General features: G+C 39.9%; 7 protein-coding genes and 1 pseudogene across 9 annotated transcripts; 5 read left to right on the top strand and 3 right to left on the bottom strand.

Annotated features, from left to right (window-relative positions):
• The first annotated feature begins 1,180 nt into the window (after nt 1-1,180).
• Nucleotides 1,181-5,996, top strand: LOC146639949 (transmembrane 6 superfamily member 1-like). 2 transcript variants are annotated; one of them, XM_085356736.1, is made up of 10 exons: nt 1,181-1,272; nt 1,383-1,486; nt 1,704-1,801; nt 1,884-1,987; nt 2,170-2,252; nt 2,478-2,596; nt 3,249-3,353; nt 3,451-3,543; nt 3,640-3,759; nt 5,805-5,996. In XM_085356736.1, exons 1-10 carry the CDS (start codon nt 1,181-1,183, stop codon nt 5,994-5,996), a joined length of 1,110 nt encoding a protein of 369 aa, XP_085212862.1. The 2 variants fall into 2 exon arrangements, with proteins under 2 accessions (XP_085212862.1, XP_085212854.1); XM_085356728.1 differs by having other exon boundaries at nt 1,704-1,805; nt 1,888-1,987.
• A 1,909-nt stretch (nt 5,997-7,905) lies between these two features.
• Nucleotides 7,906-14,429, top strand: zrsr2 (zinc finger (CCCH type), RNA-binding motif and serine/arginine rich 2). The gene is made up of 11 exons (XM_085356717.1): nt 7,906-8,175; nt 8,649-8,728; nt 8,823-8,910; nt 9,019-9,127; nt 9,995-10,081; nt 10,475-10,513; nt 11,982-12,112; nt 12,864-13,077; nt 13,191-13,246; nt 13,335-13,444; nt 13,529-14,429. The coding sequence occupies exons 1-11, from the start codon at nt 8,132-8,134 to the stop codon at nt 14,305-14,307; spliced, it is 1,737 nt and encodes a 578-aa protein (XP_085212843.1). The 5' UTR covers nt 7,906-8,131; the 3' UTR covers nt 14,308-14,429.
• Nucleotides 14,430-15,782: 1,353 nt separating this feature from the next.
• LOC146639947 (AP-1 complex subunit sigma-2) lies at nt 15,783-20,425 on the bottom strand. Its single transcript, XM_085356707.1, has 5 exons — nt 20,280-20,425; nt 19,648-19,826; nt 17,678-17,786; nt 17,397-17,534; nt 15,783-16,689 (listed from the first exon to the last, which is right to left on the bottom strand). The coding sequence occupies exons 2-5, from the start codon at nt 19,824-19,826 to the stop codon at nt 16,642-16,644; spliced, it is 474 nt and encodes a 157-aa protein (XP_085212833.1). The 5' UTR covers nt 20,280-20,425; the 3' UTR covers nt 15,783-16,641.
• Nucleotides 20,426-22,852: 2,427 nt separating this feature from the next.
• On the top strand, nt 22,853-38,480 carry phka2 (phosphorylase kinase, alpha 2 (liver)). Of its 2 annotated transcripts, XM_085348461.1 has the most exons (33): nt 22,853-23,121; nt 23,242-23,331; nt 24,986-25,144; nt 25,962-26,009; nt 26,188-26,356; nt 26,503-26,585; nt 26,965-27,045; nt 27,145-27,243; nt 27,329-27,475; nt 27,580-27,633; nt 27,783-27,905; nt 28,019-28,114; nt 31,043-31,150; nt 31,360-31,438; nt 31,846-31,980; nt 32,073-32,182; nt 32,292-32,436; nt 32,634-32,712; nt 32,786-32,937; nt 33,030-33,200; nt 33,843-33,952; nt 34,053-34,189; nt 34,282-34,444; nt 34,921-35,000; nt 35,083-35,161; nt 35,246-35,375; nt 35,494-35,595; nt 35,825-35,943; nt 36,119-36,142; nt 36,599-36,652; nt 37,476-37,709; nt 37,786-37,986; nt 38,067-38,480. In XM_085348461.1, exons 2-33 carry the CDS (start codon nt 23,254-23,256, stop codon nt 38,238-38,240), a joined length of 3,723 nt encoding a protein of 1,240 aa, XP_085204587.1. In that variant the 5' UTR covers nt 22,853-23,121; nt 23,242-23,253; the 3' UTR covers nt 38,241-38,480. The 2 variants fall into 2 exon arrangements, with proteins under 2 accessions (XP_085204587.1, XP_085204666.1); XM_085348540.1 differs by lacking the exon at nt 36,119-36,142.
• Nucleotides 38,481-45,293: 6,813 nt separating this feature from the next.
• On the bottom strand, nt 45,294-59,812 carry ppef1 (protein phosphatase, EF-hand calcium binding domain 1). The gene is made up of 18 exons (XM_085356695.1): nt 59,758-59,812; nt 58,269-58,451; nt 53,861-53,988; nt 53,718-53,778; nt 52,160-52,323; nt 51,955-52,069; nt 51,468-51,514; nt 50,978-51,144; nt 50,832-50,868; nt 50,562-50,711; nt 48,459-48,610; nt 48,101-48,341; nt 47,811-47,996; nt 46,645-46,787; nt 46,379-46,485; nt 46,108-46,271; nt 45,615-45,699; nt 45,294-45,523 (listed from the first exon to the last, which is right to left on the bottom strand). Exons 1-18 carry the CDS (start codon nt 59,810-59,812, stop codon nt 45,294-45,296), a joined length of 2,415 nt encoding a protein of 804 aa, XP_085212821.1.
• Nucleotides 59,813-62,814: 3,002 nt separating this feature from the next.
• On the top strand, nt 62,815-68,192 carry rs1a (retinoschisin 1a). Its single transcript, XM_085356683.1, has 6 exons — nt 62,815-62,905; nt 63,125-63,150; nt 63,375-63,495; nt 66,516-66,657; nt 67,137-67,332; nt 68,040-68,192. The coding sequence occupies exons 1-6, from the start codon at nt 62,815-62,817 to the stop codon at nt 68,190-68,192; spliced, it is 729 nt and encodes a 242-aa protein (XP_085212809.1).
• A 703-nt stretch (nt 68,193-68,895) lies between these two features.
• On the top strand, nt 68,896-70,376 carry LOC146639943 (uncharacterized; annotated as a pseudogene).
• Nucleotides 70,377-74,385: 4,009 nt separating this feature from the next.
• Nucleotides 74,386-97,246, bottom strand: cdkl5 (cyclin dependent kinase like 5). The gene is made up of 20 exons (XM_085377546.1): nt 97,214-97,246; nt 95,838-95,933; nt 93,946-93,991; nt 93,731-93,867; nt 93,224-93,344; nt 92,886-92,945; nt 91,894-91,984; nt 89,395-89,497; nt 87,014-87,100; nt 86,469-86,549; nt 86,156-86,331; nt 82,933-83,780; nt 82,370-82,710; nt 80,975-81,076; nt 80,543-80,648; nt 80,261-80,393; nt 78,483-78,588; nt 77,970-78,092; nt 76,241-76,498; nt 74,386-74,796 (listed from the first exon to the last, which is right to left on the bottom strand). The coding sequence occupies exons 1-20, from the start codon at nt 97,244-97,246 to the stop codon at nt 74,386-74,388; spliced, it is 3,459 nt and encodes a 1,152-aa protein (XP_085233672.1).
• Nucleotides 97,247-111,212: the final 13,966 nt, after the last annotated feature.

Below are 111,212 nucleotides of genomic sequence, written 5' to 3'. Positions count from 1 at the left end.
TCTGAAACAAATAAAGATACAATACAATACAATACAATGGTCTCACTGCTTGTCTATTCTTTTGTCAGGTCGAATAGGTTTCAGTAACAGGACTGTTAGATTCTTCTTTAAAATATGTCAATGTTTAATAAATTGGTTTAAAAATCACAAGAGACGCTACAAAACAAAATGATGGATTTATAACTTATTTTAAATCGTATATTTGACATGTATTTGGTTTTCAAGAAACTAGCCAAAGTGAAAAATGCAATTTAGGTTTTCTCAAGAATAATATCTTTGGATACTTGTTTTCAACAACTGGGTTTAAATTTAGTCTCAGAACAAAAGTAATTTACACACCAAATGTATGTTTTAGTATGTTGTGCTTTTTTTTTTTGTTTTATCCACTTTTCTTTATTTTCCTATTATAAACCTCCTCATCCTTGCTTGACGTTTTCCAGTTGACCGCGGGGTGTCAGTGTCTCTTCGTTAAAAACAAACACACAAACAAACAAAACCGGTTTTTTCACAGATGGTATAATATATATTTTTGTTAAGCACAGTGAAGCTGCCCGAGAAAAAACATCTTAATTTTTCATTTAGGACGAATATAAAGTTGTGGCGTCCCTGTCCTATTTTGTTATTTTGTAATTTTTTGTATTTTTCATGGACTATCATATAAATTCATTTGCACAGCCTCTATATGTATTATTTTACTATTCCCTCCAGCTTAGTATTTGGATGTATAGAATAATATGAATGAATGAAAAAAATCGCCACTTCCATCAAATCAGAGATTAAAAAAAAAGCAAAAAAAAGTTTCAAAAAGAAGAAGAAGAAGAGAAAGGCACGAGAATTGTTAATTTACTACATTAAGTTCTGCAGAAAGTCGGGTTTTTTTTTACGTTTCTTTCCAGGTGAGGGCCCGCCCCCACCATCTGAAAGCTGAAGCTCGTTTGAGTGTAGTGCATGTGTAGGTAAACAGAGAAAGAGAGAGAGGAGAGCAGGCAGACAGACCAGACAAGATTGAGCATGCATGCGGGAGCCGAGCTCAAAGTTTCTTTTCTTTTTTCCGGCAACACTCTGACTTTCCTCCCATCCTGTGAAATGTGACTCGCAAGCTAAGCATGAACATTTTCTGGGGCTGATTTGTTTAATTTAAGATTTTAAGTTCTCGCTCAGACAAATCGCTCGGTGCGCAATGAGCGCGTCTGCGGGAACGGGAGTGTTCCTGCTCTCCCTGATGTCTATCCCCATCTGCTATTTATTCAATTCTCTCATTTACAGCAACAGGTACGTGGAAACTGGTTCACATATTAACTGTTGGAATTCCGACTTCCACCATCAGCAGCGAGGAGTAGCTACTCTGAGAATCATTTATCTGCTTTTTTTCCCCCATGCAGTGCTGAAGCTTTCTTCTTCGCTTGGTGCACAACAGTTCTTATTCTGGCCATTTCAGCTCGTTTTATGCTTAAAAAGAAGGCTCCAGTAGATCCACTTTTTTATGGTAGGATTTCTCAAATGCACGTTTCTTGCTTTGACCAACAGCGACCGAGGGAAGTGTTCATTACAGATCAAAGCTCGAGTTAGGACTTTCTGCATATTGTACCTATAAAAACCTGTTGCAGTATTTAGAAAGCAGTGATTTTTAAAGCAGCACGTAATGTTTGCAAGTTGTCCTGTCTTTAATTAGAAATTAATATATCAAATATACATCTGTGAAGTGTATGCAGTGCATGCATTCCTCAGTGTGGTGAATCTGATCATTGGACTGGAGCAAGACAACATCATTGATGGATTTGTGACATTTTACCTCAAAGAGGCAAGTGTTGCTCTATTGTGTCCAGATTATGAATGCCCCCACTTCCTCACAGTTTTACTGATAAATCTACATCGTGTTTCAGGCAGATCCACATGTCAACACAGCACATGGGCACATGATATCGTACTGGGATGGCTGCGTGCACTATCTCATGTATCTGCTTATGATTGCTGCAATAACTTGGGGGTAAGAGCTGTCTTGTTTCCAAGGTTATTCACCACAGCTGCATCACTAAGTAAGGAAAATATTTGCCACTTAATCCCATCCATATTATACTGTTTGATAAGATAAGCTTGATAATGTATCTATATACCTAATTCTTTGAAACTACAATATGATCATCTGGCTTTGTTACATGGTTTGGGCAGGGACAATTACAGAGCTATTGGACTCTACTGGGTGGGATCTTTTCTCATGCGTGCAATGGTCTACATTCTTGGGAATGCTGTCGGTAAGTACACTAAAAATAATGGGATGCTTTTAGATAGCCTGTGTAGGGTAACCCACATTCCCCCCCCCCCCCCCCCCCCCCCCCCCCAACAACAACACACACACACACACACACACACACACACACACACACACACACACACAGAGAGACTTTTATATCCCGTTTGCTTACAGGGATTTAAACTAGATCATTTCTGATCTAGTTTTTCCCCTCATTTTTCCCCAGGAAAGTATGGGACTCACGTTGGCCCTCTCTTCATCCTCCATTTGTTGTACATCTCAGTGTCAGTGTGGGCTTGCTTCCGCATCTTTTGTCAGCCTTCTGCACGAGACGTTGAGCTATCAGTAAGAACCTGACCGCCGCCGCTCTCACAGAGAAAACACCTACTTTTATTGCCCTTAGTCCAATCCATCAGTGAGTCCGTCTCAGGTGTCTGTGAGATTATTCTGACGAGTAATTACCACCACAGAAACAGTGCAAAAAAAATGTATGGGCACATTTCTCAGAGTCATTATAAGTTAGGCAAATATGTCTTTGATAGTAGATATATTTAAACATAACTGAAGTTTAAACAGATGCCCATTTATTGGTGACATTTCTTTCTGAAGGGCAGCACAGTGGCAAGGTGGTTAGCACTGCTGCCGCACAGCATCAGCATCAGGCTGGGGTCTTTCTGTGTGGAGTTTGCATGTTCTCCCTCCGGGTACTCCGGCTTCCTCCCACAGTCCAAAGGCATGCAGTTTGTGGGGATAGGTTAATTTGTTAATCCAAATTGCCCATAGGTGTGACTGTGGGAGTGAATGTGAGCGCGAATGGTGTCTGTCTCTGTGTGTTAGCCCTGCGACAGACTGGCGACCTGTCCAGGGTGTACCCCGCCTCTGTGAAATAACTGCGATCTACCTTATATCCACAAGGTAAGGGTTAAAGTGTCTTATCTGCTGGAAACACATCCATACTTTGCATCTGCAAATGTTAGTGTTGCTGTTGTGTTCTCAGGACATCGAGGAGGCTCACAGGGCAGGCTTGCTCCGCAGACCTGTGGACTTGGTATTCATCATCTACCTCATTCCAGCGCTGGCTTTCTGTGTGTTCAGAGGCCTGGTAAGAAACCTCATGGTGATCGGCTTGCCCAGCTCTAGATTACTTTCTTAGCGTTGGGTGTCTCTCACATATCAAACTGTTATGTTATGTGTTCGAGGTTGTTCTTGACTGTTCCAGCAAATGGTGCCAAGACTACACACAACAGTATGAACCATACCTCAAAGACCCTTCAGCCTACCCTAAAGTACAGGTAACACGGTGACAGTAAACACTCCAAAAACGTCACTCTAATGCTGTAATGTTAAGCCACATATCTAAAAAAGTAAACTGTGTCTCTGTTTGACAGATGCTGGTGAGCATGCTGTATTCTGGGCCCTACTACATCATTACTCTGTATGGGCTGTTGGTCCCAGGATGTGACTGGATGCCAGACCTGACTCTTGTACACTCAGGAGCATTGGCACAGGTACTGTTGATCTCCGTATACAATGAGGGGCCCCTCACAAGTTAGAAACACCTAACGTCTCTAACTTGTTCCGAATATCTGGAAACCAAATGTGTAAGTGATGAAAGGGTTGCCAGGTTTTAAAAATGAAAGTCATGTGAAAGAGTCGTTTACAGTCTTTTGTTTTCCCACATGACATCATAGATCCAGGTAGATTATGTAATGTTACACAGAGACTGAGAGCCGGCTTCTGGCCAGTTCGGTAAACTTTCTCCTCTGTAGTGATTGCAAGTTGGTCTTTGTTTAGTGTACTCTTCAGAGCTGACAGACTCCAGTGGCTCTATTTACATCTAAAGATGGAAAGGGAAGAGTTGTGGGAGCGGCTATCGCGCTGATCACATCTCCACTGCACAATGCAGCCAATGTGTTTGAGCTGCAGGCTGGCGCGTCACTCATCGGCAGGATAAGGGCAGAAGCTGACTTCAGACCAAGAGGAATGGTGGTATTGGTGGTATTCACTTAAATGTCAGGATATAAATAGGAAGGTTGATCCTTTGGCAGCCTTGGTTGCTATGAAACATGTCATGTGTCAGCAGCTTTCTACGAAAAGGTAAATGACAGAAGTGTATTAGATTGAAAATCATATGAGGATCAGTGGTGGTGCCAGAATGCAGGCATCGTCAGTCCAGTAAAGGAATAATTCACTCCAAAACAGCTGTTACTTTGTTTTTGTATGCTTCAAATGGGTTTCCTGTGTAAGCCCTTCTTGCTCTGTTATTGTAGATAGATCATTGCTTCCAGCAAGAAAATGTGGGCTTTAGCATCACAAGATTTCCTATAAGATTTATGACTTTGAACTGATGTTTAATTTACTAATACATGATAATAAGACAATAATGTGCCCAAATGTCTCACTATCCCAGACCACTGAGATTCTGTGGGACAAAACAACAACTAAAAATCTTAGTTATTATAGTTTTTTATTTTCTATTATTTTCTGTTTTGATTTTTTTTAAAAATTCAGTTTAGTTTCAGTTAGGATATTTCTGCTATATTCTTATTTTATTTTTGTTAGTTTTCCAACTTCACAAAACAATTGCAGTTATTTTAATATTTGGTTTTTATTTCTGTTAACTAACATTTTTCTACTTTTGGTTTTTAGTTTGGTTTTAGTTAACTATATTAACCCTGGTGCTGACATCTAATTCTATCTTGTTTTCTAAAATTCATAATTCTTTTTGAATTCTTTTGAATATTCATTTTTTTTACATCATGAGCTCAAAATATTGTTAAAAATGTAAGAGATATTTAAGACCAAGATACACGGTATGGACAAACGTATTGGGCAGCACCTTTTAGTGACTGAATTCAGGTGTTTCGTTCAGTATTGAGCTGTGCAGCCACCCTTTATAAACATTTGTGTAAGAATGGGTCCTTCTAAACAGCTCACTGAATTTGAGTGCAGCAAGTCAGTGTCTGAAATTTCTTCCCTTCTAGATAGATATTGCTTTGGGGCTTGTGTTTCTGGCCTGTACACTTTAGTTCCAGTGGAGGGGACTCTTAAAGTTTCAGGTTACAAAGACATTTTTGACTATTAACAGTTTAGGGAAGGGCCTTTTTCTTTCCCAGCATCTCTGTGCACCATGCCATAAAGCAAGGCCCATGAAGGTTTGGTCAAATAAGTAGAGTGGAAGAACTTGACTTGACACAGCCCTGACCTTAACCCCATTTACCACCTTTGGGATCAACCAGAATGGAGGTTGTGAGCCGACCCCTCTTGTCCAACATCAGTGTCAGGCCTTGCAAATGCCCTTCTGGGTGAAAGGGCAAATATTTCTACAGGCACCGTTCAAAATCTTGTAGAAAGCCAGAAGAGTGGAAGCTATAGCTGTAAACAGGGACCAACTCCATAGTAATGCCTATGAATTCACAGTGGGATGTCAAACAAGCTCCTGCAGATGTAATATGTAGGTGATCTTTGTCCATATAGTGGTTATATAAGAATCTTGGTGAACATACCAGCTGTGAAGCACATGCTTATTATCCCTCTCTGCTGCGTTTCACAGGCCCAGTTCTCCCACATCGGTGCATCTCTTCACACACGGACACCGTTTTCATACAGAGTACCTGTGGACAGCCAGCCTGTCTTCTTGCTGGTCAATGTGCTGTACATGCTGGTGCCTCAGGCTCTGTGCTACCGCTGCTGCACACAGCCCGCCTTCTTCCTCAGGACAGCGCCAGAGAAGAAAAATGAATGACAGACTGTCGGGGGGACAGAGAGAGTGCCACAGATGCCAAAGATGCCTAAAATAAAGGCCCGAAGAACTCGCAAATTCCTGCTGTGTTTGCAGTTATTAGCGGTTGCTATTTTAGAGAGGAAACTGCCACCTGTAAACTTCATGGGGTTATGTGGAGGTGCTAGAAATGGACAAAAATGGAAATTGTGCCATCTACTGTTTTTGATCTGCCGCTTTTTATTGAAAATCTCTGTGTGTAAAGCAGCAGCATCCACATAAGGCACACACAATGTTACACTGCAGGCAATGGTGCGTTAGAGTTGTGTAACAGATTGATATGACTCACAATAGTCATTGTTTGGTATAAAAACAAAACTGTCGTTTGTCGCTGAGATTTCTGCACAGTGCCTACTTGGCAAATAAATTAATGTGACTGTGCCTTTCACAGTATTTATTAGCTAATAGCAATTTTTTAAAATTTCTTTTAACTTTTTGTTTTTTTATTCAGTGTGGTTTCAGTCAGTTTGCAGAGTGGGTTCCCTTGATTCAGTTTAGTTTTAATTGTCTGAAAATGATTAGTTTAAGTTTGGTTTTTAGTAGTTTCCTTGTTAGTCTGAGTTTCCTCAATTACATTTTAATTATTATTGTATGCCAGGGGCAAAATTTAGGAAAATCCTTACAGCTAATGCAATGAAATCTGTAACAAACTAACAAATACTAAACTTAAGGATATTTTCTATTAATTTTTTTCTTTTCCAAGTTCACAAAATCATTTAATTTCATTTTTTTGGTCTAGTTTTTATTTTTATTTTGTTAACTAAAATGGGGTTTGTTTGTTGTTGTTGTTTTTAACATCTAGTTCTAATTCACAAGCACTGTCTCCCTGCATTAAACAGTTACATCCGTTATATCTGACACCACCACCATCCCACTTTTAGGCGCTCTCTAGCCCTCATACAATCCTGCTTTCATCTTAATGGGATTAATTGTGATGAAGAAAAGCATAGCACTGAAATGAAATAATAGTTATGGAAAAAATAATAGAAATCTAAACCTGCCCTTGTACTGCCATTGCACCGCCTCTTTATTTCATCCTTTGCGTCTTTTATAATCCTCTTGTGTGCTACATGCTGTGTTATTATATTTGGCCTGTATTTTGTTATTTGTTAATCAAGATGCTCTATAAAATGATCTCTGATGATAGTTAATAAAGTTGTAGACAGACTTTTTTTGTACACAGACTTAAAAAAATAGATTATACTGAATAGAGAGCAGACCTTTTATTCCCTTTTAAAAATCAAAGTATTTAGTTTAAACCAGAGGGGAGTTTTGTTTTCAGTATTAAGTAAGAAGGTGGAGAAGTTGTGAGTGGAGAAAGTGGGGTTAGCCCCCAGTTCCACAGGATAGCCATAGCACCATGGTTTAGTCTTAGACCAAAACCTCATTTAAGGATTTAGGAAAACAAAAGAGCAAAAGCTAATTTAGCTTTTTCTAAGGTGGTAGAGGAGAGATGAAGACTCAGTTGGTAATAGATGTGTAGCACAGTTAAGCTTAGATAACTGACCGAGGGGTTTTCTGTGCACAAGGCAGAATTTATAGCTATGGTATGGGTGCTGCAGTGGGTGGAGGAGGTCAGATTGTGGAAATTGCACATGTGAAGAAATGGAAACTGTTAAGCATGTTTTGATGGACTGCTCCAGCTATTTTATTGAGACAAATATTATAAACATTAAGACTTTTCTCCTAAAACCAGTAATCGACTTGTATCATTAGGAAGTTTTAAAGGTTTTTTTTAATCTAAAGTTCTGCACCCAAATGGACTACTCGTAAGGATTTAATCCTTGATGTACATTTAGGAAGTACCTGAGGAGGGCAGCAATACGCCTGTGTTCCGTCCTGCCTGCCGGAATTCCACAAAGAAGAAGATAAAGAAGGCAAAACAACTCCGCATGTAGCTAACATTTACAATAAACATTTTTTTAGTTGTGCCTCTAGCTTGACAAATTATTCCACCTGGGAAATATTTCGTATAAGCAGAGAAGATTTTCTCTAATGTTTCTAATTACATGCTGGCGAGAACAAACAACGCGGGCAGAATTACACTGGGCAGCTAGGGTTAGCCAAAGAAGCTAACCAGCTAGCTCCCATTAGCTGCAATGGCAGCGTCCACTCCTCCAGTGATTTCAGCTCCTGTATTAAGGTCTGTGTTTCTTTGTAGGTCTTTTGAACGTATTTATGTAATGATTTTGAGACACGTAGACAACAGTGGCTTCTGCATGCATTTAAAGTGTTGTTAAATAAACGCCGTAATCGTACAAATTTAGCCTTAGGTTAGATACATTTTTATGAGTCTGGTGGTACTAAAGAAACCGATTTGAATGCCTGAGCCTTTTCTTTGCAGATAGTGAGATTTTTTTTAGTATTGGGAAAGGCAGAAGGTGGTGTAATATGGCTAACTGAAGCAAATGGCACATGAAGTCTGTCTTCTTCAGAAGCACCAGTGATGGGAAGAGTTCAGTGATCATTATGTGTGACAGGGCACAGGGTCTGCTGTGAACACTGGCTTTTATTGTTTAAGGTGCACTCTCTTGTAAGAGCTGTGCAAGCCCCGGCTTAGTCTCCCATCATCTGCTCCTCTGTTGTGATTATTGTTTTCAATCTCTTTCACTTCAGTCAGAAGCAACGCAGGGCTGCTCTGAGGAAAGAGAGGAGGAAACGGAAACGCCAGGCTCTCGCCCATGCTAGAGAACGAGGTATGTGATAGATGTATGAGTCCAGGTTGTGTTGTTCTCATTTGTCTAGTTGCGGTTGTTAAGCAAATTCTTCACCACCATTTCTCTGTTACAGATTTAAAAAATGGAGCAAGCCCTACTCCTGGAGAAGAAGACGAAGTAAATGAAGACGGTGAGGATGACGATGTTGCAGAGGAAGAAAGGTAGGGCCATACTGACGCTGCTCTGAAGCTGCTCATTCATTGATAGCAGCATAGACCATTTTGCTGCACATGCTGGATGTGTTTGATTTTGTATTTATTTACCTTTAGACAGCATCTTCATGAAGAGTGGCTGGAAAGAGAGCGGATTGCCCAAGAGGAGTTCAGACTGCGTTTGGAGAAGGAGGAAACAGCAAGGAAAAGAAAAGAGGAGGAGGAGGTATAGGGATGGGAATTGACAGGAATTTAGCGTTACTTATTCCGTTATCAATATCAATTATGGATTTAATTCCTTATCGATTCTCTAATCAATTCTCATTGAGTTAGAGAATAAAATGTAGTACAGATGTAGCTAAAGGTATATGAGAGAGCCTCTGAGTCAGTCTCACTCTGGCAGACCTCGTCAACTAAATGTTAATACGAGATGGAGATTATTCATACAGTATGGCGCTAACATATTACAATCAACATGATCTGGAGAAGTTTTATGTTGCTTGTGCCGTAAGTTTCCCCTCGAGAGTCGCCACCGTCGCTAAGCAGCGTACCAAAGACATTACAGTAGTGCAAATTAACTGTGTGGTCAAATGTTTGAGCATGTTGGAGGCACTTCTCCCCTTTGTTATGATCAAAGCTCTGCACGTGTGCCTGATCTTGCTTGTTTCATTCAGTCATTATTCTGGTGAACATGACCAGTTTAGTCTAGCTCAGTCCAGCGCACAGCATCCTGCTGCTGTAAATATTGACTGGAGATCCCAGCAAATCCATTGTTCTGTTTGAGTAATGGCTTTTACAAACTGCAGTTCAGATCAGAATTTTACTGAGCATTTTTAATTATTTACATTTAAAAACACATTATATTTCATTTCGCTTTTGTATGGGATAAATGCCCAGTACAGCTGACTGGATAAAGACAGTCCAGGCATGATGGCCATACCAGCTTGATTTAAAAGAGCTGCATTTGTGGTGAAATGGAAAAAAGCAATTCATGGCACCAAAATAAATGGAAATGACAGCACAGTGGAATCAGTGGAAATGATTTGCAATAAGAATTCCAAATAACTGTCTTTATGTCTTTTTGTGTCTGTAGCGGATGATAAAGGAGGAATGGGAAGCGCAACAGAGGCGAGAACAAGAAGAAAAAGAGCAGAAGCAGCAGGAGAAGCGAGACAGAGAGGTGATATGGGCTCCAGGAGGATAGAAACAAAAAAGACATATATATCCTCTTCTCCATAATCTTGAGAGCTAATGAACCGGCTTAATGTCTCACCCACTGATTGTTTCTTTTGTAACGTGTTTGTGCAACTTTTCCTTGACTGAACCATTTTACTCCTTAACTGAGATACACTCAAAGAGAAAACCCTCAGCTCTCACAACAAGGATGTATCTTTTATATTGTGTGAAAGCTGTGAAATCGCTCCACTAGTGTTGAAAGGATACCTCCCATTAACAACTTTTTTTGTGCCTCTCAGTCTCTGTGAACGTGGTCTTAACCCACAGAAAACAGATATGCTGCAGTTATATTGACTTCTACACATTTTCACCAGCCGTGTCTTTACACCATTTGTAGGAGGCTGTTCAGAAAATGTTGGATGAAGCTGAAAATCAGGTATTCACACACACAAACACGAGTAAAAACTGTCTGTCTTAGCCACAAACCCCCCAAAGTATCATATAGTACATATATACTACTGGTATTTGTCTTTTAATGGGACTTAACTTGAATCAGTTAAATAAAGTTCAGTTAAATGCCACTAACAGTGGAAATTCTCCCAAGCCATCATGACTTCAGAAATAAACTTTGAAAATAAATGAGACGCAGAATGATAGTAACTCATTTCCAGTATATTGTATTTTGTATATGTGCAGATTAGCAGGAAGTAGGGCTGTTCGATATAACGATACATATCGGATGACGATATAAAAACGTCTATCGTTTCATTTTACGCTGTCGTTTGTTTCGTGGTGTCGCAAAATAAACTGTTTACGGCAATATCTTTTCATCGTTTTGATGGTCACTGTAGTGGCTATAACTTCTTAAAGTTCTCTCTTTCTCTTATATTTAATATAACCACACCACAGACGGACAAGCGACCTGTCTGCTTGTTTATTTTCCACATAAACCTTTCACAATAAAGCTCAAGATCCTGTTGAGACTTTTCAAAATAAACAGAATCACGTGAAAGAGTATGCAGAGTATTTGCAGATGAGAAGCAAAAAAGAGCCGTCAGGTGCTAAAAAATAAACCTTAGACTCAAACGTTAGAACAGGCTTTTCCCCGCAGCACACTGTGTAATAAATATTTACAAAGAAAACGGCGGCTGTTACAACTTATGTCTAAAAATGTATAGTTTCATTACTAAACTAACTAAACAGCACTAAAACACTCGACTCCAGGTACACAACGCCCAGCTGGAAACACTTCACGCAAGTCGAGCTGCCCGAGATTCACAGAATTTACAGAAAATGTAAAATTTTTGTGATTTATATCGTTATCGGACGATAGATGTCTTATATGGGGATATGACATTTTGGTCATATCGCACAGCCCTAGCAGTAAGACTTGTAGTTACTTCTCAGGAAATGGAAAATATATTTCTTTATTTTAAAAAAAATTGCTTTTCTATCAAATCATCAGGGAGTGTGATAATTTTTTCTTTTTCTGTTTAACCAAATATAGAGATTTGGAACAGACCTGGTTTAATGACAAAATATTATTTTAATATTGTTAAATGTTAGTGTTTGTATTGGCTGTGTACAAATAAAAGCTTTAGGCCTTGTTGTCCAATGTTTTTAAACTCAGCCAGATACTTTCATTTGAGCCTACTGTTCATTTTGATGACTTTTCATGGGCTTTTCTGTCACAAGGTTGGCCTTAAATTTTACTCAAAGTGGTATTTAGAAGCTCTGAAGTTTTTTATTTCACTTGTTTATACCTAGAGACGCATTTAAATTCTTTCAATTCAGTTTACTCTAACTAGTGTGACGGCACTTTGGTGTCATTGCAAACATCTCTAAATCTAATAAAAGACTGAAAACTAAGACAGTTTAAATATTGCTCATGGCCTGTCTTACAGCTGGATAATGGTGGCCCGTGGATGAACCCTGAGGCTCCTGTGACAGTGAACTCTGAGAACTTTGGAACGGAGCGTGACGTAGCCAACTGTCCATTCTTCCTCAAGACTGGAGCGTGTCGATTTGGAGACAGGTACTGATGGGTTTTGGTTTCTTCTGAGTTGTTGATAATAATAATTATAACCATAATAATAATAATAATACATTTCTTTTTAGGTGTCTTTCAAAACACTCAAGGTTACCTCACCCAGAAGAGTTAAGAACAATAGGAATAGACAAAAAATCCTATAAAATTAAGAGCAAAGTTGCAATCAGAGTGAATAAACTAGTTTAAAGAGGTGCGTTTTGACATGCCACTGATATGCCCTTGAAAAGAAAGCGTCCTGGCATGGATGACCCCCAGACTCTTAATCTGAGGCAAGGGAGAAACTAAGGAGTTGTCAACAGGGAATGAATAGCTGTTACGCTTGGACAGTGAGAAGAACCTCTGTTTTATCACTGTAGTTTGAGAAGGTTGCAGTAGAACCAGGATTTAATTTCCTGGAGGCAAACACAGAGGGCAGTGAGTGGGAGGTGCTGGTAGTTTGGCATGTGGGTAGAGCTGGGTGTCATTGGGATAACAATGGAAACCGATTTATGGAAGATTTGACCAAGAGGAAGGAGATGAGAAAAAAAAAAGGCGGCTCAGGACAGATACCTGGGAGACTCCAGTAATAACTGGAAATTGATGGAATTTGAATTTTTCAGTTGAATGAACGGAGTGCGTCCAGTGATTTCAATAGGAGCTAGTCTGTCAAGAAGAATGTTATGTTAGGTTAAATTACACGATGACACTAAAGTGGCCTTTCCCCACGTATTTGAATGTCTTCTCTCTATGAATCCAGATGTTCTCGAAAACATACGTATCCTGAAACCAGTCCAACGCTGATGATCCGCGGAATGTTTAGAACGTTCGGTATGGAAGAGTCGCGCCGTGATGACTATGACATCGATGCTTGTTTGGAGCACAGCGAGGAGGAGATGCAGGAGTCCTTCCTCGAGTTCTACCACGATGTTCTGCCAGAGTTCAAGAGCGTCGGCAAAGTGTTGCAGTTTAAGGTGAGATGACATCAAGAAGCTTTCCTCCCGTCATCCTGTCTGTGTTGTAAAACAGACTCACTTATTCCCCTTAAAAACATTTATAGATTTCACCTATTCCTCTCCTCTAATAGGTCAGCTGTAACTATGAACCACACCTGAGAGGAAACGTTTATGTTCAGTTTGACACGTAAGAAGTCACTCAGCCACTTCCCGTCTCTTTGCAATTGAAGTAACACTTCAGAGAAAACACATCATTCTTTGACTTGTCTCTCCAGAGAGGAGCAATGCAAAGATGCCTTCATCAAATTCAATGGGAGGTGGTATGCAGGCCGGCAGCTTCACTGTGAGATATCACCTGTTACACGGTGGAAGAATGCCATATGTGGTGAGCTACTTTTTAATGCTGACGGCATGCAGTTTCACTTGAAGACATTCCCACAGTGTTTAGCTTGTTTGTTTATCTTCTTAGGATTGTTTGACAGACACAAGTGCCCTAAAGGGAAGCACTGCAACTTTCTGCATGTATTTCGAAACCCTGGGAATGAATTCTGGGAGGCTGACAGGGACCTGCACATGTCCCCTGACCGCAGTGTAAGGGGCAGTCACAGAGACGGGTGGCATTCGAGCCGATCATGGAGGCAGCGTCATTACAGCAGGAGCCCGGTGAGATCGGAGAGATCTGAAAGGAGACGAGACGAAGACAGGCGAAGGAGCAGGAGCAGAGAGAGGAGGCCGTCATACCACAACAGAGAGGACACACGGTCGTCCAGATCCAGACACAGTGACTGGTGGAAAGACAGGCGAAGGAGCAGGAGTAGAGGCAGGTCAAGGAGCAGAAGTAGAGACGACGAGCAAGACAGGCGGAGAAACAGAAGTAGGGACAGAGAGAAGGAGCATAGGGGTAGAGATCAAGAGAGAAACGGTAGAGGCACGAATGACGTCGCTCACATGGGAACGAGAGAAAAGTCGAGAAGTAAAGAAAGAAGCCCCAAGTCACCTGATAAAAGTAAGAAAAAGTCTAATGATGACAGCAGCACACATCGTCGCCACAAACACTCCAAAAAGAGCAAGAAGAAGAGCAAGAAGAAGAGCAAGAAGAAAAGCCATTTGCCTGAAGAGACAGCTTCATCTGGAGAGTCAGAAAAAGAGGAGTCAGGGGAGGAGACGGTGGAAAACCTTTCAACATCAAGTCCCGGTGGAGAGAGAAATGAGATGGAGCGAACGCAGAAAAACAGTGAAAGTGAATAGTCCGAGGAAATGTGAGGTGACCTCACTGAAAATATGCTCTTTTTGTAGCGCACATTTTAAAATCTACAAATCAGATTTTCCTAAAAATAACTTCTAGAAATTTGTGCACACTGAGATACATCTCCGCCTTACCGATCTGGATTTTAAATGAATAAAAAGGGATGCATTGCAGTTTGTGAGTCCTGAGATCACTGTATTCTGATGCGTTAATCCAGTTTAAAATGCAATGATTTTAATGTAGTCAACATTGGCACTTGTCAACACCTTTTGTGTACATATGTGAATATTTTCAAGATGCTCATTGTGGCACTACATGTTACGTAAAAATATAAAAACAAAAAAACCCTTGCTTTTTGAATACATTTATTTTTAATATCTTTCAAATATAAGAAAAATGTGTTGTCAGTGTTTAATACAAAAACTGATTTCTTTTGCACAAATCAAAGTTTGATAATACGAGTGTTCAACGACAACAGTTTTGATCTTGATAAGAAAAAAAGACTTCCATACAGTTTGAGATGAGTAACTATTTAGAAGTTGTTTCCTTGCACATTACAATGATATACCTGATATCTGCAGTTCATGTTTTTATGTTCCCACTCCATGAAGAAAGTCATGATCAACATGTCTGGGTAGACTGGAGTAATTCCATAATACTGGTTTATTGTAGCCAAATAATTCCCACATCCAGTGACATCAACCTGCAGTTATAAATCCCTTTTTTCTGCTGTTTTAGCCTCCTATAGACACCACTGAGAAGGTAAAACACAGTGTTCTTTGGTCATATGTTAGTCGTTAAGAGTAAGCCAGAGCTATATAATACACAAAATAGTGGTTTTATTTGGGTCACTATCCTAACCTAATTCAGCACTAAGGGAGGAACTGGACCTAAGATATACTTTCAGAGGCTTTTACAAACCTCAGTGTTTTTTTTTGTTTGTTTTTTTTGTAAGGACAATAAGTCGATGGTCAAAAACACTACAGAAATACAGTATAGCAAACGTGACACTAGTTACACAGAAACCACCCACATATAGCAAACAATTAGTCTGGAAATGTGAATATGAAATGATTCATTTGAAGAGAAGAATCACAGAAAATAAACCTGTATTAAGTGTTAACACAGACACAATGATTATTAAATGTGTAATTTTAGTTACTGGGTTCAGTTTAGCCATGAATAAGTGATTGTAACAGTGTCTGTGTTTCCCTTAACAGCACTGGCCCCAGCTGGTGGCTTTGATGCATTACCATTACATATGAGCATGCAACATAGGAACTGGTTATTTGTTCACTCATTCAGTCCAACCCTTGTACCTGAACATTTTCAGATGAATATGTTTTGTTTTTTTTAACTTGTTATGCCACTTAACACTGGCTGTGAGACAATGAGGCATAAAAAGGTATCATGGGATGAACCAGCATCATCTCTACACGTGTAAAAAAAAAAAAAAAAAAAAAAAACTATGCAAAGGACCAATTTCAAATTTTATCTTTAAGCACTAGGAGCCTGTAACCCCGTAAAAAAACCCAAACACCATTTTTCGCCATTTCTTCAGTTGAATCTCAAAAATAACAGTCTGAAGTACAGAAAACTGCACTTTTGCAGCAACAAGTCAATTCCCAAAGAGCTGTTATCTTGGCGTAGTGTGCAGTGGAGCCTTAAAACTGAGGAAACTGGACAAAACGATCTACAGCACCATCTGAAGAAGAGCTTTAAATGTCCTTTCAGAACTATTCCTGAACACTAGTTTCTTGCACAGCTGATTTAAGAGAGTTCAGGCTGCAGACTCAAGATGATTAGACCAAACAGAATTTTTCAGGCTGTATTTCCACATATGTTTTTACATGTTTCAATAAACCACTGCACCCATATTCAATTTTCCTAGCAAAGCATAAAGAATCGAGGGGTAGTTCAAGATTTTTTGCAGTGCTGTATTTTCATGATTCTTTGCTATGTGATGGTAAAACATGAGAAGCACCAGCTGCAGCCACAACACCTTAACAAGCACTTGAGGCCAAACATGTACAGCTCTGCAGTGGGTGATGATGGATTATCTAATGGTGCTGGAGTTCATGTCAGTGCTACATTGTTCTCTGTGGAGTTTTAAGTTAAGGGAGTGAAGTACGCCAAGTGCTGCTGAATACAGTGAGGGAGCTTGCACATAGGGAACACATCAGAACCACAGTTGGCACTACACTGAAAGGACAATACAGGATAGTACAGTACATAGATGGTGACCACACTCACACACACAACACTGACACGGTAAACAGGAGAGGACTTAGTCGACACACGGAGGTGAGAATCAAACAAGGCAGAAACACGTTGATCTATGTCAGCCCAATCTCTTCTAAAACGCTCCGTGGTGCCTCAGCCTCCTGCAGAAGAAGACAGACAAGTGCTCTTTAAAGCTGTTATGTCAGGTTCTTTAAGTACCTCTTACAAAACATAATTAATAGTGCATGAGTCATAATTACTAGCTGCTGAATCTAAGATGGGAACAGAGGGGCTTTACAGTGAGTTACAGGCATGCACAGCCAGTCCTGTTATAACAATAGTGCTGCATGCTTTGCTTTAAATAAATCAAAGAGCACTGAATCTGTCCACTGGAAACAGCCACCTAGGCAGAACGTTCTTTAGTGCACTGGCACAAGAGATAGAAAGAGGTATTAATCAAGTCCTGCAGCCTAAGAATAAACATGATAGCAGGTGCAGGTGAGTGTAAGGTGGAGAAAGCCAGCCTTCTGTTTGGATCAACACTTGAATTGTTGAGTAAAATTAATTCTATTTTCACAAAGTCAGTGCTCCAGCAACCAACAGAAAGTTACTGAATTTTGGCAATGTTTCATTTTGAAAGGATTTATGTCTGTTTTTGTTTCAGCTTATCAAATGTGAAGAACTGCTAGCTTTCCTTGTCTTACTTGGCAGTAAAGATAACACCTTTAGATTTTTGAAGAAAACAAAAAATCCCCCACAAAAACCAAACAAACATGATAGGTTTATCAACACTTCGTCATTGCAACCCCCTGTTCATAGTTACAGGTCAAATGGATTTATTTATCTGCTGAAGAAGAACTGAGCGTACCTCCTGCAACAGGTCAGCCTGCTCGATGGCCTTCAGCACATTCTTCTTGGATGTTTCCTGGGCCTCTCCGCCCAGCAGGAACTCATCCAGGATGAAGTAAGCCTTCTCAAAGTTGAAGATGATATCCAGCTCGCACACCTGAGAGTCCACAAAACAACAAATAGCAGCAGATCAGAGGAGACACTGTCCCTACTAAAAATCCTTGCAGTAACATTTTAACAGATTTCCCCTTCTGATACCATCGATCAGCATGTTATGTGCGTGATGTTGACACGACTTACGCTGCCAAAATATTTGTCCAGCAGCTCCACGTATCTGTGGATGATCTCGAGTGTGATCAGCTCATTATCCTGATCCTCGACGGCACAGCAGAAATACAGGCTTGCGTATCTAGTACACGAAGAAAGAAGATATGCAAAGCATCAATATTTGTGACATCAGCAGTATTAAGGAATGCATTAAGACTGTTAAGTGTATATTTGGTAATAAAAGTCAGTCACAAAAAAAAGAAAGAAGCATAGACACCAAGTTAAAATGTCTAATGTCTGGTCCAGAATGTGATAGAAAGAGCATGCAGCGATATCACAACCCAGCAAGTGTCTGCAGGGCATTTAAAAATGGGCAGGAAGTTAATGCTGAGATAATACACTCACAATCTTTTCTTTTGATACACCTGTTCAAATGCTCCGTCATGCAAATATTTGATCAGACAATCACATGTTATGAATACAACACATTTAGGCCTGTGTATTGAACTGCATGTGTGTGTATAATACTGCACTATCATGTGGCTGAACTGTTTGTTTGTTTTGCCTTGATAAAGTGGACATTTACATTACTTATGAGTCATATGTTCATGACAAATCAGGCAATCTCCCCATCTACTCTGATTTTTGGCAGTTATTATTTGAAAAGAAGGTGTTTTTGGCTTCCACGACACACCAGAAGGTGAGCTCTAGATGCCAGAAATCTCAGTGCCTGACAAAATAATCACTGAATCACCAGCTCCCATTAACCACCCCAACAAACCACCACAGATTTACCAGTGATGCAACGAACCAAACGTTAACACATCCTACTGATAAGATCATACCCTGACCTAAAGAAATTACACAACAGTCGGAGTGAAGCTTATCTGGGCCATTTACAAGTTAAACATAAATGCCTGAAGTCAACGATCCTCTTCCTAATGGCTTTTGAAGGTTTCAACCACACCACAGTCATCATGAATTCGGGAACTGAAACTACGCAGTTCTCTTCCTTATAAACGTCTGTTGTCATGTGAACAGTGTTTTATACAAGTTAAAACACCTTTCCACGAGCCAACTCCATCTGCTGCTGAGACGCAAACTGAAACAATGAAAAAAACTAGTATGTGCACCTGGAAACTGGCACTTCACAAGTACCAGCCCTTATTATATTGCTAACAAGGAGGGACAACCATTCAGGAGCCGTCAGACGAGAGCCATTTTGGCCTGACATGAACAGTACACTTGATCAGCTATGATACAGCGAGCAGGAACGCACTGAGTCCACATATCAGGCACCACTGTTTCACCCTGGAAGAACTGTCCCCATCCCACATGTGCCAATATGGACATCTCTTGGCAAAGCACTCAATCCTGACTTCCCTAATGAATTTCTACTTCAGTTTATTTAAGTCACAAATATTCACACCGAATTTACTTTTTTCCCCCTGTTTATTTAAGTCACAACTTGTAGTGCACGGATTACTGCTTCAAAATATGGCAACAGGTAGTCTGGTGCTGCTTGAGGCAGCAGGGGAGAAGCGAGAGGGAGTCTAATTAACACAGGTAATTAATGTTGGGAATTACTCTCTCTCCTTTAGGTGTAGTGTGTTGGAATCCACAACCTAAGGGAAGAAGCACTGGAAGGGAGTGGGAGTTTGCTCCCACCAGTTGGGATTTAGAGGAGCACGCATCTTGCTTTAATTCCTCTCACTACTCTCCTCCCTCCTGAGGAGAACCGACGACTGGCACACTAAAAAACAAAATCCCAATAAATAATTTTTTTGACCATTTCTCAACTCAAGTGAACCAATACAAGTTACTTTGTAGAAAACAAATGTTGGTGCTAATAAGCATTACTTAATCTTTAAGGGCAATATTGTGCTGTTGCATTTGAGGATCTGATCTACTCTTACCTACTGCACCAAAAGCTGAGTGCAAATGCCACTTGTGATAGAAAGGGAGAGTGTGCAGCTGTATCACAACTTGCATTATACACCTACCTTTTGTACACAATCTTCAGGTCTCGCCACTCCAAGAAGCTGCACATTTTGGGCTTCCTGGCCAGTATAGTCTGGACCAGATCCCTGGAGATCTTCTTTCTCTCCTTGTCTGACAGAGGAACATACCACTTCTGCAGCCGCAGCTTTCCCTGCCGGCTGAACAGCAGCATGAACTGCATCTGCGGGAGGAAGTCCAGTTATACAAGAGTGAGATAAACACCGACTGAAGGAGTTATTTGACGATGAGAGAGAAAGATGAGGAGAAATTAAAATAGCTAGAGGGGGTGCAATCAGCAAGCCTGTGGCAACTACTGAATAACACGTTGGCATGGTATGAAACTTTGAATAACCCAGTTGACTTAGTCACAACAATAAGGAGAGACGTCCAAACAGGAAATACACACATTCTTGACAATGATAACACGACCGCCTAGCCGCCCGTTAAGAATGTGTCCAACTTGAAATATTTTACGTTGAAGAGGTTTTAATACAAAGTTGCATTAGCTAATATCAGCTAATCTTAATTGACGGCCACATAATAACCTCAACAACGCGTCTCGTGTCATTTGCGCCCCATCCTGCGAAGGGTTATCTAGCTAAAGCATGCACAAGAAGTAAACACCAGTCTTTACCTTCGACCAAAACGTGAAGATAATCACTCGGATGACTGCTAACTTCACTATGTCCCAGCGAAATACACAAAAAAAAAAACGAGTGAAGAAGCTGCTTCTGTGTATCTGCGGTTTAGCCCCTCACCCAGCTTGTTGCTAAACTAGCTAGTAGGTAGTGGTCGATGGTAAGCAGCGATTGAGACGGCTGCGCTGTGATTGGTTTAAAAAGCCACAGCTCTGAAATTTGATTGGATTAAAGATTCCGTTATTCGTTACGTTATTACAAGGAAACAGCAATGGCTGCCTGTGTGTGTAAAGTTACCACTCAGTCAAATTTACTTCTTGTTCAGTAAAGAGCGTATATTAATCCAAGTAACTGTTTTCACGATATATATGACCCAACTCTAAACATAGTTGCGATTCGGTGTAATTTTTACATTTTTGATGATTTCTTTGAAATTTTCTTTTTCCAGGGTTTAATGATTGTACGGCGTGCATCTTTTATTACTTTAAAAAACTAGAACTGGTGCACAAGTTTTAATTTATTTTGAATTTCTCAATTCCACACAAGGTGGAAAGTATACATACATGTTCACATACATACTTACACCCCCACTAATATCTGGTTATCCATTTGCCAGTTGCAGCTTGACCAGATGCGTTTGGTTGCCATTAACAAGCTTCAACAATGCGGCATTATTTTGGCTCGATATTTGAACACTCTTCAAATATATGAAGATATATATATATATATATATATATATATATATATATATATATATATATATATATATATATATATATATATATATATATATATATATGAAATAGTGGAGTTAATTTAAATTGGTTGGTTTCCTGTCACGGATCCAGCTTTTAAGCATAGTCCACAAATTTTCAAAAGGGTTGAAGTCACAGCTTTGGGAAGACCGCTCTAAAAGGATAATGTTAGCTTGCATTATTAATTTCAAAACCAGTTTTTATGTGTGTTTGGGTAATTGTCCTGTTGGAATACCCAGTTGTGTCTAGCTGTTGATTTCATTATCTGTGACTACGTCCTCATTTTAGTTTTGACAGCATTTCTAATAGATAATGGCAGATGGCTTGAGCATGAATTGAGGCTGCAGTTTGGGGAACTGTTTTGCCTCAGAGGGAACTGGTGGTGGCTCCTGAGCCACGCAGATGTCCATGTACTAATGACAAGTATATAAATTGAAAATGGAAGGGAGGGTCAGGCACACAAAATGCAGCTTGTAGTGTCTGGGGGTCATATTTAGACAGAGATCCAGAAGGGAGGTGTATGGAGATGTGGTCCCAGTCCTGAAATTCAGATAAATTTATCTCCAATTGAGGTGAAGTTGACAAAGTTGGAAGTAGTCCTTCTTCATTATTCCAAAATAGCTTTAGAGTATGATGCTACCACCACCATGCTTGACAGTTGGAGCAGTTTTCTGTAAAACATGTTCGAAAGGGGTTCAAATCCATCATCTGTCTCGGTCTTTCTATGTGGAGTTTGCATGTTATCCTGGTGTTTGCGTGATATGCTGGTTTGCAAATTAGTGGCTTAAGTTGATAAGTTATTCTAAATTGCCTACAGGTGTTATATGTGTGTGAATGGTTTTCTGTCTCTGTGTATCAGATGGGTGAGCTGTCCAGGGTGTACTCCACCTTGCCTTGTGGCAGATGGGATAGACTCCAGTCCCCCCAGAAAATCCAAAATCATTATGAACTTGTACACCCAATTCTTGTTTTTTCTTTTTCTTTTTCTTTTTTAACAGCCATTAGAGACATACGCTATGCAATCATTCCTGGAAAAACAACTTTTTATGATTTGAAGAAATCATAAAAAGCCTCAAATTACCATGACATCTTTTGACCACATATTTTTATGCATTTAACTATGTATATTTCAATTAAATGGTACTTTTAACTGTTCTTTACTTTCCCTGATTTTGAAATCAAGATATACTGGAGATACATTTACTTGAGTACTGGACTAAAATACTGAATCTGCACTACAGCACAGTAATATAGTCCTGGTATACATAAATAATAAACAACAAGGGAAGTTTATGTCTGTTTGTGTTTTTTTCTGCTGGTATATCTTTCTCAGATTATACGTAAAAAGTCGTCTATACTGTCAACATTTACAAAATACACCAACTGTATATTCTTTACAGTGATGATGACTTTAAGGACAAAGAACAATGCATGAATTACATTTAAGCAATGTGCAAAAGTACAGTTCTGTGGTACTCAACGAGTGTTTTCATTTAATGCTGCTTTAAAATCGAGGGAAATAAAGGGAAACTCTAGCTGAATGCATTTTAATAGCTAGATACTTAAACTATTTACATTTTGTATATAAAATATAAACCCCCCAAAACCCAACAGTACATGTAATAAATCTATTGTTTGTGATACGAGCCATATAAACTAGCAGGATACTCGGTCAGTTTTCCCCATTTCTAAATAAAGTGAATACGCGGCTTAAAGCCTTGGAGTGGAAGGAACGAAAGTGATCTGGCGCCCCCTGTCGTCGAGCAGGGAAACAACAAGAACATAATGTATTTTTCTTTTACAGATTGGATGTACAGCCGCTCACAGACGTTTCTGCCCTCCAGCCTCTCTGTGTTTGTGAGACCTCACGTCCTGTCTTCTGCGAGCCCTGACTCGTCTTATCAGGCGCTTTGACCGGGCCGTGTGGTCCTGTGTGCCTGAAAATTCATGCTGCAAGCTTAATGTTACGTGTTGATATCGTCAAAAAAACAGCTGGATGCTACCCGGCTAGCGAGCGCTAGCAGAGCAGCCTCTGCGGGGATCGAGTCGGCGAAACAGGAGTGGGAGGATGGGTCGCTGCCTGGTAAGACAGCCTACCTAATTTATTAAGCGAGAGCCGGTGGTGTTCGAAGCTTCGTTTACAAAGAAGTAAATGCCGAGCTTTAAGCGGTCGCTGAGACTTAAACTGTCGTTTTGTGTGCAGTGATCAGAGAGGATGAGGAGTCGCAGTAACTCAGGAGTGCGGCTGGACGGCTATGCCCGGCTGGTCCAGGAGACTATCCTGTGCCATCAGGTGAGTTCAGACATGCACCAGAGACGAGGCAGCGCAGTAAAGCTGGAGCACTTCCGCAAAGGTGGAGTGGAGTAAGGGCCCCTTTTTGCGCAATGCTACTGAGAAACGTTTGAATGAAGCAATAATTCAAGATCTAAATGTGGAAGCACTTATTTCAAAATGAAGTATGTTGCATACTGTGATTACAGTTACTGATGCGTTACTACCCGTGTACTAGTTTAGATGTTGCAGAATGTACGTGGTTGTATATGAAATACTTTCATACATTATTTCAGACACTATAGTCCATTTGAACGTTTAAGTCATGTAAACTTTAAACGAGACAACACCAGGACCCAGTGTTATGGATTTCAGTTATGCACATATCCTTGATTTCTCCTTCAGAAGCATTCTAGGTATGGACATGTTTTGCAGCCCATATAGGTTAGAGTTCAGCCAAAAGTGAGCTGCACAGAAATAAACAAAGTGTGGGCAAAGTTCAGGCACTGGAACAGGCTTAGGACTGGAAAGCTATGTACTGTTATCTCCTGGCTCTTGAGCTCTCATTGAGGCACCATCAACAGCTGTCTATGCTAAACTGTGACCCAGAGAGTACTCAGCTGATAGGAAACAGCATCAGCTTTCCAGGCATAGCATATACTGATATGTCGGGGTATATGTTTAGTGAGAGAGGAGGGGGTGACACACTGATGTCTCAGGCTCCTCCAAATATAAACTGCAACTGCTGTATTATTGTTATTGGGCACACATGAACTTTCAGTAACTTTCAGTCAAAGGACTTTGATACTTTTTAACAATTTCAGTTTGAATTGTAATCAGTGGGACCATGCTTTCATTCATTTTCAGCTCTGCTCATAGGAGATCACAATAACACATATAAGAATAATAGCTATGAATCTGTGATAGCCAAAGAAGAATCACGCCTCGTCGACTTAAAGTGTGTATTGGGTCCTGTCTGTGCGTTGTAATCGTTGGTGGAGTGTTCAGCAGCTAGCTAAAAAGCTGCAGCTGTGTGTCTTGTCGTGGATCTTTCACACATGGATTATAGAAAAAAGCTCCTGCTCCTTCAAGCTTGACCAAAATTTGCACCAGCCCACATGGATAAATCAAATACTCTCTGGAGAAAAATGTTATGGTCAGATGAGACAAACATTGAGCTGTTTGGAAGAGTAAAGCTGAGGCTTTCAAACCTAAGAACACTTTACAAACTGTCAAGCATGGTGATGGTAGCATCATGCTCTGTAGCTGTAATGCTGCTTATGATACTGGTACATTGCACAAAGTGGATGGAATAATGAAGGATGACTATCTTCAAATTCTTCAGCTTCACGTCAGATCAACAGCTAGAAAGTTGAAACTTGGACACAGTTGGGTTTTCCAACGGGACAATGATCCCAAACACACCAGAATTGGTTTTGGAATGGAGCTTCTGTAAAGGCCTTCCCAAAGCCCTGACCTCAGAAATGTTAAAGATTTGTGTTTGTGATACAATCATTCAACTCTCAAAAAACAAAACAAAACAAAACCCTAAATCACAATTATGATCACATTCAGGCTCATGATGAGTGCAGGTAAACTATTGACCACAACTGTATCCTTCACACCACCCCTGTCTTTACTATTAGTTAACATGTCACATGTGTCTTGGTTTCAGAATCCAGTGACAGGACTTCTTCCTGCCAGTGCGCAGAAGAAGGATGCCTGGGTGAGGGATAATGTTTACAGTGTCCTGGCGGTATGGGGGCTGGGAATGGCCTACCGGAAGAATGCAGACCGCGATGAAGACAAGGCCAAAGCTTATGAACTGGAGCAGGTGTGTTTGCAACATAAATAGAGCGAGTGAAAAAGGGGCCTGTGCATTCTTTCAGTTATGACGGGTTAAATATTTGAGGATAGCAATACTTAGTAAAACTTTAATGAATGTGGGCTGTAGTTAAGCTAAAGTATCACATTAGCTCAACATAAAATATTGTTTTACTCTTAAATAGCTTAAAGTGAAAGTGAATATAAAAGAATCACATTTGTTTTGGTCAGCACTGCGATCATAACGTTCTAGTAGGCTTTAGAAAGAAGAGGATTAAAGAAAGAGGAAAGGATTATTTCATTCTGACATAACATAGTGCACATGCTGAACATGCACAGGCTTTCACCCATACATACAACCTACAGTGCATGTACTGAGTGCCATCAATCAACAAGTAGCACTCTGCCCCTAATTATAGAGTAAGGTGTTATAATGTCTAACTTTAAAATCAGGCCAGCACTGATAAAAGTTTCTGATTAAGATTCACTAAAAGAATTGCTAAAAATTATCTAATGTGTATGAAAAAAAACCCCAATTCATAGTTCTGTTAGAATTTTTTAAGTACATTTTTAGCTCTTGTAACTTTGAGTCAGTGTTTAATAGTCCAAGCTGATAAATTTGCTAACCTGTTTGATAGAATACAGCACATTGCAAAAGTCTCGAGCCCCCCTCCACGGGTTCTTGTGGGAAATGTGAGAATAAATACACAGAGCTACAAGAGATGATTGTAACTGTTTCCTTTCCAGCTTGCTAGAAATAGAAAGTAAATTGCATCACGGTGAGATTTTTGCCGTTTACTGATAGAGCTGTTTTTGTTTGCTGGCAGAGTGTGGTGAAACTGATGCAGGGGCTTCTGCAGTGCATGATGAGACAGGTAAGATATACCCTGGGTTTGAGTATTGGACTGCTGGGCAAACAAAACAAACAACTTGATGACGTCGCTTTGTACTGTGGAATTATTGACGTTGCTGATTAGCTTATGAAGAAACTCATTATAAACTTAGCTAAAGCTATAGACAAAAAACAATGAGTCTTTGGTCATGTGTTTCCAGGTGGCCAAGGTGGAGAAGTTCAAACACACCCAGAGTACAAAAGATTGCTTGCATGCCAAATATGATACTCCCACTTGTGCCACAGTGGTCAGAGATGATCAGTGGGGTCATCTCCAGGTGGACGCCACCTCGATTTACCTGCTGATGCTGGCACAGATGACAGCCTCAGGTACAATAGTGATGCAGACTGCTTTTTTTATGTATATATATAATTTTTGCCTTTTCTTTGCCTTGGTGTTGTAACATCATGTTATTAAAGAATGAGTTTTCCTTTGTTCAAACAGAACTGAACATAGTTGTTATCTTATCCCGCAGGTCTTCGTATCATTTCCAACCTGGACGAGGTAGCCTTCATCCAAAACTTGGTCTTCTACATAGAGGCTGCCTACAAAGTAGCGGTGGGTAATGTTTTTTAGAGGTCTTGTTTGGGTATGTGGTGTCTGGAGGGTGACATATGAGTAGTTAAATGAAAAGACACAGAATAAAAGCTGCTCCCAAAGTATGTGCATGTCGAGTCTTCTACTGTAACACGTCCAGATGTTTGGAAACACTTCTGGGTTTTGGACTGACTTCAGAGGAGTGTAACCACAGGTTTTTGAAACAATGAATGAAAGAATTATTAGTAAAAAGTCAGAGGTTTGTTTGTTTGTTTGTTTTGTTTCTGTTATCATAGTTTAATGATAAATTAGTGGAATAGGCTTTTCAGTGCCATGATGAGTTTCAGTACTGGAGAGTTGCTATAAAGAAATGAAGCCATGACCATTTTTACCACTGCAGGACTATGGAATGTGGGAACGAGGTGACAAGACTAACCAGGGCATTCCTGAGCTCAATGCCAGCTCTGTAGGAATGGCTAAGGTACAAAGGATATGTGATATTTAATAATTATCAGCATTTATGATACACTGTACTGTCCATTCATGGATATAGGGATTCATCTGCATATGCACGTTGCAGGCAGCGCTTGAAGCTATAGATGAGCTGGATCTGTTTGGTGCTCATGGAGGGCCAAAGTCAGTAATCCATGTGTTGCCTGATGAAGTCGAACACTGTCAGGTATCATTTTTAATTAGCCTTTAGCTATGGTAGCATCACCTCTGTTTGTCTTTCTTGTATTCAGCGTGCTGTTTTTCCCCTTCAGTCTATTCTGTGCTCCATGCTGCCAAGAGCTTCAACTTCAAAGGAAATAGATGCTGGTCTTCTGTCCATTACTTCTTTCCCTGCGTTTGCTGTGGAGGATGCTGACCTGGTGGCCGTGACGAAGTCAGAGATCATAAGCAAACTGCAGGTGAAGTCAAAGCATAAACAAGCTGGACATTTCTGCCAAGGAAAAGTATATTGTTTGGTATTTTGACCTGCGCTCTTTAAATTCTACTCTTTGCTTTATTTCAGGGTCGCTATGGCTGCTGTCGCTTTATCAGGGACGGATATCGTTGTCCCAAAGAGGTGATATATTCTAGTATTAAGGCTCATGGGACATGTAAATGCATTACAGCAGCGAACCCAGGGAGGAGGTGCTCTTTTTTAGTGAAGAGTATAGATGTCTATGTTTTTTTGCAGGAAAGCTTATGTAAGCTCCTGATCTTTCTCTCTAGGATCCATCTCGGCTGCATTATGATCCTGCTGAGCTCAAGCTATTTGAGAATATTGAGTGTGAGTGGCCTGTGTTTTGGACTTACCTCATCCTGGATGGTATTTTTGCTGGTGATCAAGTTCAGGTAAAGCAACCAAAGACACTGGTTCATATGCACTTTCTGCTGTACTCACACAATCATTGAGTCACTTTGGATATGGCTTTTTTAACAATAACAACAAATTTGCTTTTGTACAGGTGCAAGAGTACCGTGAAGCACTGGAGGGTGTTTTAATCAGAGGGAAGAATGGCATTAAGTTGGTGCCTGAACTTTATTCTGTTCCTCCTGACAAGGTATCCTAGACTCACGGAGAGCACAAGATACAGTTAGTGCAGTTAGTACCTCTGTACACCACCATAGTATGGGTTATATTTTAAAATGAATGTGTGTTTTAAGAGTATTAACAAAAGTATTGCATTAGCTATGTAGGAATTACAGCCATTTTTAAACATGGTCCCACATTTTGACAGATATACAGTGGGGCAAAAAAGTATTTAGTCAGCCACCGATTGTGCAAGTTCCCCCACCTAAAATGATGACAGAGGTCAGTAATTTGCACCAGAGGTACACTTCAACTGTGAGAGACAGAATGTGAAAAAAAAAATCCATGAATCCACATGGTAGGATTTGTAAAGAATTTATTCGTAAATCAGGGTGGAAAATAAGTATTTGGTCAATAACAAAAATACAACTCAATACTGTGTAACATAACCTTTGTTGGCAATAACAGAGGTCAAACGTTTACTATAGGTCTTTACCAGGTTTGCACACACAGTAGCTGGTATTTTGGCCCATTCCTCCATGCAGATCTTCTCAAGAGCAGTGATGTTTTGGGGCTGTCGCCGAGCAACACGGACTTTCAACTCCGCCACAGATTTTCTATGGGGTTGAGGTCTGGAGACTGGCTAGGCCACTCCAGGACTTTCAAATGCTTCTTACGGAGCCACTCCTTTGTTGCCCGGGCGGTGTGTTTTGGATCATTGTCATGTTGGAAGACCCAGCCTCGTTTCATCTTCAAAGCTCTCACTGATGGAAGGAGGTTTTGGCTCAAAATCTCACGATACATGGCCCCATTCATTCTGTCCTTAACACGGATCAGTCGTCCTGACCCCTTGGCAGAAAAACAGCCCCATAGCATGATGTTTCCACCCCCATGCTTCACAGTAGGTATGGTGTTCTTGGGATGCAACTCAGTATTCTTCTTCCTCCAAACACGACGAGTTGAGTTTATACCAAAAAGTTCTACTTTGGTTTCATCTGACCACATGACATTCTCCCAATCCTCTGCTGTATCATCCATGTGCTCTCTGGCAAACTTCAGACGGGCCTGGACATGCGCTGGCTTCAGCAGCGGAACACGTCTGGCACTGCGGGATTTGATTCCCTGCCGTTGTAGTGTGTTACTGATGGTGACCTTTGTTACTTTGGTCCCAGCTCTCTGCAGGTCATTCACCAGGTCCCCCCGTGTGGTTCTGGGATCTTTGCTCACCGTTCTCATGATCATTTTGACCCCACGGGATGAGATCTTGCGTGGAGCCCCAGATCGAGGGAGATTATCAGTGGTCTTGTATGTCTTCCATTTTCTGATGATTGCTCCCACAGTTGATTTTTTCACACCAAGCTGCTTGCCTATTGTAGATTCACTCTTCCCAGTCTGGTGCAGGTCTACAATACTTTTCCTGGTGTCCTTCGAAAGCTCTTTGGTCTTGGCCATGGCGGAGTTTGGAGTCTGACTGTTTGAGGCTGTGGACAGGTGTCTTTTATACAGATGATGAGTTCAAACAGGTGCCATTCATACAGGTAACGAGTGGGGGACAGAAAAGCTTCTTACAGAAGACGTTACAGGTCTGTGAGAGCCAGAGATTTTCATTGTTTGAGGTGACCAAATACTTATTTTCCACCCTAATTTACGAATAAATTCTTTACAAATCCTACCATGTGAATTCATGGATTTTTTTTTTTTTCACATTCTGTCTCTCACAGTTGAAGTGTACCTCTGGTGCAAATTACTGACCTCTGTCATCATTTTAAGTGGGGGAACTTGCACAATTGGTGGCTGACTAAATACTTTTTTGCCCCACTGTATGCACCCGTTCTCATAGTAAGGGCTACATTATTGTGTCATGGTCTGACCTAATCCACCTTTCATTGCTTTGTTTTGTTAGACCAGTAATTTTTTAAAGCGGTCTTGAGCAGTAATTCTCTAAGCTTTCTGAAGATCTTTCGAAGTTTGTCTTTGGTCATTGGCATCCTCTTTTTCAGTCCAGTCCTCATACCTGACCATTTTCAGAGAAATGCTTTTTATGGTTTGTTGTTACTGACCCGTGAATCGTTCTGGCATAAAAAGGCAAATAACTCCAGGGATGAACCTGTGTTGTATCAACACATAACAGACAACTTGGCAAAAAAAAAGAAAGATAAATTATATCTTGAAGCATTTTGTTACTATCTGGGGAGGACGAAAGAAGCTTTTTTTTGTCTACTACATTTCTTTGGCATATATTTCAATTAAATCACTGCACCTATTTCCCATTTTCCTAGTGAAATATACAAAATGATGGGGGACTCAAGATTGTGCTGTAAATTAGTCTAAAGAAACTTAATCAAAGATACAAAATTGAGTCTTTCATGAAGAATACTTTTAAAATGTCTGTTGTAATATGACACATATGCCATAGGAGCAGCTTTTACATGTGCAATGCTATTGTAGTGTATTATTTTATATTTTTTCAGTATCAAGTTTAACCATAATTCGTTGCATTGTCCTCTAAAAATCAAAAGGTAAAAAAATGGTTGTGCCAAAAAAATGTTTTATTTATTATTTATATATTTACTATTTGTTCTATATAGTTTGTAGAAGTCATTAAACTTTGTTTAATGACAAATTTTAGACAAGTGGAAAAATTAGCTAACTAATGATGGTTTAGCGCTAATTAGGGAACATTAGCATACTAGCATTTGCTAATTAGCTAATTGCTGCGGTTAATACTCTTTTCCCTGTTTTTTGTCATCATCTATATTCTATAAAGTTGTAGTTTTGTTCACCTAAGGGTTATTTTTGCTAATTTTACTCATACATTGTCAATCTGTTGGGTAGAAATATTAGCTCCAGACTCTGTCTGCTCCCTGCTGTTCTGTTTACCTGTTGTGATAAAGACAGGGACTGTTTCAGTGTATATATCTGTTTATTAAGATACCAAAAAAATATGTACCTCTTGCAGGTTGAGGAGGAGTATAGCAATCCTCACTCAGTAGACAGGGTAGCCATGGGTCAGCTGCCACACATGTGGGGACAGTCACTCTACATCTTGGGGTGCCTTCTGGCTGAGGTAGGTCCTGAGCTACACACTAGCTTAAATGTTAGCTAGCCACAAGGCAACTGTTTGTTATCATTGTGTGTATGGCAGACAAATTGGGAATAATGCAGTATTCTAACAGACATTCAATACACAAAAACCACCTCACTTTTTATACGTATAAGCATTCAACGAATGTTATAAATCTTCTGCTTCGTCTTGCCTTTTCTTTTCGGATTAAGGGTTTTTTAGCACCAGGAGAGATAGATCCGCTCAACAGGAGATTCTCTACAAGCTTCAAACCAGATGTTGTGGTACAAGGTTGGTGATTAATTTGTAGGAAACTGATATGGGCTGAGAGTTAAAGTCTGGTACATTAAGCAAGATATTAACTAAACACTGCTTTGAAAATAGAGGGACTTTCAGCTTCAGTAACCAATGTCACATTTCTGAAATTAGTCATTTCTGATGTTCTAAAGTCAGCATATTTTTGTACACACCAATGCACCATTGTGCACACCAATTCATGCAAGCACTTTTTTATGCTTAAATGCTTTTTATCTAACACTCCAATAAATGCATCGGAGAGCAACTTGGGTTTAGTAACTTGCCCCAGGATATTTGGCATCCAGACTGGAGCAGCCAGATATTGAACTACCAACATTTTAATATATTTTAAAAATCTTTAAATATCTAAATTGCTTTTTATATGTTTTTTTTTTTTTTAGTTTGTGTTCTAGCAGAGTCGGAGGAGATCCAGGAGTTGTTAAGAGATCTGGGGATCGAGGTACAAACGATGGCAGAAGTTCTGCCCATCAGGGTCATGCCAGCTCGCATCCTGAGCCATGTCTATGTTAGACTGGGTAAACGAGCACTCTTTTCCTTACAGTGTACACCTGTGCATGTGTGTTCATATTAAAATAAATAAGAGTACCATCTGGTGTCTCTGCCACAGGGAACAGCAAGAAGCTGAGTCTGAGTGGGCGGCCGTACAGACACATTGGTGTCCTGGGAACATCCAAATTCTACGAGATCCGAAATCGCTCTTACATATTCACCCCTCAGGTAAAACTAGGGCATGTTGTGACCTTGTTATGTTAGCCACATTAACATTAATAATTGAACAATAAATATTTGAATTTCTATATTTCTGCTTGGCCCCCCCTTTGTTCAGTTTCTGGATCAGCACCATTTCTATCTGGCTCTGGACAACCAGATGATTGTGGAGATGTTACGGACCGAACTGGCCTATCTCTCTTGTTGCTGGAGGATGACAGGGCGGCCCACGCTCACATTCCCAATCACCCGTAGCATGCTGGGTAATAACCAAAGCATATCAGTCTGTAATTGTTCTACATAATATAATTAATAATGTACTGTATTTTTAAGCTAATATAAAAAATAAACTTAGATGTTTAGACTGCATGTTCAAACAGGAGATGTCACTGCTGAACACATGAACTGTGATTAGCTCCTAATTTTTTACCTGATGAATGTCCATCTTTTTTCTGTCTAGATGAAGATGGAGAAACAATTGATTCATGTATCCTGTCAACTCTAAGGAAACTACAGGATGGCTATTTTGCTGGAGCGAGGTTTGTTTCCCTCTATAGCTTAAAACAACAGATGATGTGACTTTTGTATAAAGTTTGTGGCTGACCACTACAGGGTGCAGATGTCAGACGTCTCCAGTGTCCAGACCACTTCTTTTCACACTCGTCTCAGCTTCCTGGATGAAGAGAATGATGACATATTGCTTGAGGATGGAGGCGATGATGATGATGGATATGGAGAGGAGTATAATATCTGTCGTCCCTCGGGTAATTACTTATTGTCCAAGACTGTACAGCAGTTGTGTGGCACAATTAATTTGTCCTGTTTGTAAACATGGTTCAATTCGATTTAACTCTAGATGACTCAGAAGATGTATTTGACCAGTACCTCACCCAGCTCCTTCACAGCACCACTACCAAGTGCCATCTTCCTCCCATCCAGAGGGGGCAGCACCATGTCTTCAGTCCAGAACATACCACAAGAGACATCCTGTCTTTTATGGCGCAGGTCCAGGGCCTGAACGTTCCCAGTGAGTTTCTCAACAATGTAATGACCATGCTAGTTTTCATGCTAGTGCAGATACACTAACCATAGTGTGTATTTAAAAGATGGATGTGGTCACCACAATGCCACCAATTGTTTTGTGAAGCCTTGTCTTGAGCGTTTTGGTTGTTTTGTTTATTTGAGACAAGCACAGTGTCAGTGTGACTGAAAATGTTTGCTGAGGTCACACATTAAGCAAGGACTTTCACCCCCTGCTGGCCATTAGAAGGACAGGCAGGTTTATGGCACTCGAGCACTGGCTTCACCCTCCTATCACAGCCATCTTTTATAAGGAGTCTGTAATGATATAATAAGACTGATGTTAGATTTTTTTGACATCAAAGTAACAAATCTTGTTAAAACACTAAGCCATTGTCAAGCCTGTCAAACCTGCACAGGTCTGGTCTACCTCCTGAACCCAAGGGACGAGTCATCACAGTGCAAGCTGTTACTGCAGTAAAAACTGTGATTGAAGGAATTTTCTAATAATAATCCAGTAATAAGCAAAGGTCCCTGTTTAACAGCAAAGCAGAGACCTTAAAAGGCATTTTTTTGTAATAAGCTGCCAGTGTGTTAAAAAGCAGAGACTCTCTTTTTAATGCTCCGTTTTAATGACACGTATTTTCAGAGTCTTCCATGTATCTGCCTGTGACTCCGGTCAAGAGCAAACATCGCAAATCTCTCAACCTTCTTGATGTTCCTCATCCTCAGCACGGCCCACAGGCGAAACAGCACAAGGTAGGCACAGCACATCCTTCCACCAGCAAACTCACTTCTCTCATGACGTCAGTATTGCTATGAGTACATTTGTCTAACCCTGGCACTTTTCCTTTACTAGTCACACTCTGCTGCTGATCTTCATCTGCCGCGAGACTCTCAGGGCAACACAGACTTTGAAGCATTGGTCAGGCAGCTAAAAGAATGCCCCACTCTTCAGGACCAGGCTGACATCCTCTACATTCTCTATGTGATGAAGTATGATTATCAAGACAAAAGTAGAGCAAACGTTTGATTAAAAAATGCTGCTTTTGTAATTGCCCGTCGTGTGTTTTTGTTCTCTTGAGCAGAGGAGCTGATTGGCTGGTGGAGTTGTCAGGTCCTGGGCAGGGTGGGGTCAGTGTGCGATCACTGTTGGAGGAGCTGTACGTAGAAGCCGGAGCCTGTAAAGAGTGGGGGCTCATTAGGTACATCTCTGGAATACTGCGCAAGAGGGTGGAGGTCCTCGCTGAGGTCAGTGTCTTAGGAAAAAGGTGGCTTAGCACCTGGTTGGAGATTATTTTAAACAAAGTGTGTCAGCAACTTGCAGCAGAGATTATGTGCTTGACTTGGACACCTAAGTAGTAAGACAGCACTACCACCAACAGCATGATGATGCCATTCCACATGTAGCCACAAATTGACCTTACAAACATATATCATAAATCATGTATACTTATATATTCAGTCTTTATCCATGTCATTGGTATCTTCCATGTGGATCAGTCACTGTGATCAGATATCTGGACTTGTTCTGATCCAGTGTTGTTGAATCATTGCTGACTGTTTGTTGACCTACCCTATTCCTCCTGCAACAAACAGCTTCAGTCACTCACTCATGCTACAAGTAAGATTTAGGAAGTTCCTAATAGGTGTGTTTTGAACAGGATCAACAGTGTCCATGGCCATTTATTAATAATTCATTCCACATGTATTTGTCCTTTCTGCAGGCCTGCACAGATCTGATTTCCCATCACAAGCAGCTGACTGTAGGTCTACCTCCTCAACCCAGGGAAAGAGTGATCACAGTGTAAGCCGTTATTGCAGTAAAACAGTGTGGCTGAAGAAATCTTCCAATAATAATCCAAGGTCTCTGTCCTGATTCTTTTCAGCCCTCTTCCGCCAGATGAGTTAAACAACCTCATCTACGAAGCCAGTGGTCAGGACATCAGTGTAGCAGTGGTCACTCAGGTAAATCAGTCACCGTTTGGACTGACTGATAATTTTTTCACACACCAATCTTACAGCCTTGAACTGTGTGTGTCTGTCATGTAGGAAATCATGGTGTATCTAGCCATGTATGTGCGCTCCCAGCCCGCTCTGTTCGGGGACATGCTCAGACTCAGGATAGGACTCATCATGCAAGTGATGGCCACTGAGTTAGCTCGCAGCCTGCACTGTTCTGGTAGGAAAAAACACCCAAACACAACGTACACATGCACATGCACGCATAACCGAGTGGTTGAGCAAAGGAATTAAGTCTGCAGAGTGTGCAATATGAAAAGCTTGAAATGTCTTTGTAGGGGAGGAGGCGTCAGAGAGTTTGATGAGCCTGAGTCCATTTGGCATGAAGAACCTACTGCATCACATCCTCAGTGGCAAAGAATTTGGGGTGGAGAGAAGCAGTGAGTTTTGTTGTTCCCTATGCATCCATCCCTCATCCCTCAGGAACAGCTGAACACCTTTGTAATAATCATGGTCATATATTTTGTTGCTCTCACACAGAGTCTATGTATTCTACACCAGATCAGGAACCTTGTTACTTAAAATGATTAATCAGGAAAAAATTTATTTGACTTCCCCTTAAACAATCCTGAATCTTTGATCTGTGACTCCTGTTTTTTTTCCCATCAGTGCGCCCAATCCAGTCTGCAGCCACTAGCCCTGCGATATCCATCCATGAACTAGGTCACACAGGAGCTACAAAGACTGAACGCACAGGAATACACAAGCTAAAGAGTGAGATAAAACAGGTGGGAATAATAGGACATAGAATTCTAAGTATTGTAATTTAAGTATATATATTTAATCTGCTTCAAGTGCCTTTTTATCTATCTATCTATCTATCTATCTATCTATCTATCTATCTATCTATCTATCTATCTATCTATCTGTGAATATAATGACACTGTTCTTCTCTTTTTGCAGCTGGATGACTCTCGCCCTACAAGTGTGGGTTGGCTTTAATAATATCTAGCATGTGACTTTTTCTGACCTTGGTCTAAATGACTAAATCAGTCTAAATCCATAGCTGGAGTGACTCTCATCCCATCCCATGACAGTAGGAGAACAAGACTTGGACTTCAGATAACTTTTCTGCAGTTTGATGAACCAGTCCAGACCTTCATTAAGCTGTTTTCCCCCCACCCCCATAACCCATCTTGTTATAGCATTTGGTCATGGATTGGCATGGTTTGTTTGTTAAAGGATTTCTGTTGTGATCAGCCCTGTCCAGCTATCGTTTTGCTTACAGCAGTCTTTCTCGTGTGCTGATTTTCGCAGCTCTGTTGTCATTTTTACTCATGCCCTTGCTCTGTGTGGCTCCAGCGTCATCATATTTGCAGTGCGACAGCCGTGTGAACCATCTCAAACTGTTCTCTGTCATCTGTCATCCATATCCATGTGTAGATCTTCAGTGGCGGTTTTTCCTTGAGTAGCAATGTCACATCGCCTCGCTCTACGGTAAACCATTTCACCTCGCCTGCTTCATGTCACCTTATTTGTTTTAAGGTTGCAATAGGAAGTATGTGTAGACCAAGCAAACTCCATTCGGATTTCATAGTTTATGTAGATATCTTACAGTTTACTCGTGGCTTTACCTATTTAAGGATGAGGATGCTGTTATTTTGTAATCTATTATTATTAACAACGGTTTTAATGAGAAAGCAAGCGCTCACAAATGTACCCAACTAACAAGTATAGTGTGTTAGAGCTCAATTGATAACTTTCATCTATTTATAAATGATGAAACAGTACATATCAAGACAAGAGTCCAATTCTTTGCATTATGTTAAAAACAACGTTAACATAACGTTTTTATTTGATCTCATATCAGCACGGGCTCTACTGTGGCCGAAGCCTGGGGTAGCTTGTGATCATAAATCTCTGGGTCTGGGAGACGTCTGCATTTATAATAGCTTGGCAAAAATAACCCTGGGTGTGTTTATCATTATGAAGCAATGTGGCAGCTGTTGCAACATTATACTGTATCATTTCTGGTTGGAAGATAATTAGTAAAGGCACAAGCTATATCAGGCTGTTACTACGGCTACAACACTAGTTAGTAAGCTCTTTAGAGTATTTATCATTAACACCAATAATATAATAATAGCAGCCTTGTCCTTCAGCATATATACTAAAGTGCTTTTTTGCCAAGTTTGATGGAGTGTCAGTATGCATGGATAACTGCATGAAAGGTGGAAAAGCTATCATTTCGTGGTCTGGTGAGCTAAAAAAAAAGTGCTCCAATATTTCAACCTTTTTTACATGTTTTGGCTCGCCACAGCGGTGCAGTAGCCCTTCCACTCCCAGTGGAATGCTGTCCCCGGTGAGCACTTGTCCAGGAGACGGCCAGCTGCACTGGGAGGAGAGGCAAGGCCAGTGGCTGAGGAGACGCAGGCTAGATGGTGCCATCAACAGAGTACCTATGGGTTTCTACCAAAAGGTGTGGAAGATCCTGCAGAAGTGCCACGGTCTGTCCATTGACGGATACGTGTTACCCTCTTCTACCACAAGAGAGGTAGATACTCGCAGACCTGCTGCAGATTTGGACTTCCTGCATATGTGTGTGTTTAAATTCTGTGTTTTCTGTTTAGATGACAGCAGGAGAGATTAAGTTTGCAGTGCAGGTTGAATCTGTGCTGAACCACGTCCCTCAGCCAGAGTACAGGCAGCTGCTAGTGGAGACGGTGATGGTTGTGGGCCTGATAGCGGACGTAGACGTGGACAACATCGGCGGCATCATCCACGTGGATCGCGTCTTGCATTTGGCCAATGACCTTTTCCTCAGTGACCAGGTACTAACAGAGAAAGGTTTTTGGTCTGTTGCAAGTATTCGTTCACTGAGCTTCACTCTGCGTTACCTCTTCATCTTTAGAAATCCCACGGCGCCAGTGAGTATTTCCTTGAGAAGGACCCAGCAACCGGAATCTGCAACTTTTTCTACGACAGCGCTCCTAGTGGTAGCTATGGCACCATGACCTATCTCTCCAAAGCAGCAGTCACTTACGTCCAGGACTTCCTGCCAAGTTCCAGCTGCCTGATGCAGTGAATGGGCAGACTGGTGTGTTTTACTAACAGACTCTATAAACACCCGAAGAGGCATGTTTCATAAAACTAACTTTTATCACCTCATACTGTTCATGCAGTGCTTGTAAGTATACTCTTTAATAAGCTGTGTAGCGCTCATATAACTGTTCTAACATCGTAGCCTTAGCTGCCAGTGCAGACCTCTGTATTTCAGTTTATTTCGTCTTTGTGAGTCTAGACCGTAAACCTATTTATTTTGTGAACGTGCTGCTCAGACGTATGTTTATGACATTTACAATCTTACTCTGTTGTCTGTCTTGTAATTTATCGTATGTTACAGTTCTATTCAGGCTCAGAATTTACCAGAGGAATGTCAATCATATGTGCACTACTTATTCCTCATAAATCAATTTCTGCTGTTATTCTCTATTTTTTACTTAGTAACATCGTAATTTATTGTTCTGCTGTAATTAATGAGATAATTCCCCAGATATGTGGGAAAAACAAGTAAAATATACAACTTGTGCCACAGATTAGCTTTTCACTCACACATGACCACGTTCATAACAACACATGTATTTATTTTTAAGTGTGATAGTTTCCATGTTCTTTATTATTTTGTTTTCATTGCAGCCAATTATGTTTTAGTACTAACAATACTCTGTTTGGGAACAGTTTTTTAAAAATCTGTGTTGTGTGTATAAAGATAAAAATCAGTCTATTTCTGCAAATCTCCAGGGTTATGCTACTGATATGTCTGGTCAACTTTACCTCAACATATACTAAAGGTTTGTTCATTTAGTGTGAAATAAAGTAAGAAAAAAAAGCTTTCATGTGTCTTTTTTAATATGCACATCCATTTTCCTGTTTCACAGAAAGGACTGCAATGTAGTAATTAATTTACAGCAAAAGTAAGTTAACGACTACCCAACAGGTGGAAGTTGGCCAGGTGTTTTCCTTGGCATAGACTAGCAGTGGGTGTCTAGTCTGTTTTCCCAGCTGCTGAAATGATAGTAGGCCTCTTTTTGCTGACATTTTTATCTGCAATAGTAGCGCAGTAGAGTAACCACATGTGCAGTTAATGATGGCTCAGTGTCACTATTAGGGTGTCAGTTCTGTATAACAGAAGAACTGATATAACTAAAAAAAAACTACATTAAAGATTAAGGGAGACTTATTGTGCTAATTTCCAACTCTATAAAAATCCTCATGGACTACTAGATCATGATTACATGATTCACGTTTGACAGTAATTCTTTGTACTGAACTTTGGTGCAACCCGTGCACATTCACTCTCTATAACAAGCTTCTATATCACCCTCCAAGTCAACTTCCTTTTGAGCAACTTCTCTTAGCAAACAGGTTTGAACAGCGCCTCGAGGCAACTGTTGTTGTGATTTGGCGTTATATAAATAAAATTGAATTGAACAGCAAGGGAGTGTAGCTGCTGATGCATTTTGGCATCATAAAGATCTAAGACTCAAAGTGTGCATGTCCAGAACCATATCCATTTTCCAAAACAGTCCCATCTTTTATTAGAGACTTACAAAATTGTCCTAGTCATATGCAGGCCCGATTTGAATATAAGACATAAGTCAGACCATCTCAGACCTACTAAGTTTGTTATTTTGCAGCTTTTAACCTTTTACTGGGAACTTGAAATGCTTGCACACGGCAAATTTCACAACCCTAGAGAGTTACTGGAGGATATTACAAGACTGTTACCTTTTATCTTTCCTTAAAAAAAAAAAAGGTCATTGTTAAGATGCAAATCAAGGAACTGTTTACGATTCCTTGCCAGATAAAGCATTAATTGAAAATATAAATATTGTATTACAAATTGCTATATTCATATAGCTATTTTCTTAAAGTTGCAAAGTGCTTCATAACTGAAATTTTGTAAAGCATTAAAAAAACAAGAAAAAGTTAAAAACATTTGTTAAAAAAAAAAAATCTATTTGATTCAAATAAAAAATAAAATAAAAAATAAAAACGTTACCAGGATGTTGTTGTTCAGACAGGGGCTAAAATCCTGAGATGTGATAAAAACAAAACAAAAAAACAAACAAACATTGGGATTTGAATAACATTTGTGCAAAATGTTAACTCACTGCAGCTCGTGGACATTTCTGACTGTTTGCAAAAACTCACGAGCAAAAAAACAAATCCACCTATACCCAACCTCATACCGGTGTAATGACATAATTTCCCCGAAAGATGGCAGCATAACAGTGCTACTGTGATGTAAAGGTTTTCGCTAACTGCTACCAGAGACTGGTCTGATAAGCACCGGTCTGATAAGCACACTACAAATCCCATGTCACTGGTATCTGAAAAGATCTATGGCCTGTGTCCCTGTTCTTCTTCACCAACATTAGCTTTTTTGTGTGTTGTTTGCTTCTAAAATGCAGTTGAACGCTGCTCTGTCGACACAGTTGTGCTGCTTTCAAATACTGTGTGTAAAATCTGTCAAATTACCGTGGTGCGTTCAAGCGCTCTCCTTTTACCATATAACTGCTTCAAATTTAAGCAAGTATGATAATAATAATAATTTATTATAATTATAATTATGATGATAAAAATACACACTCCTTATTTTTTCTATAATTATAGTTGTTGGAATTGATATTTCTTATATTGTCATTTGTGCTAAAATATATAGATATATAATCATTGCCTTTATGTGTCCTAATATGGCTATCATTATGAAGAAAAGGCCGGACAGTCAGAGGATTTATTTTCAACCATCTAACATTTCCTTTATCTGTGTCTGTGCTGACAAAATGTGCTTTCTTTATTTAGAGTGCAGCTTAGTGCAGAGACGAGCTATGTTACATTTGGAATGGACCATGTTCTGTTTCTTGAGGTGCAAGACTTCACACCTTTAAATGTTCATTTGAGATATGACCTATTGCAAGTCCCTGTTTTTATGTTTAGCAAGACGCTTATGTCTGCTTTTCTGCATACCTCATACACACAGTTTAAGTTCATTGAAAGGTCATATGTGTATGTATGGTATGGCTGGAAACACACACACACACATACATGCACCTACACACACAGAATACAGACACTGATGTTGTTCAGATATGACTGCTTAAGAATGTCACGTGTATTTGTAATTGCATATTCATGAATGATTGCTTGTTGACAATAAAAAGGGCTGTAGCGAAGGAATCAGTCAAAGTTGGCTAAGGACAGGTGAAGGCCTGGGCTGACTTCCCTCGCGAGCCACAAAGACAACAGAGCTCTGTCTTGACTTCTTTTGTCGTGCAGTTATTGAGTGTCTCGTTTTCCAGCGGGGTTTGTGTCTAGATAAACCCAACAATAGTTATTTAGACCAACTAGTAAATGAAGAGAAAATGTGTGTATACAACTGATGCCAAATCAGTTTCTAGCGTACTCTCCATCTCTGGACTCTGGTGGAGACAAGAATACATTTAACTAAACATCTTATAGTTTTGGACAAATAATTTAGGGACCTCCCACTGGACACTTATATTTTACAATTTAAGAAATAATAATAAAAAAATCATCAAATCATACTGATTACTTAACAGCGCTCATATAACTTTTACATAGTATTATAGTGTGCCAAGGTGACATTTAACGAATACATAACCAATGTTCCCTCTAATTTTTTATGTGTCTGAGCGAACACACAAACTCCCTGAGCGATCCCGTGGACCACTGTGAGCGACAGCAGATGCGTGCACTGTGGTCACGCCAGCATCGAATCCATCCAAGTTACATGGTTTATTAAAATAATCAAATTACAGCATTTACATTTATGTTAGACTACTTTTAATTAACTGCTTTATCCCACTTACAATGAAAATTTAAAAACATCTTGTTCATGACCTGTGTAGTATGTTAACACTATTAGAAGTAAAAATAACTTGAACTCCAACTTTGAAAACACAACTTTTTATTATTATTATTTTTTGCTCTGACTTGTATTATGAGTCTGTGGTCTAGGAGAGAGTCCTGTAACTCTCTTTCTGCAAAATACAGTATATAAAGACCAATGCTGGGCAATTAATTATATAGTTACTTCTTCAAAAAAGTAACTCAGTTTTGCAAACAACAAAGTTTTTTGCAGCTGTTTACCTAAAAATGCAGCCAAGGCGTTTTTTTAAATAAACATTTCAAACTATTTACAGAACAATCAGCTGTTCTGCATCAAATCTGATGCCACACAAATCATTTGTGCCACTCCAAAAAATAATTTCTGTCCACTATGAGATAAAGGAGAACAACAGCCTGATACCTGCAGGCCTGACAACAGGAGATGTATCACTGCTGTAACACCTGTAACATTCAGCAGTCGCCTCATTGTTCTGACACACACAACAAAACTATTGACTACACTACACACTAACTACACAAGATTTGCGCTAAACATCGCAAATCTCTCACATCTCAAAACACCGCCGTCACTCCTAAAACTTCCCCCTGCCTAAACAACTAAATGCCATGTTGCCATATCATTTTTTGATTGGTTGACATGGTACATTTTTCGACCAATACGACAGGGTTGGGGATGTTTTGCTCACATAAGGGGAGTGCTTTCGAGCGTTTTCCGTATAAAACGCCGTTTTTACTGTTTCTTCCCACAGTAAATATAAACAATGATAGTATTCAGGAAGAAAACCAAACATTGCATATAATTTTATCATAACTCTGGTTTTACGTGGCCTATCAACACAACTGGTATAAAGTCCACACTTTTTCCGTCAGTTGTTCCGTCTGTCCTGCTCACATCTCCAATGGTTGTACACGTTGTCATTAACGTGGCTTCACTCCACATCAGCCACGCTGCTTTGCTAGCTAAAACACTGATGTCGGCACATAAGGACGCTGTCATAGTCTGTCAACGACGTTGATTAGCTGCGTATATACGAATGTGAATCGCATCATTGGCTGGACGGGAGCAGCCAGTCACTTACTGACTAACACTGCAAAGTTTTAATCTTAATTTCAGTTCTGGTTAGATTTTTTTTGTGTGCGCAACACAGTTTTTCTGTGCGCAGAGACCGTGCCAGTAGTGCGCAATTGCGCACGCGCGCAGCTTAGAGGGAACATTGAACATAACCATTAGAAAAAAACACACACTAACAAAACTGAAACGCAAATTGTTTAAAAATGTTCGTATCATAAATTTATAAGGTTGCTTTGGAGGAGCCCAGCCAAAAGTAGTCTGTTAATCAAACAAATAAGGACATTGTAGCCAGTAAAACAACTGTTTTTTTTTTCTTACTCTAACAGTATTGAAAAATGTCAGTCTTGAAGGTGAACAATGAGACCTGCTAATTTATTACAAGTGGACACTATTAAATCTGTCTTAATTTAAATTTGGGGTGTGGTACTAGCTCCTTTCAGCATTTCATTTTGTGACATAGCCAGGAGCCAGTGTCATTCCAGTGAGCATGAGTGAATAATTTAAACATGTAGGCAGTAACAATGTTCCAATCCCTCATAGAGACACAAACTACTCGCCCATCAGAGCTTCATGTTTTGTCCCAAATCCTTCCGGTATACTCAACATGCTCTCTTTTCAACTTTTTAGTTTTCTTGCTAAATATAATCTAAAGTGCTGCTGCACTGGTAAACCTTAAGACACTCGCAGGAAAACATTTCAAAGGTGACGTCAACAAGTTCACATCCATTTTCTATAAGTGACAGGGAGCAAGGTCAGGAATTAGAAGTAATATATTTCTGTGCATTCCCACCCACAGCCAAAACTCTCCAGTAAAGGTGCTTGTAATCTGTCCACTTTAATGCAGTAACACAAGTACCACAGTCAAGACATCTCGGTTCCTTTTATCTCCTGGTCCCTGGAGTATTATCAATCCAGTCAAATGTGTATTATTAATACATCAGTGGAGATTTGAAATCTCTGAGGCCTGCTCTAGAGTGACCATCAAGACTTTCTAATTAGTGTTGTGTGTTACTGAAAAATTTAGTATTGATACCACACCACATAAAAACAGCCAATAATGCCAATAACAAGATCTTTAACTTAGAAGAGAACCTTGTGTGGGGGAAGAACAGTGTGTTGTGATTCATGAGATGAATGATCATCATCAATTTGCAAATTCTGAAAACATTTTAGTGGGTTTTACTTTCAACAATAATTATTTAATATAACAAAACACATCTTTCAGCTTCTTGTGTATTTTGTTTTTGTTCTTTGGAGACCTGGAATGTAAATGCGCCTCTCTCCAAAGCACTTAGGTACTTTAGAGGAATTTTAAATTGATGTAACAATCAACACAGAAAGGTTCAGACATTTTTCCATAGTGCATTCAGTGGGCTTATTTTACTTTGAAAATCCCAGGGACTTCTTCCTCTTTCTAAATGTATTTCTTGAGCACAGGGATTAAAGTTCAACAGCTGAACTTTCTATCAGCTATGAGCCAAACAGAGTTGAACATACACTCTGTCTTAGACACCTGTCCACACTCACACACACACAGATATTATTTTTATTTTGTTAAGTAAAAAAAAAAAAAAAAGAAGCATCTTTTACACCAATACTTGTAAACCTACATTCAGTCAACTTTATTAGGTACAGCTGTACAATCGTTTTCAATCGCAGCATATTTTTCAATTTAATTTCTGTGGAAGAAAATGAATAGAAGTAAATCAAACAGTGCCTGAAGTACACAACGCCTCCAGAGCTTCTTCTGATTTTGTAGCTGATTTTTTTTAATCAGCTCACTGTAAAGGTTTTTAACTCTATTGTGCTGTTCTTTGAAATATTCATTTTACTACAGCCAGCAGTTGTTAAGACGTTTTTTTTTCTCCACAGTCAGCCCCTCTAAAAAGCTGGTGGTGCAATAAAAGACATAATAAAATTAGGGATATATCACTTTATTTAAATCAGCCTTAGATATCGGCATTCCCAGAGCCATACCCCTAACCCTAACCCACAAACCACAATTGAGAAATCTGCTAATGAATCATGACCTAATCACTTCCAGTGGTATTGTTTTCAAGTATTCTGAGATGTATATGCTGTCCTTTGTTATATCCTACAGTATCCTACATTGGTACTTCCACAGTTTAGTATTCAGCCTGTCCTCTTTTCTCCATCCATCTTTTCATGCAGTTGCTGATCTTTGCTGTCCAGTTTGTGTACCACTCTAAATGCCTCTAGGAACTCAGTGAAGTCTATACTGCCATCCTTATTAAAGTCAATACTCCGGGCCAGGTCATCAATGGCACTGTCGTCGATGGCAACTCCCAAGTGAGCACTAAAAAGACGCCAAGTTTGACGAAACTCCTCAATGGAAATCAGACCTACAGGTTAAAACAAACATCACTCACGTACAAGTCAGTTTTGGCTTATTTGAAACATTATCTCGAAAAAGATATTTTGCTTTTCATTTACCTGAATGATCTTTGTCTATGATGTTGAATATTATCTCAATGTCTGTCCTGTATCTGAACAGAGTTTCAGCCAAATTTGGAGTGACCTGAAAGATAAAAAACAGGAGTCCTTCCAGCTGTGTTTAACAGCAGCAGCGCTGGGAATATGTACTGCGAAGCTAGAAGTAACTGTACCACTAGGGGCAAAATCCCTCCTCGCAGATACAAGTTCGACATTGTAGACAAAAGAACAGGATCAGGAGTAAAATGGACTCGTTTTAAAAGTGCAAATGAGAAAGAACTGCTATGTAAAAAAAAATGCTGTGAAGAGCCTTTCGATAATCTGGATGTTTGTGACTGGAGTATTGTATAATAAGACAAAGGGATGTTTATATTAAGCGTATAACTTCAGATGAAAACAGTGACCTTTAAGGGTTTTCCTTCATCTCCTTTTCCCTTTAAGGTCATTTCTCGAGCGAATGTACGTGTTTCTTTTGTACCCCTTTGTTTCTGACCTGCGGCAGAGGAATGCCTGGTCCCATATCCTCGAAGCAGGACTGATACTCCAGGCTGCCATCTGGTGCCAGACGGGCTAAGTGTGGACGAAGCGTCCTCCACGGCAGGTCCAGTCTCAGTACAGACTCCAGAACCAGAGCCCACTCGCAGACTGACACACGACCTGAAGCAAGGCGTGTGCAAATGTAAAAACTCTCCATGTCAGCCTGGGAATCAAACCTGAATATTAAAACATGACATTTATAAGAAAATGGAGTGAGAAGAGAGCACCTGTGTTATTCTGGTCGTACTGCTGGAAGCCGGCCATCAGCTCGGAGCGGTGAGCGAACAGCTTCTCCTTTAAGGCTCTGAGAGCAGAGCCCTCAGCGGCTCGCACTCTGCAGACACAAACGTTAACCTAGACCAACCTTTCTTACACATTTAATAGAATTATATAATTATGCACAAGATTTTGTCATGATTAGTTTCAGTGCTACTACTCTGAGCATTGCTTCATCGCCCCCACAGTACACAGACACACCAGACACCCGTGTTACCTCTGTGTCAGAGTAAGTTTGCGAGTAGTCCGGCTGACTTGGTACTGGTAGAAGCGGGGCACCAGCTCTCGCCCCAGTTTGACATAGGCTCCTCGGTTGCTTCCCTCCTCGTAATAATTGGACGCAGAGAAGATGGTGATCACCTACAATATGGAAATAGACTCAACAAGGCAAAACCTTTAGACAGTGAACAACATTTTTTAGAATTTTTCAGAATTTCTTTTTTAATTTATTGGAATTTCAATGTACTTTTTGAAATTATAATGTAATTATATTTACCTACAAATACCTAAAGGTAGGCACACTAGAATAAGAGGTAACAAGTCAGTGCTTCAGAGGAAATTACTATACTGTAAGCAAATGTAAGTACTGTTAAATTTATCTGAAAAACAAACAATATTTCCTCATCTTACATTGTAAATATGTTGTATTTTTCATGGTGTTGGCGGTATTATGAAGTGGATTAATCTCGTCTTGTTACATCTTTACTCAGTATTCATAATGTTGATGCTCATGATGAATGCTTTATTATTCAACTGTCCTTTTACTTTTCCAATATAAATGAAATGACTGTTCCGCCTTAACGACTTACAAGGAAAACTCTCAGGCCTACGTGACCTTATGATGGAGCCAGAGTTAAGCCACTCCATAACACGGCTGGTTCCCCTAAATTGTACAATGTAAGATGGGAAAATATTGTTTGTTTTTCAGCAAAATTAAAGAAATGATGCAGTACAACATTACTTTAGAAGTACTTAAAATAACATACAGTGTAATTTATATCTCCTTTCCTGTACTATATCTAGAATTTAGGCACTACTAAAATTACTTATGCACTACTTAAATGTAATTACATTGTAATTATTGCTTTAATATAAAATACCTTACGTTATACAAAGTTTAAAGTTCCTCATGCGCTATTTAAAATTACTTAGACATTCATTATAATTATTTAAAGAGTACTTATATTTGCTTAGAGTATAATTATTTCTTTAATTTGTGTAAAAATATTACTTATTATCCTCTTACCCGAGGGTACCTACACTTAACTGTAATTGTAATTGCAGTGAAATTCCATTTAATTACAGGGGAATTAAGCCCTTAGTCTTGGCCGTATTTTAAAGTGTTAGTGACACATTTAAATGAAATGATTGCACCTTGTGTACCTTTCCACTGTGACAGAACTCGTATCCTTCTTGTTTGCACTCATGTGAGCGGATGAGCAGCTGGAGTCCGTGTTGGAGCAGTAGTCTCTGGGTGACGTCAGGGCCAAAGTAGCAGCCTCCACCTCTAAAGGTGTTGGGACTGCAGCCATCTTGGATTTTAGGGTCACTCCACAATATATCCACTATCTGCTCCAGAGTAAAGCAGATAAAAGTGTTGACCAAGACAAAGAAGGAGCTCATCAAATGAGTGGATTATTAAACAGTGTTAATGTGTTCTCTGCTCCTCTCACCTGCTTCCATTCCTTCTCATGCTGCGAAGGTGACGGGAGGGGAACGGAGGACAGGGAGTCCAGGAAAGGCACTTGGAGGACATTAACAGAGTAAGGCATGCAAGGAGAAGATGGAAAAGCATGCGGGGAGAGGCAGGATGGGGTTCGAGGAGAGCAGAGTGAAGAGGATGACGAGGAAGACGAGGAGGAGGAAGAGGTGGAGGCGGCGCTGTCTTGTCTGCTGAGCCTGCATCGCTTCTTCCTAGAGAAAAAACAAACGGCGGTAGAAAAGAGGCCCTGTAGCTGTTAACAGGAGCTAACTGCACACGGACCTTACTACATAAAAACACATGTAAGTGTCTGTGGGCTGCGGTCACACCTCGTGTTGGGTGTCCTTTGGTTCTTGTTTTGACTGCGACTGCTGCTGGGACGAGAGCTGTCTGTGGATCTCGTTCTTTTGGTCTGTCTGCAGGACTGACTGATGTCCAGGTGCTCCAAACTGCACCTGGGAAATCTCAGGGCTGATTTCACCTACAAGAGGAAGAAATGGGAGGTAGCAGTGAGGTGGAAACATCGTGCTGACAAACAGCAAAACGTGAAGACAGAAAAGTAACATAAAAAAAAGGGTGAAAAAAAAGGTATACACACATCTTTAGTGCAGTGCTTAGCAAGTACTAAAGGAGTATTTTAATGTAAAAAATAAACAAATAAATCAATAAAATCCACCTTAATGATAACTTTCATACATATTAAAGCCTTCTCTGAAATACCTGTGATGACCATTCATGCTCTGTGCTTTCTGCATTTTAAGAGAATAAATGCAATAATTTATTCAAATACAATTTTATTTTTGTGTCATTTTCTTTCAAAACCAAGAGTCCATCATTCAAAATAAAAATAAATAATAAATAATAATAAAACAATAAAATAGCATAGGTACAGGACAGAGTGTTGAAGGTTGCCATATTAGAAGCATTTAAACATCTTTTAGCATTTGTCTGAGACACGCCAGAAGAAAAGCTCTGTGAAACTGAAACTTAGTGAACGTCACCTGAGCATCAAACAGTGAAGCAAAGTCAAACTACTCTGTATGGGTCCTGCAAAATAAGGTGAACCCTCACAATTTGTTTCTCTTAATCCCTGTGCATGAATTTCCTACTTTTGTAACCCTTCTGCTGGAAACCTGGCCTCCGGTTTGCTGCTTCATTATTCAGCTAATCCTACCGTGAAACACTGCAATGTCACAGAAACCTTCAAAATTTGTCAGGATAAATATTTTGTTTTTTTATAAAGCAGGAGTCCATTAATCGGACTTGGAGTAGCAATCTTGAATGCAGATTGATACCATAATAAAAGCCCACAAACTGGGGTTAAAGTGGGCTGGAAGTGTCTGGAAAGGCATTGAGGCACTTTAGATTAATGAGCAATTAAATGGCCTTGCTTACACCATCAACACAACCTGTTTTACCTCTCATCTCTGTGATGTGTTTAAGGTGCAGATGTGAATAAAGTTTGTTCATGATGGCCTAATTCAGAATCTAATCAGCGCTATAGAGGAGGAGTGAGCATAAACAGAGTAATCATGCAGGGAATTTCAAATGCAACTTTTCAAACAGTTTAACAAACACACAAACAGGTGAACTTCACAATGATGCTGTATGTTGGACTGCAAAGCACACTTTGCTTTTGTTTTCAGTGTTTGGTTTCATCAAGGACACCAGATTTATGGTGCTGATTAGATTCACTCACCAAATTCCACTTTTTTTAACTTCTACTTTTTACCAGCTTTATGTTGTCTAGGGGTTGGAAATCAGCCAACCAGCTCACAAACATCTGCTTAGATCTTAATGAATTCAGTTGGCTAAATCCACATGGAGCAGTGAATATTGGAACAGTAGCAGAGGCCAGCTGATTATAGGTAGCATACAAATAAAATTTAACTAGAGCTTATGTGACTGATATCTAACATACATATCACACACAGAATCACACTACTCAGGGTTTAGCATCTTGCTTAAGGATGCTTTGGCACACAGACCGGAGGAGTCCGGGATCGATCCGCTACCTTTCCAGTGTGTAAAAGTCCCATTTCACCACCTGAGCCACAGCCACCCCTACTGAGAAGTAGGGAAAGTGATGCCTTTCCCCACACCGCACTCCGACACCCAACCTTAGGGTCTCCCCACCTGCCAAATCCCATTTTAACCCCTATTCACACAGTAGCAGACCTAGAAAGAAGCTACTCTAATAACTTTTCAATAACTGAGCCTTGCAGCTGTTACCGAGAAGCTGCTGAACCAACTCTACAACATGTCTCGATATGCGTCTCAGGAATCTGACTCCTGTTGCCGGATAAAACTACAAACCACTTTTTTCCACGCTGCACACAGCTACATTGTTGTGTGGTGGGTATGAGTGTGTCAGCATGTAAAAAGTTGTTTTTTCTGACCCCTGGTGGCCAAAGCTGATTGATTCCGCTGACCTTGTGTCTCTCTATGGAGCTCAGGAAGTCTAAGTCAGTCTGGTCTGAAATCCCTCCGTGAACGATCAGAATCTTTCCGTCTATAACTGTTGCGATGGGCAGGAGGCTGAAAACATCCTGAAACAGCTGAAGGATCTCACGGCCATGAGTCTGCAAACAGGCGAGAACAGTAATTTAAAATAACAATCAGCTGTGACAGTCACCAAGCTGCAAAGTGCTTACTGAGTTGTGGACATAAAATCAGACTGACGGCATGTATTTGGACTTTACCTTGTACTTCTGCATGACTTCCTTTGTGAACCCGTATCTGAAAAAAGAAAACCACAAACCTTTAAACCCTGATACGCTATTCTCCTGGTGTTCGTGGTGAACCTAGAAAGGTAAATATTTTTCACTTCACCCTTTTCTAAACTTGCCTGAGGTTCATTATGTGGTCTTCATGGTTTCCTCGGTTCAGGTGCATGTAGTCTGGGTAAAGCAAAAGGAAGGCAAACAGCAGGATAACCACTTCAACTGACTTTTTTCCACGGTCCACAAAGTCCCCATTAAACACGTACAGTGTCTCTGCAGAGGGAAGGCCATTCTGAGAAAAACCAAAACATGAAAACAGTCAGACCTTCAGCTTTTACTTATTTAACCATCTGAGGTTTGTTGTCATAGAAAACCCCCCTGCAATGACCCTACAGTCTAAAAAATGACTGATGCGTGTCAGTTAGTTGTTCTTTGCTCTCTGACGGGCAGAAGAATTTATTAAAAAATAAAAATTACATATAGTGACTGCTTAGGATTTAACTGCAGAGGGTTCAGTCTTTTATTTATAAAAAAATCTACATGAAATCTGATATTGCTATGAGGTAGATGATGCACAAATGATGCCTAAGAAAGCTGTTGTACGGGCAGCCTTACCTTATAAAATATAAGTAGTAAGTCATCAAGTCGCCCGTGCAGATCACCTGTACCAAAAGAAAAAAGTCACTGCAATCAAGAAACTGAAGTCCTGTTGCTTTATGGGTTTACAGAAGCGGACTAAAACTCCCTAATCATAAGGATTGCTCCACCTCAGCCTTATGAGTGTGTGTTTTTTCATTTTTGTTACTCAAGTATTCTTGAGTTTAATGACATGCAAAGGTAGGAGGAGAAAAGCTGTGCAAGAGGAGTCAAGTGGCTGATCAGTGTGCAAATAAGTAGGACTTACCTTGCTGCCAGTAAGATACAATCAACTGTTTTTAAACAACCACAAGGCACCATCTCTCATTTAAAAACTACAGAGATCATTTATTTGGTCTGCGCAGTGTAGCATATGCTACAATGAGATTAAAATATATATTTTTTAATTTTTTTTATGGTCCTGAAAATTTTGAACCTTAAATTAACAAGAGACACTGAGACCCACCACATATAGTGATCTCTTTGTAGTAGGATGTCGACAAGTGAACTATATTTGGCATCTGTTTGAGGAGCTTTTTGGTCTCATACAGCAGCTGGAGAACATATCTGGCATGGAGAGTCTGTGTGGAAAAAAGCAGTGAGCACTCCAAATCTAAACCACCAGACAATCAGATGTTTAAGAGACAAAGTGAAAGGCTCATATTTGGTACCTGCTGATCCTTAAACGCACTCAGGAGCGCATTTGTATCAGCGACGGAGAGAGGAAATGATAGTCTAGGTCCGGTGTAGGACTCTGGAACATGGATCAGGTTGTAGCAGGTTTCTCTGTCTAACCATGGGTCCACCACTGGATCCAGCAGCTGGGAGATCAAGTCTGAAACGCAATTTACATATCATATAATTTATTTAAAATGAAAGCTAGATGTCCACAAACAGGAAATCTTATCTTTGTCAAGAAAAAAAAAAGAGTAAATGGTATATATCTTGTACCTTTTCCTCTATCCTCACCTTTACATCCTTTAAATCCAAAACAGGAATGCACAATATTTGGTTATATGAAAAAATTATATAACAGCTTAAAAAACCTCAGCTATCAATCCTGGTAAATCCACTGTTGTTAATGCCAGCTCACGAGAGATGATGGCTTAGCTGATGCCCTTCTAAGCACCCCAGTGCAAACTGTTTTCTAGGTGGCGCTTTTTAACCTGCTTTAACACGACTATAGGTGCAGCACATCTGCAAGCTGCTTTGCAACCCACCCACCACACAGCTCTTCTTTTTCTGACTTAATCAATGATAAGCTTATCATCAATAATTTCTATTTTGTCTGTACTGGGAGTGTATTGTTGCTTTCCCCCCTCTCTCTTGTAGTCTTAAACTACAAAAATCTCATATACAGGTGCTATACTATACTAAATATTCTTCTCATATTTGAGACCTCACTGAAGTTTCAAATATAAGAACAAATCCCAACAGCCTTTAAATTATGCAAACAAGCAGTGCTGGGACAGATGTCTACCCAGAGGCCCATGTCCCTCTCCTATTGTGTTATTTCCTCTATAGTGTCCCTGACAAACAAATATAAAAACACAGATCCTGTACGTAGTAAACAGAGACAGCAGAGTCTGGCCTCTTTGCATCCCTTATGTAGACTTAACGTAAAACCCATGAAGAGGATGTTCAGGAGATGATGAGCAAAAAAAGGGTTTCCCTGAGGATTAGCTTGTCAATGAAACATTATGCTTTTGAGCTGGAAGAGCGGGTCAATACACACTTAAGCCACAGCTGTTTCAGTGCACCACACCGACACATTGGCCTCCACATTCACAGTAGTTGCTAAGCAACAGGGTATACGCAATGGGTTTCCTCGTCTAGATCAAAATATCTAAAGTACAGTGGCATAACAAACAAAATGGTGTTAATTTAAACAATAGGGGTGTTGGAAAAGTTAAAAAGAACAATCATTAAACACCAACTGATAAGAAAACGAATGTTTCTTAAAATTAGGCACATTTATTTAGCTGCTACAGTGTGATAAGTTTGTCGTTTCTGCATACATTAAAACCCAGTGAGATCCTGTCTACATAGCAGGACTAGGAAATTATATTTTATTTCAAAAGGAAGCAAACATTACTTCAGCAGTTCCAAATATTATAGGCAAAAATCTAAGTTTTAGACATGCAAAATAATAATAATAATGATAATAATGATAATAATAATAATAATACACCCTTTTACGCTGTAGATATGAGAATTCTCTCCCCTAACCTGGCCCATTCCCATTCAGCTGAGTGAAGTTGTCCAGCATGAAAGTGAAGAAACTAGAGAGCTGAAAAACCAAAAAGAAACGCATGTTTAAGCTTTATGATACTTCTGAAATTTGCAAAATAGATGCCTGTAGTGAGAGACACCTGCAGCTGGTCTTGTTCCCCGGCGTATTCAATAGACTGAAAAATGTTCCAAGTGTACCTGCGTCTCATCTCAAGACGGGCCATGTAGCGCCGGTACCATCGCTGGATCAAAACAGCTGCCTTCATAGCTGCAACAAAATGTTGTATTTTTTATTTACAGGCTAAGCATGTGAGAAAATACCAGCCACTCTATTAGGTACACCTGTTCAACTGCTCATTAACACAAATATCTAATCAACCAATCAAATAGCAGCAACTTAGTGCATTTAGGTCAAGATGACCTGATGAAGTTCAAACTGAGCATCAGAATAGAGAAGAAAGGTGATGTAAGTAACATCCTATGGTTGTTGGTGACAGACGGGCTGGTTTGAGTATTTAAGAAACTGCTGATCTCTGGGTGATGCCAGAACTCAGAGGACAATGGCCAGACTGCTTTGAGCTGATAGGATGGCAACAGTAACTCAAATAACCACTGGTTACAATCGAAGTATGGAGAAGAGCATCTCTGAAATAGACAGGCTACAGGTGGCATTCCTGTCAGTTAGGAACAGGAAACTGAGGCTACAATTCAAGGATCACAAAAATTGTATGATAGCAACATGCTACATGCTGAAACATTCAAATTGTAGGGCTAAAATTTGTACCCTTGTGATGGCTGCTTCCAGGAAGACAGCGCACCATACCAAAATGCTCAAATCCCAGCTCCCTTGGGATGTGGTGGAACAGAAATGTCACATCATGGATGTGTAGCAGATGAATCTGCAGGTACTGTGTGATGCTATCATCTCAGTATGGATCAAATCTCTGAGCAATGTTTCCAGCACCTTGTTAAATCTATGGCATGAAGAACTAAGGCAGTTCTGAGGGCAAAAGGCGTACCTAATAAAGTGCCCAGTGAGTGTATGTAGTAGCAAACAAAGATGAAAACAGATGAAAATGAAAACGTCTTTTTTAGCTGTCTCCATCTCACCCCATCCCTAGCATCGTCCTCCGTCACACCAACTCTCTGGATGTCCTCCTTCACTACATACATGACCCTTCTGTGGTCTTCCTCTTTCCTACTGCCTGGCAACTCCATACTCAACTTTATCCAATATATCCACCATCCCTCCTATGAACATGTCTGAACTATCTCATCCTCACCTCTAACCTTGTCTCTACTCAACCTGAGCTGTCCCTCTGATGTACTCATTTCTAATCTTGTCACTCTTAATAAAAATTCTAGCATCTTCAACTTTGCCATGTCCAGTTCCACCTCCTGTCATTTTGTCAGCACCACCGTCTCCAAACCATACATCATAGCAGGCCACAAATCACTCCTGACATTGTGCGCTGTCCATTGCTTTGCTTAAATCATATAAAAAGCAGATTTATAAGCATGTCTCTGAAATATATAGCAGTTATGTGTTCACAGCTTAAAGAGTACTAATCTTTGATTATTGTTAAACCAGAGGGCATACAAGGTTTCCACATTTATAATTTAGGATGCTGAATAGCAAACACTTTGTCAACCCAGAGTTTTAAAGTTTCGACATTGTCGCGTGAATCAAACGTACCATTTTTAATACACTCCAATAACCTGTGTGGGACATTCATGTGTTCCCTTAATGTTTAAAGGGTCACAACAGAAGATGGATTTGCACCTTTGATTCGGCAAAGATTTCACACAGGATGACCTTCCTGATGCAACACTACCATTTATCCAGGATTAATTATCCTAAAGCTTATTAACATCAGGTTTGGTTAAGGATTTATCATACACCAGCAATCAGGTTGAGCTATTTGCAAAAGTCTTTATTGCATATTCAGCTCCACGCAAAAGACCTCCACTACTTTGTGATACTGATTTAAATAAAATAGTTGCAGACCGCTGCCTCTCTCAACTCACTCGTTTCATTCCCCAGTTACAAATAAAGTTTTGTTCACTAAATAATTTACATGCAAATGTAAAAAGCACACACAAATGGAAAAACACTGACTGCTGACCCGCTAACCTCTAAGCAGTTGAAGTACAGTCTCTATATTTGCCATGGTATCCATTCACCTGTTGTAGCCATGCCGCAACTCAGATGCCAGAAAACATCTGCTGCAGTCTAAAATTGTAACGGGTGCATGTGTCAGTGAAGAAAGCAACACGTGTCTAAACACCATGTCAGCCTGACTTCACCGATTTGTATATCGCATCACAGTTCATATTAGGGCTGGGCCATATTATACCGTTCACGGTAATACCGGTATAATGTTAGGCAACGATAGGAAAATGAAATATCGCGATAGAATGGGAGTAAAACGCGCATGCGCAGTGCCTTTGTTTTCATACGCACATGGCCGATTGTTGAGTGAAACAGATGAACCAGAATTGGTTTGTAAAAATGGTGCAACTTCAGTGATGTGGAACTGGTTTGGTGTTTGTCCGTCAGATACACGACAAAGCACATTTTTTTGCAGAACATGCAAGCGGCCGTTGTTATTGTCATATTTGTCGGACTAAGATGCTCTTAAATCTGGGAGTAATCTGGGTCCTAAACTCCGTATGCTTCAGGTCAAACAACACTGCAGCATCACTTAGAGTTAAAAACTGTCTAAATTCTTTCATCTTTAATAAAACGATCAGCATTGCTGCTTTACCAGGTGTAACTATAAAGTTTAACTTCCAGGCATCCATGAAAACAAAAGTTATTACATTTAACGGAGTTAGAAGTTAGCAGGAAGCTAGCGGAAGTTAGCTCGCTAGTTTCGCTAGTTACCTAAGCATGATATAGCATGTTCTGACGGAGAGATTTCTGAAAAAAATCAAACGTGCAGCTCTGCTATCACTTCCAACATAAATGAAGACAGGAAACTAAACAGCATTGACGTTTGTAGGGTTACTGAAGTTGGGCTAGCTGGTATATAATGATGTGCTACGTGATCGCTAGCGACACAGCTATGTTAGCATAACATAAACAGTGAAGCTGGAGGACGAACACTAACACTTTTCCACTTATAAAAGTTAACGTGAAGGTTCTTCATGGTTAGAGACAAATGCAATCGCATGGCAGGATACTGTAAACGGACCAAACTTCAGTCAGGAGAACAACTGAGATAATCCATCCACAATACGAGGTTAGTCATTAATATACTGCAACAACATGGGAATAGAGCAGCTGCCAGAGAATTCAACATTAATGAATCAATGGTACAGAAGTGGAGGAAGCAAGAAGAATGAGTTTAATAAAGTTTGATTTATCTGACTGCTTTGTTTCGCTTAATGTGCCTTATAATCCCGTGCACCTTATGGTCCGAAAAATGCGTACTGCACACTGCAGTTTAATGTTGCAAAGCACCTCTTTTTAACTTCAGTGGATATTATACATGGTTATGCTCAGGATATGTCAGCCCATTTCTACTGGAAATGCCTTTTGGTTAAACTTTCAGCAAGGAATTTGCATTTGCACTGTTACATTTTTATAAAGCTTTAATGTACATAAAAACCAGCTTCTTGTTTAAGTGAAAATAAATGGAAGGTTGTCTTTTTGCGCTAGTAATGTTGTGGAATTGTATTTTGTCTCGCATCAATTATATCGTCGGTTATATCGTTATCGCAAATTTTCAAATATATATCGTGATAAATATTTTTGGCCATATCGCCCTGCTCTAGCTCCCACAGTTGATTTTTTCACACCAAGCTGCTTGCCTATTGAGGATTCACTCTTCCCAGTCTGGTGCAGGTCTACAATACTTTTCCTGGTGTCCTTCGAAAGCTCTTTGGTCTTGGCCATGGCGGAGTTTGGAGTCTGACTGTTTGAGGCTGTGGACAGGTGTCTTTTATACAGATGATGAGTTCAAACAGGTGCCATTCATACAGGTAACGAGTGGGGGACAGAAAACCTTCTTACAGAAGACGTTACAGGTCTGTGAGAGCCAGAGATTTTCCTTGTTTGAGGTGACCAAATACTTATTTTCCACCCTAATTTACGAATAAATTCTTTACAAATCCTACCATGTGGATTCATGGATTTTTTTTTCACATTCTGTCTCTCACAGTTGAAGTGTACCTCTGGTGCAAATTACTGACCTCTGTCATCATTTTAAGTGGGGGAACTTGCACAATCGGTGGCTGACTAAATACTTTTTTGCCCCACTGTAATCCTACCCCTACCTTGAACCCTTGTGCCACTCCTACTCCACATCTCACTGTCCTTCCTACACCACCCTAACATACTTCTCTGCCTCTCCTTACTTCCTCATACAGTCCCTCTCTAGCTCCACAAAGAGAAAGTGAAGCTCCTTCTGACCTCCCCATACATCTCCACCAGCACACTCAAAGCAAACATCCCATTTGTAGCGCTCACTCATAGCATGAAACCATACTACTGCTTCAACAACTCATACCTCAGATGCCTATGACTCTTTAGCTGTTATTTACCCATTGTTTTCTTTTTAGTTCTACAGAACTCCACAGGCCACAGGAATCCTCCGTTACTCTTGCAAAATGTAAAAATGCAGACAGACAAGCACACAAACACAGATGCCACATAAGTAAAAGCCTGGCAGTTAAGGATGAGCGGGGTCTTACTCAGAGCCGGGCTGGGAGTCTTAACTGGTTCATCTGCATGAAGGGAAAACTACAATTCAGCGAGAAAACGTGAAACGTGTAATTGAATAAAACTGTGTGCAAATGAGCATATACAGACACACACACGGTATGAGAAATAACAAGACACAAGGGAGGTCGTGTGCAACAGTGGGATTGGGAAAACTAAGCAAATTAAACAAGCTTCTGGGAGCAGCAGCACTCATTAAAGAGAAGAAAAGACAGACTGCAAAGGAGGGAAAGGATCATCTGTCAAAATCAGAGGCACATTTACTGCAGCAAAAAAATAGCTATCATCACCTTGCTGCAGCAGAACAGGTTAGCAACTTACTAAAGCATAGTAGTAGCAGTACTAGCATTACAAAATGCCTTTGCATAAACACAAGCACTCAGTAACAACTGGAGTACACCCTGCAATTTAGGTGAACTGACTGCAGTCATTTTTAATAAGGAGCAACTGTATGTGCCTGATGTGTAATCCTTTATTACACTATCCTGTACTCGAGTAAGGGGAAATAAAAGTCTCTGTAAGGGCCCAGAAACAGTAGAGGTGGGTGGATCCATTAAAAGAAAAAAAAATCGATATCATCACTGGTATCGGTATTGGTACAAGCACGATGGGATCGATACTTTGCTTCAATCTTCTTTGTTCAGTATGTAGCTCACTGAATTATGTTAATCATTTGCTAAGTCGCTGCTTTTCCCTACATAAGCTCTTTATAAGTTAAAAGTATTAGTATTGGTAACATTGGCAGTGTTTACTTAGTATTGGATCTATACCAAAATTTGCAGTATTACACAGCACGAATAAATATGCTGTTTAACATCACATGAGCTTTGCTTTCCAATTAGTGTTTTGTGTGTGTGACGTCTTTGCATGTGGGTTTTTCCCACCTTTCACAGGAGGAACAAATCTCTCTGGGGATAGTATTGGGTGGATGTGGCTCAGGTGGTAGAGCAGATCAGCTACTGATTAGAAGGTTGGTGGTTCGATCCTTGGCTCCCCCAGTCTGCATGCCAAATATCCTTGGGCAAGATACTAACCCCAAGTTGCCCTCCGATGCCTTCATCGGAGTATGAATGTAGTTTAGATGATTAGTTTAGTATGAATGTAGCACTTGAGTTTAGAAGTGCTTGTATGAGTGGGTGTGAATGGGTGAATGAGGCATGTTGTATAGAGCGCTTTGAGTACTCCGGGAGAGTAGAAAAGCGCTATATAAGAATCAGTCCATTTACAGTATATTTTTGAGGGGGGGGGGGGGGGCAATAAAAATCCCAATGTCCGGTGTACTCCAGCATTAAACCATCTACACATGCTTACCCTGCTCCAGTGTTTCCCCTTGCTTTTCTGTGGCGACAGAGGTGCCACATCCCATGATGGCTAACAGAGAGGGTCAGGAGGGCTCACATTAGCCGCTTCTTCCAAAGCTGTTTGGTGGCATTTGGTGACACTGATTGATATGAGAACGTGCTCCCTTTATAGAGACACATCGTTAAAGCAGTACTCGATTATCACGTTGCCTTCAATGTATTCAAACAGTGCAGGATTGGCTTCAACTTACAAAAATAAAACAATACAAAAAAGCGACAGTAGGAATTATCCTGCTAGTTAATCGAGTCAAATCATACCAAAATAAAATAAAAACGCTGCTCATTGTCTTACTGCGCGTTACCTTTTAGGACAGCATCGTATTCCAACGAGGTGTTTGGCAAAAATCATCAGTTCAAACCTACCTGTAGCTCTTATCCGCGCGACAGGGTCATGCAGTTCATTCATACCAATAATAATAAAATACGGTTGCGCTCTAAATTTCCTTAATAGCTTATGAAATCGATTCGAGCGTAAAAACAGGTCGATATGAGGACTGGAGCGTTTCCGGAGCAGCTCTACATGCAACAGGAGCTACTGGTGCAGGAGGAGAGCTCACAGAAGAGGCGGAGGCATCAGGTGGAGTGAAACCTCAACCCGGGAGGGGCCGGTGTTTGACGAGTGGGAAGTCTCGTTTTTCCTTTGACAGCGTTTTAAGTTTTCAGATGCAGTTTAATTAGCTTGTTAACCAAGTATGATAAGAAAACAGTGTGTATTCTAACTTCTGTCCTCCTGAAAACAAACATGCATTTACTCAAAATAGTCTGGTTTTCATCCTAGTTATGACAAGAGAGCCTTTATTTGGGGGCAGCCTGGAAAAATCCCCCCCCCCACCAAGACACATTTGCACTTAAGGTCATGCCAAAGCATTTCCCCAGGGTTAAGGTCATGACTTCGCCATTTCAAAGGATGGATTTTTCCCTTTAAGTTTACTGATGTTTGAACCATATTGTTGAATCATCCAGCCTCTCCTGAAACTTCAGATTGGGCTGAGAAAGCAGCTGTAAAAACCTACTTCAGGGTTTCTAAGCCGCTTCAGTGTGAGGATGTTCATACAAAACAGTATCATTTTGTTTTTGTAGTCAGTGATCCTGAAGCCCGTTAACACTGATAGTGTTATAGTGATCTCGCCACATACCACAGGGTATGCAACTCCAGGCCTCGAGGGCCTGTGTCCTGCAGGTTTTAGATATCACCCTGGGTCAACACACCTGAATCAAATGATGCGTTCATTACCAGGCCTCTGGAGAACTTCAGGACATGTTGAGGTCATTTAGCCATTTGAATCAGCTGTGTTGGCTCAAGGACACACCTAAAACCTGCAGGACACCGGCCCTTGAGGCCTGGAGTTGCCCACCCCTGACATACCACATTTCCAACCATAAATCTGAGCGTACACACTTTCTGTCAGTCCTAGTCTTTCATCTACCAGCTGTTAGGGTTAATTACCTAATAGTTTTACTTTAATAAAGAGGCAAAGATTAAAATAAACCCTTTAATAATAAAAATAAAATTTTGTTTTAAAGTCTATATCTTCATGCAGCGGCTCTTGCATGAATCCTCCGTTGTACGTGTGCAACAGCAGCACTGAGCTCTCGCCGAGTGATGACTTTCAACCTGTTTGACTTGGACAGCCGAGAAGCCTCTAAGCCTACAAGCCTGAGCAGGATCGGTCTGGGGACACCATGCCTCCTGGTCAGAAACTCAGGACTTCTCAGTCCAACAGGACTAACCTGCAGAAGAAGAATACCAAGAAAGTGCATGTGAAACCAGTCCCTCATCACATAGGAACATGTACAGGCCAGACAATTACAGTGTGCATTCTGACCTCTTTATGAGCTCTGTAGATGAGAGTGGAGTAAGCACGAATCCTCTTTTTGGTGCATGGAGGGATCCTACGCGTTGCATGAATAGCCGCCTTCATGTTTGCTGTGGCAAGTGCCTAGAAGGGGGAAAAAAAAATTGTCATGAAGCGAAATCACCTAGTGCAACATGCAGAATCTCTTTTATAAGGCCACTGGTGAAAGCAAAAGGGCGCGCAGGGAGTGAAACTCGTGCTCTAATCAGCACAAATTGGCAACAGCTTTGCTTGATTAGGCTTAATTATTTTTACCCACCTGGCTTTAAAACCCTCAGTGGGAGGCGGGAGAAATGCCACGCTCAAACAAACACAGGAACAGGACACTCGCTTAGTTTGTTTTTAAAAGTTGCTTCTGATGATAATTATCCACATGCCTGTCACCTGCAGCATTTCAAATCCCCTCAAAAACAAAATAACTAAATAACATAAAATAAAATAGATCTATAAGCAATATATACAATGCATGCATTCATTTTTAATAAAACAGAGTATGTTTATGAGAGACTTTTGCCTACAGAAAAATGGTTTATGATTAAACAATAGTACATTGATACATTTGTGAAATAGTAATATCATCTCTGTACTTAGACTCTTAATCAAATTCTTTTTTTTTTTTAAATTTCTTAATTTAAATTTGTTTTTTATTTTTTTAAACATTTTTTAAATAAAAATAAAATTAAACAATATATATGATACAATTTTATGTCACTACATCACAGCAAAGAACCAAGTATTAAAAACCAGGTTCCTTCATTCCTTCCTTCAAACCTAACGTGATAGTATAGAAGAGAACTGCAAACATTTGAGGATGACATCCAACTGCAGGTCCTTCTGTCCAATCATATGGATCACTAGGCCCAGCATCAGCCACCACCAGCAACCATCTCTCTTGCTTTCACTCTTGTACACACACACACAACTCTAGTGTGGCAATTGGGTGCGCTGGTGTCTTCTTTTTTTTTAATGCAGGATTTTTTGACCTCTGTGGCCGCATGGAGATTTTCCAGGTATGATGGCATTAATGGTGATGGGTGAATAGCTGGAGGAGGAGCTTTGTTAGATAAGGATGGCATTAGATAAGGCCATTAGTGTCCCGTGGATTATTGTAATCCAGCCTTCCTATCACTACTAGCTTGAATGCTCAGTCTATGGTCAGTCTGGTCTGGTTTGGAGCGGGTTGGAAGATGGCTCTCATCATACAACATTTCCTGCTGGGCCTCCTTCTCCTGGGAACAAACGGTACAGTTTCACTCTTACAGTTGCACTGATATTATATTTTATTACCAGTGTGTGTTGTGTTTATTTACCTTTTCTTAATGTGGTTAAACTAACAGATTGATTCACAGATTTTAGTATCCAGAAAGGGTGACTATGATGCCCTAACAGTCCTGTTTTTTTCTTCTTCTTCTGTGCCTCATCAACTGGCTTTTTTTCCCTCCTGTCCATCTGGCTGAACAGTGTTCATCGGTATTTATGCTCAGGAGGTATGAAAAATCTCAGCAACCCAGCAAAATGTCACAGATGATTTAACTGTCACAGTGTCAGGATTTGCTTGTAAAGAAAAAGAAAGAAAAACAACATCAACAGCAAAACACAGATAACAGCCAGACCAGAGTTATTATGTTAAATTATTCTCCTTTTATCATTTGTAAATGAGCTCTATGTCAATTTTCAGCTAATAAATGTTGTTTATGTGTGTCTGTATAAGAACCCTGGGGCGTGGACTAACAAGTCCTGCAAATGTGATTGTGATGGAGGCGAATCGCAGACGGAGGTTTACTCCATTGGGTCTGGCTCATCTTTGGTGCGAGGAGTGGACTGCATGCCGGGTGAGAGCCATTAAACGTCACTCTGAGTGGACATGAATCATATAAGTAGCTTAAATCTCAATCACTACTTAATTTATTCATAACATCAGTGTGCTTTAACCCCCTGTGTCAAGACTTATTTACTAATGAGATTTATTACGTGACTTTTGCTGATCTACAATTGCACCACTAAAGTGATAATAGTTCTTAAAAGGAGAAGGGAAGGGTGTGTTAGATAGACAAGAATTAACTGTTGTTTAACCTGCTCAAAACTGAAAGGTCTGTACTTAACAGTGATTTTTATTACTGATTAATCTGCTGCACAATCAGAGAATTGAAGCCAATTCAACTGAAGACAAAGTAAGACTGCAAATCTTCATATTTGAGGAGCTGAACGCTTTAATTTTCTGGGACTCTTGCTTGAAAATTGCTCAAACGATTATCACTGCTGATACAAGTAGATGGACAGTTTCAGTGTGTGCACAACTGTGTGTTTATAGTTTGTGTTCATGCAATGAGCGCATTAGGCTCCAGATTTGACGCCGCAGGGTGGATGGACATGCTTCACTGGACATCCTTGGAGAAAGGGAAGAAGAGGGGGGGACATGTGAAGAAACAGAAGCTACCTGTGATAACACTGCACAGTCCTCCAGAATTCCCGTTTCAGTAACAGGAAACCTGCATTTGGATGTTTGTCAGAAACACTCAAAAAATAATCTCACTGCAGCGCCCAATAATAGCTGATCTTGAGTTTTGAATCGTACCATATTCATCCTCAAACTGAACGCTCTCTCACTTTGCCAACTTAGCCTGGGATTTAGCTTTTAAACTAAATCCCAGTGAAATCTGTAAACCTGTTTTGTTTTCCTGTTTTTTTGGACCTCCTACAAAGAAACTATAAAAAAGGTCTTCTGACAGCCTCACTTGAGCCTGAGAGCTAAAGATCAGATCTGAATCACGTCTGACTCGATGAGGAGAGGAGCTGACAAACGAGTGAATCAGTGTGTTTGAGCTGAGCCGCAAATCACATGGCAACCAGAAACAGATAGGAGGAAGAAGTTCTGCCGACTATCATTATATTAGAGCATGATTCGGAGATTACGGGGCTCATAATAGACCATGCTGATCTCACAATTACAGAAACCAGCAATTACCGCTACGTGGATGAGAACTGATGAGTGAGAAAGACTTTCCTGCCCGCTCTGCGTCAGGGTTCGCAGAGTTCCTCAATCCACTGAGTCTCACCTCGCAGTTTGCCTGTTGATTCAGCCATCTGAATATGTGTTGTTTTAGTCAGGAAACACATTAGGGAGGACTACAGAGGCATTTGCATTACTGTTATGTAAACACTTATCTCCTGACTCACACAGACGTTTCTGCCGGGTGTGTTGTAATGCTGGGATTAGACAGGATGCAACCCTGTGCCAGATAGGCTTAAGCCAGTAGTAAACAAAAGAGCAGCAGGCTACTTCTACTACAGTTTCTGTTCCATGTGTCCACAGCTGATGTTTTTCTCACTCATGTACCACTGTCTCTCTCTCTCTCATTCACATATTTAAAGGCTTTATTTACCAAGTAAAGGAGTGGCTCTCGTGTGATTTTAAAGGAAGCGAGAGAACAACACGGAGCCAAAGCCACGGAGAGCAGAACATGGCCATCTGTCCGTCTGCTGCCCTAATGGACATCACTGATCTCTCACCACGGAGAATTAAACTGCAGGATTTTAGGATGGGATATGGGTCACACAGAGGCTCCTAACAGTGGGGGCCATGGGAGCGAGAGGGTGTGATTATGGGAATCTGCAGGGGTTAGGAGAGAGGAAAGGATGCCGAAATGGAGAATTAAGGAGAGGCTTAGTGGTTTGATGGTCTTTTTATATATACCGTAATTGTCGGGCTATAAGCCGCTACTTTTTGCACAAGCTTTGAACCCTGCGGCTTTTAGTCAGGTGCGGCTTTTCTATGGATTGTCCATGATTTTTGTGATATTGTAAGACGATTTGTTTTGTTTGTTCCGCTGTTGTACGGCACTACGTTGCCTGGCGGAAGGGCATGTGATCAGACACACAGTATCGGGGTTCAAGAGTGGTGTGTTGGTCACGTGTCCATCCGCCAGACAACATAGTGCCGTACAAGTAGCGCGAAAAACAATGCGAAAAGCAAGTTATGCTCAACTCCACCGGTGGAATCTGACAGCGTGGAAAAGTGTGAAAACATCAATGATCACCAACGGATTTTGAAGGGCTGGACTGCTGCATGATGGAGAGGAGGACACCGCCACGGCCCTTCTGAGGGTGTTCGACTCTGACACTGACAACGAGGATTTCTTTGGTTTTGAAAGTGACAACGAAGGAAAGAAGCTGAGAGTGGATGACGAAGCCATCCTGAGCCTGTTTGTATCCGACACTGGAGAAGAGGACTTTGGTGGTTTTAGTGGGCAGGAAGATGGTGGTGAATGACTGACTTTTCTTCTTGTTAAAGCCGTGTCACTGCACCTGAGCCTAAAAGGTAGTCCGAATCTATTTTTCTGGTGTGCTGAAGGTTACTGTTATGTACTACATTTGTTACTCATTTATGAAGCACAGTACATGTTTCCTACTTGTAATTACCGCTACTTGTACATATACCTAAAAGGTTATGCAAATATGTACCCATAACTTGTTTTTCAAAATATTAATAAAAGTGATGCGTCTCCAAACAGCCATCTCTTTCCTGACAATTCCCTTTGTGCATATTCTCTTACATATGATAAGTCAACATTGAAACACCTGCGGCCTTTAGTCAGGTGCGGCTAATGTATGTACAAAACAGGATTTTCCCCTGATTTTAGCTTGTGCGGCTAATATTCGGGTGCGCTTTGTAGTCCGGGAAATACGGTATATATATTTTTGTGATGCACTGCTTGGCTTAAGCTAGCCGTTTGTATTCTCTTCTCTCAGGGTGACGATATTAAAATCTCATGGCCACGAGAACTTTCAGCGAAAGAAATATTACCTGAAACTAAGAGCGCTCATGTTAAGTTGTCTCCGATCTCCTTTGCAGAGTGTCCCTACCACAGACCTCTTGGCTTTGAGGCTGGATCAGTGAGTCAAGAACAGATTACCTGCTCCAACCAGGACCAGTACACTGGCTGGTTCTCCTCATGGGTACCAAGTAAGGCGCGACTCAACAGCCAGGGCTTTGGGTAGGTATATATATATAGGCCAGCACCACACAGCCAACTGTTGTGTCTCTTTTAAAAAAAGATCATGGCTCTTATCATCTGTGAGGAAAAGTGTAGTAAACACACTCCTTATGTATATTTTGTTACTTAAACACACCAAAATGCTCTTGCTTAAAAAACCATATAGATGAGACAAAATGGGGAAAAAAACATACAGAATCTAGTAGGACTTTTTAAAAATGCTAAATATTGTAATTTTTAAGCATTAAGTTGAATCCTTTCTTTCATTTTCTCTCTTTCCGAAAACAAAACATCATATCGGATGTTAAAAACTGTCAGTTTCCTCAGAACACAAAACAACAGGATTTTATCTTTAGAGAAGATATTGTAAAAACAGCAGTAAATTTCTCTGTCCTGCGTTGTGCTAAACTGTCGTGACCAACTATGATATTTGTTGTATAAATCAGTGCTGATATTAAATGTTTTTCTTTCTCCTCCAGCTGCGCCTGGCTGTCTAAGTTCCAGGACAGCAGTCAGTGGCTGCAGATTGACTTAAGGGAAGTGACGGTGGTGTCAGGGATTCTCACTCAGGGCCGCTGTGATGCCGATGAGTGGATTACCAAGTACAGTGTTCAGTACAGAACAGATGAGAAGCTCAACTGGATCTATTACAAAGACCAGACTGGAAACAACAGGGTCAGTTAAGTGCACTTTGGATACACTGAATAATGTTCAGCACTTCAAGTATGGAGGCCTGAAAGTGCCTAAATCAATAAATAATATGACATGAAATGTATGAAAATATAATATATAAAAATAAGGAGTGTGTATTAATTGACCTACAGTTCCTTTTATTTTTTCATCTTTTTTTTTAATGTATTTATGCAGTATTTGACAGTTGCATATAAATAAAATACTAAATTAAATGGAACACAAATAAACAGAGGAATCAATATAACAGTAACCTAATTCAAAAGACATTTATGTCAGCGAATTTAATTGCTGCCAACATTTTTTAAATATATTTTTTCTATGTATTCAATGGTTTTTAAATTTATTTTTTGAGCCATTTATTATTCTTTTTATTGAAATTGTTTTTATTTAATGCCCTTCATACTCAGACACCGGAGGTTTCTTTTTTGATTAGGCTAAGAATGAGGCTACATAATTTTTTGTCCATGCCTCTTTGCATGCAACATTAGGCATTTTATATTTGCCTGATACTGACATCATGAGAAGTCATATTTTAGAAGTGATTTAAACTGTTAATCAGTCATTGAAAACCAACTGAACGTTAACTGTTTGCAAGTCAACTACCATGTGGTTCTAGAAATAGTAGCTTTAATGCAATGGCCGGTTTTAACTAATCTACACCTTAATCTTGCCTTTCTGTCTTTCCTCAGGTGTTTTATGGGAACTCTGACCGGTCCTCGTCTGTGCAGAACCTTCTGCGGCCGCCCATCGTTGCTCGCTACATTCGCATCCTCCCTCTGGGATGGCACACACGCATCGCTCTGCGCCTGGAGCTGCTGCTCTGCATGAACAAATGCATGTAAACCCCCCCACCCCCCACTTCCCCCCAACCCCTTTAAAAAATACAAACAAAACAGCTAAAACACACTTACATAAATGCATTAAACCAGGTTTGTTTGATATGTACAATGAGCTCTCATTCACTCCACTCTGCATTGTCTGTATTAAACCAGTCTCACTATGGGGACTTCAATTTGGGGAGTTCTCAATAGATTGCTCCATTTGCAATGAAACGGCATAAACTGAAAGCAGTAATTAGGCATGGAGAGGGAGAGGTAGCGTTGCTATGGTGGTTGAATCTGCGCTCATGTTAGAAATCCAAATCGTTCTGTGATAGGTCAATAAAATTCTGTCTGCTTCTCCTGATAATCTGAGCGTAGCTGGGAATTTACACAGTAAGTCTCCCCTCCTTATTTACCTTAATGAATCGGTATGGTAGTAGTCTGCATTTTTCATATTTTCAGCAAATCCCATGAAAAGACCGAAAACAACAACAAGGTCATCCTAATTACAATTACTGTTTGCATTTACAGCATTTTTTAACCCTCTGATGCATAGTGGTCACTGGAGTGGACAGCTACTAAAACGTACATATCTCTTTAATGCATTGGTTTCTATGGTGGAACTGCATATTAGCCTCTAGAGTGCTCTCTGCTGCCATGCTCCATTGAGGTCAATTCAGTGTTCAGTTAGTGCAACTGCAAGTAAATTTCCTCTGAATCAAAGATGGCAGACAAACTGTCACCCCTGCCGACCACTGCTGGCATATCCTGTCAATCCTTCTATGCTAAAAGAGCCCAACAGGTAAAAAAAATATGATGATATGCAGTAACATCTAGGGAAGGATATTATCTGTTTGGAATAAGAAATTGTTATGTCTAATATGTAGAAAACTACAATTAACCATGTGTCCACTGTAGTGGACATCATGCATTACCCACTATATTTTTTTAACATAAGTCATAAATTGTCTCACTGTTTTTTGGGACTGTTTTGGTTATAATTAAGCATATAATTGTTACATTTATAAGCTACTCATTTAAAATATATATTTCTGTGCAGATCAGCTGTAGTTTGAGTTACTATAATAATTATTTTATCATATTTTGTAGACTTCAAATGCAGCAAAGAATAAGGCAGCGTACAGAATAGTCCAGGAAATTCCATCCAGCTCCAGTGATGATGATTTCATTGATGAGTGCAGTGATGAGGAGTTCAGTGATAAGTCCAGTGATGATGAGAGTGGCTGCCAGAGCAGAACAGAGACATAGGAACTACGGATGATGAAGACACAGACAGTCAGGATGCAGAAAGTGAGAACGATGAGGGGCAGGATGAAGAGGAAGGTCAGTATGATCAGGGAGCTGTGGGAGATGGGTACATGGCACCTGACCATACTCAAGCCCGCAAAAATATTTGGAAAGTCCAAGACAATGACTTGGTTGGAGACTTGCCTCCTTTTCTAGGAGAGTGGAAATTGAATGTGGAGGGGAAGGATCCCATAGATTTCTTCAGACATCTGTTTCCAGCAGATCTAATTGATAATATAACATACAACACCAACTTGTATGGGAAAGAACTGTCAGTAACAAGAGAAGAGATTCTCCCTCCAGCAATGCAAAAGAGGAAGACCCAGTGGGACCCCACAACCCGTGAAGTGGAGAGCAGTCACCAAAGTAGCCTGTGAGGTCAGGTTTGCCACAGGATATCACTGGCCCCAACTGACCGAGGTGAAAAATGCAAACAGGTGCCATGATGTTGTGTGCACACGGAAGACCAAATACATCTGCATGCAATGCTGTGTGCCATTGTGCCCTGGATGCGTTGCAAACTTTCGCACAGCCTAGGTGTGATGAACATAGAACTGTTTGGAGATGCAGAGACTAAGATGTCAGTTTGTGTTTTCTTCCAGCATGCTACTAAGGGCTTGGTAATACTGTCCTGCATCGTTATAGAACTGTGTAGACTCAAAAATGTTTCTCTTGTTGGAGATAGTTTGCCATATTCAGGTGTAGGATTCATAGCTAGGACTGTTGATTGGTTTTGTTATTTACGTCTAAACATTGGGGCCTTATGAGTTGAAAGTTCCAAAAAAATTGCTGAGATGTTTTTCAAAGGATACAAGCAAACAAGTGTTTGTATATTTACAATAGAACACAAGGTAATTAATTTTTACAGTAAATTCACAGTATTTCATGCTAAGTGCTCAGGCGCATGTAGTCCACTGGAGTGGACAAGTTTATAACTTTATAAAAAAAACATATTTTTGAAAAAAAAAGAGTTAAACATTTTTTTTCATGTCCTGAGAAGAATAAAAGCACTTAAGAAAAAAATCTTGACCAAGGCTTTCATAATTCATGCATCAGAGGGTTAAAATTCATATTTTCTTTATTTAATTTTGAATGTTTGTTTTGCTTTTTTACATTTCTAATTAATTATTTGTCCAAATATAATATATAGTAAACAGTCATATATACATAATTTATCATCTGGTGGGTCAAATTAGAACAAATGCATATTATTCTGCAGCTTAAACACCAGTTACCACCAGATTTTGTGCACAGCTGTTAGATAATCGGATAGGTGTAACAGACTGCTGTCTTTAGTCTTTTCAATGAATTTGTTAATATGGATTTATTTATTTATTTTGGTCTTATTGCCTCATTTGAGTTACTGTTTTCTTGTTTGATTTTTTTGTTGTTGTTTGGTGCGGTTGTTAAAAATTCCTGATTGCTTTCTTTAATGTTATATTTGAATTTCCCATTACACTTAGGAATACATTGCAGAGCTGAATTGCTCTGAAGATGTTCTCTTTATTGTATTTTTAAACCATGTCCTTGAATAAACAAATATGTGTCTGTTTTTATGTTGCGTCTGTGCTCCAAAACAAACTCTGAGACATTCAAAAATGTACAGTTGGCATTTATTATGAGACCCTATCATTTTTAAAGTAGAACGGTCAGTATAGATACTCTGTTATTTTTTATTTACACCCTGTCAGAAGTGGGAAACAGCTTAATGACAAAAAAAGAGAATTGATGTTATAGGAAACACATTCATATTTCTGAACAAAAAGTCTTCTTCTCATCTCAGTTTTCAGTGTGTGCGACCTGCTGAGGGTTGAAGCCTTCATTTCCATCTGACGCGTTGAGTCGATAAACTAACGTAAGGCTTCGGGTCACTAGCAAGGTAAACTTCATCATCACTTTGTCCCATTAGTGATATAAACAAACCCATGTCAGCAGTCATTTACAATCATTAGCAATGAGGATTTTGTACACAAGCCCACAACATGGGACAGTTTTACCTTCTGTGGGATAAACTTAAGAAAAATGTAAAAAATGTATTGCAGAATGATGTGATGTCACATACCAACAGTTGCCAACGCTGTAATCACAGTCTCCTGCAGGAAATCCTTCTTTGTGCTATATTTGGCTCAAATCCATCTAGCTGCCGATTTGGCTAATACAATCTGCATCACTCCGAGTCTTTTAGTGAGTGTTATTGCTTTCAGTCAACCATCAAGTTACTGTGATTGATTCTTATTTTCACCAAATGGGGATCCAAACTTTTCATGGACCATTCTTCTGTTCTTTGTTCCTTTTGTCTGTGATGGCATTTGGAATGCATTTTTTTGCTTTATGCTTTCAAATCACAAACGTATGAAAGGGAATTAAGGCCACTGAAGAAAGAAATTTGAGGTCATGACTTTTTTTCCCTTCAAAATCCTGAGGAAAACAAAATCATAAGTCTAACTTTAAACTAAGAATTCTCTGAGGGAGAGATTTGTTTGAGAGTTAATCATAATTTTGAGAAGAATTCAGTTTTGAAGAAAAGACAGACATTGAGAAAACTGATCAGATTTTTGAGGAAAAGGTCAGAATTCTTAGATTAAAGACAGACTTTTGAGAAAAAGCCTGAATTGCTAAAATCAGAATTTTGAGGAAAAAAAAAAAGAAGAAGAAGAAGAAAAAAAAGAGATTTGCAACTAAAGTCAGATTTTTGAGGAAAATGTCACAGTTCTTAGATTACATCCAGAATTTTGGGAAAAAGCCTGAATTACTAAAATCTGAATTTTGAGAAAAACAAAAAGAGTCAGAATTTCCCAATTGAATTCAGATTTTTGTGGAGAATGTTAGAATTCTTAGATTAAAGCCAGATTTTTGAGAACAAGTCAGATGTTTGAGCAAAATGTCTGGAAAAATAGTCAGAATTGTCAGATTAAAGAATTATGCAACTGAAGTCAGGTTTTTGAGAAAAAGCCAGAATTCTCAAATTAAAATCAGAATTCTGAGAATAATGCAACAAGACTGTTTATTTTGTTTTTTGTTCCCCCCCAGCGGCCTTAATACTGTTTTATATTAAGGAGGACAGAATGAAGAATAATGGAAAAACTGGGGGAAAACAATGCTGTATACTTCCCCTAGGCCACAAAATGTTTTTCATTCTACACACCTCAGCTTTACATTGCCCACAGATCAGAAGACAATTAGTAAATGCTTTAATGAACAATCAAGTTAAGTAAAATCATCCCTGATTATGACTGTTAATGTTAATAGTAATGCAAACTGGAAAATCAAATTCAGATTTACAAAAGACTTTTACAAAACTCTTGATAACACAAGCTTTTAAAATGCACACAGGAAATGTAAACACATATTATAGGATAAGTCTGGTGTTATTTCATATAATTCATGGCGTCAGCAAAGTCCTATGAAAAGCCCACACCCAGCCAGTGGGGGAATGTAAGTAACCACATTCACTCAAGTACTGTACTTACTATATTAAAATGAGCATATTCTCTACTTTAGTTAATAACAAATTTCAATAACAAATTAAAATGAATCTAAAGATTTTTAGAGCACATACACCCCACTTTGGCTGCACAGACAATGCATTTGGAATTTCTGACAAAATAAATAAATAAATAAATGGATAAAGATAAAGTATTACCAGACTTATCCTTTAAGATCTTAAAGGTTGCAGGTGAGGTATGCCTTTTTGCAGAGAGCTTCCCTGCCGTCTCAAAACACTTTAAATTTTCAATGTCATGTTAGGTAAACCTCCCTCACTAGAGCTGCGTGGTGATGTGGGCGAAGATGCCCGTTAAATGGTTTTTAAGGCTGTGGACAAAACCAACATGGCAGCAACAAGATGCTGGAAAGCTGTTTGTCACTAAACGAACTGAGGGACTGAAAAATGGGCAAATTTGAAAACTGCGACAATGGGAATGTAAGATAAAATGACCTGACAATTACAATATGTGAAGCACAGAGCCTAACAGTCTCACTCTGGCTGTTCTGCTACCAAACCCTGCTAACAAATAGCCCAACTTGTCACAAAACGTCAAAACTGATGTCATGAGGGTGATGGGCAGATTTGCACTATTTGTAATATCAGATATTTTATATATTTGTCAGTATTTCTTTTTACATTTTGATGAAACAATCAGAAAAAAGGGTAAAAACAACATAACATGATAATCTGCTAATAACATATCAAATCAAACAAACAAAAAAAAGACATTCACCATTATTAAATATTCCTTGTGACATATTGTATTATCAACACATAAATATCTATGCATTTCTTTGTGTCGAAACTAAAGCTCTTGCAATTACACATTTAATTCTATATTACCTTATAATATTCCCATATAACCTACATACTGTGTCATTTATAGCTTATATCCTTGAATTTAAAACAAATAAATATTTCATAAATAATGTTAATATAAATCATTTTTTATGTTCTTATCAAATATCAGAGCTTGAAAAACATTTGAGTTTATTGGCCACTGCTGTGACAGCGGCTGTCTAATGTGTTGCAGTAGCGTCCTGTGAACAGAAGATGGCAGCAAAGAGGCCACATGGGCAGTGTCTCCTTGACAGGGATGATCAGCTTGTTCTGATGTAACCTTGCAAGTAGAGACAGACAATAATATAGAGCTGATACAGTACTGGCATCTCAAGAAAGGATGGGCCCTTCCCTATCTTTGCTTCCCTAAACCACACTGTCCCAGGTGTTTGGCCGATCAACGTCTAGGCTTTTAGATTTCAGAGGCATGAGCATCAACAGATTACTACATTTCTGAATTAGGACTTGATCCAGTGAAAAAGGCTCTTGTGTAGACCCTTACTGCAGTACCACGATGTCTGCATTCTGGCAGGTGCTTCCGGGATGGAGCTGCATCGGAGGTGGTGTGGTTGAGAGGTTTTAGAGGGCGGTCTCCTTCAGGTCGTTGAGGTTTGGCATCCTGGTGCGGGAGGCTCGGGTAAAAGTGGGTCCATTCTGACCCGGTTTGATGCCCAGCTGTTCAGGGGTGAACTGAGCCCCCTCTGCCCGCTGTAAAGCAGATACGTGCCAGCTGGACTCTATCTGTCCCGGCAGGGGGTAGCTGGCCTTGCGGCTCTTAGCCTGGGTGGAGCTGCTCACCCCAGTGTGCCCCCTGCTGTCGGCATGACCTCGACCCTCGGGGTAGCCTGCTTTGGAGGAGGGCTGAGGAGGGTTGGGCATGGGGGCTTGGAAGCGCAGGTCTTGAGGAGGAGGAGGAGGGGGAGCCTGTCCTTGATTTGAGGAAGAAGGGGAGAGGTGAAGGAGCCTACGTAGTGACTTGAGTGGTTGGCTCTGGCAGGGGGGGAAAGAGACACCACTGATGAATTATCTTAAAAAATAAAACTAAATTTTTGTTATTGTTTACAAATCCCATGACCAAGCCCAACAGTGTGTCACATGTGCTGAGGCCATGTGACAGTATTGCAGGTAACTGTCTGTTGAATTCACATTGGCTCAAGGATGCTATCCCCAGGTAGCTATCTTGCCTAAAATGTGCATTTCGATTAGTGAGCATGGACCTGAGGAGGACTATCTCCTGCTGTGTGACACATGAAAGAAAGGTCAACTTCAGACAAAACCCCGACCTGATTCTCCTGACATTGTCTGGAGTTGATGGGTGAAAACAATGTTTTCTGTCTGCCGAGTACTAAAGCCAGTCTCACACACTGTTGGGAGAATCTAGGTCAGTCTCACATGCACTATACAGCAGGAGATAGTCTTTCCCAGCAACATTACCAGCTATATTCTTAAATTAAACAATTGCTTTAATAGTAACTAGCTGTCAGGATAAAACTGATTTTAATATCAGACATTTGTGTTTTAATATATCTTTTGTTAGGTAGGGTGACCAGATCCCAAAAGCTAACTGTGGGTCAAACTGTATGTTTATGTGGGACAAGGCAGGAAATGCTACTGTTTCGGTTACTTTGATTTTAACTAGTGGTTTGTGAAGAACAAATTGCAACATTTTAAGTCCCATTATAAATAAATGCAATAAAAATTCAATTCAAGCTTAAGGTTTGATTTTGTTGAGTACTTTTCTTTCACTCATTTATTCCCTTTCTGTCCCAATAACATTTAAACCTTAATGGTTATTCCAGCTGCTGTTCTCCCTGCTAATCATCTTTGGGTTTGAGTAAACCACTTGCTTCCTTTGAGACTAACACGTGTTGACTCCACTAAATCAGAATGTGGGGCATTGTCTCACTATGTGGGTTGGGGGAACGGAGGATAAAACACTGTGCTGTCCTACATAAAGTGGGACACCTGGGCGCCCTACTGCTGGGTAATGTCTGGAAAAGTTCAGGTCTACACTGCATGTGTGAAAATAGCTTCCTCCTTCGTACTCCTAAAAGCATGAAAGTAAATGTAGGAATAATGCGAGAATGGCATTAATACTAAATGTGCTTCTACAAGGCCTGTTTTTTTTCCCCCATTCTTAAGGTTCTTCTTAAGGTTCAGTTTTAATAAAAACCTTTGACCTTTTATAGATTATACAGTTTCCCTTTCTTTGGGCCTTGAGTCTTGGGAGCTTTATTGTGACACTTTTTATGAGCACGGTGCTATATATTCTAGTTTCGTGACTTCAGTATATAATTTATAGGAAAACTTAAGTATGTATGACAAGATAAAGTATTGTTCTTTTTAAAAATCTAATAAAAAAATCAGATGAAAGACTCAAACTGGGTTGTGATCTGCAGATAAATCGAAACTGCAGATTAAAGTAGGCACATACCTGAGAGTGTGAGTCCACTTGTTTGTCCGGCCAGTCAGTGACTCTCTCTCTCTCCCTCCCTCTCTCCCTCTCTCTCTCCCTTTCTCTCTCTCGTTCTCGCTCCCGTTCCCTCTCCCTGTCCCGGTCTCTGTCCCGGCTCTGTTCCCGTTCTCGATCTCTGTCTCGGGATCGCTCGCGGTTTTTCCGCCGGCTGCTGTGGTGAGAGGACGACTTGGAGCTCCTCTGCAGGGACAAGTGATCCTGTCCGTTCCCGGGAACCTGACGTTTCAGAAATAGAAATATGGAAGTGTTATTTTTAATCCAAAACAAATACATAAAAATGATGATCGCACATCTCACTAAAATCCCGGTGAAGCCCTTCATGCACTGCTCTGGCAGAAACAGACATGAGACAAGAAAGTGGCGATGATGATTGTCTTATTAAAAAATGCTTAACTCTCTGCTCTGGTGTCTGAGTGTGTTTAGATAAGCTTTAATATAAACTAGAGATGCAACTAATAATTAATATCATCACTGGGCAGTTTGATAGTTGGTCATTTGTTTGCATAAAAGGTCAAAAAGAAAAATGATACAAACCAGCGACAAACAGCAAATTCTTACTGTTGGTAAAATGTAACTAGTAAATCTTTGGCCTTTTTTCTTTTCGCTTCATACACAATTACTCAGCTTCATGTACCAGTTGGCTACATAAGAACTACTTAAAGTGTACTTCTTTTCCTTATTCCAGTTCTGTATTTTTTGGACTATATAAGGAGTAGTTTTGCACTGTTACTTCAAAGTATTTCATTGTATATTGTACACTCGTGCAGCCCTTCTATTCATCCACTGTCTGAAACAATCTGTTTTAGCTCCTCCTTCTTTAACTCCGCCTCAGTTTAATACAACTTTCATCTGATTGGTCGCCCTTTACAAACAAAAATCCTTTAAAAAAAAAAATGGGTGGGGCTACTGTGCTTACCGCCAGATCTGTCTAGCTGAGTTGACCATACTAAGAAGAACAGATCAAACAATTTTAAAAAAACATTCTATAAGTATTTGTTTAAAGAAGTTTAGCCTAAGCTTTTACCTCATAGGGATTATTTGCACATAGCAGCATCATTATCAGAAAATGTAACCAGGTGCACTACAAGTAAAGAAACAGAAAATAAGGAAAAGCATAATCAGCTTCCTTTAGGAAGTGCTGATAAGTTGAATTATCTGCCATTTTCCCTGTTTCCAGCCTTGCTAAGCTAGCTAGTTAGCCTAATCTAGCTCTCAGAAAGGAGCTAAAGGAGCACATTTTATGAAATAACTATTCATGATTTCAGCATTATTACACAACATAGCAAAGAGACCAGTAATTTCTACAGCAGGAGTGTGTGTTCATGTGCTGAACATGTTCGTGACCCTCTCATGATGAAATGATGCCTTACGCTGGCCTGACAAACAGCACACTGCACGTTGAAATGTCTCACGATGCAATGTGAGTGCAACGTGACTGCATTTGACAAACGTTATAGCAAGACAAAATGGATGTGAAAACAGCGTGCAGCATTAAATATATAAATATATATATGTTTGTGTTTGAAATCCTTTCAGCAAAAAATTTTCTTTAGCCAATCAATCAGTCAACTGAGAGGATTTCAAACTGGGTCATTCCAGTGAGTGCAAAATAAGTCAACATGCAGCCACAGCGTCGGGGTTAGATTACTGGTGAGGCAGGGTAGGGCGCGGCAGGCTGGTGTTGTACCATAGGCGAGGCGACTACAGGTAGGACTTTGACAGCTGAGTTGTGCTTTAAGCTATTTTTAGAGCTAAAGAGGGGGAAAAGGCTTTTCTTGATGCTGGGATTCCTCCCGTCCTCCATGTCGGTCTGTGGAGCAGAAGATGCACAGCCACAACTCTAAACACAAATCTCTGACATCTAAGAGAAGAACAACTGCAGAGGAGGAGGAATATGTGATAAACAGGAAGCAAAAAAGAGACGGTGAAACTTCAGAGCAACTTTTGCTTTAAGATATACTCGACAATTTTAAGAGCTTTCAAATAAAATCGAATTTCCCTTTAATCTTACTAGATGTCAGTGTTAAGCTCATATGAAAAATTTTTGCAAGAAAATATTGACACTGCAGATCCTGCCTTACAATCAGTACGTGCTAAACTCAAAAGGCGCACAGCACATGGAACCAAAATACAAATAGTTGATTTGAAAAACCAGGTGACAAGAATAATCTTATTAATAAAAAGTCATTAATAATCTTACTATTTGTGACTTCTTCTTTTTCTTTTTAATGGCTCTGAAGAAGCCTTGCTTTTCCTTCTCTTTGGCGGGCTCTGGAGGATTCATGACCATTGCTTCTGCAGTAGTCCTGCATGGCAAATGTGGAAACGTTTCATTTAACTTGGATTATAACGTGCATGGGAGCAAACAAAATACATAATACAGTAATACATCAAAACCATACACTATGAAATAACACATGCAGCACAGTAAAGGAGTCTAACTTAATAATCCTCATGATTTACAATTTCAAACCAGCTGCATGTGAAAATGGAAACACTTAATCAAACTATTCATGCTTTGAAACAGAAAATCTAAAAAAATATGTTGTAATAAAAAATCTGAATAAAAAAGTCATTACGTAAAAAACAATATACTCTTTCTGAGGAACTCAGGCTTCTTCTGCAGCCACTGCCACCACATACAGTCCACTTGAAGAATAAACAAAGCAAAACACAGTTTTGTGATTTTGGTCCATGTTGACATGATAGCATCACAGGTTCATTGGTTGCACATCCATTATAAGAATCTATGGTTCCACTACATCCCAAACATGCTCTATTGGACTGAGATCTGGTGACTGTGGAGGCCATTTAAGTACAATGAACTCAGTGTCATATTTAAGAAACCAGTTTGTGATTTTTTGAGCTTTGTGACACGGCACATTACCCTGCTGGAAGTAGCCATCAGAAGATGAGTACACTGTGGTCATAAAGGGATGGAAATGGTCTACTCAGATAGGCTGTGGCATTTGAACAATGCTTAGTTCAGGGTAATAAGGGTCCCAAGAAAATATCTCTATACTAGTATCTGGTATATCTCTACACCAGTATGAGCAGCCATAACCATTGACAGGCAGGATAGAGCCACGCTTTCATCTTTTTATGCCAAAGTTTGACCCTAAAATTCAAAGGTTGCAGCAGAAACTAAGACTCATCAAACCAGGCAGCGTTTTCCACTCTTCAACTGTAAGGCTATGAAAACATCAGTTTCCTGTTCTTAGCTGGGAGGAGTGGCACCCAGTGTGGTCTTCTGCTTCTGTAGTCCATCTGCTTCAAGGTTCAGAAATGCTCTTCTGCATGCCTTGGTTGTAAAGCGTGTTTTTTTTGATTTACTGTTGCTTTCCAGTAACCTTGAAGCTGTTTGACCTCTTACACAAATAAGGCTCTTTCACCCAGAGGCTGCTGCTCACTGGATATTTTCTCTTTTTTGGATCTATGTAAACCCTTGAGATGATCAGCAGTTTCTGAAATGCTCAAAAAACAACCATACAGCATTCAACGTTACTTAAATCATCTTTTTTCCTCACTTTGATGCTCAGTTTGAACTTAAGCAGATCATATCTACATGCCTAAATTCACTAAGGTGCTATGTGATTGGCTGATTTTATTATCTATGGAATAACCCATCATATATATATATAAAGAGTTTATATGTATTCAGTGCAGCAGCACAGAGTCTGAACAATAGATCTTAATTGGTGTTAATGACACAGCGAGAAAAAAAAAAGTCAGACACTTTAACAGCAGGGATGATGTTCAGATCGGGGAAGGAAACTATAAAGAAGAAAAAACCAAAACAAAACGTCTTCATCCATAAATGTCCTGCACGTCTGACACACTCTGTACTGGACGTGCACAATTCTAACAGCAGGCTTAACAATTTAAAAGTTGTTCATGTTTCTTTAATCCACTGTTGTTCCTACATTTACTGCACTGCTGCCTCAACATGCCACATAAAGACTACAAATGAACTCTCACCAGTCAAAAGCTGTCTGGCGTTTGGAGTGGTTGGCCATGGCGACAGGGTCTCCGGGTACAATGGGTACGACTGGCCCTCGACCCTGGCCGACGCCGTCGTGGAAAGAGGAGTTATCTGGCCTGGGAGAAGGGACTGAGGAGAAACAACGAGAGGTGGAAATGACTGTTTTTGATCATTTAAATATGATGAATGTGTGATCTTTGATCTTCTTTGTGTCAAAGGAATAATAAACAAAAGAAAGAGGAACCATACAGGTTTTACTGTTATTTCTTGCTCCTTACCTCGATAAAAGCTCCCTACTCTCCGAGGCATGGACTCAGTGAAGATCATCCGGTTCTCCTTGGAGGAAGCTCCGTCCTCAACGTGAGGGTCGTGGTACATGCCAACCTAAAGAGTGCACACATCGTGCAGACCCACGAACACACACAGGGAAACAGGAACATACAATTTTTTTCTCAGCCTTTATCGTTTTAAGCGACATTCCTGTTTAATCTCACTTCATCCCTTATCATTAGCTATCGCAGTCTTTTCTGGCTTACAACACAAACATTCAGGACATCTTAGCGCTTTTCAGTGAGGCTACATTTATACCAGCGACAACGTGCAGTGAAGCTGTTGGCTTAAGTAGGAACACAAAAAGAAAAGCAGTCAGAAGAGCTACTCTCTGTGTTTGCTGAACTGGCTGGAGACAGGGAGGAGTCGGGGGGTCGGACCTCGTTTTTAGAGCGCTGTGTAAGAAAAGCAGCAGTGTTGTCCCGCGTAGAGTCTTTGATGGGGGCACAAGGGTGGCTCATGTCTTTAGGGGACTGCTCACTCTGTTGAGAAGACGGACAGCTGCAGGTCAAAGCAGACTGGAGAAGCAGCATGAAGCAGTGGCAATGATAATGCGAGACAGTGACACTTCCTACACACACACGCACATCAAATCATGAAACACCCATACTCACAAACACACACAGACAGTCAGTGCACATAACAAAGGAACATTTCACCCTTTGTTCCGCTTCCATTGTTTAATATCTTCCGCGGATGAGCTTTCATACATTTCAGGAACTGTAATTTTGTCTCTGTGTGATTTTTCACCAACCTGCCTCATCCTCCATCATCTTTCTGTAACTTAGAACAATTCCAAGAAAACAGCCCCAGTTATTATTGCCTTCAGACGGGCTTTTAAACTGCAGACGCAGAGCTTTAGTGATCGTGTTTGGGAAACAGAAAAAGGTTTTCAAGCACTTACTGAAAAGTTAAAACATTGACGCTGCACCCACCTCCCATTATCTCACGAGAAATTCAGTTAAAATGTCTTTTACGAATGAGCAACACCTCACCTGCCTTTTCTGTTGACCTTAGTGCTTTCCAATCACCGTCAACATCCCTTTTAAAACGTTTTTGACACATCGTCTGTGAAGGTTCTCAGTCATCCAGGTCATCGTAGTCAAAGGAGCTTGCAAAGAAAAGCGTCTGGACTTCTTTAAGTTGCTTGAAGACGTCTTCAAGCAACTTAAAGAAGTCCAGACGCTTTTCTTTGCAAGCTCCTTTGACTTTTTGACACATCATTTATGCGTTATTGTGCCACTATTGCTGTGGAGGTTGAAATTTTGTGTGTTTTGAGCAATTTTACTTGTGTTTATGACTTATTTCTATTGTGCATGAGTAAGCGGCAGCCTGTTTGGAAACACCAAAAACAGTTCCTCGAATGGCCACTTGGATCGGACTTCTGAACTAATTCATGTCATTGAAATGCACCATTTGACCTTGTTTGTGGTTTGCTGTTTAATTAATTGTACTAGCATGAGGACAAATGGGTTTAAAAGTGGGGCAAACAACAATTTTAGTTCTTTTTAATTTTGGAGGACTCTGGACTGGGTCGTTAAAATGTGGAGAGATCCTGGTCAGATAATTCTGGCAAAAAGAATGGCAATGTGTTTAGAAATCCTTATGAGCGATGACTGGTGTTGGTTTTTCAGATTGGTGGGGAAGTGTGTGGGGAACTACAAAAACTGCTGTCATCATTCAACATAATGCACCCTAATTTAAGCTTTTCATTGTGTGTCTGTTGCTATTTTAGACTCAATCCCGCCACGTTCGAGGCACTTTCTGCCACTAACCCTCGTCATGTCGTCCGTGCAGTCCTCCCTCGAAGAACTCACTGAGTGTCCAGCGAGGGTGGTCCTGTGCTGCAGCTGTGGGGAGAGGAGCTGCAGGCTACTGGCTCGTGTTGGTATCGCCTGCCCCGGCGGAGGCAAGCCCGCCATCGCCGTCTCCACTCCGTGTGGTCGGTGGCGTTCCCTTCTCACGTACATGGAGTGGCGCTGTGGCCGCTGCTGAGAGGAGAAAGGCGAGGTATAGCCGAGGCCGTAATGATAAGACTCGTGAGGGGAAGGCAGAGTGTGAGTGGAGGGCATCCCAGGTCCTCCTGGGTCCAAGAGCTCCGGCGCACCAGCGTCCTCTGGAGACGGGAAAAGAAGTCAAAGTTAGCAGAGCGATAAGAAGTGAACAGTTACAAGTGTTCTACTATTTAACTGTCCAAACTAATTTAAGTGATCAGGCCGATCTTTTTTATTTTCTTGTTTGTTCTTCTTGCTGGAATCCACTGCGATGATGTGTTTTGTTTTTTGTTTTTTTATAAAGCTTTTAAAGTGTAAAATGAATAGACTTGAATGAAACCTACCTGGCACTAAAGATTTATGTCTGGATTTGTGCCTGGATGAAGAGTCCAGCGTGCTGCTCTCCATGCGGGCATTGCCGCTGCTACGAGAGGCGGGGCTGTGTCCAGATCGATCACTGTGTCGAGTAGAGGGGCTGCCAGGAGGCCCAGAAGGACCTGAAGGGGTGTTGAGGTCTAAACAGCTGGCAGGGAAGAAGCGGGCACTGGGTCCCACCCCAGCTGTCGTGTTAGAGTTTGGGTCATCCGGGTGGAGTCGACCGTCGCTGAGATTCCCCACAGATTTGGCATCGCTCAGTCCGCTGTGGCTCTTGGACAGACTGAGATAAGACGCTGAGCTCTTAGAGGATGAGGACATGGATCCGTGGGCAGAGTCGGCCATACTGTGGGCGTGTCGACTGTGTTGTTTTTCTGCCCCAGACTGTAGGGTGTTAGTTTTGTTTTCCAGGAAAGTGTGCCGACTGACCTGCTGCTGCTGCTGCTGCTGCTGCTGTTGCTGCTGAGAGCGAGAGGAGCTGGGTTTGCCGTGGCCATACTTTACCCCATGTCCCTGGTCCGGCAACTTCGGGGAGGGTCCCAAGTTGAAATCAAACTCTGTTTTGCTTTTGGATTCTTTGGGGCTGAGCAGGTGTGGCAGGTTGTTGTTAACCAGATCTTTGCTGGAGGAGATAGAACGATTAAGAGTCTGGGACATGTACTGGCCCTTGGGGTGCAGAGTCGGACTTAAACTGGATGGTGCCGGTTTGTTGCCGTTGAGGAAACTCTCATTCCCGAGGTGATGGAGGTCTCCGTGGCGAGGGAGGCTGGAACATTCTTTGCTATTGGAACGACGGCTTGAACTCTTAGTGTGACTCCTGTAGGAGCAGAGGGAGGGCCGTTTAGCATGGTGTTCTAATATTTACTGCTGTAAACCAAAAACACCATCTGGTTATGACAGTCTATGTTTTTAAATTGAAAATAATCTCTTATACAAATATTACAACCGTTTATTAAAGTGCTTGTGGAAGCATTTCCTATATGACATTACAAAAAGTTAAAATAGCTATAGTATTTTACTTTAAAAATATATTAAATTTTTTTTTTTTTTAATAACCCCACCACCCAAAAAAAACACTGATCTGTCCGGTTTCTAAGACCTTGATTCGTGGCTTATTAGTTTGATGCAGTTTTACAAGCCTTGATGATCCATCATCGAGAGCTGTATCTTGGTCAGAGAACTAAAAGTGTAACTTTCAAGCACCAGAGAAAGCATCTTATTAAATCAATCTATATGATTTTCCTGTCAGCATGGTGTCAGAACCAAAGTAGTTTACGTAAAGTGTAACTATTCTTGCAAACTCTGATTCTGTTTTTTACCCTTTCTTTCATTAAAATGTTACGAGCTTATCAAGCCTTAGATGAGCATTTTAATCTAAAATATACAATTTGAGACCAACAGTTTGTTTAATATTTTTCAGTTCCACATCTACAAGTGAGTCAAAATAATGATAATAACTTATTTTTGATGTATCTTTTTGAGTCCCAAATGAAAAAAAGAAAAAAAAAGAAGCAGAAGAGAACAACGAGGAAAGAATCTGAGCAGACGCGTTGAAAGAAAATATTCTGTTATCTCACAAAAGCATTGTTTATATAGTTATAAAATACAGTCATGTGAAAATGAAAGCCAGTGAAGTGTTTTATATCAGGACAGGTTTTCATTTACTTATTTAATTTAACTTTTATGAACACAGGTTGAGACTCAATGTCTCATTTACGAGAGAGACGCGTTTTCGACAAACATATTAAATTACAGCAAAAAATAGCTAAAATTAGATAAATACAACCCAGATGAACTAGAACATGTGGCCTATGACACTGTGTCATTATCTGTTTAAGAAAAACTAAATCAAAATGCAGATACAGTGTTCAAAAAGCCAAATACACTCGAACTGCTTCCATAGGAATTCGTAGGGTAAGTAGCAGCCGGGGTCTAATGAAATGCACTTGATTAACTGAACATCAGAAGGTGCGAGCATTTAAGCGTATGCGTTATTTTAGAGTAACAACAGTTTCTGGCCATCAGTATTGGAAAGTTTATAGGCCATTTCCAAACTAATTGAATTTCATCACTACACAGTGGGAAAGATTACTCACAAGTGTAAAACATTTCAGATGGCTGCCAAGAGTGGACATCCCAGCAAACTCACTCTAAGGTCAGACTGTGCAGTTCTCAGAGAATTTCAAGAAAACCCAAGAGCTGCATCTTAGACTCTACAGCCCTCTGTGAGCAGGTTAAAGTTCACGACACTACAATTAGACAGACTGAATAGTTGCCTGAACAGGAAATGGTGCCAAGATCGAGGTTCCTGTCTCGAAAAATAACACGGCAGCACAGCTTTGCTTTGAAAAGTCGCATCTAAACAAAGACCTCTGAAGCAATGTCCTTTGGACAGAGAAGAACGAAGTGGAGATGTTTAGTTGTTACGCACAACGCCACATTTGACGAAAACCAAACACACTTTATGCTAACTGTCAAGCACGGTGGTGTAGTGGTGATGATTTGAGCTTGTTGAGCTTGTTTTACAGTCTTAACAACCATGAACTCCTCTGTATACTAAAGTAATCAGGAGTCAAACCTGAGGTCTGATAGCTAAAGCCCGATGCAAACCTGGTCAACCAACATGACAACGACCACAAGCACAGCAGCAAATCTTCAGCAGAATGGCTGAAAAGAGAATGCAGGAACTAAAGAGAGTTATGCATAAATTAATACTGCATTTGCTGTCAGTGGTTCTGATCAAATTCTTATTTTTGGCCTTTATTGACAGATACAGTGAAGAAATGACAGGAAAGCAGAGGGAGAGAGAGAGAGGAGGAAAACATGCAGCAAAGTGCTACAGGTCAGACTCGAACCCAGGCTGGTCACTCTCATCCATATGGCATGTGGTTGCCTGCTCAACTCAGTGAGCTAAACTGGCTTTGCAGCTTTCAACTTGGGCTGGGATATTAAAATGAAAAAAACAAACAAAAACAAACACTAAAATGGCATTGGTTTTAAAAAAATAAAGAAACACTAAATCTTGATGTAATCAGATACAAACAGTATCTGACATTAGATGTGATGAAAAGTCCGTCACTATAACACAGCATTAGTTCCAGTGTTAACACAGAGACATCCAATCTGGGCTTTGTAAGACGACCGCATGTAGACACTCTGGCAGAAGCCTGAAATAAAGGATTGCTTTCTAACCTTGTAGGAACCGTGTTCTCTCCATGATGGTGTGTTTTTCTCTTGGAGGAGCGTGGCGGGTTGGGAGAAGCAGGCGGAGGCCTCTCTCTCTCTGCCTGCCTCAGAGGCTGGAAGGCTGGATGGTTCAAACTCTGCTCTGTTAGGTAACGCTCAGTAGGGTTGAGCAGCAACAGATTCTGATTGGAAAAAGGCATGCACGTAAAGGGAATGATGCATTTTAGTGACCCCTGTCTCAGGTTTCATATATGATATAGCAGTCTAATCAATAATTCTTATTCTTGTGTGAGAGTTGGAATGTTTCTTGGCATTTTACCTTCATCAAATCCAACATCAAACCACTCAAGATGCCTTGGTAACGTCTCTCCAAAGTCTGAGGATGAGTAACTGATGGAAACTGGCAGAAGCACAAAGACACAAACACTGGATCAAATTCATAACCAACGCAAACTTTCTGTGCATTAAAGACTACTATTGTGATTTCCAATGCACAGTTTATGTAGCTGCCAGTAAAATAAATAAATAAAAGGAGCTCTCACTTCAAATCACACAGAAATCTATCAGCGGATCACGCTGAACAAACTACAAAGCGTGCGCATGCACACAAGCACACACACAAGTCCTGATCGTCCCTCTGGGGCATTTTCTCTTGCTGCTAAACTGAACACCAACCACCTATCTCATGAGTCATAGCAATCCACTCAGTCATGGTGCTGGGAACACTGCCACAAAAGAGAGAGAGATTTGACACAAAGCTGAGATAGAAGGAAAGGAGGTAAAAAAAAAAAAACAGAAAAGGAGGGCGAGGAGAAAGGAGATGAAAAAGTAGAGAAGAATTCAAGCACAGTTAATATTTTGTACCCTGATTCCATGAAATCGAGGGTTGTTGTAGAAGAGTTTCATCTGTTCTGCAGGAAGTGGCCCCAAAACCTTCTGAATGGTAAAAAGCTGGAGACAAAAAAAGAGAGAAATATCATTAAAAACACCCTTTTATTTTTCTTTTAATATTTACGCAAGTTTGTAAAAGATATATGCAGATCTCAAGCATCAAAGTTCATTCTTGATTCTGTAAACAGCAGTTAATCCCACTTCAAATAATCTCACTTCAAGATGTATTTGTGGACAAGGAGTTTCCAAAGCTTCAAAAAAAAAAAAAGAAAAAGTGCAGAGCATCTACAGCACATTTCTGTGACAGCCGGGCAAACTGATGAAAATCATGTAACACGATCGAAGGTGGCAGAACAACTAGGGAACAGATGATGAGCTCATTTTGTTCTCCATTATAGTTTTTTATTGTTACACATTTCCAACAGCGATGTTTTATTACCTAACAAATCTGACGATGTGCACATTTAAGACAAGGAGGAACGTTTTCGTTCACTGGAGGGGTGAACTTCTGCTAAACCAATCACACTCTTCGTCAACCTGATTCAGCACAATCTTCAGCAGCTGCTTTCTGCCGAGTAAAATAATGTTCACGTGAGTGGTGAAAGCGAAATATTAAAGATGTGAATTGTAAAATCAAACCGACAGGAGAAACACTCTGTAAAGCCATATATCATGGATTTATATTTTACAGTATCATACATATAAATGACACACTGCTCAACTGCAATACAGCTGACAGGTGATTTGAATCATTTTGATCATCTTGACGCATATGATGATCTGCTGGGACACTCTGGGCCCTGATTAAACTTTGGGCCCCCGGGGCCCCGTGTTCCCAGACTATAATGGTGCTGGTGATTCTTCTTCCTGCCCCTTGCTCTCCTACCTGCCTATCTGCAAACAAGTTGTGCATCTTAGTTTCTCTTCAGTCCTGGGTAAAAACTCAATTTAACAGCAATTTTTAAAAAAGCATGTTGACACCCTGATATAAAAAAATGCTTTTTCTTAAAAACTGTGTGTGGTAAATATTTAGTGGTATAATAATATACTCATTTGTCTAATAAGCACAGTTTCCCAGTTCAATCCTGGGAGGAGACAAATCCCTTTATGGTTGTGTCAGGTTACGGTGAATAAAGGAGCTGGATAAAATACCGTCCACTTTATAAATGATAGCTGTTTTGCTAACATAGGCAACAGCTGCAGCTGATAGCGTTCTGCTAAGCCTCACCTTTGATAATTCAACTCACCGAACTTGACCTGTTGGCCATGTTTGTGGTGTTGGTGCCTTTCGGAGCAATGGAACTATTGCATAAATTATAAAACACACTGGCTGGAACAACCTGTTCAAGAAGTCCGTGTTTCATTTTTGGTGATTGAAATTTATCATTAAGACATGGTCATCTGTTGTGTTATATGTGTCTCAATTTCACACAGTATAACACTTCATATATATATATATATATATATATATATATATATATGTGTTTACAATTCTTTCTGGGTGTTATTGCTTAGAATTATTGTGTACAATTTATTTAGATCTTCATCAGAGGTTAGAAAAACTCAAAACCACAGTGTCATAAATGATACACCTGTTGTTGGATGGTTAAACACAGCATGCTGTCCAATCAACGAAAGTGCTTTAAATGAGAGCACCAGCCCAGGTGCACTGACCTGAAAGTGATGCACATTGTTTCCATAAATTTCCTACTAAACTTGTTGGAACGGCACATAATCCATAAAGTGTTTGAGGGCAGGCCTGAGACAGATTATTTGTGTTAATACATTTTCTTTCTTCGATATATCGATGGGTTGTGTGCGAGCTAACAGAGAGACAGTTTCTTCTGGTGCACAGATCTCAGATCTCAGAGCTCTGTTGGACAAACTTGTGATTTGGGGATGAATAAAATTTAATTTGACTTGCTATTAAATTTCCAAAATTAGCGCTCATCACCATCTCTGAGATCTCCCCCCGCTCGCTCTGTTGTCTCCCAGTTGCTTTATTTCCGACAACACAATTGAAATTTCTCTTGCCCAGGTGTGAAGTCCAAAAAAGCCCCTGTAACTGTGATTTTTACACGAGGACTCTCAGTAATTCTTCTTTTGTTTTATTATATCAGAGAAGAAACCAAAGTGGGCGTTCTGTCAGGTGCATAAGCGTCAAATATTATGAATGCCTGTTCCCTTTATAACAATCTGAAATAAATAGATAAAACCTGTCAGCCCACCTTAAACATCACACAGTAGGACTTTGAAATGTGAGGTTTTGATTTATTTACATCAAAAGCTATTTCTGTTTTTCAGTCAGCCTGTTTAATTAGCTATACGCTTCACCCTTGTTTCGGCTCACCAACCTGATCAATCTCGCTTTCCCCTGGAAACAAGGGCTGTCCATCACTCAGCTCCCCGAGGATACACCCCACCGACCACATGTCCACCGCCTTTCCATAAGGAGCCCTGAGACGGAGAAAAACAGACAAATATGTAATCATCAAATACAGCAAAAAGACCTCGTTAATTAGACGGTAGGGTGATAATAATGAGAGAGGAAATGAAAATGGCGAGGAAAAAGGGTAAAAACCAAGTCCCCGAATGAAGAGGAGACGATTATGAGAGGGGTGACAGCGAGGCGGGGGTGATAGAATTCACGGAGGTGGTGCAATTAAAATAAAACGATCGATGTTGTGTTTCTGATGGAGAAGCTCATAAAGAAGATGGTCATTTCTGAGGGAACAGAGCTGAGAAGTCTGGTGAGAAATGGTGAGAGATCTGGCAGCAGAGAAGCAGAGGAGAGGTGGTGTTGGAGGGAGAGAGTATTTGAGTGGGCGGCATTCAAACGCTGTCTCAATAAATGTTCCAGGGCATTTACTAAATCAGGCTACAGAACCGAGGCTAGATGACGTTCAGCTGTCTCCAAGCTAGAATGGACATTAAATGCAGCAAAAGCACCAAAACAACATCGGCAAGAGAAGTCCACGAGGAAAGTGAAATTTGATCTGTGGGTATGGTGTGTGCATGGTGGCTCATGTCATAATGCAGCAGATAAATCACTGACTGTTTTTCCAGCCATCTGAATTAAAGAAATGAAATGAAATGAAAATTTTTACAGTGAAATTACATTAAAAAAAGGTTTGTTAGCTTAATTTCGTGCTCAAAAACACACAGAGATGCAGTTAGAGCTCACTAAGTGGGTGACAGTTATCATACAGGCAATAATCAGTCAACTTTTGTGTTTTGTCAACTTTTATTCAGCATAATGCAGTAATGTTTATTATATTTGCCCAGATGTAATAAAACCCAAATAAACACAATCCAGTTAGACTTACTGGGGATTTGGGAGTGTTTGTGTCATGTAAAAGTCCAGATATAGAGCATGTCGAATCATATTTAACTAGCTTTTACAGCTGAGGTCTCTTAGACTGAACGGAATGAATACATCGCTTTCAGTAGTGAACTAATTAAAAATGAAATTGGTTTGTCAATTTTCATTAAATTATAAAAGAATATAGGACGAATTAAAAAGATGAAATCGTGTTCAGTACGGTTTTTGAGCTGTTTGAGAGAAAGCCCGCTTTTTACAAGGAAACAAAAACAGCCTATTTGCAGACACAGTGAAAGCACAGACTTCATTTCTGAACATCCATTAATAGTTTTCTTTTAAGAGTAATTTTACAAGATTTTCATATTTATTGATTTGCCTGCTGCTTGGACAATAGATTCACTCTAAAAGGAAAAAAATCTATAGTTCCAGTGTCTTTTACACATACTCATCAGCCACTTTGTTAGGAAAAAAAATTATTCAACTGCTTGTTAATGTAAATATCTAATCAGCCAATCGCATGGCAGAAACTCAATGCAATTATGCACGTCGACATGGTCAAGGCGAGCTGCAGAATTTCAAACTGAGCATCAGAATGGGGGAAAAATGTTTAAGGAACTGTTGATCTTCTGGGATTTTGCCACACAACCATCTCTGGGGTTTACAGAGTGGTCCAAAAATGCTGAGCAGCAGCTCTCTCACCAAAAACCCCTTGTTTATACCAGAGGAGAACGGCAAGGCTGCTTAGAGCTGATAGTAACTTAAATAACCACAAACAAGGTATGCAGAGGAACACCTCACAATATGCTGAATCTTGAAGAAGAAGACCACACTGGTTGTCATTCTTCTAAGAACAAGAAAATTAGGCTACAGTTCACATGAACTCACTAGAACAGAAGATTGATTTGTGACATTCAGATTGTAGTATTTTGGCATAAACATCATGAAAGCATGGATCCTTCCTACCTGTCAATGGTGTCGGGGATATTTTCTTGGTACATTTTATTTATACTGATGAATGCATGCTGGTACATATGCAATAAAATAAGTCTCACATTAGCCCAGACACTTTAAGTCTATTTTTACTGGCCTCCTGTTTAAACAGATTAAAATCGTGTTCATTTCTTCTTCTTCGTGTTATTCCAGAAAATGCAGCTGGACATTTTTGGGATCTTTGGAAAGTTTGGCCTCAGTTTGTAATGAGATGAGATCTCTATTTAAAGCTGCTTTGATATAATAAGATTTCTGCTATAACTTGCATTTATTCGTGTCAGGCTGTAGGCACGAGCGGATACATTAAACATATAATGCAAAAATGAATGAGTATTAGCTGAGAAAATGAGACCAGTACTGTGTTATTTTGTTTAAGGTACGGTGGTATCACAAGAGAAAAGCTGATACCCTCTGTGGAAAAACACAGAAACATATCTTGTGCTGTGTGCTCTTTCCTTCGCTTCATGTTTCTCACTTCAGCTCCTGCATATATACATGTATGCACAGACATGCACACGCAGATGCACACACAGGAACTCACCCCAGCAGCAGCTCAGGTGAGCGGTACCACCTTGTGGCGACATACTCAGTGTAGTTGGCATCTGTTCCTTCAGACAGGTTACGAGCAAAACCTGAGCCAGAGTAACAGATATTCAATAAATCACGTACACCTGATTCTGTATGTTACACAGCCATCACGTTGAAGTGTGATAATATACAATTTAGACTCTTTCAAAGATCAATTAAAAACAAAAAAAGGACTCTCAGTGTTCAAGTAATTTGGACAGCTTAGTAACAACACGGTCTTCCCATGTGATCAAACTAATTAGTTATGTCACTGCAGGCAGTTGGAGACTGTGCTTTGGAAAAGTGTCATACAGAGAGTCCATTTTAATCATAAAAAAGTCACAATAAACAGAACGCCAGCTCCAACAGTGAATAACAAACAAATCTCACCCCAGCTGACTAAATAGCATTGCATTAGCCAATTATGCAACGCTAACTAACCATGTGACCCTGCTGATACTGACGCTAATGTAAAACACACACCTGGAAAACAGTAAAATGGCAAAGACGTGTCATATCAATGCACTTTATTAGTGTTTTACAGAGAAAATAGGTGCTTCACTAATTGGACTTCTTTGGCGGATTAATTGTGTTAAAACCCAGCAGGCTGCACTTTGAAATGCTGCTTGGCTGCTTCCCAAATGGCAGAATTGATCCTTCTGATATACAACTTACAAGGTGACAAATTAAAGGTGGGATTTTTCACACCGAACTAAGCCCAAAAAACCAAAATGGGCACAATGCAATCACAGACATAACTGCAAAAACTCAAATAATCACAATCAATCGGCAGCTGAAAGCGATTTACTGTGTTAAAGAGTTTGCTTGATTTTAAAAGCAGTTATCATCACTCGAGCAGCGAAATGTGCATGGTCTGGGAGTTTTTACTGCCTTGCACACAGACTCTAAATCCTTACAGCACCGTGACACATGGCTGGCTGCTGTAAAAAACCGAAGAAGACTCACCAAAGTCACAAAGTTTGAGAACATCCTCAGAGCTGATAAGGAGGTTCTCTGGTTTAATATCTGGAAGAAAAAGGCATTAACAATATGCTTCAAATGCTGTCCTACTACATGAATACGTAACATGAATACAAGACAACAATATACATTTTTTACAGCTTCAGTTTCCCTCCTATGACAGTACTTTGTCTTAGCAAACTATTCTTGATGTGTGGAAAGGCTCAACCAACATGCTCATGTACACCACATAATTTGAACTGAATTCCTCCTTTTTGAATCATTATTGAATCACAAAAGTGTGATTTCCAGATGTGACATTAGACCGGGTGACACTTCCTCACCTCTGTGCACAATCTCATTCTTGTGACACCAGTTGATGGCTTTGATGAGCTGGTAAATATAGCTGCGGACTTTGTCAGGTGGAGCACCGTTGGGCATTTCCTCTAGTAGCTCCAGCATATTCTGCAAGGTGCAAGAAATTCCCTGTTAGAAAGTGTGCTCTAAAAATATTAATGGTGTTAACCTTTAATTTCTTTTTTGTTTCTTTTTTTTATTTTAGCCCTGACAGGGGGTGAGAGGGGACACCATGCTAAATCACTAGAGTACAGCATGAAAATAAAACCTGTCATAAAATAAACACTTGGCCGGGTACCCTGGCAACACAGTGGGGAATACCATTACTCACCAACAGCATAGTTCATATGTTGCCATGGCGACACTTTTTAATGCTTAAGTGAGCAGTCTCAAAATCCTGAAACTTAGAAGTAGGCTAGGAATCTAGATACGGCAGAGCAGAGAGGAGGAACGTGTGCGAAGTCAAATGATAACGACGCAGTCGCTGAACTGACCCTCTCAACATATTCGAAGACGAGGTAGAGCTTCCCCCGCCTCCGAAAAGCCTCCTTCAACTCGACGATGTTGTCCTGCTTCAGTGTCCGAAGCATCTTCAGCTCCCGAAGAGTGGTCTCTTTGACCTCCTCATTTTCTGTTCGGAAATTAAAGCAGCAGAAATTAGACAGCAGCTCCTCTCTTCTCTCCTAACTTCCTGGCTCACTCCACTCACCTTCACTGTCTTTGAACTTCTTAATCGCCACCAGCTCATTGGTTTCCTGTGAAGACATGAGGATAAAAGTCAAATCAAGCCACTTACCAAGACAAAGACAAACACCTCAACAACCAGACCTATACGACACAAGACCATTAAGATCAAAGAAGAAGTAAGAAATAGAAAGTATCTGCAGAACAACAACGACAAAAAAAGGTAAAAAGAAAGAGAGAGGACATTTAAATTCCACTCCTGCCCACTCCTAACATTAAGAAGGAAAAGTTGCCGTGGCAGTGCCAAAACAAGAGCGATGCTGGTGCTCTCATTTCAGTTATTTTACTCAGGGCTATCTCTCTCACACACATATGCACACAAGTCCGCACATACACACGGACAGACAAAACAGCACTTCTTTGGCATAGCTAAAACGCTCTTAGGCCTCCTTCAGCTTCTTGCAGGTTGCTTGATTGACCTTGCTGAATTTTTACAACACAAGCGCAGATTTTTGCTGCTGCTAGACTGCCATGGCCCAGCAGAAGCACACTTTAAAAAGCCTCTTAGCAACTACTGCAAAAGGATGGACCCTCAGTCTATACCATAGGAACTTGACTCTGTACTGTATGGACTGGAGCATGCTATTGGATGGAAAATGCATGATTTTTCAGAGGTAAACGCAGTGATTTACATGTGTGCCAGCTTGTTTGATGCTAGGTGATTACATTTCCCCTACATACAATAATATTGCAGTCATATAATGCAACAGCCTGACTTTTTTCACTGAAAATCAAACACCAGGCCTACTTTGTTGAAAGAAAGTAGCAATTTTAGGACTAAGTGGAATCTCCATGACTCTAGCACAGTCCTTCTCGCTGCATGCATTAATTGTTTTATTTAGCGTCTGTGTTGAAGCTAAAGCTACTAGTGATACAGTGTCTCTCAACATGTGTTACCTCATATAAAATGATACAAAGCAAATGTTGTGCATGTCACAACATAAAGCAAAAAGTCTTGTTGCAGTCAACATGACATTGTTTGTCTATTTGGTGTTGATGCTATACCCAGAGGCTCTACGAGAATTACAACATACTGGGCAGTGTCCTTGGCCGCTCTTGTGTCCCGCTATTGTTCTTTTGTTTTCTGTGGAATAGGCAACAGAATCGGCCTCAGTGTGGGGAAAAGCCAGCGTGATGATGAGCTACGCGTCATTTGTAGTGCTTTTGCTCACACAAACAAATCGTTTGACTGCCTGTGCGTTTTTTCAGTACAAAGTTGTCTGTTTAGAGATTTTTACATGAGAGGCAAATGAAATGAAACAACAAGGATTTACAGCTCTGACAGCACTTAATCCTCAGAGTAAAGTTAGAGATTTTAGCCAAGGGGGGAAAAATCTGAAGAGCAAACTGGGAGCTTTACAGTGTTTACTAGACAGACAAAAACACACACACCAGCAGCCATGCACCATATGGGACATTTCGAGCTCTGTGGTAGCAATATCTAAAGCGCTGATGATACTTGTGCTCATGTGTGGGCTCTTTGACCTGCACTGATTTACCTTTGAAACCACAGATATGTCAGCACACTCCAAAATAGCCTCACCTTTGCTAATTTGCTGCTGCTGATTTAAACAAGTCACACAAAGTACATAAAAAAGCAAAGCTTAAATGCCCCCCTGACCCAAGAGGTACAACCTATGGATCAGCAGAAGGTCATGCTGACCAAGAAGCAGCCGATAGCTCAGTGCTTTAACGTCAAAAGAAGGAAGCAGTTAGTGAGCTGAGGATCCCGAGGAAACAACTCAAAAGGAACAATACCGAGCAGTAGTCGAGACTAGCCAGACTCAAGACAGTTGTACAACATCTGGGGCTCATTAACAAAATCCTATCTGACGATGTTAACACCGCCATAGTTACTATCTCCACTGCCAGCAGCCCATGGATAAGTACAAAATTTCCGTAACTGAGGCTCTCAAAACTGCCAAACAGAGTCTCACACCTCTGGCTACTAGTCTGAAGAGATAAAGCAGAGAAGCAGAGTTCAAAAGAACAAACGGCCTGCTCTCCAAAGACCCTTTCACCGATAGAGTCAGAGACTCTAAGACCAGGCAGACCAACCTGAGCACTGCCTGGACTGACTGCAAGAAAGCCTGTGCCTTACATGGACTACGGGAGTGTTTGGTGCTATAAAAGATTAATGGTGTACTAATAGCCTTCATCAGGTACTGAATGAATCTCTGGAAGACAACAACTCCATGCTAACTGCACAAGTCACCATCAAAGTTCAGATTACATCAAGGTGATACACTGTTCCTGCTGCTGTGCTGTATAGGCCTCAACACCCTCAGCCAGCTCATCACAGCAAGTGTTTATAGAAACACATTCAGGAGTTGAATGACCATCTGCCACCTCCTGTACATGGATGGCATCAAGCTGTATGCCAGGAGCAAGTGAGACATTGACTCACTGATATATCTCATCAGGATCTACAGCAAGGACATCAGGATGTCATTTGGACTGAATAAGTGTTGCTGTAAGGATGGCAAAGAGAGGGAAGATGATCCAGACTGTCTAAATTTTGATTCACCTTCAAAATCAGACTCTAAGCAAAGTGTGTCCTTCATAATAAAAGCTTGCAAACAACAAATATTGCAGCCAATTGCTGGGGCTCATAAATGATGCTGGCTCTTCTGTATATAATGAGCTATTCAATTCTTTTTTTTCTTTTATATAGCACCAAATCACAACAACAGTTGGCTCAAGGTACTTCATTTTGTGATGTAAACTCGCTACAGTAATGCATGAATATAATGGACTATTGTGTGGATGCCATAGTGGTTTAAGCAGGATATGTTTAAAAAATTTGGCCTTTCAAAATAAGACCTACTCAATAACCAAATTCCATTTTAATACGCTTCTTTCCTGTCTCCTTCACACTTGGACATGGGAGAGACAAATGTCTACACTTTGTCTCTCATTTCTAAAAAGACTAGCTAAATAGTACTAGACTGTCAAAATAAAAGCTTGCAAATAGTAAAGCTTCTTTTCAGGGCTGAAAAGGATAGTGGGTTTTATTCTTTCAATTATGACTACTACTGTAAAAACAGGATGCCTGCAAAAGCTTTAGACTTTCAGAAAAAAATTTCTTTCATATTCTAAAGACCATTCCACACCTGTTTCTTTTTATCCACGGTTATTTATTCATTCATTTATTTATTTATGTTTGGCTACCTAAATCTTGACCTTAAAATGTCTTACAGCTTCCCCAAAGCTATTATTTGGTTAGCTCTTACTTGTGGTGACATCTTCATGGCCAGCTGGTGCATTGGGACACTCAAAATTTCCTGAGAAATGTACGTCTTTTTGTTTTCTAGTTTTTTCTTTTTCTTACAATTATTATTATGCTTTCAAATTGCTTTGGATTGAAAAGTGAAATTAACACATCAGGTTTTGATCACAAAGATTTTAAACGGAGAAATTCAAGTAAAACCTGCGTGAGAATCTATAACCAGTAAATGAATGGGACTGTAATGTGACAAACCACTTAAACAAGTAATCAATTATCAAAGAGTCACTGATGAATTTTCTGCTGGTCGCCTACCAGTAATTAATTAACAAGTCCTCTCAGCCCTCCAGCACTGCACTGAGATCCTGTATAGGCACCAGGAAACACTGGCTGTGTAGGTTGTGCTATTGTCACTCCAAAAACACAAATTCAAGATAACACAAGCTTCTATGCACACACCCACATACGCTAATAAAAACACTTGCATAAAGTGGCGGAACATTGCACAAACGCTGGCGCACGTTCACTAGACTAATTATATGTGCCATCAAATGCATACTGTGAGGTGAAGCATATATAATTTACAAATGAACATACATTTAAAATGCATTTAATTCCTTCCTTGTACAGTTCCTGTGTCACCGGGTAAGGTTTTAGCCCAGCACATACAGCCTGCAGGCATGATTCTCTTAACTACACGCAGGTCTGCTGAAGACTCCTAACAGGGTGACCCATTTACCATCAGCGTAGTCTCCCTGTTCGATACATCCCTCTGCATCTCCTTCTCTCCATCGTGCACGCACACACATTCACACATTGCTTCTCTGTCTCTCTCCCTCAGCTACCCTTTTCTCTTTTGCCCTGCTTCCAGCTGAGAAAAGTAAAAATAACTGCTCTCTTGCAGCAAAGCTAAAAAGCTTTTATTGCAATGGTCTGAATCTTTGGCTCCAAGTGTGTGTGAAAATGAATCCCTACACTGTCATATAAATGAGAAACATGTCACATGTCACTTCTTAGTAACCCAGAGGAAGGGAAGCAATACCCAGTTTAACATACCCACACTTTGACAGCTGGTATTTAATTTCTTATGAAATGGAGATTTGCTGAAAACAACAAATCTGTGGTCCAGAGAAAGAAAAAAAAAGTCTGTGACAGAAAAATACTGAATTTTAAAGATATGCTATGTTATTAGCTGTTTCATTTGTGCTATGCAAGCATGGAAATATTAACTGTTCTTGTGCCAGAGTGGACTTTGTGACACACACACACACACACACACACACACACACACACACACACACACACACACACACACACACACACACACACACACACACACACACCACAGTGTAAAGAAAGGTCATCTTTTAAAATCATGGCTATAATAAATTAATATAAAGACTGAACATTGTCATAGCCTATGTAGGCAGGCATACTGTGAGGTGAGCTCTGTTACTGAACAAGCCTGCCAATGAGACTCGACAGCAGAACGAGTACGCTGATGGTAAAGCTAAAATATTAGCTAAGTTAGGTGGTATTTTCACCTCTGTGCATTAAGTTAAGGTCACCTTTACTGTTAAGCTCATATCTTGTTTTCTACCACCCAAAAAATGCATATCGAACGCTTGGAATTTAAAAGTCACTATTATCACTCACTAGTCCCTCAGATATTTTATGCACATCATATTTAATTAAAAGTTAATGACTCAGAATGGTTTTTATGGAGTAATCAATACAGTACAATAAACCTTGGAGAGTAATGGTTATGCTCTAGTGGTATTTTGCTCTCCTGCTCTGTCTCTCACTTTGTGTCTGACTAAAGTGCATACAATAATACAAACAGTACCAATAACCACTGGAAAGTAATTTACTGGTAAATGGTAAATGGACTGGTTCTTACTGTATGCAGTGCTTTTCTACTCTACTGAAGCACTCAAAGCACATTTATACAACTTGCCTCATTCACCCAACCGCTTTTTTCTATACGTAAGTGCTTTCTTTCTAACATTCACACTCTGATGGATGCATCAGAGCAACTTGGGGTTAGTATCTTGCTCAAAAATATTTGGCATGCGGACTGAAGCAGTCACCTTCTGATTAGTAGATTACCTGCCTTACCTCTTTAGCTACAGCCACCAAAAAGATTTATTTTAATTTGACTGGGATTTACTATGCTTTGGCATTTCTCTGTGTCTCTTAGACATATTAGGATTCTGCCATAACGGGTAGACAAACATTTCTCTCACAAATGCAGGGTTTATCTTTAGAGCACAAAGACAGTACAAAGAGCCAAAAAACTTAAGCCTTCCTCCACAACAGGCCAATATGCTTAAGAGATGAGGCGCTGTCCATATTTACATTCAGCTGCATCCTGCATGTTAATACATCTGGTTCCCAGATTTTTCTTCTAGCTTCTCTTTTATCTGTCCCTCTTTGAATTTCAACTTCCTGCCTAACCACTGTGTTCTACTTACAGTGTCATTTTGTTCATGTTCTCAGAATGCAAGTATATGCATATTCAGAATGTCACTCAATATGTATAATTTATGGCTTTTTTGAAAGTTTTATGAAGCACAGCAAAGTAAGGACGTCATAATGATAGGATATATTGGATGAAACATGCTCAGACTGTATGGTATGTAGGAAAATAGACTACAGGGAAAACACCAACCAATCCTGAGTACTCAATGCTAAGTCTGCCTTTAAACATTCAGTTATCAAAAACATTCAATTATCTGTCTGTTAAAAACAACCGAAACATTGAGGACAATTAAAAAAAAAAAAAAAAAAAATCACAAAATAGCCACAAACCTATTCTGTGTGCACTGACAATATCAAAAAAGTACAAATTATAGACACATAGAATCCAAACACATAAGGAGGTCAAGTAACTTTAAACTGTCACTAAACAGATGGCAATTTCAAAGTTTCTGCACATCTAAGCGTAAAGTGTCTTTAAAAACAATGTGCAATTTAGCTTCTTTAATCTTTAAATTTGCTTTAGTGTTTATATTGAAGAAAGCCCCGAAAATTTATTTCAACAGGCACAGTGTGGAGCAATCTGTTTCACATGTAAACCACATCAGTGCTTATCAAAAAGGGCCCCCTTTGTTAGTTTCAGTGTAATTAAGCTCTTCGTTAAGGTCTATTTATTAATGAATGTCTGAATACAGGGGCTCATATTTGCTGTAATCCGCCATTAACCCCATTCCTCTCTGACCAAGCCAGGATACCAATGTGTGTGTGTGTGTGTGTGTGTGTGTGTGTGTTCAATTGTAACATGCTGATTCATCCACAGATGTTTTTATATTCCAAGATTGCTTCCAAGTTTATTGACTAATGTGCTTGAATAGCTGCATTGTTTGTAGCTGACAGCATTATTCCTGCTTTCTAAAACATCAGTGCTCCACTCAGCATACCGGCAGTCAACTTGCCTAAGACTGATTCAAAAGCCTGGAAAAGCCCTAAATAAGCCTGATCAATGAACACATAAAATACAAAAATCTGAAAAGACGAATGGAAAATACTTGACTATCAATCCAAACCACTGTGTCTGTATCGTACTTTCACATGGGCTGTCTGGTTATTGTACTGCACCATGTAAAAAGAGGTGAGATTTATTGGAGAAGACTATATTGTGAATTTAAAGGTTTAATAAATAAAAATCGTAAATAAACAATCACACTAACTAAAACTAATTAAAACCACTGACTGAAAATCATGTTTTCTGAACATCAAGCTCATCACTTTAGACAAAGTTGGGTTAGACATTAGGTGCCATTTTTATAAATGAATAACTAGTGGTTGTGAACGAAGTACTACGTAACACAATTGTCATTCATAAGAAATTACCGTAATCATTTGAATTAACAGTAACAAAATTTGCTTTTACACTAAGTACTGCTTTATTTAAGAGGCAAATATTGAACTTTTTTCGTTAACTACAGCTGCAGTCATACATTCACAGTCACCACATTCACCAAAAAAAGGAAAAAAAAGAAATTGAGTGCAGTTTGAATTTCTTTTGCATTTCCTCCACAAAGGGTTATAAGTATACATACAGGCTCACACATATATATGGATACACTCACATTAATATTTGGTTAAATATCCTTTAGCAAGTTGTAAGTCAAGCAGACGCTTTGGTAGCCATAAACTACCTTCAATAACGCTGCATATTTTGGCTGGATATTTGACCACTCTTCTTGGCACAGTTAGTTGGTTATATTCTAAAAATTCTCAGTAGAGCTGAGGTCAGGGCTTTGGGAAAGTCATTCCAGAAGCCTATGTTAACGTGAATGATTTATTAATTCCAGAACCCGTTTTGATGTGTTTGGGATCATTGTCCTCCTGTTGGAACATACAACTATGTCCAAGTTTTGTTGATTTGGGCTGAAGTTTAAAAATTTGGAGGTAGTCTGCCTTTATTATTCCATCCACTGTTCCCTCAAAGCATGATGCTACCACCACCATGCTTGATAGTTGCTATAGTCTTCTTAGGCCTGAGATACTCACCTTTACTCTTGTCACTGTGTCCAAAAATCTTAGTCTTTGTCTCGTGTGACCATAAAATTTTCTTCAGAAGGTATTTGGCTTGTCCATTTGAGCAGCTTCTTTCTTCGTTGGCTTTACAGTGGACAGCGACGCTGGTGTTTCAGCAGTTTCCAGTTCATAGCAGCCTTGAGACTCAGCAGTTCCTGGGTTGTTTTTGAACATCTGCACATTTCTTCTCATTGGAGGGTAAAAGTCTGGGTCCTTTTTCAGACCCTGGCGAAGTGTTGACACATCCAAATAAGTTGTACTTATGTAAACTGTTTGAACTGAATTTCTTGGACTCTGTTGTTGTTTAGAAATGACTCAGAAACCTATAGTTCAGCCTGTATGTATACTTTTGTCCTTCAGCCAATTAGAGAAAGTTTAAATTGTTTTTTAAAGTCATTAAGCATACAGCAACAACAATCATTCACCCTGGAAAAAAAACAATTTAAAGAAATCATTCAAATTTAAAAGTTACCATGACTTCTATGTCCATGTGTGTAAACTTCGGACAACAACTCTACGTTGACTTGAAAGCTATAGCTACATATTACTTTGCAAAAATGGACAGAATTTCATTAGAAGGGGGTTAATCTACACAACTACCTTCTGTAAGTTTAAGCACATTTAGCTGCTAATTATGATCACGTAGCAAAAAGCTTTGTTATTTCTGAAAGATGAAATAACAACCTACTTCCTACTAACTGAATTAATAAGGTATTAAATATGTCTTTGGTAAATTTGTTACATTTTTTTACCCTCAAAATTCACAGCATATAAGCAACATGCACAGGTAGCAGCGTGCTGTGCTGTCACTGTGACCTGCTCACGCTTCTTGACTATTAGGCTATACTTGTTCTTGGCGCTAATAGAAAACAACAGAAACAATGCTGAATGGATATGCATGATGCCAAACCACAGAACTACGTGGGGGCCTTTCAGATTTGACAATATAAAAACTCTAATAAAGATAACTGACTGCACACGTTTAACATGACCAGTAGAGATAAAAGGTGCTAACTGAATGAGTGTGTTAGCTTACAACTTATTTTGCAGATAACTTTCAACAGCGTAGCAGCAATCATCATGCAAGTTTACCTAATGTTACATTGTGTAGGATGGGTCCAATAAAATCTATCAGACAATATCCTCCTGAGGCATGTCGTATATTCCAGTGAATTGTGGCATTAATTAAAATATATACTGGCAACCACCAGTGCTACCACCAAGCCTACGAGCAGACACCCCTATGGTATCACTTTCAAAATCCCATGTCGCCTTGTTCTTGAGTCATCACATTCACAAACTTAGGTGTGTATGTCGCCCACCTGACATGGCGACAAAATACCCAGTCACCCAGTTGCCCTCATATCCAACTGCACAACTCTTCTGTTTGGCCCACAAGCCCATGCAGAGAGTCTAAACACATGATGGCAGTAAGAGAAAAAGGAGAGATTTGACGTGGTTGGGAAGGAAATGTTTCATTCCTAAAATTTATTCAAATATTACAAAACTGGCCCTTTGTATTTTGCCTCATTTCCTTTTGACTGGTTGGTATTCACATGCGAGCCTTATTAGAAGTCACACTGTGAAAATTTGTCCTTCAGCTGCAGGCGGTCTTTGGTTGCATGTGCACTAGTGTTTTGCAGAGCAGTTTTAATAAATTTGGACTAAAGTCCAAAATTTCAACAGTGTAAAAAAGGTCTTTGAGCTTTGTTTGAGAATTCCCAATCATTACAAGTCAAAAAGACAAACAATGTAATGTAATCATTTTGATTTGGAAAGTTCTCACATGTTGAGAAAATTCATTTACTTTATAAACAGACTGCAGAGAAACAAGTAATAGGACCATATAACAGCTAAAGATAAGCTTGAAACCGCACAGTTATATTAAGTAAGACACAGCTGGATGAGTCACACCTTCAGCCCTTTCATTCATGCATACAAAGTACATTAATGGCTCACATTTAATAACTTTGTTTTAAGAGTCACCGCTAAAATCCAACGTGATCTAACAATGTCTGTCAGAGAACATTCAGACTCATGCTTACAGCGTGACACAGTGAGTAAGCACCAAGTAAGTGATTCATATGAGGGTGCACATGTGCAAGTGGTGACATTAAAGTTTCTAATCTACCTTTAAGGTGGCTGTAACCATTCTTTCACTCTAAAGGGATTCCCTGTCTATTCATCCATCCCATCATCCGATAAATAAACCACTTTCTCCACTATTTTTTAGGACATAAATGCAATACTAACGGTTCCATCTGCCTCAGCTTTACCTTGTGTTTTATAACAATTGGCAAATGATAATAACTTGCATGATAAACACTTGCTTGGCATTGCAAGTATAAGTACCCTAGCACAAATAGCCTCACAGCTTTGAGATGTGCTTTTGGTGAGGCTGCAAATGTTGGTGTGCATGAGGTAAATTTTGCCATCTGCCAATGAGCACAGTGGTCTGTAGCTCAAAATTTGTGACCACGCACATTGTCTGCAAAACAAATGGACCAACTGTGGGTGTGTTAGAAAAGCGAAATGAACTTTATTTCGTTTTGCATTATAATTGCTCGCTGGTCGATTTTGTGCAATAGCAGAATCTTCCAAACTAAGCCATCAATAAATGTTCTCTATGAAAACAGCAGATCTGTTCCTTATTAAATGAATTAGACCTGTAAGTCTAAGCTGTACTTATACAGCTTGTCTCCCTACTGTAAGCTACAGAAATATGGTTGTTAAAATACAGACCAGACGCTTTATATGGAAAAAAAAGTAGTGGTAATCTTTCAGCTGTTTTCAGTCCCATTGCCACAGATGTATAAAATCCAGCACATAGCCATGCAGTCTGGCTTTACAACCATTTGTGAAAGAATGATTTGTTCTACAGAGCTCACTGGTTGTAATTTCTTCCCTCCCTCAATTGTAAATGATAACATTGCAAAAGAGAAGTTTCTAAGAACCACTACAACTCAGCGACAAAGGGTCAGACCACTGGAGTTACAGAGCGGGGTCACTGAATGCTGAGATGCATAGTATGTAAAAGTTGCTAGTGCTCTACAGACATCCAAACCTTCTCCGGCATTAACATCTGCACAAAACTGGGAGCTGGGAGCTTCAGGGTATCCGTTTCCATTACTGAGCAGCTACTCTTGATAATGTGTAGGTGGCTCAGCATTTCTGTCTACATAGTATATCGACTTAGAGCCAAGCAAAGGATTTCCTCCATTACTGTATGCTTTTACAATGGGTTAAAACACGCTAGCTAACATTTCAGGGATGAAATAGGGATGAAACATCACTGTTGACATTGTAGTTTTCTGAGTATTTTAACCATCATACCAGTCACATTTGTTTCAGTCTTCATCACCGTACCATTCTTCTCAGTGAAAGTTTGCCACCATCCAAACACTTTACATCACAATAAAACAAACCAGGCATACTGTAAGACTCTGAGAAATCAGAAATACTATCTTACCTTATGCCTGCACTTGAGCACCACTCCATATGCTCCTGGACAACAAGAAATGGAGAGAAAGATGCAAACGCTCAATAAAAAAGTGAGACTCAGATGTGGTGTTAAAGTTTTGACATCTTAATTATGCTTTGACCTCCAAACCTCAAACAAACAGGTTCATGAAAAAGAAGTACAGTAGGTGAGAACCACCAGAGAAACAGCCGTTAATAGGTGAGGCGGAGGCATGCATACTCGCTCTCCCACACACAACACACACTCACAGCTATACCTTTCACAAGTAACACACACACACACACACACACACACACACACACACACACACACACACACACACACACACACACACACACACACCGTGTCCCTGTTCCTGTCTTTACTAAGACAGATGATTGTGTCAGTTTAACAAGACTGGGATGATGGCTGATATTTCAGAAGTCGAGTCTCTGGCTCTGTCCTGCAAGGATGTCAGCTGGACTCGCATTTGCTGAAGTTAATGTTTTCCACGTCTTTCCAAATTGCTCTTTTTGCTGTTCAGATCACATATGCAACGTAATGGGTTAGGTAATGCTGCTTGTCTTTCTGCCAGAATCGGTCTGTTTTTGTGGCAATGGCCTGATTTCTGTGCAGAGTTTTAGAGATTTTTATAGCTTCAGTCTTACGGAGAATGATGCCCTTTTGCCTTGACACCATCTGTCACTTAGCTTGCTTTCGGAGTTACTTTCAGTGTTTATTTTTTTCTTGTTTTTCTTTTTTTTTGTGAAAGGAAATTAAAAACAACAACAATTAAAACCTATTTTTTTATAATGATATTTCTTATCATAAGATTTTTGATTCATTCAAATATTTATCTGTTTGCTATAGGGGCAGAAAGAGGTGCAGATATGAAGAGAAGCCTGTAGAAATATAGTTTGTCTTTACAGAAAAACTGTAGAAATGGTCTCTGTGGTAACATTTATGCAGTTCCAGAGTTTTACAAAGTTGATTTACTTACATGGTAAAACAAACATTTTATCAATACACATAAATTGCTGGCAATAAATGGCACAGACCTCTCACAAGCGTGTGCATGAGTTACATGATTATGGGAATTTCAAAAACCCACTTAAGTTGTTTCATAATTCCTTTCTTACTTTCTCCATGGACAACGATAGGTGAGTGGTGCTAGTTAGAGTATTTAATGTCCCAGCAGTATTACAAGTACACGTACAAATGTGTTTCTTTGATAAATCACAGGAACATGAATGTGTAAATAAGCAGTAAGGAGAGAATGGTGACTCCTAAATAACATTCTTAAACCCATTGTTCCTTCACTGGGCTGGTTTCAGTCATTATGCAAATGTACTGTTTATAAGATCGGGGAAACCTGCAGTTTCTCCCACAAAACGCTACGTCCAGATGAACAGAATCAACTTTTGGAGATTCTTAAGAAAGATCCTTACAACATTCAAACTCCCTGTTTAGCTAACTGCATTCTAAAAGGAAACACTTAAAAAATATTAGAAGCTAAAAATGCAGCAGCTGTTTATTCAGATCTTTTTTTTTTTTAATTCTCTGTCACGTTTGAAAAACATGTAGCAACTGTGAAGGAGTTTTGTCTACAAAGAACAAAATGTTCTGAAGTTGCTTTACCTCTGATTCATGAGTATGACAAAAAATCTTCTTTATAGTTTTGCTGACTAAAGTTTACATACATTGTAGGGGTGCAACTATACACAAAATTCACGGTTCGGTTCGATACTTTGGTGTCACAGTTCGATATTTTTTCGATACAAAAAAAAATGTTCATGCCTTTTTAATTTGTCATTTATTAAAATTATAAATATATATTTTAACTCAAAAGTACAGTTTTTAAATTTAATGTTGCTGAAACAAAAAAGTAATAAAAAATAAATATATCTGATTGAGGAATCACTCATCTTTGGAAAAGAGAGTTTATTACAGAGAAATGGCTCTTTCCAAAATAAAAGCTATACTATACGCTTCTTCTGGGCTATATTCTCAGCAGCATATTAAACATATCAGGTCCCCATAAGGAGAATCATGTGCTAACGGCGGTAAAGTTTGTAGCAGTGCTTGTTGTTTTTGTCTGCTTCCACTTGTCTTTGCACTAGGATGATGTCAGAGTAAATGTGCAGTCATATTTGTTGTGTTCCCACTAGTGCTGTCAGCGTTAATCTCGTTGAAATGACTTTAACTCCACAACACCGCAAATCTCCGTTAACGAGCTACTGTGGATCGCCCTGTGCATGGGGCTGGACGGCCAACACCTTAACAGCAAACTGTGCTAACACACTAGCTCCCAAAAATGTAATTGAGCATTGCGTGACACATCCGACATACTGTTTTACTTTAGTCCATGACACGCTTACCTTCAGGGTCATACGTCACATGAAAACCAAAATAGTTCCAAACGCCAGATCTGAATGAGGGTGGGGGAGGTTCAATTTGCCATTTTGCAAGGAGAGCTTAACTTCTGTCTCGCTAGCTTGCCCTGCGCTCAGTGAATCTGCGTTCGACTACTCTGCCTAGGCTGCATTGTCGAGCGCTCAACACAGACAGCATCGTCAGAAGGAAAGTTGATAAAATAAATTAAAAATTTTGTATTGTTCGATACATATGCTTAGCGAACCGAAAGCACTGTATCGAACGTTCAATATCGACACGAGTACCATTGCACCCCTAATACATTGGTATTAGGATATATTTAGAGAAAAAAAGACACAATTTCACTGGAAGAAAAAGATGAAACAATTTTTAGTGATAGCATACATTTAAAATACAGCAAACCCATCTGTGTCAACGCTGAAGAAAAATGGCAATACAATAAAAAAGCGAGTTGGCAGAGACAACAGTTAACTTTAATATATGCCGCCAGGGTTACACTGTATATATAAAACATACTCTGTGTAAAGTATGAAAAATGTGTACACACAGAGCTTTTAACATGAGAAAAACAAACAAACAGAAAACTGTATGAAAACTGTTATTGCGGTTCGTTGTGTACATAACTTTTTGATAGATGTAGTAACGAGTGCTGGTGTAGATCACAGTTTGCGAGAATTACCAACAGCAGAATAAACACTTGGCTACTCTGTCTTCTCACATTACAGTAAGGCAGGAATACATGTCGATCCAGCTCAGTCAAATCAGCTGCAAATCACGCTGCTGGCTACAAGAAGCAGAAGCTACACGGATTGCTAATTAAAGGGCGTTTGTGTGGCTCACTTAAGAGTCACTCACAGCTAAAAGTGCAATTTTATTTATTTTATTTATATAAACCTTAAAGAAAAGTACGATTAGGAATAAAAATAGCAGAATCAAGGATGAGCTTTTCCGAAAAACCAAGACTAATTTATGCTGTTGAAAATTTCACAAAGTTGATTTGCAAGAATTACTTACATGCATATTCAACATTTCAGCAATACTCATATGGTGCTGAAAAATGTGTGGTTTCTACGATTTCTTAATAAGGCATTTTACATCCTCCAAGCTAAACACTTCCAACCAAAACCATATACAGTGCTTTTCTCATCTATAAACAGGATGTCTTTGTCAGACAGGCACTGCTAATTTTATCCTAAGCAGTAAAACAAGTGATTATATTAAATCATCTCATACTAACCAAGAACAAAGTAAGGCTAGAGTAGCATTGAAAGTTAGAACTACCTGTACATGGCAAATTCAGCGTTTTATAGATTGAAGCAATATTAGTTTCATCAGCACTACAAATCAGTTCTTGCTCTTGAGTTTGGAGTGTCTTTTAATTCAATAAGTAATTTTAATTGAAACTAGATTTTCTAAGCAGTGCTTATCAAACTCAGCACTTCTTTCTGGCCAGGAAGGCGCTGATCCTACCCTTTGAACTAAAGGCTTTAGGCATGGGAACCCATTGGCTATCATCTGATAACATTTTGGGGCTTCCGGAGTAGCCAGACTTCCTATCCCACATGAAAGTTATCATTTAGCAATGCAGACAAATTCAAAGAAAAAATCTAATTGAATAAAAATGTGCAATTCTTTGGACTGGCTGTTTACCTGTATGCAAACAACACCTTCTTAAACATGTTTGGTCTAAACAAAAATCTTGTCCCCGTGCCTGCAGATTCTGCATATTCATACTCATATTTTTGTTTGCTGCACCAAGACCAAGAAGGGTTGGACTGCACTGATGATGATGATAATCACACAGAATAGAAGCAACTGAACGTGATTAAGGAATAAAAACAGAGACTGTTAGAGAAGATAAACTGAGCAGCAGAGGGGTGAGCATACTTGACTGTTAACATACTGATTAAATTAGTGCTGTGGAAAGGATCCAAACAACAGGTATATGCAGGGGATGTTTTCAATTTGCAAAACGGGAAAGAGCGAGGCTTCATAGTAAAACCTTTAAAGGCATTCTTATCAAACAGGCATACATGCAAACAAAAAAACCCAAAACAATTTTGTTTTAAGATAAATATGGCGACCTAATGACCAAAGCTATTATTATAACGAATTAGACATTACTCCATGGGAGACTTCACCACACTCTGAGGCTCATGCGCCCCTTTAAAATCTGCCTGTGCTCAAAAATGCTAAAGTAGGATATATATTCTCTGTCAACAGCTATGTGTGTAGGTTTCAGCTGTGCAGTGTAAGACACCTGAATCCCATTAAAATGTACACTGGTTATGACCCCAGTGTTACCAGCAACAGTACATAAAGTCTTCAAGTTTTAAAGCATGCAGTGAAATCTGCCGTGTAAAATCCACCCACCTTCGCCCACAATGCCAAGGACTTCAAACTTATTCATTACATCACCGAGAGTGAGGGCTCCTCCAGCGGGTGAAATGAGCTGCTCGGGTTTTTAGCGAGGAGACTCCTGCTTTGACCAGCCGGTGGAGTGAACTGTGGACTCCAGGAGGAACATTGCAAGCGTCTGACCACAGCCCATCTTCACTCCCTTTACACCATAGCTTCTCTCTTTCCCTCTCTCTGCCTCTTTTCTGGACTTTTTAAAAATATCTCTTATTATTGTAATTATTAGGTATCTGAGTCGAGTGTATTCAGATGTCCTTTGCGCTCCCTTTATTCCATGTGCTGATGTCCTTCTTCTACTTCCATCCAACACTACATGCCGGCAAACCTGGAAGACCAGAGACAAAAACAAAGATGCAATTAAATATGTTGTCAAAGGGTCTCTCTGAAGGTCCAAATATCCCATCATTCCTTGCACAGGGAGTTGCATGCTCTTAGTCTTCCTGACACAGACAGTGAATAAGTAGGACATGTAGATATACAGAAAGACAATATTTCCTTGAGGACATGTTTAAATAACTCATGGCTTAAGCATGACTTCCACACAGATCCCATCTATTCTAATTAGCTATACATCAACATGGAGGATGCTGCAGGAAGCATGTCAACAACATAGGTGCTCAGAAGATCCTCAGAAGAGGATTCTTCTGAGTGATCCCCTACCCTTTTCTCTACCGTCCCTACAAAAAAAGGGATTTTTGCTATTTAATAAAGTTATTGACAGCCATTGGATGGAGTGCTTTAATATCCATGGTGCGAGGAGAATGAATCCTCTTTAATTTGCCTACAGCACTCGGCAACCATCAGCAGGTCAAAGTTTTCACTTATCCGATAAAACATCTCCGCACTTACTAAATGGGTTGGCACAATTTTGGTAACAAACAGTGATGCATGATATAGCCCACAGATTTCGGCCTGACTTTCCCTCTGGAGACGCCAGCTGAGTGATGTTTGTGGTTTTCAGTGAAAGGTCTCTACTTGATTAACCATCACATTCTGTGTCGTCATTCGTGTTTCCTGTCCTCAACTCCAAAAAAATTTGTCAAGTACTTTATGTAATCCCAGAAAGCTGATTGTGTTCATCATCTTGGTGGGAGAAATGTTTCGTCACTCATCCAAGTGAGTGATAGTGACTGAAGAAGTCACTTGGATGAGTGATTAAACGTTTCTCCCACTGTAAACACGACATCCAGGT

This window comes from Diplotaxodon limnothrissa, linkage group LG1 (assembly GCF_057381915.1).
Source record: "Diplotaxodon limnothrissa isolate DT_005_m linkage group LG1, D_limnothrissa_male_GT1.1, whole genome shotgun sequence".
Taxonomy (NCBI): Eukaryota; Metazoa; Chordata; class Actinopteri; order Cichliformes; family Cichlidae; genus Diplotaxodon; species Diplotaxodon limnothrissa.
This window is presented reverse-complemented; position numbering and strand designations above follow the sequence as displayed.

Bases quoted from the DNA above. Each gene is read 5' to 3' on its own strand.
- LOC146639949 (XM_085356736.1), top strand. From the start codon at position 1,181: ATGAGCGCGTCTGCGGGAACGGGAGTGTTCCTGCTCTCCCTGATGTCT. The intron at 2,253-2,477 runs GTAAGTACACTA...ATTTTTCCCCAG, and splicing joins CATTCTTGGGAATGCTGTCG to GAAAGTATGGGACTCACGTT. The intron at 3,760-5,804 runs GTACTGTTGATC...TGCGTTTCACAG, and splicing joins ACTCAGGAGCATTGGCACAG to GCCCAGTTCTCCCACATCGG.
- zrsr2 (XM_085356717.1), top strand. From the start codon at position 8,132: ATGGCAGCGTCCACTCCTCCAGTGATTTCAGCTCCTGTATTAAG. The intron at 10,082-10,474 runs GTGATATGGGCT...CACCATTTGTAG, and splicing joins AGGAGAAGCGAGACAGAGAG to GAGGCTGTTCAGAAAATGTT. The intron at 13,078-13,190 runs GTGAGATGACAT...CTCCTCTAATAG, and splicing joins GCAAAGTGTTGCAGTTTAAG to GTCAGCTGTAACTATGAACC.
- LOC146639947 (XM_085356707.1), bottom strand. From the start codon at position 19,826: ATGCAGTTCATGCTGCTGTTCAGCCGGCAGGGAAAGCTGCGGCTGCAG. The intron at 17,787-19,647 runs GTAGGTGTATAA...TTCGTGTACTAG, and splicing joins CTGAAGATTGTGTACAAAAG to ATACGCAAGCCTGTATTTCT. The intron at 16,690-17,396 runs GTACGCTCAGTT...CTTCTTCTGCAG, and splicing joins AGGCTGACCTGTTGCAGGAG to GAGGCTGAGGCACCACGGAG.
- phka2 (XM_085348461.1), top strand. From the start codon at position 23,254: ATGAGGAGTCGCAGTAACTCAGGAGTGCGGCTGGACGGCTATGCCCGG. The intron at 27,634-27,782 runs GTGATATATTCT...CTTTCTCTCTAG, and splicing joins GATATCGTTGTCCCAAAGAG to GATCCATCTCGGCTGCATTA. The intron at 36,653-37,475 runs GTAAACCATTTC...GGCTCGCCACAG, and splicing joins TCACATCGCCTCGCTCTACG to CGGTGCAGTAGCCCTTCCAC.
- ppef1 (XM_085356695.1), bottom strand. From the start codon at position 59,812: ATGGGATGTGGCACCTCTGTCGCCACAGAAAAGCAAGGGGAAACACTG. The intron at 48,611-50,561 runs GTCAGCGGAATC...TTCCTCTTGTAG, and splicing joins GCTCCATAGAGAGACACAAG to GTGAAATCAGCCCTGAGATT. The intron at 46,788-47,810 runs GTACACAAGGTG...TCCATATTGTAG, and splicing joins AGTTCTGTCACAGTGGAAAG to GTGATCACCATCTTCTCTGC.
- rs1a (XM_085356683.1), top strand. From the start codon at position 62,815: ATGGTCAGTCTGGTCTGGTTTGGAGCGGGTTGGAAGATGGCTCTCATC. The intron at 62,906-63,124 runs GTACAGTTTCAC...CTGGCTGAACAG, and splicing joins CCTTCTCCTGGGAACAAACG to TGTTCATCGGTATTTATGCT. The intron at 63,151-63,374 runs GTATGAAAAATC...TGTCTGTATAAG, and splicing joins TCGGTATTTATGCTCAGGAG to AACCCTGGGGCGTGGACTAA.
- cdkl5 (XM_085377546.1), bottom strand. From the start codon at position 97,246: ATGCACCAGCTGGCCATGAAGATGTCACCACAA. The intron at 93,992-95,837 runs GTAACTATGGCG...ATGTCTTCACAG, and splicing joins GGCTGCTGGCAGTGGAGATA to GAAACCAATGAGCTGGTGGC. The intron at 81,077-82,369 runs GTTAGTGGCAGA...TCTTCTCAACAG, and splicing joins GCACGGACGACATGACGAGG to AGTGAGCAGTCCCCTAAAGA.